Source organism: Zonotrichia leucophrys, chromosome Z (assembly GCF_028769735.1).
Source record: "Zonotrichia leucophrys gambelii isolate GWCS_2022_RI chromosome Z, RI_Zleu_2.0, whole genome shotgun sequence".
Lineage (NCBI taxonomy): Eukaryota > Metazoa > Chordata > Aves > Passeriformes > Passerellidae > Zonotrichia > Zonotrichia leucophrys.
The window spans coordinates 74,588,915-74,733,093 of NC_088200.1; the positions used below are offsets into that span (position 1 = coordinate 74,588,915).

The 144,179-nt window shown below is 43.2% G+C and overlaps 3 protein-coding genes across 3 annotated transcripts; 1 reads left to right on the top strand and 2 right to left on the bottom strand.

The window, feature by feature from the left end:
* Positions 1-6,337: 6,337 nt before the first annotated feature.
* LOC135459647 (V-type proton ATPase subunit S1-like protein) lies at positions 6,338-25,865 on the bottom strand. The gene is made up of 7 exons (XM_064735878.1): positions 25,589-25,865; positions 18,276-18,316; positions 17,377-17,438; positions 14,612-14,814; positions 10,725-10,775; positions 9,620-9,863; positions 6,338-6,966 (listed from the first exon to the last, which is right to left on the bottom strand). Exons 1-7 carry the CDS (start codon positions 25,855-25,857, stop codon positions 6,664-6,666), a joined length of 1,173 nt encoding a protein of 390 aa, XP_064591948.1. The 5' UTR covers positions 25,858-25,865; the 3' UTR covers positions 6,338-6,663.
* A 14,873-nt stretch (positions 25,866-40,738) lies between these two features.
* On the top strand, positions 40,739-42,515 carry RPS23 (ribosomal protein S23). The gene is made up of 4 exons (XM_064735794.1): positions 40,739-40,807; positions 41,060-41,219; positions 42,001-42,121; positions 42,318-42,515. Exons 1-4 carry the CDS (start codon positions 40,804-40,806, stop codon positions 42,462-42,464), a joined length of 432 nt encoding a protein of 143 aa, XP_064591864.1. The 5' UTR covers positions 40,739-40,803; the 3' UTR covers positions 42,465-42,515.
* Positions 42,516-47,242: 4,727 nt separating this feature from the next.
* ATG10 (autophagy related 10) lies at positions 47,243-106,514 on the bottom strand. The gene is made up of 8 exons (XM_064736473.1): positions 106,440-106,514; positions 104,284-104,409; positions 99,192-99,311; positions 68,004-68,130; positions 61,507-61,604; positions 48,120-48,217; positions 47,740-47,853; positions 47,243-47,378 (listed from the first exon to the last, which is right to left on the bottom strand). Exons 2-8 carry the CDS (start codon positions 104,395-104,397, stop codon positions 47,366-47,368), a joined length of 684 nt encoding a protein of 227 aa, XP_064592543.1. The 5' UTR covers positions 104,398-104,409; positions 106,440-106,514; the 3' UTR covers positions 47,243-47,365.
* Positions 106,515-144,179: the final 37,665 nt, after the last annotated feature.

A 144,179-nucleotide genomic window follows, 5' to 3' on the forward strand; every position in this document is an offset into this window, starting at 1 on the left:
AATGATGCTCCGGCTACTTCCACACAAATTGCCACCAGGGATTTATGTAATTCACTGAGCAGATTTTCAGGAGAACTGGAGATTTCCTGATCACTTTAATGACATGGAGAATCTGCCTTTGGAGAGGTTTACACTGTCATTTCCCCTCTGTCGCTGACCCATTAATCTTCCCAACCCTGCAGCAAGATTATATGTGTAATTCTGCGCCTTTTTTATTTTCCCTGCAGAGATATTTGCAAAATTCCAGAATTTTGCAAAATTCCAGGGGCTCCATGGCCTGCTCTGGGGACAGCAATCCCAAGGGACCTTGGCAGACCATGACTTTCACTGTAACTGTGTTTATGCAAACCCTTAAAAATCCCCAGGTGAAATTCTGCAACAGCCCTGATACAAAAGGGATTTTAAGATTCTTTTTTTTTTCCTTGTGCTGCACCTCGAGCCAATTGGAGCAGATCTGAAAAGGAAGAACATTAATGCTGAGGATGAGCTTATTTGGGAACAGGTTTAGGGATTTCCACCAAGTTAATTTTGCTGATCAGGGGCAGGATTTGTCACGACCTCACCCTCCATTTCACAGGCTGTGCTTGCAGAGTGGTTGAATGTGGGGTTTTTTTCAAGAAGCCAAGTTAAAAATGTCCCTTTCTCTCAAGGCTTCACATCTGTGCAGTTATGGAACAACTGGAGCAGAGCTTTTCAGTCTCTTGAAGAGCCTTGATTGATATTTTGTGACAGAATGCTGCAGCTGGGAGTGAAAAACCTGCTCATTGTTGGTAAGACAAAATGCTGAAAATTCCTTTTCACTGGAAAGACCAGCTTTAGCTCGAAGAAAACAATGGGAAACAGGAGCTGAAAAAACTCAGATTTGTTTTTTTGTGTGTGTGTGGTTTTGGTTTGGTGTTGTTTTATGGGTTTGTGGTTTTTTGGTTTTGGGTTTCTTTTGGTTGGTATTTTCGTTTGGTTGGTTGGTTGGTTGGTTGGTTTTTTGGGGTTTTTTGTGTTTTTCTTTTTGTTTTGGTTTGGTTTGGTTTTGGATGCTTATGGAGTTTTTTTTCCTTTGTTTTCAGGGGGGTTTTTTAATTATAATGAATTCTCTCCACTGCAGACATGTAGAAATGGCGGAAAAGCTGCAGACTGGCTCCAGGACACCTGAGAGGCAGCTCAATGGTGTAAGGGACATTATGGGGCCAAACAAAATGTGTTGATTCATTCAGCTGGGAAACCTCCTTTTCCAGCTTCCATCCCAAGTGAAAATTCCTCCATACTCCCAAGCAGTTATATCACAAACCTTCAATTATTTGCAATTACCAGTTCTGATATTGAGGCAGGTAACACAGAGCATGCTGATGCACCAGAACCAAGAAACTCTCCCAGAAAAAGCACTCAGACTGAGCTGCAAAATGTTCAGGAAGGCGTTCCAAAACTTTTAAGAACGAAAACACTTTATAGTAATAAATTATAATTATGTATATTTATAATAATAAATATACATAATAATATGAGTCATGAGCAAATTTACACTACTGACTCAGGAGAAACAAGTTGCAATTTCTGATTTATGATAAGTTATCAGCTTGAAGGGGAAACAAAAGGTGCAAATACATATACATATATATATATAAAATTGGGCAATTTCTTCTGATTTCCTACAGGTTTTGCCCTATAACATCAAATTTTGTATTGATTTACTGTATTGTTACAGTGAATAAATTAAGGGGTGACATGGGAACCATTAAATCAGATTTCAGGCCTGTCACACACCAGTTAAATGCCATGTCACAAGGCTCCCTGGATGTGGAGGACACCTCAGAGGGTGTTCAGTAATGGTGAAGAACAGACCCACCCTGAAAATGCCCCCTGATCTCCTGGGGAAAGTTTCTGAAAAGAGAGGTGGCACCCAGCTTTTTGGAAATCCTTGATTTAAAAGGAAAACAGCAGAAATACCAAAGCTCCTGGGGCAAGAATCAGTGTTTCAAGGATGAGAGTGAAATGCCACCACTGAAGGAAGAAATAAATCTATTTCTCCTGGCTCCCTGGAGCTCAGTGCTGCTTGCCAGCTGGTGGCTCATGGTTTGTCTCCCTGCCTTTACAGAGACAATGGCTCTGATTATTCCTTGTGCATTTTTAATTAATGCTAAGCCAAAACTCCACCACTTCAGCTCGAGCAACAGTGCTTAATGTGCTGCCTGAAAATCCAGTTTCCTGCCGATGTGAAATCGCCAAATATTGGGGTGAGGGGCAATTACACAACATTTTAACTACTGCACATGAAATGTATGAAGAACAAATGCTTTCATTTGTTCAATTCAGCTTTATCACAGTCTGTGAAATTTATCCTGTTTGAGTTAAAGGAAGTGAGACTTTTCCTTTCAGCTCTGAGTGGGAGTGGATGGGACTCTGAATTTAGAACATTGAACTGGTTTTAAAAAGATGCTGTAAGGTATTTGTGTGAGTGAACACATTCACATTGGAAAGCCTGAGGTGTTCTCATGCAGAAATGGAATTGTGCATGTGGAAAAACCTTGTATTTTATAAACCAGTCTGTTAGTGCCATTGCATCTGTAGCACACAAATAATTTTAGCTTCAATTTTCCTGTTCAAGGACCAAGGCAGTGGAATGTCTCTGTTTTTCCAAAATATGCGTTTGATAAGGATTTTTTGGCTCACATTTACTGGAAATGTAAGAATGCACAATTTTGTATTTTTCAGCCATAGGTCCTTGCTTTTATACGTGGCACCAGGAGACACAAACTACAATTAAGATGATTTCTTGGTGTATTTTCCACCAAAGCATCATTAACTCTTTACAAATATATATATATATATATATATATATATATATATATAAAGGCTCATCCTTCCAGTCCTGTGACCAGCAGTCTATTTCCTGTCTAATTCAATTAGTGTATTTATCCTTTCTAAATCCTTCTGTCATTTATAACTTTGGCACGGCAAGAAATATTTGGTATCCCCAGACTCCCAGTCGTGTCATGGTTTAGAAAAGCTGATAAACTGAAAGAATTTTTTATCCTTGGTTTTTTTGGGGTTTGGTTTTGGGTTGTTTTTGTGGGTTTTTTGTTTGTTGTTGTTGTTTTTTGGTTTTTTGGGGGTTTTATTGTTTGATTGGTTGGTTTGGGAATTTTTTTGTTTTGTTTTGTTGTTGTTTTTTTTACCTCAGAAGTTTTCCTTTTAAGTTATCAGGTACTAATTATTGTCTCTTGTTCAGGAGGGGCTGGGAGGGACACACACACACAAACCCTGAAAATCTGCACCCAAAAATCTGTCCTGGCTCATGCTGGAGATTTGCAGTGCTGAGCATCTCGAGCACTCAGCCAGCAGACATCCACCCTGAAAACCAGGGAAAAGCAAAGGGAGCACAGCTGGGCTGGAAAAGGGGATGAGGAATGAGGGACAGGACCACAGGGAAATTCCCTCATTCCCCATCTCACTCTTGTAGAACCTCTCACAAGAAAGGTGTTGATTAGCCCAGTTAAGCCATGCAAGGAAATTAATTATCAGGTCAGATTTATCCTGGCAGCACCATCAGACACCAGCCAGGAGGAGAAATGACCCCTGTGGGAGGAAGAGGCTGCCCTGTGCCTCAAGAACCTCAGGGTTTGGGAAGGGCAGCTCAGCAGGGTGAGGACCTCACACCAGGGATCACATTAAATTTGTCAGGCTGCCTCTGAACAGTGCCAGGTTTTATTTCCCCAGCCCCAGGCAGGACAGCTGGCTTGGTTTGGAAAGACAAGAGTCTGTTAAGGAAGGCAGGAGCCTCCCCTGAAATGGAGACTGTAAACCCTCCCCACCCCTCCCAATTGCTATAAATTTTAAATTAAGGGGCTCTCAGGCAAAGATATGAGAGCAGGAATAACAGTACTTTAATAGGGAAGAAAAACAAAAAGATAAAATGAACAATGCAGTACACTAGAACAACACTGCCAGAGTCAGAACCCAACCTGACACCCTGTGGGTCAGGGTGTTGGTGGCAGTCCCATTGGAAATGTGGCTCAGCCCTCCTGCAGTGTCAGGGGTGGTTCTGTTGGAGCAGAGGGATCTGTAGAGAAGGATGTATTCTTCCTCTGAAGATCCAGTGGGAGGAGAGACAGCTGCTGTTCCTCTGGGGAATCCCGTGGAGAAAGCCGTGCTGGTGTCTCAAAACCTCTGGATTATATCTGGGTAGCAATGCTTGGCTCCTCCCCCTGGGTTATATCTGGGTAGCAATGCTTGGCCCCTCCCCTGGGGTTATATCTGGGTAGCAATGCTTGCTCTCCCTGTAATTGATAGATGCTGCTCTCCCCTGGGCTCACATTCCCAGTGGGATGTTATAGTTCTTATCAGCCATGCAGTGACATTCAATAGTCTGTTATCAGCAATGTCCCCTCCCCAGATGTGGAAGAGATAAGGAAAGCTGCCCACTGAACAGAGGACAACTGCCGTACAGATGGCAAACAGAACACAATTTGCTTGGCAATCCGGGACAACAGCCCAACTCTCCAAAGCACGAGGAACATCTCCTGTGTGGCCCTGGCACCCTGGCACCCTTGTGCCCAGCATCAGCCAGCTCTGTGTGCAGGACAGGGAATGTGGAAAATGAGTATTTTGTGATTGGCTTTTCACAAATATTAAAATGAATATTATGTGTGTTGCTTTAGAAAGTGATGCTGTATTAATTCTCTTAAGTAGTGTGTTAAGTATAGTTTTAGCTTATAAGATAAAGTTAAAATAGAAATTGTGCTATGTAAGGTACTTTTTTCCTAAGGAAAGAACTCACAGTGAGATAGCAGCCACAGGACACCTGAATCTTTCAGAGAAAGAGAATTTATTGCTCCATTATCAAAAGAAATTAACTTCTTCCTGCCTTGCTCAACCCTGAAGATGCCATCAGGATTCAGAGGAAGCAGCTGACACTGCCCAGACAGAATCCTGTGTTTGAATGGAATTTATGCATCATGGATGAGGTGTATGAATATGCAACAGGCTGTTGCATTTAAGGGTTAATCCTCTGTTAATGTGGGTCCTTTTTTGGGCTTATTTTGCCCAGAAAAGGTACCCAGACCATCCATAAGTCTTTGTTTTTATTGTCTCATATTGTCCTAATCCAAATTGTCCAAAACATTATTACCCTAATTGTATTACTAATTGCATAACCATTTTATTACTATCAAACTTTTCCAATTTTAAAAACAAGTGATTGATATTTTTCACAGGGGACCAGCCTGGGCAGGGTTTAATTCTCACCTTCTCCTGCCAGCCCCACTCAGACTTTCCTGCTTTTGCTTGCTCCATTCATGGAAAAGATGAAAGTTTGGCAGCAGCTGGCCACAGGCAGCCTTGGCAAGTCCTCAAAAGCTTGTCTATTACACCTGGTTACGTGTCAAAGATTTTTTTTTTCCCTCTGAAGTGCCTTCCTAGATGAAGTAATCTCCGAGGATTCCACATCTAGTCTGTGAGTCACCTGTACTAATAAACAGAGTACATGTGGACATCTCTCAAGGTGTTGAAAGACCTCTGCAGCACCATTTGCAAAGGCTTCAAACAACAAATTAATCCTGTAATCTAAAATTTAAAAAGCCCTTTGCTTGCAAATGTGGTTTTGATTGATTTTCCATCATGCTGTAGTTCCCATTATTTGTAACATAAAAGCACTACAGTGATGAGAACATTGCTGTGACTTGCAAGCAATCAGGGCCAAATTATGGCTAATTTGGAATTCCCAAACTTTGCCCCTAACAGAAGAAAGGATGAGTGGGGTGACAGTATCCTGAACTCTCAGAAGCAGCAGTGAAAATCATAGCACAGTATCCTTTTCACTGCTTGCTGGCACCTTCCACCTCTCTGTTTATTTATATTTGTTTGTTTATATTTGTTGGTTTATATTTATCTGTTATTTCTATTTCCATCTGGCATTCTCCATTCAGGTAGAAGTCCCGAGGGAGACTGATGGGATTTGGTAGAAAATAAATTTACCTGGAATTACAGCACATAATGCTCCTAATCCATCTCCTGGCACAGAGCTGAGCCACGGGGTAAAGCCTCTGTGAGCAGATGTCTGGTGTTTTCCCATCAGATCCTGGGATAAACCTCCAGCTTAGACACAGGAAAGCACCAGGATGCTGCTGCCCTGCAGCCACCATTTAATCTGTGCAGTGGATAGAAACTGGCCCTGAAGATTCCAGAGCGGGAAAAGGAGTTTATGGGGGCAAAAAGGAGGGGGTGTGACTTGGGAAATAAAAAGAAAACACATCCTGAGAAAGAAACTGGTGCTCTTTTGTCAGAACACAGAGCAAATATAAAATGAAGGAAAATTTTGCCTTCTGAAAGAATATGTAAAGAGTTTGGTTTGAGGGGTTTTTTTAACCTTTATTTAATTTCAAAGTGTCCATTACAGATTCTCTCTTCAGGACTTGGTAAGCTGGATGAAGCCTCTATTTTGGCTTTTTGCTACAGGAATAAAGTCCCACAACACGAATATCTCTAACTCACAATGGAATTTTTTTGTTCTCACCTTCATTCCCAAGGCATCTTCGAGATGATTACCTGTGAATAACTGGCTAAAACAATCTGTTACCTACTTTACTTTTCATCAGGTGGTAGAAAAATCTGCACAAACCACATACAACAGTGCCAGCAGAAGAAAACACCTCTTGTTTCACTGAGATACTGCTAAATGTAGATTTTACCAAACTGCTGGTTCCTGAGTTCATAGGACTCATTTCCACTGTTTCTCAGGGGCTCCTTCTCATCTCCCATGTCACTGTCCTTCATGTGTGCAAAATAGGCAGGAGGAGCTTTGCACTCGTAGTGCCTGTCCAGGGATTTCAGGTGGATGAGCATGTGCAGAGCATAGGCCAGGACCAGCAGCAGGACCAGGGACATCACCAAGCCCATCAGGATTGCTGGGGAGAAGAAGGATGCACAGTCCCTGGCGTAGGCAAAATGTCCTTCTTGGATGTTAAAACCTTGAATCTACAGAGAGGACAAGAGCAAACATGTTAAATAAAGTACTGGTGTTTCACTAATTTGTTTTTCATTAACTTGTGTTTCATTAATTTGCTCCTGATGGCAGTGAGGATTTCTGACTTGAGACCTGCACAAATTTGTCTCTCCCACTGATAGCTGGAGCTAATGCTCCAGGTCAGTCTCCTCAAACTGCCAGCTCTTCTAATCCCCTCCACTCTGCTGCCCAAAGGATTTGCAGCTGTGTTTCAAACAGAACCTTCCACCAAGACTCACTCTTGGTGTCTCAGCAATATTTAACTGCAGGCATGCTACTTTTCATATTAACTGTGCATCTCCAACATCACTTGCTGAGAGTCCCCAGAGTTTTTTGCTTCAGACTTTTTCACAAAATCCAACATGACAAACCAGGAAATATTCTCAAATTATTTTCCTATGCCCTAGGACAACACTTTTCTCACCAGTCCCACATGGGTGGCACATGGCAGCAAAACTACAGAAACTACAGGAAGCTGCACTCAGTTATGGAAAACACCAACAGGTCATATTCCTGGCTTCAGTTCTAATATGGATTTTAGCTCTCTGCTCCACTAAATCAGTCCATGGACATTTTTCACACAGTGACAAAAGGTCTTTCCATTTCTTTTTCAGCTCCTCATGCCCCCTGACTCAGGTATATAAAGTCACTCTAGTCCTGCCATCTTCGGCTCCCTCATTGTCAAGCGCAGAATTGGCACTTTCAGAAGATTATTAATCTCATCCTAAAATAAGGGGTTAAGATGGGTCAGGAGAATTATCCAGTGGCTTTAGAGGCAGGCTGGGGTGACTATAATCAGGGCACAAGATTAAAATTCCTATAGGCACCAAAAGTGAAGTGAGATGAATCCCGTGCCTGGGTGTGTGGTGTTGTTATTGGTGCTGAGTGGGAAAGCTCAGCTCAAAACAAGGTAATGACAAGTAATCAAATTCACTCACCACTAGAGGGAACACAAGCAGAAAGACTACAAAAAACAGCCTTTAATTTCCTTGGACCGCAAAAGTCTTAGTTTCTATTTTGTGCTCCATGTGATGCCTTGGGATTTTAGCTTTTATAATTTTCATGTATTTGTGATCCTGCAGTTCTTTAGTGTGTAACTCCAAACTCCACATTCAGTGTCAGCTGCTGCTGTCCCATTCTGGGCAGGCACAACAATTCCTCTCCAGGCCTGGCAACCAAGGGCACCTCACTGCCCCAGGGCCCAGAAATGCAAACCAAAGTGAGTTGGGTGTGCAAACTTGGGGTAAATGACTCCATTAGCTGAAGTTTGAATCGTTAGATTAGCCCAAATATGCAAACAGACCAAACATAAAAGTGTGAAAACCCATGACCTGTGGTCCATTCCCGAGTGTAGCCCCTGAGGGAGCTTCATCTGCCCAAAATGTACCTGAGGGCCCTTCAATAAATATAGCTGCTTTTTACTCCTTTAATTCTGTATGGTCTCTGGTTTTAGGTAGCCCCAAAAGGGCATAAAAGGTGAAAATATTTTGTGGGTCTGACACAGGCCTGTCAGGCCGGGCCCTGGAGCTGAGCCGAGCCTGTGTCCAGAGGCCGTGGGGACACAAATGGAGGCCACAGGATCCATTTGTGGTTGTAGCCCCTGAGGGAGGGTTTTGTCTGCCCAAAATGTACCTGAAGACCCTTCAATAAATATAACCACTTTTTATTTTCTTAATTTTGTCTGGCCTCTCTTTTTAGGTAGCCCAAAAAACATCACAAGGTGAGGCACAAGTGTGTAAACTACGCATGGAAGGTGACAGCCTTTCCCAAGAAGTCCAAAACCTCCCCTCAACCCATCCATGGCATCCACCTGTCTGAAATCCATGGCTGTTGAAGATTGCAATGCAAGATGTTTTAAATTACCAACTGTATGGCAGATTACCTTTGCCAAGTGGGCAGTTTGCCTTATCTCTCTCTTTGAGTGACCACATTCACACCTCCCTCGGGAGGGGATGTTGCTGATAACAGACTATTGAATGTCACTGCATGGCTGATAAGAACTATAACATCCCATTGGGAGATGTGAGCCCAAGGGAGGAGCCAAGCATTGCTACCCAGATATAACCCAGAGGGAGGAGCCAAGCATTGCTACCCAGATATAATCCAGAGGGAGCAGCCATGCATTGCTACCCAGATATAATCCAGAGGGAGGAGCCAAGCATTGCTACCCAGATATAATCCAGAGGTTTTGAGACACCAGCACAGCTTTCTCCACGGGATTCCCCAGAGGAACAGCAGCTGTCTCTCCTCCCACTGGATCTTCAGAGGAAGAATACATCCTTCTCTACAGATCCCCCTGCTCCAACAGAACCACCCCTGACACTGCAGGAAGGCTGAGCCACATTTCCAATGGGACTGCCACCAACACCCTGACCCACAGGGTGTCAGGTTGGGTTCTGACTCTGTCACTGTTGTTCTAGTGTACTGCATTGTTTATTTTATCCTTTTAATATTTTTTCTTCCCTATTAAAGACCTGTTATTTCCTGCTCCCATATTTTTGCCTGAGAGCCCCTTAATTTATAGCAATTGGGAGAGGTGGGGAGACTTTACATTCTCCATTATAGGGGAGGCTCCTGCCTTCCATTGCAGACTCCTGCCTTTCCAAACCAAGACAATGGCATCACCTGGAAGTCGATGAAGGTGACCTCCCAGAGGTGTGAGAGGTCGTGCTCGGAGCCGGGCACCAGCAGAGCATCGTGTCTCTGCAGGCTGCTGACACGCTGGCAGCGGAACGAGTGTGCGGCGGGCGCGCGGATCCCCGAGGCGTTGAACGTCGCCTGCACCGAGTGGTTGTACAGCAGCTGCAGCCTCTGCAGGCTGAACCAGCTCTGCACCGACAGCTGGTAGTAGCTGGTGGTCAACAGGAGCCTGGGGAGGCCATGTTGGAGCGGAAGAAAGAAGAAAATCAGTCAGAGGGTTGCGGACACTAAATTCGCGCGGTGAGTGACTGCGTCAGAGTCGTCGGCGTGATCAGTTTGTATCAGAATTATCAGAATTATGTGAGGTCTTGCTCCTTCCTTGGAGCCTGGAAAGGGAGAGGGTGGCAGAGCGGTGGAACAGCTGCCTAGGGAGGGCCTGGAGTGTCTGGAGACATCCCAGCCTCAGCTTCTCTGCCACCGTTCCAGGGGACCCGGCCTGGGCAGGGAATTGTACCAGATCATCTCCAGAGGTTCCTCCAGCCCCAAATACCCCCAAATTACCCTGGGTTCCAGCCCCAAATATCCTGGGATTCTGTGGTTTGAGGTTTTTCCCTGTAGCAGCTCAAGGAGTTTGGTTTCTCCCACAAAGCAAGAAGAATATGACGGGATTTTGGCGAAATACTTGGAAAAATGTGAATGTGGCACAGGGATTGTACCCCCGCCACCAAGTGTATGGAAAGTCAGTTCTCTTGAAATGCTGTTCTATCACCAAGAAGCAAAAATAAAGTGGTCTGATACCCAGACCATAGTGAACTATCAAAGTTCAGCTAAAATCTCAGACACAGGAAGATTCTACACAAAAGAGATGACCCAAACTTTTCCACAAGTAGAAAACTCAATGTAGGAGAAAAAAAAAGCCTTAATAAAACAAGTCAGGTGACAGACATGCTGAATGCAGGTGTTTCAGTTATACAAGTTTCTTTCACGATATTTTTGCTTAAACAAACTCTCTTTAACTCCCCACACAACTGCACAACAATGTATTTGTGTTATGTTATTATCTGGTAAGGATATTATTATATAAACTTACCTGATAACAAGTCCCTTTAGATTGCCAATGTCACCAAACTTCAGGGAAAGCCTAGGTCAAAAAGCAAGTAATATCAGGCTAGGAAAAAAATTCAGAGACCTTCAGAGAAAAAAGCACCACAAAAGATTAAGCTCAGTTATACATGGAATTTTTTGCTCAGTCTACCCTTAAAAGTCAGTGGGAAAAAAAAAAAAAACCTGAAAGGATTAAATCTTCCTCTAATGAAATGTACTCATTCACCTGCTGATTGGAATGAGGCCTAGACCACCCAGAAAGAATAGAAATCCATGTTTAACTTCCAACAAAACTCAATCCCACTGCTTCCCACCCTAGCTGACCATTAGGCTCAGTGGATCTGCTCTCCTCCCCCAGCCACCACATCTCAGTCCAGCATCACCCCTGCCTGTCATTAGAAAGTGCAAACAGACACCTTGTCCCCATCTTTTTAAATAACAGAGCACGAAAGGAAGCAGAGGGGAGAGCTCAGATTTCCACATTCCTTCCTCACAAAATGCCCTGGCTGTGAGGCAGCTCTGCACCGCCTTGGGCACCTGAAGTTCAATAAGGTGAAAGGCCCTCCCAGGTTAATTAATGCAATACATGATTAGTCTGAATAGATTCTTCTCGCTTAAAAGTAACATTTTGCCTCTTAAAACCTGCGTGGAGATTCTCATTGTTCAAGTAAGACAGAAAGAAAACACAGTGAAAGCACACAGGTTCTGAAAGGCCTCAAAAATTAAAGTTGAAGATTAATTGAGAAAACAAAAAAAAACCCAAAACAAACAAAAATCCAACAAAAATATTTTAAAATAAAAAAAATTTTAAAAAGGTAAAAAACAGCCCCACAATCTCCTAGGGGATCTAGACTTCTTGGGTTACACAGGTCCCCTAAAACAGGGCACTGAACCCGGACCATCCCTTGCTTTATTATAAATGTAAGTCAGAGATAGTTGAGGATTAGACACAGGTAAATGTGCCATTCAACTAAAAATAAAACAAAAATGCAGCTTGGATTATTATATCTGATACCATTCCCTGTGTTCTGAAACCCGTAATTTTGCCTTAATAAACTCTGTTTATTTCTGTTAAAATATTTACTAATCAGACTAAGATTATTTTCAAATTGTAGGCCAGAGGAGAGGAGGGAATGTTTGTTATCACTTTTTTTTAATCTTTAACATAAGTTCATTCCATTCTCTACCTCTCCCTGTCAAAAGAGTGCTGGATAAGTTCCCGTGCTGATGATGTAATATTCAAACTGCCTTGTTGAACATTGTGATGGTGGGTTCTTTCTCAATTTCACTTTTAGCTTTCTGGTAACCTCACCAAAACATCTGTGCACCTTGTGCTGTAAAATCAAAGAGGTAACACCTACTTTGTGATTGTACAGCACAAAGTGCACAGACATTTTTGGTAACCACAAAGAGGTTACCAGAAAGTAAAAGTGAAATTGAAAAAGAACCTTGTGCAGCACTGCTGGTGATGCCTTGGGATTTTACCTTTATAATTTCCATGTATTTGCTACCCTGCAGTTCTTTAGTGTGTAACTCCAAACTCCACATTCAGTGTCAGCTGCTGCTGTCCCATTCTGGGCAGGCACAACAATTCCTCTCCAGGCCTGGCAACCAAGGGCACCTCACTGCCCCAGGGCCCAGAAATGCAAACAAAAGTGAGTTGGGTGGGCAAACTTGGGGTAAATGACTTCATTAGCTGAAGCTGGAATTGTTAGATTAACCCCCAATATGCAAATGGACCAAATTTATAAAAGTGTGAAAATCCCATGGACCATTTTTGGGTGTGGCCCCTGAGGGGCTTTGCCCAAAATGTACCTGAAGTCCCTTCAATAAATATAACCACTTTTAATACCCTTCATTCTGTGCACCCCTGTTTTTAGGTACTCCCAAAAACTCATCACTGGCACACATCCCTTGAAGGGATAATTACCCACGCACAGCACCTACGCCCCACATCCAGCACAGGATCCCCTCTCCAACCCCACGAGCAGCTGTGTAAAACAGCTGGAGGTGAGACAGACCAAGAGCTTCAGCCCCATGGGCACTGAGAGCAGAGCTGGCTGCCCCAGGAGGGGCTGCAGCACTGCAAAAACTGAATATTGAGTGTCCACAACAGGCTGGGCTTAAACTACACAATCCCTGCTACCCACAGTGGCAGGACATCATCAGAAAAACCTGGGCCACTCCTCTAGGCAGCCTGGAGTGGCTGCCTAGAACAGAAGCTCGACAAGATCAAGAGAATAAAGTGAGTATTTATTAAAGGCTTGCAATAGGTACATCTTGGGCAGTCAGAAGCCTCCCAGGGGCTGCACCCAAGATGGAAAACGGTGGTGAGTTTTTCACACAATTATAAGTTTGGTCCATCTGCATTTCAGGGGTTAATCCTCCAATTACAGCTTCAGGTAAAGAAGTCCTTTAGCCCCAGTTTGCTCCCCCTCAATTCACTTTTGTTTATACTTTCAGGGCCTGAGGCTTTAGGGCGTTGTCCCGGATTACCAAGCAAATTGTGTTCTATTTACCATCTGTATGGCAGCTGTCTTCTGTTAGTTGGGCAGCTTTCCTTATCCCTTCCACATCTGGGGAGACATCTGCTGATAACAGTTATTGAATGTCCTTGCATGGCTGATAAGAACTATAACATCCCATTGGGAGATGCTCCGCCCAGAGGGAGGAGCCAAGCATTCCTACCCAGATATAACCCAGAGGGAGGGGCCAAGCATTGCTGCCCAGATATAATCCAGGGGGAGGAGCCAAGCATTGCTACCCAGATATAACCCAGGGGGAGGAGCCAAGCATTGCTGCCCAGATATAATCCAGGGGGAGGAGCCAAGCATTGCTACCCAGATATAATCCAGAGGTTTTGAGACACCAGCACAGCTTTCTCCACGGGATTCCCCAGAGGGGCAGCAGCTGTCTCTTCTCCCACTGGATCTTCAGAGGAAGAATCCATCCTTCTCTACAAATCCCCCTGCTCCAACAGAACCACCCCTGACACTGCAGGAGGGCTGAGCCACATTTCCAATGGGACTGCCACCAACACCCTGACCCACAGGGTGTCAGGTTGGGTTCTGACTCTGGCAGTGTTGTTCTAGTGTACTGCATTGTTCATTTTATCTTTTTGTTTTTCTTCCCTATTAAAGTACTGTTATTCCTGCTCTCATATCTTTGCCTGAGAGCCCCTTAATTTAAAATTTATAGAAATTCAGGGGGAGGGGGTTTACATTTTCCATTTCAGGGGAGGCTCCTGCCTTCCTTAACAGACACCTGTGTGTTCACACCAAGACAGGTGTCCTTGAGTGTTGCAGACAACTTTTATGAAAAATCCTTTCCTTAGGATTTTTCCTCAGAGGCCACAAAAACGAAATGCAAACAATTATTATCTGCTGCTGTGGAATGCAACAGGTGCATCTGTGAATGGCCCATGTTGGATGTTTATAATTAATGGCCAATCACAACCCAGCCGGCTTGGACAGAGAATCCAAGCCACATGCCTTTGTTATCACTCTTTGTTATTCTATTCTTAGTCAGCCTTCTGATGAAATCCTTTCTTCTATTCTTTTAGTATAGTTTTAATGTAATATATATCATAAAATAATAAATCAGCCTTCTGAAACATGGAGTCAGATCCTCGTCTCTTCCCTCATCCAAGAACCCCTGTGAGCACCGTCACACTTCAGTTTCAGAAGGATTGTGTTGTCTGACCAAAACGTGAAGACAGCAACTAACACTCTATATGGAGCTTAGAGTTATACCCTAAAGCAGCACAGGATTTGAAAAATATAACAGCTAAAACCTTAAGGCTCCACTCCCATATTCACTGCCCAGAGTAGCTGCCTGCCCCCAGCTCCCCCAGCAGAGCAGAATTCCCCTTACATGGCGCTGTCCTCGCTGCAGTTCGAGTCCCCAACATCCACGGTGGCGTGGGCTCCAAAGGTCCTGTCTGTCAGATCCAGCTGGGTGTGGTTCTCCATCCGGATCAGGATCCTCCTGGCCCAGAACAGGATGCAGGGGGTGCCGTTGATGGTGACGTTCAGGGGGCTGTGGGGGAGCCCAGGGTGGCTCCAGGGTGGTCCTTGCTGTGGGAATCCACAAAACCAGAGGGTTTGGGAAAGCTGCAAAAGGCAGGCCCCAGACACAGCAGAACTGTGACTGGAGCTAAGCAGCAGCCATGAGATTGGGCAGCAGAAAAATTATTTAAACTGTAGAAAAGCAAGGACAAATAGAGCAATGGTCTGTGTATTAATGCTTGTCTAGAATAACTCCCTAAGCTACAGAAAAGTTTATCTAGCAAGATATTAGGAAGTTTAAAGCTTAATAATGGAGCTCTATGCATTGTGTTTGAAGGCTGACAAACAGGTATTGTGTTTGAAATAAGCAAGCATTGTTTAATCAAAGGTACCTGTGCTTATAGTGGTTGGACAGAACTACTGTCAATATAGAATATACACTGTACAGATATAAATACTGTCAGTGTGCTTTTGCTTTGTGTGATTGGTCACAAAGCTCATAAAGTGAGTTGTGACATTGAGTTCTGTGTCTGCTGCCTGGGATGTGAGCTGCTGCCATCTTCCATTGCCATAGCCATGGACTGAGAGTGATGCTGGAAAATCAAACAGCTCAAGGCAGTTCCACAGCAGCCTGTCCTGTTTGTGGTTTGTGATTGGCTTTTGGCAAATATTAAAATGAATATTGTATGTGTTATATTAGAATTAATTCTCTTAAGTAGTGTGTTAAATATAGTTTGAGGTTATAACAAAATGTTAAAATAGAAACTATGCTATGTAGCATACTTTTTTAAAGAAAGAACTTGCAGTGAGATAGCAGCCACAGGACACCTGAATCTTTCAGAGAAAGAGAATTTATTGCTCTATTATCAGGAGAAATTAACTTCTTCCTGCCTTGCTCAACTCTGAAGATGCCGTCAGGATTCAGAGGAAGCAGCTGACAGTGCCCAGACAGAATCCTGTGTTTGAATGGAATTTATGCATCATGGATGAGGTGTATGAATATGCAACAGGCTGTTGCTTTTAAGGGTTAATCCTCTGTTAATGTGGGTCCTTTTTCGGGCTTATTTTGCCCAGAAAAGGTACCCAGACCATCCATAACTCTTTGTTTTATTATCTCGTATTGTCCTAATTGTCCAAATTATTATTACTCTAATTGTATTACTGAATTTAGAACCATTTTATTACTATTAAACGTTTAAACTTTTAAAAACAAGTGATTGGCATTTTTCACAATGAGTCACCAGAAATCGGAGCCAGCCCTGAGGAAGAAGAGGCATTGGCTGTTTCCCCTTCCCACCATGGGGATGGCACCTCAAAGAGCACCCAGCCCCAGCCCAGAAGGTGCAGGTTCTCTACAGCACCTCTAAGAATTGCTTCAGCCCACTGGAAAGGACCCAGAGTTGTGCCAAGGAAACAGTCCACCATGCTGGAAGCACTCTGAGCAGCTGCCCAGGTGAGAGAAATATCTGAATTTAACCTACCTGCAGGCAGCTTGGCTCACCGTGGCTTGAAAACAGGGAAACACCTGCTGCAGAATGGGATGGATCAGGCAGGGATCCCTGCCTTTACAAAATCAGGACTGAAACCCAGGGACTGCAGCTTCCATGTCCTCTGCATGCACCATAAAACTGCCACCCCTTGTGAGCCTAATTTCATAGCCAAATTTCAACTTTCAAAAAGACAATTTGACTGTGAGGCAAAAGACAATTTGACTTAGGGGTGAGAAAGAACTGCAAAAATTAAAAGCCATTCTCAAATTTCACCCTCAGATTTCCAGTGACCACCTCTGTCCTATCCAAATAAGATAACACACACAATGTGCATTTTTACCATTTCATATGACTGCAAGTTCACATAAAAACAGAAAAGTTCCTGAGTCCCAGTCATAAACAGCATCTCACCAGGCTCCAGAAGGGACACAGTTAAGCCCCAAAGTTTTGTCTTGGCTTAAAGGGAGATGTTTTTGCGTGTGTGCTGTTTAGATTAGCAAATCATAACTCTCAGCTCAGACCCTGAAAGATCCCTTTTGATACTGGACCTTACATTAGGCACGAGGATGTTTCAGGATTAAAATTACAAGCACTGAGAGCAACAAGCTGAAAGCAAAGCAAGATGATGGCCAGGAAATGTGCTGAGTGGCTATGAGTGTGTTTATATAAATAGCAGGGCTGTCTCCTCAGAAACCCATATGAGAGAGATTTATTCAACATGTTCCCAACATTGGAATGCATCACTTTTGGTAAGGAAGGCTTTTATGCTCAGTTTTTGACAAGACCTACAGCCTGGTCTCAGGTAAAAAGCTCCCACTAAAAATCTCAAGTTTTGCCCCAGCTCTTCCTTCCGCACCAGCTGAAATGAGAACAAGAAATCCCATTGCACAGGAGATGGATATAAGGAATTTGTCCCAAAACATGACCAGCCAGCACCAGCAACAACACCCGAGGTGTCACTGCAGAAAAGCAGAGAATATTTGTGCAAGTGGTGAGGCAGAACTGTACCACAATGTTTTACACGGTTCTGTTGAGTGTTTCTTCTGAACAAAGTAAATCCCATTTAATTCAGTTGCAGTTAAATTGGAAGACCTAAATGTGCTGTGAAAAGACTTCACAGATCCAGTCCTCCAGGCATTACCTGTGCAATTGCCTCTTGATTAAGATTAAACTTTGGCTCCACACGACCATTGTAATGCTGACCTGCAGAAGGAGGAGTGTTATTTCATTATTAACATATTATAAACACCTATTTATAAACACATTTATAAAAACACACATCTATAAAAACACACATTTATAAAAAACACACATCTACAAAATTGTCCACGTTCCTAAGCAAACAATAATTATCCCTGCACAAAATGTGCATGTCAGAATTACTGCTTTTGCCATGGGAAATACTTGACTGGCAGCAAATACTGCCTTCCCTACATGTATTTTCTAATTTACCTTTCTTGTTCACCAAAGTTCCTCTTGTTTTCACTGGACACCTTGTAACCTTTACCGGGAGGAACTCCAGTGCCCCAAAATTGCAGGATTCAGTCTAAATCTGTATTTATTCATCTCAAACACATTAAAAGCTGCTTTTTTTTTCCTCCATGCAGCAAATCCATCGAAGGGTATGTGCTGAACAGCCTGGCAAAAGTGTGATAACTGTACTGGGAACTTTCTCCCTGCCCTGCCAGGGACAGGGAGCTGTGACAAATTCCCTGACATCCCAACTCCTCCTTGCCAGGAGGGTGAAGTTTCACAAGCACAGATAATTTCATGGGCACTCTCACAGCCCCATCCTTCAAGCACTTAACTCTGTTTTCATTTGGTTAAAAAAAAACGGTGAAATATTTTTCCTTCCACATTCTCGCTGCATCTCAGAGCTGGACAGTGAATTGTTATTTTAACAGGCAAATCCTTTAAAGGGTATTTTTAAAGAGGGTTATGCTTTAACAAAACATGTGACAGAAGACTCTCTGACGTCTGGGGATAAAATCTACCATAACAGAACCAGAATCCAGGGATTCAGCCCCCCAAAAGCCTTACCAGCTCTTTGGAGAGAATCTTGATCTGAAAACTCATGTGAACTAGGAGAGAGCAGAAAAACATTTATTGTGCAGCATCTGAATTGAAAGTCTGCAGCAAGTTGATGGGGAAATGTGTTGCTGCTTCACTCCACAGAACATTCCAAAGGCAACTCGGGTCCTTGGCTGGTGGAGGCCACAGGAACAGGGCAAAATGTCCCAAAGCTGCTGCAGCCTGGCAAAAAGTGTCTCATTTTCAGGGATCACTCAGCTGGACCAGCCCTGACAGGCACTCCCATGTCCTCACCACACTGTCCCCCTATGGAGGGGCTGGACAAAGCTGAGTTAATAGTAGAAATAACAATTGATGATTTTTGAGTGAATTCATAGCAAGGAAGAAGACAAGGCCGTCAGCATGGAAACGGATTAGAAAAGATACATGACAATTTTTGTAAGCTGACTACGTGCATAAGTACATGTGTATATGTTATTAAATTTCTGTAATAAATTTCTGTATTAATTTTTGCATTATTTTGTATTACCTTATTAAATTCCTGTAATTTTTGCCAATTATACTGATGTTAATTGCTTTGCACCAATGAATATAATCAGTTATTGCGATGCAGTTAATGACTTAAGATCACGCTTTGTTAAGAGTATATAAGCTGGAGAACACGCAGAATAAAAAATTTTTTTCTTCTTGGACCCTGATCACATGTGTGTGTCACATCCAACCTAATGGTGACATCTCATCCCATGGGATGTCATTTTTGGGGTGTGTTGGGAAGGATGGAATTTTGACAAGAAAGTCTCACAGTTATGTCTGCCCAGCACAAAGATTTTTAAATGTAGAGTCTGATGAAGGAATAGAGATGGAAGCAAGTTTTGATACAGAAGAAAAGAATTGCTGAGCCAGCCTCACTGGATAACCAAGGAGGCAAAGGGTGTGTTAGTTAGAAGGGGTTTTATGGCTCAGAGCAAAGGATAAACCCACCTCAAACAAGAAGATTATTTCACCAAGCAGAAAGAGAGCATAGGCAAACAAGGCAGCAAATGTGGCAAGTGGAAAAAAGGTCTCAGAATTTCCCACTGCAGGAAAACTGAAAAACAACTTCGAGCTTAAACTGTAATGTACTGACTTTAGTGACTGGAGAACAGCAACATGAATATGGTCATTACAGTAGTTATGATGGGCTGTAGATAATAGTTAAGGTATAGATTGGTTCTGCTGTGTTAAGATGCTCAGCAAAGAAAAGTATAGAATGCATTTGTAACCAAAAGAGAAGTATATAATGCACTGTAACCAAAAGAGAAGTATAGAATGCATTGTAACCAAAAGAAAAGTCTATAATATATTGTAACCAAACCCAAAGGGTCTCCAGCCTGCCTGCAGCTGGAGCTGACAGCTGTGGGCACAGCTCTGTCACCCACAGCCCTGGGTGGCTGTGACACCTTGGATGGAATAAACTGAATTTCGGAGAGCCCCTGCAGTCCCGCATCTCTCATTCCAGCTCTTACAGTTCCAGGCAATAACAAATCCCACAGGAGTCACTGCAAGGCTGGGCTCAGGTGAGGCACATCTCAAGTGACAACCACCAGGCTCGTGCATTTTACAGCATTTGATTTTCTTCTGAGGCCTATGTCCTCAGCTGGCGTCAGCAGAATCAATGTGGGAATCCACAAAACCAGAGGGTTTCGGGAAAGCTGCAAAAGGCAGGCCCCAGACACAGCAGAACTGTGATGAGAGCTAAGCAGCAGCCATGAGATGGGCAGCAAAAAAATTATTTAAAAAGTAGAAAAGCAAGGACAAATAGAGCAATGGTCTGTGTGGGATCTCAGCACCTCAGGACTGAGGTGCTGAGCCACCGAGACCACCCTTGGGGGGCTCGGGAGTCCTGGAATGTTGCCAGAAGTGTCTGGTGGCTGGACTTTGATCCTACACGGGAGACGACACCTGTATGAGGATAGGAGGATTTCACCGGGGTGAATGGTGAAGGGATTAGTTAATTAGAGGGTGAGACACAGGGTTTAAGATTGCTGTACAGGGGGGTTTAGAGAAGTAAGATGGAGGAATTGGGGCGTGTCCTGTCCTTCTTCTTCTTCTTCTTCTCCTCCATCTTCTGTGGTGATGGTGGCACTTTGGGATTGGTCATTACTGAAAGTGCACCGGACAATAAGAATAAAAAGGATTGGGGAAAAATGATAAATATTGTACACGTAACTATGGGTATAAAGATAGGTGGCTGTCCGGAGGGCAGGACACAGTGTGCTCATGGCTGGCTGCTGAGCAGACCTCTGTCGGGCCGAAAGAAAATCTTTTAGATAAACATTTAATAAACATAAAGACCGAAAGAAGAACTGAAGCCTCTTCTCGTCCTTTGATACGCGGGCTGCCCCAAGGCCACTCCGGGCCTTTCCAGGCCCCCCAAACAGCCGAAAACCGGACAGGTCTGTATATTCATGCTTGTCTAGAATAACTCCCTAAGCTACAGAAAAGTTTATCTAGCAAGATATTAGGAAGGTTAAAGCTTAATAATAGAGCTCTGTGCATTGTGTTTGAAGGCTCACAAGCAGGTATTGCATTTGAAATAAGCAAGCATTGTTTAACCAAAGGTACCTGTGCTTATAGTGGTTGGACAGAGCTACTGTCAATATAGAATATCCGCTATACAGATATAAATACTGTCAGTGTGCTTTTGCTTTGTGTGATTGGTCACAAAGCTCATAAAGTGAGTTGTGACATTGAGTTCTGTGTCTGCTGCCTGGGATGTGAGCTGCTCCATCTTCCATTGCCATAACCATGGACTGAGAGTGATGCTGGAAAATCAAACAGCTCAAGGCAGTTCCACAGCAGCCTGTCCTGTTTGTGGTTTGTGCAGAGACCCCAGCCAGTGATAAATCAGCTTTTCCCAGCCGGAGACTCAAGCCCAGTGGATTCACAAACTTCAGCAAACACCCAAAGATCAGAGCCCAAGACACCAGGACTGCCTCAGGGCCAGAGTTCTCTCCACGAGTCCATGAACACTTTCAGCATTCCAGCACCTTCCCTGGGACACCATCCCCCTTCAGGGGATGGATTTGCTCCTGTGATGCCTCTGTCCCCTTCCCCAAGGCTTCCATCAGCAGAATTCCCACTTTCTCAGCTGTGACCATGTTCACAGGGTCTGAGGATGAGGGAAGAGACGAGGATCTGACTCCGTGTTTCAGAAGGCTGATTTATTATTTTATGATATATATTACATTACAACTATACTGAAAGAATAGAAGAAAGGATTTCATCAGAAGGCTAGCTAAGAATAGAAAAACAAAGAATGATAACAAAGGCTCTGTCTCAGACTCTCTCTCCAAGACAGCTGGGTGTGATTGGCCATTAATTACAAACAACCCCATGGACCAATCAAAGATGCACCTGTTGCATTCCACAGCAGCAGATAACCATTGTTTGCATTTTGTTTCTGAGGCCTCTCAGCTTCTCAGGAGGAACAATCCTAAGGAAAGGATTTTTCATGAAAGTTGTGTGTGACATCCAGCTGAGCATGAGCCCACAGACCCTGCACACCCTGCCCTCGGTGTCCTGCCTCACCTTCCAAATAGAAACACACTTCCATCTTCCTCCCTTGCCCCATTTATTACCATCTTTCCAAACCACCATAGCAGGAAAAAAAAATAGTGGAAATATTTACACCGAAATATTAGGAATTAGAGCAGTTTTCAGTGTTTATGTGCAAACTTCACCACGGGTGAATTGTTGGGATGGCAAAGTCAGGGCTTGGCTCTCCAGGGTGAGCTATATATATATATATATATATATATATATATATATATATATATATAGTTATGCTTAGCTATACTTGTAGCTCCTCTCCATAATTAAATTAAACACTATTTGGATATATGCATAATTAAGCACTCATAGCCATTTACTCCAGGTTGGAAATCACCACCTGGACTACAACATTGGTGTTGGAAGAAGACTGTTTTAAAACTCTGCAATTCCTCCCATTCCCTGACAGGTTTCCATGCTGTTTATGGAGGAGGAAAGGTTAATTCTGTTTTTTGTGCCTGTCCATTAAGAAAAAGGAATCCTGGCTCCTCCACAGCCGCTGTGGGAGAGATGTCACATCCCTGCTTTCAGCATGAAGGCACTCAAACAGAGATGAATGTGCACAGCTGGTGAAATATTCATGTTTGCATGGGAATGAAGAGCAGAGAGTGACCCAGGAGCCACCACAGACCTGTGAACATGCTCAGCCCTGAGAGGAATGGGGGATTTGTCTTTACAGACAAGCTGTGGATCTGCTGGTGAATAAAACCAGCACTGGGAGAGAAAAGAAACAATGGGGAGAATCCCACTGATTGATGAATGGAAAAAGATATTTGCCTTTACAAATAAACTTTAGGTTGGCTGAGAAATGAAATTAAACATTGAAAGGTGAAAGAAACAGTGGGGGAAGGAAAACCCCTAAATTCCACAAGGATTAAAAATTAAAAGAGAGGGTTGTACATTAGAGGGAAATCTTTGGGATCAGGTGTTCTGGGAAGGCTGAACCTCTCAAGTGCCTCAGAAATGGGGAAAGAGAGAAGGGAAATGTGGCTGGGAAATTGGGATAAAAAGGAAGCTGAGTCCTCCAAAACTGTGAGAGACCCCAGGGGATGCCCCATGGCCTCTCCCTTTATTGGAATAAAGTCGAAGGATTGCTCTGTCTCCTTTTTGGACATAAACCTCTGCTGTTTGTGGGTTAATTTTCCTGACAGCCCCATGCCGGGCACAGTGAGGGAGGTCCCTCCTGCTAATTACTCTGTTAATTAGCAGTCCTGCAGGAGGCAAGCAGGGCCCTCAGGAAGGGAAATCCATCACTCCCCATGGCACAGCCAGGCTGGCACACAGGGACAATCCCTTCCTGGTTTTGGGGATGCCAAAACAGCAGCTTTTCCACCCAAAAAGGGGAATCCGCAGGCAGCAGAGCCCTGTGGCCCTCAGCTGGAGGGTGTCCCCGTGGAAATAAAAGCATTGAAAGTGAGAAAAGAGAAAATAGCTACACGCTAAAATAATATCAATTCCCTTTTGATTATAAAAATGGTAATTACGTGTGTAAGAGAAAATAAACTAGCCAGCACTAGAGCATTCTCCACAGCAAATAATTTCCAGCACTTTGGGTTATAGACCCTTATTCAGCCTCTCTTACTATGAAATTTCAGATTCACTTGGTCACAAGTGGAGCATGTTTTGATGAGCCACATTTTCCCTTGCCCACTGGTAAACAGCTCTCCCAGGCACGTGTGCTGTACCTTGAATTTACCACACCCAGCATGTTAGGAGCCCACATGAAATTGGATTAGCCCTAATACAAAGCCCTAATACAAAGCACATAGTGACTAGTCACTATGTAAAACCCAATTAAATGGGATTATAAGTACAAAGAAGTGTAAATTTCCTCTTATCAGATGACATTATCCATCTACATAAGATAACTAAGTCCGGATTGTTTGTCTGCAAACCTGCAGGTCTTAAACAGCATTTCCTCCACTCAAATAACCACATGGATAATCTTGGCACTCACTTCTGATAAACTACACCAAATGGGAAAATGCACTCTGCATCTACACAAACATTCTGTGTTTCCAATTACAGAAATTTCAAATTTTCTCTATTTCCATTACTTCAGGGTCATCTCCCTAAGACAGGCAATCTCCAGCTGCAGAATTCCTCACTGGCTGCTGAACTGGTTACAGCTAATTAATAAAAATCACATGTGACCTCTCAAACGCACTGAGAATTAAATTATGAAAGGTGAGGAGCACCTAGGGGCAATGCACTGTTTGTGGTCCTAGGGACACTCAACATAAGGAATTGCAGTGAAGTTATTAATGCCATAAATGAGTAAGTTTGGAGAGACACCAGATTCAAGGAAAGAGCTGTCTCCTTCTAAGAAACATCCTGACAAAAAACATCACTGGCTTTTAAATGCCTCTGTGTAAGTTCCAGCAATAAGAAATATCTACAAACACCACAACTCCTCTGTTTTTTGTTTTTTTTTTAATGATTTGACACATTTGGCACAGGGAGACAGATTTCCATGAACGTTTCAGAAAGTACTGATTACTGGGGCTGATTTGCAATTTAATGGGTGTCCAACAAGGTCTGGATCAGAGCAAGATGGTTAGATAGATAGATAGATAGATAGATAGATAGATAGATAGAAGCTTGATAGATCACATCAAGCCTCCATTTTTAACAAAACAAGAGAAACTGAGCTCAGAAAACTTCCAGCAAATTTACGCTGTGCAGGCACAATCCCACTCCCAATAAGGCAAAATTCCCATTTGATTCCCTGGCATCAGGATCATGACTTCATCTGTTAATATTTATTGCAATACAGCTCAGGAAATGCTCCACTGCTCGTTATCTGTCAGATTTTGGTCTGATTCAAAGACAAAGAAGTGAAATTATTTAAGAAGAGCAGCAAGAAATCTGAGAGCTGGCAGAGCAGAGCAGCAAGCAAGCTATTTAATGAAAACATATTGTAGCATTTATCGGTAACTGGCTACCAGATCTCTTAATACAAGCTTAGGCAGATCACCACATGTCCTTCCTGCCTCAGATTTTGCACAGATTTCACTGACAGCTGCGACCCTCACCAGCATGTTTGCTCTGTGTTCTTGTCTCTGTTTTTGGTGGCTTTGGGCGTCATTCAGCTCACGCAGCTCGGGCTGTTTTCACTTTCTCAGTGCTTGGCTCCACAAAGTCCCCTCTTCCCCCTGCTATGATCTGGGCTCACTGTTTTGTGCTTCATCAGAGAGTGAAACAGCACCACTAATAATAAACCCAAACATCCAGTAATTTCTTAAGTTTAATACTCATTTGCAATATTGCATTCACACTTCAGATATTCCACGCAAGCAGAATATTTCCGTGCCTGTGCTTCTTGGAGTAGTTTTCACACCCTTGCTGTCATGCTATTTATAACTCCCTTTTCCCAGGGAATATCAGTGTGGGAGTCAATAAAACATAAATGAAACTTAGGGCGGATGCACAGAAAACACCCGATTTTAAACAACGTTCACAAAATCATTGCAAAGTTACATCTCCAGACACAGCATGCTTCAAAATAATTAATATTTTAATAAAATATATTTTATTAATTTATATATATAATTGTTATATATATGTTTATGATATATATTTATTTATAATAAAATATATTTTTAAATAAGAAATAATAACACCCTGCAATAGCCCAGGGTGTTTTCAAACCTGGTGTGGAAAGCAGAGCCACGTCCTGGCGTTGTGAACGAAGGACAGAATTGTTAAAACCCTGCGCCCCGGGTACCGACCTGTTCGCGGCGGGGTTTCGCTCCCCGGAGCGGCCGAGCGCGGTGCTGGCCAGGACCAGCAGGAGCTGCAGGAGCGGCAGGGCAGCGATCCGGTCCATGGGGTGGCCGGGAGCCGCTGCCCGCCCGGCACAGCAGCGCCGGCTCCGGGGGCGGGACAGCGCCGGGGCGGCGGCTGCGGGCGGGGCCGCTGCTGCATCTCCATCCCCGCGGCATCCCGGCTCCATCCCGGCTCCATCCCGGCTCCATCCCCGGCTCCATCCCCGCGGCATCCCGGCTCCATCCCCGGTTGCATTCCGGCTCCATCCCGGCTCCATCCCCGGCTCCATCCCGGCTCCATCTCCGGCTGCATTCTCGGCTCCATCCCGGCTCCATCCCCGCTGCATCCCGGCTCCATCCCCGGCTGCATCCCGGCTCCATCCCGGCTCCATCCCCGGCTGCATCCCGGCTCCATCCCCGCTGCATCCCGGCTCCATCCTCGTCTCCATCCCGGCTCCATCCCGGCTCCATCCCCGGCTCCATCCCCGGCTCCATCCCGGCTCCATCCCGGCTCCATCCCGGCTCCATCCCCGGCTCCATCCCCGCGGCATCCCGGCTCCATCCCGGCTCCATCCCCGGCTCCATCCCGGCTCCATCCCCGCGGCATCCCGGCTCCATCCCCGGCTCCATCCCGGCTCCATCCCGACGCCATCCCGGCTCCATCCCCGGCTCCATCTCCACTGCATCCCGGCTTCATCCCGGCTCCATCCCCGGCTCCATCTCCACTGCATCCCGGCTCCATCCCCGGCTCCATCCCCGGCTCCATCCCGGCTCCATCCCCGGCTCCATCCCCGGCTGCATCCCGGCTCCATCCCGGCTCCATCCCGGCTCCATCCCCGGCTCCATCCCGGCTCCATCCCCGCGGCATCCCGGCTCCATCCTCGTCTCCATCCCCGGCTCCATCCCGGCTCCATCCTCGCTCCATCCCGGCTCCATCTCCACTGCATCCCGGCTGCATCCCGGCTCCATCCCCGGCTCCATCCCGGCTCCATCCCCGGCTCCATCCCCGGCTCCATCCCCGGTCCATCCCAGCTCCATCCTCGTCTCCATCCCGGCTCCATCCCCGGCTCCATCCCGGCTCCATCCTCGTCTCCATCCCGGCTCCATCCCCGGTTCCATCCCCGCGGCATCCCGGCTCCATCCCGGCTCCATCCCCGGCTCCATCCCCGCTGCATCCCGGCTCCATCCCGGCTCCATCCCGGCTCCATCCCCGGCTCCATCCCCGGCTCCATCCCGGCTCCATCCCGGCTCCATCCCGGCTCCATCCCCGGCTCCATCCCCGCTCCATCCCGGCTCCATCCCCGGCTCCATTCCCGGCTCCATCCCGGCTCCATCCCCACTGCATCCCGGCTCCATCCCCAGCTCCATCCCTCACTCCATCCCCGTTCCATTCCTGGCTCCATCTCCTGCCTCACCCTTGCTCCATCCCTGCTCCATCCCCATTCCATCTCCCACTCCATCCCATTCTCCATTCCCAAAAACATCCCTGCTCCATTCCCAGCTCCATCGCGGCTCCATCTGCAGCACCATTCCCGCTCCATCTTCATTCCATCTCCACACCATACCCAATCCATGCCCACTCCATCCCTGGCTCCATCCCTGCTGCCATCCCCTACCTCATCCCCACTCCATTCCCGGTTCCATCCTTGGCTACATCCTAGCTCCATCCCTACCTCATCCCCACTCCATCCTCGCTCCATCCCCAGTCCCATACTTGCTCCATCCCCCTCTCCATCCCTGCTCCATCCTCGGTTCCATTCTTGGCCTCATCTCTGCTCCATTCCCACTCCATTCCTGGCTCCATGCCCATTCCATCCCTGGCTCCATCCCCCTCTCCATCCCCTCTCCTTCCTTTACCCATCCCCGTTTTATCCCCGCTCCATCCCCACTCCAGCTGCGCTAACATCGCCCCCCGTGTGCCCCTGCACCTCCCAGGTATCTCCTGAAGCAATCATCACTCCGTCTGGGGAAATTGCCCCCGGGTGAGAGAGAGAGCTGCTTGCTCAGGGCAAGAGGGAACAGGACCAGACGGGCTCCAAAATCACACTCAGGGTCACTTCCCATCTGCACTTAACCCTAACCTTAAAGGGAGGCGAGGGTGATGTTTACGAGCAGCTCTGGAATTTCTCCTTCTGTTCACAGAAAGAATTGCCTGTATTCTTGAGTCTTATAATATCTTGTGTTACCTAAAGATAATAGAGGTGAGATAGATGTTAGTGTTAAATGATAGATGTTATGTTAAATATCTCCACCTAACTGATGTGAAAGCAAGGCACTGCAAGCTTTGGAGCCCAAATATTTGGAAGCAGTTTCCTTTCTTCAGCACTAATTCATTTCATGCATGTCCAGCTTCCTGGACCAATTGTTTTGGTGCTTTGAATTCTAAAATTACCGAGTGGTTTGGCTTGGGAAGGATCTTAAAAATCACCCAGTGCCATGGCAGGGACACCTCCCACTGTCCCAGTGTCCAGCCTGGCCTCGGGCAGTGCCAGGGATGCAGGGGCAGCCCCAGCTGCTCTGGGCACCCTGTGCCAGGGCCTGCCCACCCTGCCAGGGAACAATTCCTCATTGCCAAGGTCCCAGCCAGCCCTGCCCTCTGGCACTGGGAAGCTCTAGGCCAGGCCACAGCTGTGAAGTGCCCACAGAATTGCAGTTTGGTGTTTCAGATCAATGTCGGGGTCTCTGGCTGCTCACAGTGACCCCGAGATGTGTCACAAAGTCTCTGTTCCCAGCCCGGGGCTCAAAGAAGCAGTCAGAGCTCTTCATTTCTCAGTCTCAAGGTTGTTTATTGTTCCTTATCTATAAAATTCTTTCTCCTGTCCAGCCAAGGTCTGTTCAGCAGGTCAGACAGAGGCATTCTGCCTGCCCCAGGGGTAGTGTTATGTCTTTATACTAAAAACTAAATGTACAATATTTACAATAACTTCCCAGTACCTATCACCTATGTTAGACAGTGAGCTGCTACTCTAAACCAATCCAAAAGCGCCACCATCACAGCAGAAGATGGAGGCCAAGAGGAAAAAGAAGAAAGGCTGGACATGCCCAAATTACTCCATCTTGGCCCCTCAACCCCCATTGTAAAAACCCCAAAATCTACTTTTTCACCCTGTGATAAATCCACTGTCATTCTACTTAATTTGTTGTGGCTTGCAGATCTTCATCTAAGGTTGGTCACTTGCTCCATGGGTCATAATCAAACCCACAGGGGCATTTTGGGCTCTGAGCCCCCTGGCAGGGTCTGGGCTGCTCGGGACAGACAGAGGGATGCCCTGGCTCCTGACAGATCAAAACACCAAAGCCCCCACACATCCCTGTGACTGCAGGGGGTTGGCTCTGTCTGGGTCATCCTCAAGAGATTTGAGGGTCACACACACTGGTACCCCTAAGAATGGCTTGGGCTGGAAGGGACCTTAGAGGTCATCTAGTTCCAAAATCCGTAAGAGCCAAAATGAGGGGTGTAGGACTGCAGGGACTCTCCAAAATGCAGTTTATTCCATCCAAGGTGTCACAGCAGCCCAGGGCTGTGGGTGACAGAGCTGTGCCCACAGCTGTCAGCTCCAGCTGCAGGCAGCCCTGGAGACCCTTTGGGTTTGGTTACAGTGCATTATAGACTTTTCTTTGGGTTACAATGCATTCTATACTTTTCTTTGGGTTACAAATGCATTCTATACTTTTCTTTGCTGAGCATCTTCATACAGCAGAACCAATCTATACCTTAACTCTTATCTACAGCCCATCATAACTACTGTAATGACCATATTCATGTTGCTGTTCTCCAATCACTAAAGTCAGTACATTACAGTTTAAGCTAGAAGTTGTTTTTCAGTTTTCCTTGCAGTGGGAAATTCTGAGACCTTTTTCCCACTTGCCACATTTGCTGCCTTGTTTGCCTGTGCTCTCTTTCTGCTTGGTGAAATCATCTTCTTGTTTGGGGTGGGTTTATCCTTTGCTCTGAGCCATAAAACCCCTTCTAACTAACACACCCTTTGCCTCCTTGGTTATCCAGTGAGACTGGCTCAGCAATTCTTTTCTTCTCTATCAAAACTTGCTTCCATCTCTATTTTTCATCAGACTCTACATTTAAAAATCTTTGTGCTGGGCACACGTATCTGTGAGACTTTCTTGTCAAACTTCCATCCTTCCCAACAAAAATCCTTAAATATCAGGCAGGACACAGCCATAGACCAACCTGCAGACATCAGACACCCAGCCCTGCCCTGTACCTGCTGATGGCACCACCACTGAGGCTTCACTTGGCTGATCAGGAGCTCCTGCCTGTGGCATTTCAGATATTGGAGAATGATTGGGGCTTTAGCATTGTAATCATTAAAAAGGATTTGCCATCTTAATTCATTTCTCCTTCTGGGATGCAGAGGGTATCTGAGAAATCCCCCAACAGCTTGTCCTCAGTTGAGCGGCTTCTATCCAATTTAAGGAGGAGTAAAGATGCTTATGTGACAATCCCAGATTGAAAAATGCGATGAGGGAATGTAGGATTTATCAAACACCACTTGAAGATAGCCCCTAAATTTTCTGAGAAGCACCAGCAATGCATGATGCTGAAATTACAGCAATTACACCAGAACGGACACAGGGCTCATTTTAAAAAATTTAAGCAGCCCAGGGACAGAATGGAGAGAAGTGTCAAACACATTTCTAAACACTGTGAGGTCACTAATGTCACTGCCCAATGCCTCAGCACTGCTGGCTCCTAAATAAATGGGGGGAAAGGCACAGAGAGGCTTTCTGGTGGTGCCTGGAGATCTGATCCACGTGCATCCACTCCCCAGGCATTCCTCATCCACTTGGGAGTAAAAGATAAGAAATAAAAACTCTGAAATACAAACCAGCAGGGGCAAAAAGGAGAGAAAAAAAAGTGTTCTTTCAGGGCAGAGAAAGTGAAAGAAAGTGTCATAAACAATACACGGCAGGCCACAGGTAAATTCAACACAGGTTCACCCCAGATGAAGATCTGAATGCACCTTTAGCTGCATTTCCACCCACTGTGTTTCCATTTATCAATTTATCAATACCTGCTTTCTTGGACCACCATTTCACACCAGAAAAAATATTTCAAATTGGCTCAGAAAAAATGGGGGGATTGCAGAGAACCGAGAAAACACCTAACACCAAACTGCCAGCATAGGTTAAACCAGAATAAATCAGTTAATATATAACAAGTGACTCTTGTTATATATTAATGCTCGGGGTTGTGATAATAAACCAATAATCAGCAATCAACTGGAGTATTGGTGAAGCAAAGAGCAAGAGTAAAAGCCTTTTCTCACGCCTTGACTCTTGCTGATAGTAACAACTAATCAATATTTTCTTTTTTAATGCTGCTTTTCTTATGAAGTTCAAGCATAAAGAAATACACTTGGTACCTGAAAATAAATTAGATCCTCGTTCTGGTGAAGAATGATGACAAAATCAGCATCTCTGGGTTACTGGGGTTTGTAACAAATTCTGAATAGAGCTTTGCACACAGCAGTCCTGACAAGGGCGTGGTTGGGGGAGCTCTTGTGATTCCTTTTTTGAATTGCTGTCGCACTTTTGCCTGGTTTTTATTGAAATACATATAAGCCTTAAAACACAATGCACAGAGCTCCATTATTAAGCTTCAACCTTCCTAATATCTTGCTAGATAAACTTTTCTGTAGCTTAGAGAGTTATTCTAGACAAGTGTTAATACACAGACCATTGTTCTAGTTGTCCTTGCTTTTCTACAGTTTAAATAATTTTTCTGCTGCCCAATCTCCTGGCTGCTGCTTAGCTCCAGTCACAGTTCTGCTGTCTCTGGGCCTGCCTTTTGCAGCTTTCCCAAACCCTCTGATTCTGTGGATTCCCACAGAAATCAACCAGGAAAAGCTTCATCCTTGAACTTTTTGTGGCCACAAATGAACCACCTGTGGGGCAAAGTCAGTGGGAAGTCAGCAGAATCCCAGGATCCCAGGGTCACAGAGGGTGGAAAATCCATCTCAGACACCGAGTCCCAGCTGTGCCCCATCCCCACCCTGTCCCCAGCCCAGGGCTCTCAGTGCCACCTCCAGGTGCCACCTGCAGGGCTGGGCACTCCAAGCCCCTTGGGCAATTCCAGTTCCTGAGCCCCCTTTCCATGGGGAAATTCCTCCTGTGCCCACCCTGGCTCAGCCCAAGGCTGGTCCCCCTTGTCCTGCTGTGTGCAGCCTGCAAGATGGGCTGTGCTGGGCTGAAAATGGTCAGTGCTGGGCTGAGAAGCGTCCAGCATTCCAAGAAAACTGCTGTTTGTCATCCTTCCCCCCCCAGTTTGGAGATGTGGTGTTGGTTGTGGTTACTCCTGATGCAGAACTCCCCCTCTGAGGATCAGCAAGGTGCCACTTGTCTGCTCCCCATCTCCCACCAAGGCCAGACATTCCCTCCTCCTTCTAAAGGAGGCATTGCAGCTCTTATTGTACTTTAAATAATTTTTTTGTGTGTGTTTTTTTTTAAATCTGCCTTGCAGGAAGTGTGATTACGTTCAGTGGAAGTCGGTGCAAGGCTCACAGCGCTCTGTCAGGGCTGTGAAGCAGTCAGACAGTGACAGGGCCACCCCCGGTGTGTCACCGCTGTCCAGCCACCCTGTCGGATCTCAAGATCTCAGTCCTGAGATGCTGAGCCTCCGAGACCACCTTGGGGGGCTCGGGAGTCCTGGAATGTTGCCAGAAGTGTCTGGTGGCTGGACTTTGGTCCTACACAGGAGATGACAAGGATGAGGGCTTCACAGGGTGAATGGTGAAGGGATTAGCTAATTAGAGGGTGAGACACAGGGTTTAGGATTTATGTACAGGGGGGTTTGGAGGAGTAAGATGGAGGAATTGGGATGTGTCCTGTCCTTCTTCTTCTTCCTCTTCTCCTCCATCTTCTTTGGTGATGGTGGCACCTTTGGATTGGTTATTACTGAGAGTGCACCGAGTTATAAGAATAGATGGTATTGGGGAGAAATGATAAATATTGTACACGTAACAAAGGGTATAAAGATACGTGGCTGCCCGGGAGGGCAGACAGTGTGCCCATGGCTGGCTGCTGAGCAGATCTCTGGTGGCTGAAAGAACATCTTTTAGATAAACAATTAATAAACATAAAAACCGAAAGAAGAACTGAAGCCTCTTCTCGTCCTTCGATACGCGGGCTGCCCCAAGGCCACTCCGGGCCTTTCCAGGCCCCTCAAACAGCCGAGATAAACCGGACACCACCCCTGTCACACAGAGTGACCAGATGGACACCCATGGCGAGCCCGGGGTGACAGCTGTGCTGCAGGAGTGGTGCACAGGCTGGGTTGGCACGGCACAAAGGTGGATAATTCATCCCTGTGGCTGCGTCTCCTCAGGCACACACGCGCAGCGGAAATCATTTCCAGCTGTTCGCAGTTACCTCCCAGTGCCATTACAGGTCACCACAAAGCTTCCCAAATTAACCAAAGTGTGAGGTGTCAGCCACTTTAACCATCCCCTTTTTAATCTAACAGATCATTGCTGCTGTGATTCACAGTGCACTGACAATGCAGGGAAGCAAGGACAGAAAACCGGCCTTAAAATTGACAAAAATTTTGTCTCAGTTCCAGCACCATCCTCCCTCTGGGAAACTAACCAGGCCAAAAAGCATCCTTTTGGGGTAGGATGCAAAAAATAATCCTTTCACAACTCTTTTCTGCATCCCTGGCAGAGATCCCTGGATCCCAGGGCCAGGCTGGACATTTGGGATGGGAGCAGACTGGAAGGTGTCCCTGTCACCCTGATTTTTCCAAACAATCCCTTTGCCAGGATTTGTCTCCTGAGAAGCTGAGAGGCCTCCAAGAAGGAATGTAAACAATAATTATCTGATTGTTTGGAATGTGGTTTGGAGGTTGTTTACCAACAGGTGCATCCTTGGTGGGTTCCATTTGAATTGTTTTTAATTAATGAGCAATCCCAGTCCAGCTGTGTCAGATACTCTGAGTCTGTCACAGGTTTTTATTATTCATTCTTGTCCAGCCTTCTGATAGCTCCTTTCTCTTCCTTTAGTATAGTTTTAGAATAGAATAGAATAGAATAGAATAGAATAGAATAGAATAGAATAGAATAATTATTATATTATATTAAAATATCATATAATATAATATACTATTATACACTATTCTATTCTATTCTATTCTATTCTATTCTATTCTATTCTATTCCATTCCATTCTATTCTATTCTATTCTATTCTATTCTATTCTATTCTATTCTATTCTATTCTATTCCATTCCATTCTATTACATATATTTATATATTTTTACGTATTATACAATTTATTCATATATACATATATATAGATAATTTATCTATAATTTATATATAATATATATTATATGTATTTATATATAAAATTTATATTATATATATTTATATATAAAAATATAATACATATATACAATCCATATAAAATATTATATTATATTATATTATATTATATTATATTATATTATATTATATTATATTATATTATATTATATTATATTATATTATATTATATTATATTATATTATATTATATTATATTATTACACATTTTATATATTTTCATATATTTTCAATATAATATGTAATATATATTATTATATATTATATTATAAATATATATAAATATATATTTTATATCTTTTATATATTATGTATATTTTTATATATAAATATTCTATATAATCAATATTCTATTCTATTCTATTCTATATCAGCCTTCTAAGAACTTGGAGTCAATTCTCATCCCTCACCTCATCCTGGGGACCTCACAACAGCATAACAATTAATAACCACATGTCCCTGCCATGGCAGGGGAGTGGGATTTAAGATTCTATCCAACCCAAAATAGCCTGGGATTCCAGAATTACCTTTTTTTGTGCCCCACAATAAAAAACCCACAAAATTCCAGTGTGTGTCACAACCCAGCTGTGCAGCACCACGGGATGCCAGGCACCAGAGATCAGATTAGAGCGGCAGTTTCAGGATAAGTGGTGGGATTTCGGGTGGATTTGTCTGCTTGGCCAACCAAGACATTTAATTTTAGCAGCGCTTATCTGGCAGCTCTCTCTCCAAAGCTGCCCTGAGGGCCTGCCCAGGAGGGAGGTCTGAGAAAAGGAAAGAGTCTCAGACTCTCTGTGGGTCCCAGAAAACCAGATTAATGATTAATTCGGGTTGGACACTAATGGTCATCTTGTTCCCACCCCGTGTGCTTCCAGGGACACACCTTGAGGCCACCTGTGCCTGCACACCTCTCACCCATCAGCCTGAATATTGACTTTATTCTTATTTGTTGTCTCAAATCAGACACGTGCTCTTAACTGTTGTTTACTTCAGTTAGTAACCTGTTCTTATCTGAACCCATTTTTTGGTACAATTCCCTTCCAGGAATGAGGGAGAGGCTGTGTGGTGTTTAGCTGCAATCTGGGGTTAAAACATGACATATTGGATTTAAAAAACAAACAAAAAACATACAAAAAAAAAAGCAAAAAAATACCACCAAAAAAACCCCCTAAAACAGTAATTTTGAAGAATGTGGTGAAACAAAGGAAATTTGTCTTAACAGAACTGTCCCAAAGTTCTGGTGTAGTTTAAAAGGAAAGAGCAAACCCCATAGTAGCTCCATGGCAAACCATCTCTTTCCCAGATCTTCACCTTTTAATGAATATTTGTCCAATAAATAGCAGTTTATTGTGGTATATTTATGTTACATTCACCAATTGTCTTCCTAGTCAGATTTTAAGTATTCCTAGCTTTGTAAAGCAAAGCTGCAGCATTTTCACAAAGACAAAATGGTTTTGAAATTGCCAAACTACAACTGAATTCCAGCACTGGAACTGCATCTTCAAGAGCTGTCTTTTATAACAGTAATGTTTTCTCTTCAAAGTGTTGATGGAGTTTATGGTTCTGTATGGGATTGCTTGGGGTTTCTTCTGCAGGGGGAGGTTGGATTTTTATAAATTTAGAATTTTTTTATTAGTTATTATATAAAGATTGTATTTAAAACCAGGACTGTGTAAACACAAACACGTAAATACAAAATAAGTATTTTCCACTTCAGCCACGAGCAAAGGCTGTGTTAAAAATGATGTGTTTATATCTAATTACTGCCTCTTCAGAGTCATTCCCGAAAGGGGAAGGGAACGTTCATGATTTGGATGGATGCAGCTTGGCAGCATGGACTGAAGCAGCTTTCAGAAACCAGAAATACGAGCTTGTTTCTGTTACAGGACTTCACTCTGTGCAGATCTGCTCAGGAGCAGTGCAGAAATTTAAAAATCACAATGTCTCTGGATGCCTGGAAGTGTCCAAGGCTAGGCAGGATGGGGCTTGGAGCAGCCTGGGATGGAGGAAAGTGTCTTGTGGAAACCCAGAGCACCACAGGGAATATTTCCTTTTATTTATATATAATTATATCTCTGCTCTGGGGTGCCCTGACCCCCAGGGCAGCACTGGCTCGGACCCTCATCCATGGAGAAAGTTTCCCAGACTTCAACATAGAATGGAACCCACAAAAGTGGGAAATAGATTATGGAGAGCAGTGTAGGTGCATCACTGGGTGAGAAATTGAGGGTTTGGGGTTTTTAGTGTGTTGTGGATGGCAGCAAGATGGAGGGCACAGGGTGTCATCCTGGGTTTGTTCTTCATGCTGCTTCTTCCTCCTTCTCCATGGGCTTGGGTGGCATTTTGTGATTGGGCAGAAAAGTCCCCATTGCAGCTCTGTGGGATCAGTTATTGGGTTAAAAGGGAAAATAATCCAGGTGTCAGTTCTTCATTGGATAGTTTAGTCTTAAAAGACCTTGGAACAAGAGATTGTTGGCATTTTGTGCCTTCTAACGAAAAGCTGCAGAACTCAGAGCAGTGAGACTGTTTCACTGATAAGAAATAATAAACACCTGAGTCACAACATGAATTACTGTCTGAAGTGCCTTCAATCCAGACCCAGAGAAACCAACAACTGAAACCCCCACAAGGGCTGGCACTGGATGGGATTTAGGGTCCCTCCCAACCCAAACCACTCCAGGACTCCATGAAAAGCTGCAAGCAAGAACCACAGAGCCAGTGAGGTTGGAAAAGACCCATGAAACCAGTCAGCCCAACCATCTCCTGTGGGAATCCACAAAATCAGAGGGTTTTGGGGAAGCTGCAAAAGGTAGGCTTTAGAGACAGCAGAACTGGGATTGGAATTAAGTAGCAGTTATGAGACAGGTTAGCAGAAAATTATGTAAAAAGTAGAAAAGTAAAGACAAACAGAACAATGGTTTGTGTATTAATGCTTGTTTAGAATAAGTCTTTAAGCTGTAGAAAAGTGTATTTAGTGAGACATTAGGAAGTTTTAAGCTTAATAATGCAGCTCTGCGCATTGCGTTTTAAGGCTTACAAGCAGGTATTATATTTGAAATGAGTAAGTATTGTTTTAACTGAAGGCTTGTGTGTTTGTGGTAGTTGGAACAGAACAACTGTCAATATATTTGTGCTTTGCTTTGTGCTCACAGATCCATGAAACCATCAGACCAGCCATGGCCACCCCACCCATGTCCCCAACCCTGCTTTTGAATCCCCCCAGCCATGGGGACCTGTTGGGGTTCCTGTTGCTGATTCCCCAACTTCTGGGACTCAGGCTGGGCCCTCCCAGGGGTGGTTTTGTGTCAGGAAAGAGAGAAACGCTGGAATTTTTTTTTTGATTTTTAGATTCTTGTTGATTTTTATCTTACCTAGAGTTTTGCATGCCGTCCACACTCAGCACACTGGAAAAGCGCCACAAAATGGCCAACAATCTCTTGGTACAAGGTCTTTCAAAGCTAAACTATTCAATTAAGAACTGACACCTGGATTATTTTCCCTTTTAACCCAATAACTGATCCCACAGAGCCCACAGTGCAGACTTTTCTGCCCAATTACAAAATGCCACCCAAACCCATGGAGAAGAAGGAAGAAGCAGCATGAAGAAGAAACCCAGGATGACACCCTGTGCCCCCCACCTTGCTGCCATCCACAACACACTAAAAACCCCAAACCCTCAATTTCTCACCCAGTGACACACCTACACTGCTCTCCATAATCTATTTCCCACTTTTGTGGGTTCCAGTCTGTCTTGAAGTCTGGGAAACTTTCTCCATGGATGAGGGTCAGAGCCAGTGCTGCCCTGGGGGTCAGGGCACCCCAGAGCAGAGATATAATTATATATATAATATATAATATATATAATATATTATATATATAATATATATTATATATATATTATATATATATAATATATATATAATATAAATATATATATTTATATATATATTTATATATATATATATATAATTATATATATATAAATAAAAGGAAATATTCCCTGTGGTGCCCTGGGTTTGCACAGGGACCCTACCCTGTCCAGGCTGGACAGCCCTTTCCAGGAAGGAATTCTCCAAGTATCCAACCTGAACTTCTCCTGCTGCAACTTTATCCCATTTTCTCTCACCCTGCTGCTTCCCTCCCTGGGGGAAGAGCAGAATCCCAGCTCAGCATAGGCTCATGCCAGGCAGAAATCCTGTTTAAGCCCCCCAAGCTCTGGGGACAGGCCCTGCCCAGCCCAGACCCTCAGCAGGACTTGAACCCGAAACCTGTGTGTGAGAAAAACCAATCACTTGTTTTTAAAATTGAAAAAGTATAATAGTAATAAAATGGTTATAAAAATAGTAATATAATTAGAGTAATAATAATTTGGACAATTTGGATTAGGACAATACGAGACAATAAAAAGAAAGAATTACGGACAGCCCAGATACCTCTTTCTGGGCAAAAAAAGCCCAAAAAAGGACTCATGTTAACAGAGGATTAACCCTTAAAAATATTAACCTGTTGCATATTCATACACCTCATCCATGATGCATAAATTCCATTCAAACACAGGATTCTGTCTGGGCAGTGTCAGCTTCTTCCTCTGAATCCTGATGGCATCTTCAGGACTGAGCAAGGCAGGAAAAGTTCATTTGTTTTGATAATGGAGCAATAAATTCTCTTTCTCTGAAAGATTCAGGTGTCCTGTGGCTGCTATCTCACTGTGAGTTCTTTCTTTTAAAAAAGTATCTTTAGTATAATTTCTATTTTAACATAATTCCTGTGGCTGCTATCTCACTGTGAGTTCTTTCTTTTAAAAAAGTATCTTTAGTATAATTTCTATTTTAACATAATGTTATAGCCTAAAACTATATTTAACAAACTACTTAGGAGAATTATTCCAGAATAACTTTCTACCATAACACATATAACATTCACTATATGAGTTGAATATTTATTCAATAAATTTTAATATTTGCCAAAAGCCAATCATATAACACGCATTTTCACAAACTTTATGCCATCTTCTCTCAGCCTGTTGCTTTCCCCCTGGGGGAATAGCGGGATCCCAGCTCAGCACAGGCTCATTCCAGGCAGAAATTCTGGTTCAAACCTCACCAGGCCCTGGGGACAGACCCTGCCCAACCCAGACCCTACACGGGACTCGAACCCGCGACCTCCGGGACTCCAGCCCTCCATTCCTGCCCAGCTCAGACCCTACACGGGACTCGAACCCGCGACCTCCGGGACTCCAACCCTCCATTCCTGCCCAGCTCAGACCCTACACGGGACTCGAACCCGCGACCTCCGGGACTCCAGCCCTCCATTCCTGCCCAGCTCAGACCCTACACGGGACTCGAACCCGCGACCTCCGGGACTCCAGCCCTCCATTCCTGCCCAGCTCAGACCCTACAAGGGACTCGAACCCGTGACCTCTGGGACTCCACCCCTCCATTCCATGGACACCCAAAGGCCTCTGTGGAAACAAGGCCCAAGAAAAATAAAACACCAAAAAAAAAAAACAAAAACGCCCACAAACCCTGCGGTTTTACCTGTCAGTGATAACAATCAGGTGATCTTTTATAGGCAGTTCTGCATACCAGTAGTAACCAGGAGCTCCTCTGAGTGGGTTGGGCACTTGGGTTTGGCAGCAAAGGTAACCAGGCAGGGCCAGGCCATTTTTCATCACCTGTGAAAAATGTGTATTTTATGGTTGGCTTTTGGCAATTATTAAAATGAATGTTATCTGTGTTATGGTAGAAAGTTGTGCTGTATTAATTCTCTTAAGTAGTGTGTTGAATATAGTTTTAGGTTATAACCAAATGTTAAAATAGAAACTATGCTATGTAGGATACTTTTTTAAATAAAGGACTCACAGTGAGATAGCAGCCACAGGACACCTGAATCTTTCAGAGAAACAGAATTTATTGCTCCATTATCAGAAGAAACAAACTTCTTCCTGCATTGCTCAGCCCTGAAGATGCCATCAGGATTCAGAGAAAGCAGCTGAGAGTGCCCAGACAGAATGCTGTGTTTGAATGGAATTTATGCATCATGGATGAGGTGTATGAATATGCAACAGGTTAATATTTTTAAGGGTTAATCCTCTGTTAACATGAGTCCTTTTTTGGGCTTTTTTTGCCCAGAAAGCGGTATTTGGACATCCATAACTCTTTGTTTCTATTGGCTTGTATTATCCTAATCCTATTTCTCCAAATTATTATTATTCTAATTGTATTGCTATTTTTATAACCATTTTATTACTATTAAACTTCTAAAAATTTAAAAAACAAGTGATTGGCATTTTTCATATCACCTCAGCTCTGTGGCCAGGTGAGGGTGAAAAGAGCTGGAGCATACGTGTGAGTGTGCATTAACAGCTGTGACATTGATTGGCATGTGTAGAAAGCCTTTTAGAAACGGGTGCAGACCCTCTGGAATGAAAAAACACATTGTGTAACAAACTGTATATGATCTACAAAAGCGAGCACCTCGGTGTGAGTAACGGGATGAGAGTCACCCCTCACGCAAGCAGAACGGTAATAAATCCACGCTGATTTTCCGTGTCTAGCTCTGGTTCCACAACTTTCTTTCCCAATTTTCTGTGAGGCCTGAAGGAACCGGCCGCACCAGGACTCGAACCTGCAGCCCCAAGCGGGAGGGGTCCTCACTGCTCCGCCCTGGCGGGACTCGAACCCGCGGTCTTTCTGCTCTCTGCGAGCCGCCTTTCGCGGCGCCGGTGGCTATTTGTGTCAGGCGCGGCGCGGGCAGCCCGCGCGGGTCCTGCCGGGCGCGGCTATAGGCGGCGGGCGCGGAGCCTCCTCCCTCTTTTCTCGTTCGGCAGCCGCGCGGAGAAGATGGGTGAGAACCGCTCTGCTCTGGGGCCGGGGCCGGGAGCGGGGCTGGGAGCGGGGCTGCGGGATCCCCGGCGCTGCCCGCAGTGCTCTGCAGGCGCTGCCTGCCCCTCCGCAGCCGGCCGTGTGCGCTGCGGGCCGCGCTGCGGGCCCTGAGGCCGCGTCCGCCATTACCCGCCGCATGCCCGCCATAGGCCTCAGGCCGCCCTCCCCTCATGGCTCCCTCCCCGCCTCACGTCGGCCCCGTCTCGCCCTGCAGGGAAGTGCCGAGGCCTCCGCACCGCTCGGAAGCTGCGCAGCCACCGCCGGGACCAGAAGTGGCACGACAAGCAGTACAAGAAGGCGCACCTGGGCACGGCGCTGAAGGCCAACCCCTTCGGGGGCGCTTCCCACGCCAAGGGCATCGTCCTGGAGAAAGTGTGGGTGATCCTCCCACATGGAATGGGCGTCCTAGAGCCCCTGGGATGCTGCTCACGCGAAGGATGGGGAAAAACGGGGATTCGGGGTGTTTTTTTCCAAGAAGGGTGGAGGGGGGGGGAATAAAAATCTTGGGCCAGAATTAGTTTTTTTAAAAAATGGGAGGGGTTGGCACAGCTTACAGCAGAATGGGAAACGTGTGGGGTTTTATCAAAAATTAGGGAAAACCAAGATTTGTGGTAAGACTTCAACAAAATAAATTTATTTTAGAAGTTTAAAAAAATAATTTTAGTTTTAAAATTAGGATTTTAAAAAAATCGGAATTTTTTTTGCATAGTTGATAATCAGGATTTTTTGGCACAAATGGAAAGGAAATAATGCTCATGTATCATAAATCCTACCTACTTCTTCCATCTTTTGCTGCTTAAAAATAATTTACAAATTTCATTGGGATGCTGCTGCCACAGCTCTGGTTTTGAGGCAGTGTTTTTTGGTTTCAGTTCTGGGATTTCTGTTTCTGGTTTTTTTTTTTTTTTTTTTTTAGAATTTTATCGAATTAATCTGGAGATCATCTCAGTTGCTGTTTGGCATAGGAAGTGGTATTCTATGGATTCAGGCTTAAATCTAGATTAATGTATATTAATTATTAAATCAGTACTTCTGTCTCATAGGCGTTGAGGTACAGATACAATTTACAGTGAACACGAGGTAAAAAGGTTGACTTAATTAATGCCCCTCCTGGTGCCCCACCCTGATTCCTTTGCTGGCTGGTTTCCTTTGCAGGGGGGTCGAGGCCAAGCAGCCCAACTCTGCCATCAGGAAATGTGTCAGGGTCCAGCTCATTAAGAACGGCAAAAAAATCACAGCTTTTGTCCCCAACGATGGCTGCCTGAACTTCATCGAGGTAATTGCCCAGCACCCTAAAACCTTGTGAGGAGAAGTGTGAAAATCAGATTGATTGCCTTCGCACTGATTCAGTCTGGCCACGGGGCTGGGTTTGGTGGGTCCGGGCTGTGGTGGGGCAGGTGCAGCTCGCTCAGGGGTGTGTGGGGCTGGCTCTGGCGCTCACTGTCCCGTGTTCTGTCCCTGTCCTGTCCCAGGAGAACGACGAGGTGCTGGTGGCCGGCTTCGGGCGCAAGGGCCACGCCGTGGGGGACATCCCTGGCGTGCGCTTCAAGGTGGTCAAGGTGGCCAACGTGTCCCTGCTGGCCCTCTACAAGGGCAAGAAGGAGAGACCCAGGTCGTAAACGCTCACCGGGCTGACAGGAACACAAATAAAATCTTATTAAGGTTTTAAAGGAGTTCTCTGCTTCTTATTCGGGGGTTGATGCAGGAGATGGGGCAGGCACAGAAATCTTTCATTTAAGAAGTTTAATTTCTGCCTAGATCTGGCCAAGGAAAAAGCCCAGATCCTAATGTTCTTTTGGGGGTACTAATCAGGAATCAAAATACCCCTCAGGGCATCACAAGTGCAGGAATTTTAATGCATAATTGTGAAAAAGAGCCTTTCTCACAAGAAAAATCCTCAGTGGAGTGCTGGGAATGGTGTTTGTGGCAGCACTTGCAGCCTCAGGTGTGAGCACAGGCACAGAACTCGCTGGGTTTGGGCCCTCAAGGGGTGATGGAACCATGGACCCAAGCCAGAGAGTTTCACCTCCTGAGTATAAATTAACTCAAATTAACTGTGCGTCTTTTGGGGCAAGTGTGTCCAATTTGAAGACATGTTGTGGTACAGCATCACTGTGCTCTGACTTGGGTGTCTGAATTTTTACCTGCTTTGCCAGATAAGAATGGCATAATTCAGCAGTTTCTTAATGCAGTCAAACCTCCAAATATTTGAAGTCGGAGTGAACAATTCCCTTGTTACAACTGTGTGGTGATGGAAAGGCTCTGATTTGAAATAATTCACTTATTTATATAGGAATTTATGTGAGAATTCAACAATTTATATGGAAATTGAGAAGGAATCCAAGAATACGTTCAGAATTCCCCAGAATTTTGGGTAGTCCAGCTCCTGGGGGGAGGCAGAAGGGAAGGGGACCGTCCCCATGGCGGTTCTGGATCTCCGAATTGCAGAGGGGGAACATTCATCGGGCGCTGTCGTGAGGCCGTGGCGCCACCAGGTGTCGCGACAGGAGCGGAAGAGGACAGCTGAAACGGAAACGCTCGAGACAAGAACTTGAGTGGGCTGTGACAAAGGAAACGGGGAAATTCGGGCAAACCGGGGCTGCGGAGAGGCTGGAGAGCAGATCCGGGCTGGGCTAAGCAGCCCTGGGGGGGGGCACAGCTGGGACCCCAGAGCACCGTGCCGGGCCCAGAGCCCAAACCCCAGAGCCCCGTGCCGAGCCCAGAGCCCCGTGCTGGGCCCAGAGCCCAGAGCCCCGTGCTGGGCCCAGAGCCCCGTGCCGGGCCCAGAGCCCCGTGCTGGGCCCCGAGCCCAGAGCCCCGTGCCGGGCCCAGCCCAGCGGGGGCAGCAGCGCAAGGCCCATTCTGCCCCTCTGCCCCTCAGAGCTGCCCCAGCCCTGGGCCAGCCCAGCAAGGAGCTGCAGCTGCTGCAGCCGGGCCAGAGGCGGCTCCAGCACGGGCACAGGGACGGAGCAGCTCTGCCGGCAGCAAAGGTGCCACGGCTGCCATCGCTCACCCGGGCACCAGAAGCTTTGGCCTGAGCTCAGGGCGGCCTCGCAGGGCCCGAGGGGCCGCGGCAAAGACGGACACGGACAATTGCCGAGGGCCGCGGGGACGGCAGCCGGGGAATGGCTCCCGGTGCCAGAGGGCCGGGCTGGCTGGGACCTTGGCAATGAGGAATTGTTCCCTGGCAGGGTGGGCAGGCCCTGGCACAGCTGGGGCTGCCCCTGCATCCCTGGCACTGCCCGAGGCCGGGCTGGACACCGGGACAGTGGGAGGTGTCCCTGTCATGGCAGGGTGGCACTGGGTGGGCTCTGTCCCTTCCCACTCGAGCCATCCTGTGATTCTGAGGTTGTGCCTGTGCCCAGGAATAGTTTGTGTTACCTGGACCCTGCAGGAAGAACTCAGAGAAAGATGAACCCAGCAAAACGTCACCAAATCACTACTAGATTGGTTTAGAGCCTAAAAGATATGTGTTACATAACCCAACATCCTCCCAGGCAGAGGAGAATCCACAGCTGGCCACGTTTTCCACCTCATCACCAAAACTAATTAATATTTTCACTTATTAAAGCAGCTGGCCAGCCATCTGACACCAGCAACACCTGACTGAACAATACCGCTGGTACAGGAGGCGCTGTTTTGTAACACACTTGAGGAAGGTGTTAAGAGGATGCTCCGTAAATCCATTCTCTGTTCAAACACAGCAGTGAAATCCCCTCTGCCTTAAGCTGAATTTGTCTTCGGGAGGTGACAGCTGCAACAACCTCTCAAGTGGGGAACTGAAAGCTTCCTCGCGGTGCAGGGTTTTTAAGATTTTCCTGAAATCCAAGAGATAAAAACCTGTGTGACACCTCCCTAATCCTGAGCACTCAATACAGGGTTACTTTTGTAGCTCTCAGCTTCAGGCTTTTTTTTTTTTTATTCTAGGTGGTAAGAATTTATTCCTAAAAAATGCACTAAATTCCTTGAAAGACTTTTTGAAAGCCCACATGTTGCTAAAAATAGGTATAAATACCCATACACACGCTGTTCTCTACAAGAGAGTATTTTTAAGGAAATAATTGTAACTTCACCATTCAGAGGGAAGAGCAATCGTCCTTCCTTTGTGCTGGCACTGAATTTATTATACGTGTGCAATATAAATACAGATGTCCAAACAGACTCATGAAACCATCATCATACCGAAGTTTTAGAGAAAGTTTCGCTGAAATTCATGGAGTTGCAGCAAGAATTGATACTGATTACTTGGCTGTATTTAGCTGTAATTAAGTAGCTCCACATTTCCTGCCTGGAAAGGAATGTTCCCGTTAGTGAGCAAAGCCAGGCAACCTCAAATCTCCTGGCAGGGGGTTAAATTCTTACCTGGTCACACTGACATAAATGAGGGATTATGTATGTGGCTACCAACTGCACTCCCCAGAAAAACACATTTTTTGGCCTAGGTGAACACATGAAATTAATTCCTCTTGATGATTCTAGCAACCCAGGCAGGTATGAGACTGTTCTCTCTTACAGAAGTCCCCAGAAGTGAAGAACCCCCCTTGATGTGTCTTCCCAGTTCAGCAAAGATGAACAACTGAGCAAATTTACAAATCTAAGCTGGAAATTCTCTCCTTGGTAGGATGCAAGAGTTCAGACAATGCATGTGGACAAAACCCAAGCGCAGTCTAAGGATCTTCAATAGTTTAAGTAAATAATGAATCATGACATAAAACATAATCACAAAGCAGTGCCACAATTCGCTTGATTTAAAAAAAAAAATATATATGTGTATATAATTTTCAGGCATAAAAATTCAGTTAAGATATCCTAAGTCATTAAGGCATAAATGTAAACAGGAAATTGGTTGCTCACCTCTCACCCCAGGCATTAAAAAGGAGATATCCAAATGGGCTTTTTTATCTCCTTGGTCCCAAATATTTATGTTAGCCTGTATTTGTTTCTCTGTCTAACCTCCATGTATTTCTACGAACACAGCTGAATTTTAGTTTTCCAGGCAAATTTCAGGGAAATTTGATACTGATAAGACACAGCACTGTCACCTCATTGTAATGCCCTGGTCAAATAATCCTTTCTCCATCATTCAAATGGTGAATTAGGGTAGAAAGCAATAGGTGTTGAGACTTGTTCAGTGTAAAATACAAATATTTATTTTCCTTTACATATAAATTCCACATTTTGAAGGCTGAGTGCTTCTACTGTTCCAGAGTATCACAAGTGAAGATGACAGAGGAGGGGTGAACATTTAACAGCTCTTAAACCTGCTGTTACCTCTTTTTGTTGGCTCTTCCTCCTGTCTAAGTCTCACTTAGATTTAAAAATGGGCTGTGGATGCAATTATCAAGCATGTGTTACCAAAAGTGTTAAAAAAAAAAAATCAATGTAGCTGCAGGCCATATTTTGTAAATCTTACATGGGGAAAATGGCTTTTCAGGTTGATATGACACAGAACAAAATAAACTATGTGCTTTCATTATTAATTCCAAATGTCTGGCAAACAAATTCTGCGCCCATGGAATTTGAAGGACTGCACTCTCTATTCCCTGTCCACCAATGGCAAGTAATGGAAATTATACATATAATTTGAAAAAAGAGAATCTGGAAATGTGAAATCCCAGCTCTGACGTGGCACGCCCTAGACTCTGCGTGCAAGGGACAATTGCTGAATGTGCAGGGTGGAATCTGTGCTCCAGTATCAGCTGCTCAGACTCTGTTTGACACTGCAAACAAAATGGGAGTGGGAGAGAAGCCAGGACGGGTGGTCAGGGAGCTCCTCATCATCTGGCTCCCCGTGGCAGCACCACCAGGCAAGCCCCAAAGCCCAACAGGTGTCAGGGCAGGGAGCAAACCTGTCAACAACCACAGCTACAGGGAGGAACACTGCTTGGGAGCAGCAGCAGCTCCCCGGGGCACAGAGAGCTGCCCCGGCAGCAGCAGAGCAGGGCAGAGCCAGCTGCTCCCACAGGGCTGCTCCAGGCTCCTGAGCTCAGAGCTGGGCCTGCTCGCTCCGTGCAGGCTCCAAGGGCTCTGGGTGCGACAGCCCTGACCCCTCTGCTCCCTGAGGTGTGATGGGTGGGGACACTCCCGGGATGAGGATGTTCTGTGTGCTGGGGAACATGGGCTGGAGAAGGTGCCTGCCAGTCCCAGCCCATACCCTGGCTCCACACACTCACACCACGTCCCATAAGCATTTTTCTATGTTGCTTTTTCTGCCCCCACAGATGGTGCAGATTTTCTAGAGGCAAGTTCAGTGGATCCAGCGGCTCTGGCTCTGGCTCGTGCATCTGTGTGCAGCCTCAGCAGATGAGTGACTTCAAGGGAGCTCAGGTCTGGGTGGTGCTGGGGAGGTGCTCCCACAGCTGCAGCCAATTCCCACATCCTCAGCGGTGAGCTCTGGCCACAAAACAGCCATGAGCAACCATTTCCACTCTGGCATGGCCGAGCAGCCAGGGAGGACCCTCCATTTCACCCCCAGGGAAGCCTGCAGCAGCTTTATCACAGCCTAACCATTCCCAGTCCTTCAGCTCAGGGCCCTGGAGAGGGGAGAGCAAACACAGAAAAAGGAGTTAACTCAAAAGCCTTGCAGCAGTTATGCCAGAGCCCAATGCTGTGCTGGGGGAATCAATATGAAACACTTCTCCACACCTGAGAGAGACCCCAGGAGCTCAAGGACACTCTGGACTCATGAAGGGTGCCAGCAATAGGCTAAGCACCTCTCACATTTTCACTGAAAATCAAGTGAGGCAACAACGCAGGCAGGTAAGCAAAACACTGAAAGGTGAGTCCTAAATTAAGCAAGAGCTTCAAAGGAGGAGGAGATGGTTCTGCCATTTATCCATCTAACCTTTGGAACAGGAGGGTGGGAGAGGAAAGGATGATTCCCTTTTCTCTTACCTTTCAGCCACAGCTGTGCTCTGCTCAGGCGCCACTTTTGCATAGCTCAAAGGCAGATTCAGGCCCACAACTGGGCCTACAGTACTGAGCCACAGTGTGATGTAATTTGTGTGTCTAGGGGGAAAAAAAAACCACAAAAAGCACCATAATTATATTATCCCAGGTTTTTCTGAACTACAGACAGACTAAACAGTCACAAAACAACTTCAGATGGGGCTGTTCCTTCACTTTTCCTATCACAAATGTATTTTAACTTTCAGGCCTGAAGTGACAACACAGAAATCTTATTCTGCTGGCACTAAGGAAGTAGCTTTGTCCCTTTCCACCCTGCAGCTGACTGACCTTACCTGCATTGCAGAAAGCCCAGCAGAGCCCCTCACCTGTGCTGCTCCTGTGAGCCTCTCAGCACAGCAGAGATGAATTCATTGGTTCGACAGGGGTGCAGCACAAAGAAAGGCTGCCCGAGGATGGGGTGCTCCTAAGAGGGAACAGAATTTGCTTTGTCATGGAAGGGAAAAACACAAAATTCATCATGTGCATCTGGAAAAGACCAGGCAGGGTGCAACCAGCCCCTGATGCAACTTCTCTCACTTCAGAATCTCAGCTCACATTGCTCTTCCTAGCACAGTCATGACAAATTAAAATACACTGTATATATTCCGCATCAATAATATACATTCTCCTCTCTTGAAAGGGAAATAAGATCAGCAACCAGGCTAGGCCACTATTTTAGTTAAAACGAAATGGTTTGCAGGAGTAACTCAAGTTACTGTATCAGCATTAACTGGCTGCAGAGAGGCAAAGCTATTGTGCAAACCACAGTCTGTGCAAATGTAACACAAAAAACCCATTTCCCTCAGGAAAAAAGGTCTGCAACCACCCTGAGCCCTGGCGTCTTCTCAGGCTGGTGCTGGAAACACACATGGTTCTGCTTGGAGAGGCAGCAAGGAGGAGAAGGAAGTGCCCTCAAGGTGGCTTCAACTTCCACTTGGTGCTGAAAATGTTCTCATGAGCATCAATCCCTTTATGTCTAAGAGAACTTTAAAGAACTCCCAGAAAACTTCAGAATATACAAAAAAAGGGTGTTCAGAAAGCTTTGTTTCACACTGCAAACAGATAACTTGCATAAGAATGCTACCATCTGCTGTTGTCAAAAGTGACTTGATGCAGTTTTTCTTTGAGAAAGAGTAATATTTTGAATTAAAACCCCCTTTTCATATTCTGCTAAAATTAACTTAGGCCTCCAAATAATCCCAGAAAATACATGGATTGTACAAATAATACACCTGAAAGACAGAAAAAAAAGTATATAGCTAATAATATTTACAAAGCTATTACACAAAGTAAAAACCGTAAATTGTACAAAAAAATTCAGCAAGCTTCACAAACTCTCAGAAAGAAGAGAGAAGTAACCTCGGTTTAAGTGACTCAGCTCCCTTAAAAAGGCATGAAGATAATTCCCCAAGCTGAATATTCAGCCTAAAGTTACTCTCAACCATCCTGACCCCCAGTTTTTGATTTTGCTCTGCACTCCTTGCTACAGCAAACCACCAGTGAGTGACACATGGAGGCCAGACTTGACCTTTTCAAACAGTTTATTACCTTTACATTCTACATCTTTCCTCTTTTAGTCCTTCCTCTTCTTGCATGACAAGAGTGACACTGAAAACATTCCCAAAGGCAGGAATTTCATGCTGCTCAGGACAGGAATGTGACACACACACACTCCCAGGAAAATCACAGAAGTACAAGAAAAAAGAAATCCTGAGCCAAGAGCCATTGAGGAGCAGCCTTTATTTAAAAAGGGAGAAGGCTGAGGTGGGGATGAGAAGCTTGTGGAGCATCAGGGAAAACACAGTGAGAGCATCAGCTCTGATTCAGTCAACGCTCCCTCCCCAGTGCTGCAGACAATGGCATCATCCTGCGAGGCTCTGCTGTGCACTCAAGGTGAAACCACTGACACAGCAGCTCTGAGCAGGCAGCCTGGGGAAGCTGCCAATAAAAATGCAGGGCTTATCAAAGCCCTGCATGATTTCAGAATTGGTAATGGGCTACAGAGCCTCTCAGTGCCAGGCCCCCAGCCTGCCCTGGGAGAGGGTGAGGTGCCTGTGGTGGGATGAACCCCAAGTCCTTCTAAAACACTGGCAGAAGGGTGAAAACACATCAAAGTTTGTGCTGCATCAGCTTCCTCAGCATTAGCTCACTGCCTGCTGCACTCACCTGGCAGAACAACGACGCTCCACATGCACTGAAATATAAACCTGAGCAAAATATGAGAGCAGCAATTCCACCCTTCATCGAGGCTGGTTCTGTGCCAGCTACACCAAAAATACACAGTCCTACTGGGACCTCATGAAGAAAAAACATCAAAACAGTACAAACAATATGTAACAATCATCCATTTCTTGTTTACAATTAATCTTTTTCCAGTCAGTCAGTGTGAGAGTTTCAAGTCAATTCCCACAAGCACTGCAAGAACCCATTTGCAGGTTGCCCACAACTCTTCTGGGAAGTAATACTCTGACACACAGTTAATTTGAAATCAACAGCATTATTTCCTTGGATCTGTCTATGATTTTGGATCTATCCAGCTATGAGGCTGATTTGCAGCAGTGCCTGTTCAGCACCACATCCTGGAATCCATCACACATCTGCATATCCCCCTGAGTCTGACCCAGCTGGGATGGGGAAGGAATACCTTCACAGCCAGGCACCAGCTCTGCTGAATTGGGAAGCTCAAAATGTGGCTTCATTTATTTTCTGTGGAAAGACCTCTCTCCTAGCTGATGCAGGAAAGATGTGTGAGGATGCTCTGTGCCTGCTGCTGTAGCTGCTGCCTCAGCCTCTCCCATTAAAAAAATCTGGGAGATAGAGATGGATGCAAGACACAAAATGTTCCATGGGATAGACTGAAAATTAATAACAGAGTTCTGGAATGGTTTCGGTTGGGAGGCGTCACAGACATATTTTATGAAACATCCTTTTGACAGGATTTTTCTCCTGAGAACTGAGAAGCCTCAGAGGAAAAGAAAAACAATAATTATCTGCTGCTGTGGAATGCAACAGGTGCATCTTTGATTGGTCCATGTGAGTTGTTTTTACTTGATGACCAATCACAATCCAGCTGTGTTGGGACTCTGGTCAGTCACAAGATTTTATTATCATTCCTTTTCTTTCTTTGCTAGGCTTCTGATGAAATCCCTTTCTTCTATTCTCTCAGTACAGTTTTAGTATATCATTTTCTTTTAATATAATATGTATCATAAAATAATAAATCATCCTTCTGAAACATAGAGTCAAAATTCTCATCTCTTCCCTCATCCTGGGACCCCTGTGAACACCACCATAGGGAGGGGCCTTAAATCTCATCCCATCCCAGCCCAGCCATGGCAGGGACCCCTCCCACTGTCCCAGTGTCCAGCCTGGCCTCGGGCAGTGCCAGGGATGCAGGGGCAGCCCCAGCTGTGCCAGGGCCTGCCCACCCTGCCAGGGAACAATTCCCAATTCCCAATATCCCATCCAGCCCTGCCCTCTGGCAGTGGGAAGCTGTTCCCCCTTGTCCTGACCCTGCATTGCTCAGGAATGCCAGCCCAGGCTCTGTGCAGGTCCAGGGCTGAGCAGGGAAATGTCTCAGCACTGATCTGAGCAGTGGCAAAGACCGGGCAGTTCCCAAGCACAAGTATAATTAAGACTAAACCTCCGTCAGATTGGATTAAGTCATTTTATCAAGCAGTCTCCATGTTGGATTTAAACCAAAAATAAACATTACTTCAGATAAGGGGTAATTGTCTGTAGGTTTCTGTACTGTGCTCTGCTCTCCTCCCCAGCCAGCAGGAATTTTGTTGTCAGTACATCTCTTGTAACAGCACCATTTATTTTCTCTGTCATAACTGGAGCTCTTCCAGGGGTAATGGCTTCTATTTTCTCCAGTGCTACATTAAACTGCCTTCAAGCATCCATCACAACATTTATGGTCTCTCCATTGATGATAGTTCAGGGGATTTGTGCCTGAAACTGCCTCTTCCCCAACCTGGTTTGCATGATGTTGCTTTGCAAAAATAAATTCACACAGGGGTGTCAAAAGGTTCATGCAGGATCCTACCAGCAAACACCACAGCCAGTGCCAATTTATTCCAGACATTTTCCCAGCAGTTTCCAGGTCAGAAAAAGAAGGCAGAATTAATAAAACATGCCCCCCATAATCTCTTCCTTGTAGGAAAAGGAAACGGTGATGCAATTAATAAAGAGGATATAACTTTTTCCCTTTCTTCCAATTTCTGACCACATTTACGGAAACAAACGGCTGAGTTTAAGTAAAAATTCTTCACTCAAGATTATATAAGTAATTTATGTTCTTGAATTCATGGTCTATCTTCTTTTTTATTCCTTATTTTCATACACATCAATAGTAACTTCCTTGTTAATATAATCCAAATCCACACATTCAGAAAGAGGGCAGGAAGATTTCTTTCTTCAGACTGACCCTGAGTCCCACAGCCAGAACAGCAACTGCACACATGGAACTTCAAACCTATGCAACTTGAGGTCAAAGGGATTTTCCTCTAATAATGGAATTACTACAATGGAAAATCTATAACCATGGAATCACTATGCTGCAAGCACCACGTTAAGGAACTGTAATGACACAGGGAAGTTTTACAATCCTAACAGAAGGTGTAAATCACACTAATAAAGCTGTTGGTAGCAGAATAATTGTACAGGGCTTCTCCATCCTACTGACTTAGGGTTATGCTGGATTTTGGGAAGGAATTGTTCCCTGGCAGGGTGGGCAGGCCCTGGCACAGGGTGCCCCGGGCAGCTGGAGCTGCCCCTGCATCCCTGGCAGTTGGCTGGACAGGGCTTGGAGGAGCCTGGGACAGTGGGAAGTGTCTCTCCCCATGGCAGGGGTGGAATAGGATGAACTTTCAGGTCCCTCCCAACCCAAACCAAGTCTGGGATTCTGTGACGTGGGACAGATAAAATATATTTATGGTCACTGACTTCAACTCTCAACCAGAAGCCAACTCATCCTGCAGGCATAACTGAGGCAAGTTTCCCCAGCTCTGCAATGAAACAAAACACAGAAACCCCACCAAACCCAGGAGCTGGAGGTGGAACAACCTGTCCTGCCTGTGCCAGTGCTGAGGAATGACCTGGCAAGTGCCACTGGCACTGCTCTCCTGCTTTGCTCAGAAAATCAAAGCAGATCTGCACCGGCATCGAGCAGGGGCAAGCGTGAAGGGACCCTGACAACACAGAGAAGTGCAAACCAGCCCCGAGAAGCAGATTTCTGTGGTCACTGGGCCTGTCTTTGTGGGGGAGGCTGGTTGGATTTACACCCCAGCTCTCTGCCTGCCCCATGATTTAATGTCCCCGTTCCCGTGTGCTCCCAAAGACCCACAACCAAGCTCAGCGATGATTTTTTATTCACACCTTCACCACTTCCAACACCATGCAGCCAATCTAGCTGGATCCTGTCCTTCTTTCATCAAATACCAAGTCCAAGCTGAAAAGGCAATTAAATGGCTACGTTTCCCTGAGGAAGGCAGAGATGCTTTGGCAGATCCTGCAACACAGAAATACAAGGACACTGAACACAGCCAGAATTTCTCTGAGATGAACCACGCCTACCACTTTGCATCTGCTGCTTCAAATCCATCATGGATCCCAGCAAAGGTGCCTTCCAAACCAAACCACTCTGTGACTCTGTAATTCATATTTTATGCCCCAATTCTGCCTGATTCGGGAGTATTTACAGTTTTGAAGAGGTGGTGATTATTTTTTAAATTTTATAACTTTATTATTTTATTAAGTGTTATTATTTTTTATTTTAATTAATTTATTAAATAGCTAACAGAAGATGCCTGAAAGGCAGGAGAGGTAATGCAGGGCAAGCAAAACACTAATCAAGAATAGCCAACAATGCTGGTCCATAATTACTTATTTTATATACGTATAATAAGGTTTGAATTATTAATTTCAAGAACAGGAGGAATCAAAGCAGTAGGTGACACTCAGGCATGTTTCTAAAGCTTAACAAGCTTCATTTAAGGCTTTAAAACTTCTCACAAGCACGTAACTTATGCATTTAGGATTTTTCAAGAAAATTTTATACTTAAAAATTGGCAGGTCCATAGTTACATTGTCAAGAAATGGCATCTCAGCCATTTTCCTAAGAAAATAAACAGATGATTCTTCTTCCATGCTTGCCAAAAGTAGATTAATTCAGTTGTCACCATTTTAGTTATGTAGCATATAGTCTTAATTAATTACTATTTAAAATCTGTTCTTAAGTTATGAGATTCATCTAAGGTGCAAAACTGAGCGATCCAACAAGCTGTGGAAGTATGGAAAAGACACTGGAGACAGATTTCCTACCCTGATTAAAAAATTATAAGGGGGAAAAAAAACCCAAGAAAACCCACCAAAAAATTATAAGGGGGAAAAAAGACCAAAAAACCCCAAACCCACGCTGGCATTTGACAAAAGTGGCCTGAAAGGGTTCATCCCATAACCCCAGAGATTCCAGAGGATGCCCCAGCAGTGTTTCCTGGGACAGCACAAGCCTGGGCTCCCTCTGTGGTTCACTCCCCCTGCATTGCTCCAGCGGATCTGCACGCCAGGCACTGCAGGACTCACTCCTGCCAGGTAATTTTGCACCCATTTATGGACAAGTGGCCTCATGAATTTGTCTAAATGCTTTTGACCTGCTGACACCATCTGCTGCCACCACTCCAGAGAGCAGGTGCTTAGGTACAAACTGCTTCCTGTTACCACAGATACCTAACTCCCATTTCAGCGGCACTTAAAATGCTTTTTTGCATTAATAAAGTAAAAAATATATATAGTTTACAATGCCCTGTGGCCACTCCAGTGGCCTTTCAAATGGATCTGAGTGTGCCACATATGACCCTCACTTCTTTCATACTGTGCAGTCAATGGTGGTGTGTAATTTAGGATTTTTCCATAAGGGGGGGAATGTTCAGTAGGCAGATTCATTCCAGAAGTGAACAGCCAGCAGTCAAGTGGGGAGAAGGCAGAGCAGAATCCACCTCAGCTTACAAGGAGAAATGCCAGACCAGGCAGGGCAGGTGCTCTTACCACTTACTCCAAAAATCCCTGCTTGGGAAGCTCTCTGGAAGCAGAACCACTGCTAGATAAATTATCTTTAAATGCAATGCACAGCACTGAAACAGGTTTTTCCAAAGAAGTAAAAAATAATCAAGAGAATCAATACTATTACACTGCAATTTGTTCAATTAATTACGAATCTGCATGGAAAGTATTACTGAATTTTCATTTCAGAGTAACTCAAATAACAATAGTACTGAGACTTGAAAGTGTGTCCTGAATTATGCCCAAGAAACTGGCAGGGAACTCCATACTGCTTTCATCTCTGCATGTAAATTATTATAGAATACTGGAATGGTTTGTGTTGGAAGGAACTCAGAGCCAACCCAGTGCCAGCCCAATGCCATGGCAGGGACCCCTCCCACTGTCCCGGTGTCCAGCCCGGCCTCGGGCAGTGCCAGGGATGCAGGGGCAGCCCCAGCCGCTCTGGGCACCCTGTGCCAGGGCCTGCCCACCCTGCCAGGGAACAATTCCTCATTGCCAGGATCCCAGCCAGCCCTGCCCTCTAGCACTGGGAGCCATTCCCCGGCTGCCGTCCCTGCAGCCCTCGGCAATTGTCCGTGTCCATCTTTGCCGCGGCCCCTCGGGGCCCTGCGAGGCCGCCCTGAGCTCAGCCCAAAGCTTCTGGTGCCCGGGTGAGCGATGGCAGCCGTGGCACCTTTGCTGCCGGCAGAGCTGCTCCGTCCCTGTGCCCGTGCTGGAGCCGCCTCTGGCCCGGCTGCAGCAGCTGCAGCTCCTTGCTGGGCTGGCCCAGGGCTGGGGCAGCTCTGAGGGGCAGAGGGGCAGAATGGGCCCCTGCGCTGCTGCCCCCGCTGGGCTGGGCCCGGCACGGGGCTCTGGGCCTGGGCCCGGCACGGGGATCTGGGCTCGAGGCTCTGGGGTTTGGGCTCTGGGCCCGGCACGGGGCTCTGGGGTTTGGGCTCGGGGCTTTGGGCTCAGCCCAGCCCAGGCTTTGGGGTCCCAGCCCTGCCCCACACACCCCCAGGGCTGCTCCCTCTGCTCAGCCCAGCCTGTGCTGGTGCTTGGGAACACCCTGACCTGGGCCCTGCTGACCCCATGGTGCCACCACTCGTCCCTGGTCTCCACCTGGACATGGACTCACTGACCCCAACTGCCCAAGTGTGACCACTCAGCCCCATCCCTCACCCACCCAGGGGTTCATCCACCAAACCCATGGCTATCCAACTCAGAGACAAGGATGTCATGTCAGACACTGTCAAATGCCTCTCACAAGTCCTGGTAGATGCCACCAGCTGCACATCTGTCAGCTGTTTATCCATTAAACTTCTGTATTTACATTTAGTATTAGTTCATTATTTGGTCTTCTCCCTCTATTAAATTACTTGGACTAGATTATTGTCCATGAAGTCTTATGGGTAAAAGCATGACTAAACTGTAGGGCAGCTGACCATTAATAATCAGAGGCTCAATTAATAATCAGTTTTAAAATAAAAGCTCCTTGGTAGCCTGTACAATACTATAGCTTGGTTTAAACCCCAGGAATTCAACACATTGTAGAAGATTTTAGTGGGAAATAAATACCAACCCAGCTTTTCCATCATTGTATCTTCCCCTGTCAAACAGCTTTCCAGTCTGTACTGGTAAGACTCCCTTTACTCAGGAAGTTGTACTAATAATTTTCCAAAAATATTAGCAGGGGATCCATAGCAACTGTTGATGCAACTCAAATTCGTTAGGAGCGATCCTAGCAACCTTCTGTTAAGAAATACTGTATACAGCCACCCCCACTTAGCAAAATCCCACAATATGGCAAGAAAGATTTGTGTGTCTAAGAATAGATACCTTACCACATTTTTCAAAATGACTGAGCCGTAATGATTTAAATCCTCCCTATCACATTTTCAGCAAGATGTGCCTCTACAACACTATATCAATGTGTTCTGTTCAGAGTTTTGACTCTTTCTCCTTTTTTAAATCACACTATTAACATCCCTGACATTTTAGAAATAATGTTTATTGATTTTCCTGTTAACACTGCTATAAATTAAGTGATGTAATGGACAGGATTACTGAGGTACTATAAAGAATGTATCCTCCAGATTCCTAACTCCTGGCTGAAAAAGACTCTGGATTAACTCAGAATAGGTGCAGTTCGGTGCTGTGATTTCTGTAGTTTAGGTTTGGTTGAATACTATTGATGTGACAGAAAGGACATACTAAAACTACCTGCTAAGTATCAAATGACAGAAGAAAACCACCTCATTTAGATGAAACTGAGAAATGAATGGTTGAGAAAAAACAGATGCAAAATTCCTGACCACTCACTACTCAGAAATGTAGGATTTCGCCAGTATCAGAGTGGTCTGAGTTACTTTCTCTGCAGCAGCAGTAAATGGCTAAACCAGGAAAATGCTGATTTATTGCTGGCAAATCCAGAACCAAGGTGCCACATATAAAATGTGTCCCCTCCCATGCCTGGGAGCACTTTGGTAGCAGAAGTAGTTGCATCTGAACAGGGTTGGTTAAAAAAGGAGTCATGTACGGACACATGTGCTCCACAGCTTCCAGAGCCCTTTGGAATCCTGACTCACAGATTAGTTTTTTCAGACTATTTCTGCAGGATCTTCAAGTCTCCAAGTTTTGCTCTTGTTTTATGGGGTAGTTTTTCAGCCCCTGGGCCTCCTGTAATAATGCAATTCGATTTCTACCCTTGGATGTTTGGTTTTACATTCCATCACCACTAAGCATTGATTAAGCCTTAGCACATATTCTTGATTGTGTTTACGACTTTGTTTCCTCAGGGGAAGGTCAGCCTTTATGACAACATCACTCTGTTAAAAACAAAGCTGTTGGTGATGCTACTGACAGTGATCAGCTTCATTCATCAGCTTACAAAATTCTCTTGCTAGTTTGCTTCCACACAGGAAAACATTAAAGGAAGGCACGGATTAGCAGAAGTAACAAAAATCAAAAGTGGGCTTGGGCACTTGTGTTCATAGAATTAATTACATCAATACTCAGTTTCATCATAGTCTTAAAAACATATCTGTCAGAGTGTTGTCTCTCCCCCTGTTGAAGTCCTTCTGCTTTGCCTACACTTTTATAAATATCCATCAGGACAAAAAAATTGCAAAGAATCAGTAGTGCCTTCACCCATTTTTTTTTCAATTCCTTATTCCACTATAATTAAATTTCAGAAAGTGCTTGAGAAATCAGTGGGCCTCATTTTACATCCTAGTAGGTGACTGTATCCATCAATCCAGCACTCTGTGGAAAAAAAAACCTGGATGTGAAGGCTACACCAGTGTCCTGGATCTTGATGGAGGCACTTCCAAACAGGTGTGGAGCCCTCAGCCACAGCAGGGTGAAAATTCATGCCCTGACAATGCCTATCCCACACCCATCCTAACAATAAAAGCTTTTCAGTCTTGCACTTCCAACTCCACAGAGAACACCCAATCAGGGCCACACAGCCAGAGGTTCTGGCTATAACCACAGAGTCACCCTCTGCTGCTTCACATCTCCCGCCCACCTTCTGAGAGGTTTCCAAAATGATAAAAGGTCCAGTGCAGTCTCTACAAATTAACTCAGTATTAGTTATCTGTTGTGGTTTTTTTTAATTCCTGGTTCTTACACCACGCACTACTATGTGACAAAGTATGTTCACCTTCATATTGGGGGAGATTTCTCCCCATTCGTCTAATTTCTGTTTTCCACTCTCTGTTTTTTTGGGGTTTTTTTTTAACTTCTGTTCTTGTGAAGTTTTATTCTCTCAATTTGCCTCACCATTTAGCATTTGACCATGGCACTTTTGGGCTGCTGCCTTCTTAACTGCCCCATTACACCTGCTATTTATTTTCTTCATTACACACAGAGGGCCCAATAAGTTTGAGCTGTTTAGACAGCACTACTATGTATTTGTGTATGCTATCTTATAAATAACTAATATAAATATTATACATCATACATATAATATATGTTTATATGGTATTTAAATTACTAATAGAAATAAATAACACTAAAAAGCACCCACCAAGTTACAAGTAAACAGTTCAGGAGATGGGGCTGCAGTATCTGTAATTCCACTTCTGAATCCTCCTAAAAAGAAGCTGAAAATCACAGTTGGCAACATTTCTGGAAGGCAACAGTAATCCATAAATACGCCTTAATTTTCCTGTCATTGCAGAATTAAGCCACTTCCAGCTCACACAGATCTTACCAGGTGTGCTAAATTGATGTCATTATAAGTCATCAGGAAATACCCACAGAGACCTGTAGCAACATTTGGAAGTTTTGTTAAACAGCTGTGTGTTCTAATTGATTTGTATTATTTAAAACAGCTAAAGCAAGTTATCGCCGGATGTAGAGAAGGGATGACTGAAGACCCCAGGGAGATTTAACTCACAAGAAAGCCAATCACAGGAACTTCATCTGAGCATTTTAAGATTATTACTAGAGGAAGTGCAATTAAATCATCACCATTTATCAATTATCATTATAAAATACTATGCAACCTTATCATGTTAATTTATTTATGAGAAGGTAACTAGTTGACTTCTGCTTTTTGCAGTAATCTAGTCAGGAAAAATATTTCAGGATGCTTTCTCTGGAAACAAGCATAGCTTTCCAACATCATCAAAAATAACTGTAAAAGTCCAAATTTTACCTAAAATCTGCACATGTCAAATATCTCCACTCTTTGCAGCTTGTCTCAGTTCCTGAGATGTATTTCATTATAGATGTATTCTATCACAGGGAGTATACACCAAAATGTAGTTGTATCAGAAATGTGCACAGGTCTGACACCCTCATTTCATAAAATATATGGGGAAAAAAGTCCCAAAAAGTCAGTAAGCCTTTCTTTTCCTGGCCTGCCAATCACAGTGCACATCAGCTAGCTCTAGTTAAAAGTTAAGTAACATACAGGTTACCCTTGGCAAACTCGATTTTTCTTCCCAGTGGTGGAGTGCTTGTAGCATCTAAAATTTGTATCTCTTTTGGATTAAAATCCTAAACCATTTTTTATTCTGTTGCTCATGTGCACTGAGTGCTCAAGCCTGATTTGATGAGTTTGCCCAGTGACTTGCATTATAGGATCTGTGTCCCTGCAGGCAAAGCCTAACCCACATAACAAAATGGGTCAGCAGAAAAGCAGCAAGGCAAGACAAAACTCTGTATTTCAGTTCAGAACCCTGATTCATTTGACAGAGAAAAGCAGGTTTTTTTCTTGTAGACCTGGCTCTTGCTTTGATCTGAGGCTTGCAGGCTAGGTTTCAGTATCTTCCATAATCTCCTTATTTCACAGAAAGTCACATTTTGCAGCTGTTAACTCCGCTAATTTCTCCAAAATGTTCTTCCTGTGTTTGTCAGTGCACTCATAGCTGACTGTACCACCTCTGGAGAGTGTCCCAGAACCAGACTCATCACTCCACACATTCTGCCACCCAGAACTCCTATTTCTGCAGGAATTTGTGTGTAAGTATCCCACACACACCTCCAGTTATTAGATGCAGGACAGTTTTTACTTTACTGTCCCTTAAGAAGCAAAAATAATCCCCGTGTGGGAGTGACCTGAATTTCCTTTTGGCTTCCACAACTCTGATTTCACACATCCCAAACATCCCGTTTATGCTTTATTCTCAGTAGTGCTGCATTATTACATTAAGTTATCAAAACCCAGTTTCCTCATCTTCATTCACAGACAAACCAGGTAATTAATGCTTCATGTGAAAAGTGTGTAGTATAGGAAGCTGGAAGCTGCCAGCTCACAACTGGAATTCACACATGCACAGCAATCACCAGAACACCCATGGCTTGGTAGCTTCTCAGGAAGCTGCTATAAGATAAATAATAGTCTGTGGCTGCAAAAAACAAGAATTCTGCTTGTGTTCCCATGGCTGAGCACCATCTACAAACAGGCATCCTGTAATTAAACTGTGTTATTTGAATTAAGGGAGCACCTGTAGGACCTGGTGGATGTCACATCTTTGTCATGCTGCTGTGGCAGGAGACCTGAGTGCCTGGAAACAGCTGAAATAAAAAAATCAAGCAGGGGAAGGGGAGGGAGAAAAACACATTACAATCTTGGTCCAAGGGTGAAAAAATTCACACCTGGAGAGTCTCAATTCTTTGTCAGGTTTGTTCATGAAACCTGGAGCAAAGGGAAGACACCAGAACAACCAGCTCAGCTCTCAGCTATTAGACAGCACCAGCTTATTTTAGAATAGGAAACCAATTTTCTCTTGTTCAATCCTGAAGACTGCAAATCTATTTAAAACTGAAAATTACACACAGTCTTTTTTGGAAATTTGATTACCAGACAATCCGAGAAATGTTACAACGATATGTTTTATTTACATAAACAAGTCTGCTTTTGTATTTACCCAAATTCACAATTACTCAGAAACTGCCTGAAATTTTTAGGACTGGCTTTGGAGAAGTATTTTAAATGTGAGATACTGTCAAAGCAAGCCTTAAATGGTGAACACTTATATACCCTTCAAAATCCAGGACTGAAACTATTGCTGGTAAATGGTTCAGCACGACATGATATAGAGATATGTATTTTTTTATTATTTTATTTTTTTCCCTTCTGTGCAAGAGAGGAACAAGACCACTGATGATCAAGGCATATATTTCATTCCCCCACTTCATGAAGGACCAGAGGATTCTCACCTGCTGTGTAATAGTGTCCCAGGGCCCCTCCTGCAGACGAGCCTGGTAGGATGCATGAACACTCCCCCATATTTCATCCAGAGTTAAAGGCCTTCCATCTGGAGGAAGAAACAACCACCTTTAGCCAAAGCTCTTGGGCACGCTGTGTCTTTAATACAGAACAGCAAAATTAAAACTGAAATCTGTTCAAATCCTGGCTGAAGGTGCACACAGAACCACCCTAAATTCCCTGTTTGGTTTTCTTCTCTGTCAGTTGTTAGCTGAGAGTAACAACTCACTGTGCTGATTGTACGGTGTGAAGTGTAACTGGCTTTTTAAAACAGAGCTTTGGTAAGGTGGATTTAAAACCACAAAACAACATAATGAAGAATCATCTACTGTAAATATATGCAACTCATAGTGAGAGAGTGAAGAAAATCTAAGGAACAAAATTCTGCAGATAAAAGTTTTTGTGTGTGCACAATGTTTTCTTGAGCTGCATTTATATAGCTTTACTTCATCAGGTTTTCAGCTGTGATGCTAGAATTACGCCAAGATATTAGTGTCAAGCACTTAGAAAATAAGCATGTCTATTTTAATGAATATTTGTTTATGGCAAACAGAGTATTTGATAGACTTTCAATAAGTAGCTTCATCTTGGCATTTGTCAGGTGTCAGAAACCATCATCCTCAGATAATCAGTTTTATTCTACTGACATTTGCATGTCTGTAAAATGAAAAAGATTTATTCACACAATTAATATTTGAATGCCATGTTTAGACACAAGTTCAAACCAGCTGCCTACAACCTCTGTTTTATTTTCTGCACATATATATAAAAAACCCCAGGAAGTTCTGAAGCACCATATAGTAGAATCACACAGCAAATGAAGTATCTAAGGGGGTAACAGCATATTAATCAGCTTTTCCATGCTATTTTCATGAAGGTAAGACTTGTTAGACCATCACACCCACTGCCTTGTGATGACAGATACCACAGTTGTGCTAGGGACAGCCTAACATTCACAAAGAAATTTGCTACAACAGCATAAATTTATTTCAGAAGGGTGTATTTACACTCAAATCACCTGTGTGCAGGTGATATGAAATGCCATGCATATCTGCAATTTTGTTCTCAGCAGAGAAACCCCAAGTGTAAAATCTGCAATAACATGTGTTCTAGTGCAACACCTGATTTGCCACTCTAGACATGCTCTGTACACCTTTCTCTGAGAATTTTTATAATAACACTGACCAGATTCATGTACACATGCAATGAATTACTCTGACTCTGTTAGTCCCATTTTTATAAATTATCAGAATTTACTGAAATATCAACCATGTTATAGGTAAAAACAAGTTTTGCCTTTACCACATGGCGAATTCATTCTATTCACAAGCTCCCGGCCGTGCTCTAAACACAGATCAGTATTCTTTGGGCTTTCTTACCCCCTTCTTCCCCCTTCTCACAGGTTTAGCAGCCCTGTTACACATTCTTACAACCACGGAGACCTCAAGCATCCAGCTGGTCCGACAGAGCAGGCAGTAATTGTTGCTGCTGGCAACAAGGGCCCGCTGTGGCACCTGCTGAGCCAAGCAGCCTCTTGCCTTCCCCGTGCCTCTTTTCTTCCCTGGCATGGAGCTGAGCTGGGAAGTTCAGCCACAACCTGAAGGAAACAGCAGCACCCAGCCAAGAGAAGGGGCAGGAGAAGAAGGTGAAAGTTCCAGATTCACACACCCATGCATTTATTTAGTCACCATCCAGCCACAAGGACACACAGCCTTGCTGTGCATCCCAAGGCTTACCCCAAGTTCAGCTGGGATAGTTTTATTATGTACACTGTTTAGGCTACAACAAACTTTTCTGAGACAAGCTTCTTGACTGCCCAGCTGGGGTTAACTCAATCACATCCTCACAAATAAGAAATAGTTAAAGGCAGAATACTGAGTGCCCTCTCACAGCAGCAAGGTGAGGCTGTCAGACCACACAGGAGCAGCATTCTCAGCTGGATCTTAATTTCTGCAAAGAGCAGAAATTCTTTAGGCAGACAGAATTCCATATTTATTTTCGGAGAAAATTTTCAGGCTTCCCATGTCACTGTATTCTATTTTCTTCATGTGTAGTGAGGGCTTTTAGTAATTTCAGAGATTCCCAATTAAAAGCTTTGAACAATTTCTAAGATTTTCAGTTAAAAGTTATTTTAGGCTTTGGCTGAAATGGTGCACAAATTGTTGAGGCTTCATTCTGATGTATTTTATAAAGAAACAATATTAAAAACCACTACCAAGTGAGAAAAAAAAAACCTCCTACAGCTGAAGAGAATATTTGATCACAGAAATTATTCAATTTCATTTATGTCCAAAGCCACAATAAAACCAGTTCTTACAGGATCTAGTCTTTAGAGCAGCTGTGTTTCTGAGAAAGGACACGGTGGTTACATGTTTTTGAGCTCAGGAAGTAAATCTGTATTCTGGAAAGCACTTCAGTCAGGCTCAATGTGGTTGTGAATACAGAAAGTCATGCCTTCAGGGTTGGAGGAAGTTGCCCTATCTCAGAAGCTCCCTCTCTCTAACCACTGATTAGCATGGTTTTTATTGGCAGGGATTTAGCTGCCACTGAGCTGACAGAGTGTTTTGAGCAGGTCAGCCTGAAAACCTCATTCCTTTTCTCTTCTCTAGAGGAGTGAGGGTGCAGTCCTTGTTGACTCCCATTAGTCCTGCTCTTTCTTTTCAGTGTTTAGCCAGCTTTCCTGCTGCTTCCTCTGCCTTTGCAGGAAAAAGGAGAACTGTGAGACAAGCCATTATTTTCCCTACACACAAGGGGTGATTCCTGCCTGTGCTCACCTGTGCTGCTGATACCTCACTGTGGGCTTTCTAATGTATGGCAAGAGGGTTCTGAATGCCTGGCTTCAGATGGGGATGGTTCAGGAAAAGACTGAAGCTCCTTGACATCTTAAAGAGTAGGAAAAGAGGAAAATACTCTGCTGATTAAAGAAAGCTTACTGGACCTAGCTCAGCCCATCTGGCTGATGCCAGCATTGAAGGGGAAGGATAATTGCCTACACCATCTGTCTCCAAGAGGGCTAATTGCTGACATCAGATATCAGCAGGGGTTCATGCATTTCTTCAACTACCTATTTGGTAGTCTCAGAAGCCAGGGGAAGGAAGAAGGGCTCCGTTTCTGGATGGTATGGCAGGCACACGGCTGATTTTGGAGAAATTAGCCTCTGCCCTGAGCTCCTGACACTTGACTGTGACTTCAGCAGGTCTGAAATTAGGAATAAATACCACGTGGCAAGTATCATGAGGCAGTGAAAAATGTTTCTTATGTATATACACACTGCCTAAAAATATCTTCTTGTACCCTATAATGTTCCCAAACACCTTTCCAGACAGTCTCATCATGCTTAATCACTATTTTCAACTGAAGTATTTGTCCTTGCACAGAACAAGATCTTCCCTGTAAATCCATCCCCTGGGATTACAAGAAAGTTTAGATGTCTCTCAAAATGTTTTATTTCTGTTGTAATCAAAATTTCAAACCTTACCTTGCACCACCTTACGTAGCAAACTTTATTTCACAAACAACAAAAAAAGGTCAAAAGACGAGTTAAAAGAAAATAGGTTATTTAATCCAATTTAGACAGCAAGGGCAAGGATATAATGCAACTTTTTTTCCCTTCTGCAGAAGAAGTGATCTGTAATGCCTGAACAACAGTTCTAGCAGAGAGGAGTGAGAACTGGATGTCTTCATTGGCACACGCTCCTGAGGATGCCAACCAAGCTGGAGATCACAGGAAAATCCCCCCAGCAACTCCACGGGGAGCCTTTTTCCTAGGAGGGGCTGAGAGACCAGGTAAATGGAAGCTGCACTCACATGCAGCAGGAGGAGAAAGGCAGGATTTCATTGATTCCAACATTCTAGAGAAGTTTGTAAAGCGTCTGCTGGAGCGCAGATTTGGACAGGCTGGCATCGGCTGCTGTTACACAAAGGGAGGAGGTGAATGCTGCAAAAGCCTCAGCCAGGCTGAACAGAGCAATCATTGTCTCCCAGGTGTGATGGGCATTGCAGACACTGCCAGGGAGGAAGCAGAGCTCTGAATTCCAGCTCTGTGCCCTGTGCTGGGGAAGGCAAGACAGGGCAGGGCTGTGGAACCACTGGAAGGATTACAGAAGCCAGCTCTAATTAGCACAGGGATCAGTATGGGCAGGATCCCAGGGGAGCCAGGAGCAGCTCACAGGAGACTTGTGAGGAACCCTTCCTCTTACTGAGTCTACAAACAATGGTAGGAATTTAGACTGGGAAATTGAGGTGAGTCTTGAGGAGATTGTTCCTTGATTAGTGCAGGGGAGCAATGCAGCGAGCATTGCTGATTGTCTGACAAACAAAGTGAGGAGCCCATCACATGGACTATTACCTCAAGAGAAAAAAAACTCAGGGGATTTTCCAGAGTTTTCCTCACAGCAGGTTTGGGACAAGACAAAGGATACTCTTCTCAGGTATCTCAAGTGATTGTGTGCCAGCTGTACATTTCCAAAAATTCCACTTTGGGACCTTCAGACAGCACAGCACAGGCAGACCAACAACGTGCAGGGAAGACAGAATCCTTCATTTTCAAAAGTAAGCTGCCCATAATTAAAATCAGAGAATACCAGCTGGTAACACCGTAGGAAACACACTTACTGCCAGCATTTAGTATCCTGCTCCCTTCAAGAGTCAGGTATTGTTATAATTTAAAAGAGAATGCAAAATGCTGAAGAGAACCCAGGTGACCTTCGGAAGCCTCTAAAAAAAGCCCTTGTTTTCCATTGTGAAAGGTTCCCAAGAAGTGTTTTAAAGGATAATTGTACTTGTAGGAGCAATTACAGTTCTGTACTGCAAGGGGAGCTGTTGGCACATAATACCATGATTGTGCATTAGATCATCCACTGGCTCCTGTAATATCCACTTCCAGCTATAAGGAGTCATGTTTCAACACCTCCGATTCCCTGGTGCTGACAAGCTAAACAACTTGTTTTGTCTCTGTGAGCTCTTCTCTGGTGATTAACTGCTTATGGTGAATACTAATTACATGGAAGTACAGTACAGTAGAGATACTGTCCTACTTCCTCTACCTGCACCATCTCCGTCCTCTTCTGTAGAGACACTGCACTATAAATTCAGCAAAAATCAAGATGATGACATTTTTCAGGACCACAAATAGGCTAAACCGTCTCTCACAGCAAAACTACCTTCATCTTCCTGTCTGCACAATAAGTTCAAAGGCAAAAGCACTGCACGTTTGTAAATGCCTGTAATAATGCTGGAAATAAATTTGCAACAGGATGTGTGCAAATGAGTTTTGGTGGTGGTAAAGGCAGAGCAATGTCCCCAGTTCCCCATGTCCCACTCTGAAAATTTACCCCAAATTATCCATTCCTGAAACTGCACCTCAGACTAAAATCTTTCCACCAGGGAGCCTAAGAGAATTTGTTCTTCAATTTTGAATCTGAAGTGCTTTTCGAAACGCTAACACTGCAAAATTAGAAACCATTAAACAATATAAGGCAGAGAGTGATTAAATCTACCAAACACATTCAAAGCAGCTTAAGCTACTTTTTAATTAAAAAGGAAAAGATATCACTGGCAACAGTCAGACATCTTTATCTAGATAAAGTTAAGATATTATTCAAAACACAGAAGATGCTGATCACAGAATCATTTGGGTTGGAAAAGAGCTCTAAAATGATCGAGTCCAAGCCTTAACCCAACACAGCCATGCTCATCACTCAACATTGTCCCCAGGTGCCACAAGCTGGTCCTGCTGGCCACACCACTGCAGGCACAAGCCAGGTGCCGCTGGAGCACAGGTACACAGGCTTGGGGCACAGAGCACAGCCGGGGCTGCAGTGTGATCACTCCGTGCCTGCTGATTAAAGAAGTGACACCAACAGTGGCCTCCATGGGAGGCTGAGTGTCCCTCTTTTCTCCCCTGAGAGGATGGGGGCTGAAATCACAGTGGCTGCAGTCACAGAACTGTGGGTAGCAAGATAAACATAGCAGGGAGAGACAGGATCAGACTGTTTCAAGTGCCAGCTTCAATACAAAACAAAAAGTCAATATCCTATTGGTATTATTTTATTTTCCCCTAAGCAGCAAATTTAAACAGAAAACAGCATACATTTTAAAATACACATTTAGACCCCAGCCTTGTGGCTCAAGCACTGTCCACTGATTGCCCAGCCCAGTTTAAACCTGCAGCACTAAGTTTTTGTAGTCATTTCAAGAAAACAACAAGAAAAATGACCGGCAGTTTCAGTCAACCACAGGCAAGATGCCAGGAGCCAAAGATCAGCCTCCCTCGGGCTGAGATGATATAATCTCCTCCACAGCCCTGGAGCTCTGAGTCCAGAGCACTGAAAAACCCTCTGGTGAGCAGCCTAACCTCTTGGTTTCTTATTACATCTCTTCCTCAAACTCAGGACAAGTTTCCCAACACCCAGTGCACGCAGCACGTGGGGGTGTGTGCTGGCCTTACCCAAGAAGCAGGCTCTGAAGTACAGCACAGGCACCTGGTAGCTGCCGGAGTAGAGGACGTGGTACTCGTAGCGAACCGCTTCCTCTGTGCCGCACACCGCGGCGGCCTGGCACTCATCCGAGGGCTCCTGCAACGACACACGAGGCCACGGCAGCACGTCAGCCCCTGCTGCTGTGCCCGGGGAAATTGTCATGGGCTCGGGTAAATGTGCGCAACACAAATTAACGGCGGCCACCGCTTCCACCGCACTGCTCGTGCAAACCCACAGGGGAATTTTTCAACGCCAGCAAGAAAATCAGAGTGGTCCGAAACCTACAGACATCTTACACGCTCCCTTCCACAAACTCTCTGCAAGCCCTTCCAAAATTGAGATCTTTCTAAGCTGCTCTTTCTAAAATCTTCATGGCACAGGAACTGGCACAATAAGGGGACTACAGCTGTACCTGTACTCATTACATTCAGTATAGACCATTTTAGAAGTGTATCCTTAAATAATCCGGTTTTGCTTGCCAAAAGACAAATCAAATGCATCCACCAAAAATCCTCTGATCTACTTTCTTTAAAGGCTTTTTGCCAGGAGTTGCTTTTACTAATAATATAAAATGTATCATATAATGTAGTTATAATAATAACATAAAATGTAATAATAAAACTGAGAATGTTTTTTTCCCCCTGTTAGTGTATATTCCAGGTGTAAAGTACTAAAGTTTATGGTAGATTTGAAACAAATCAAAATAGATGAAACTAATTGCATTGAGATATACCACAGCTGCAGCACAAATTTCACAACATTTCAAATTAATATTCCAACAGTGCTAAGCACGCAGTTGTTTGGACTTTTCTAAAAGCTGTCATAACTCAATGTCTCTGAAAATGTAACCATTAAATTAATAATGCCATTATGATTAAACATAAGAACAAACTTTCCAAGAAGACACTCTGGGTGTGGACTTGTTCAGTGCTCAAACCCCCAAATTTACATGCATGAACTAAGCAACCATAATGCCCCACAGGTTGGGTGTGCATTTCATGACTTGGCTATTGCCAAGCAACCCTGAATATTGGCTTATGGTATCTGTCCAAGCAAAACAGAAAAAGACTGAGCAGAAAAGAAGAACCAGCATCCTCTGAACATTATGCTCATACAACACACCAGAAATTTAAAGGTATTTTGCATTTTTATCTCACATCCTTTATCAAGTCAGCAATGGATGAACTGATATATGAAAAAAATATAAAAACTGATAAAGTTTAACAGTAACGACACTCAAGATACTTTCAGGCCTTTTTTCCTGATGTGACTTTCCCCAGATTTAATGTATTGGGCACCCAGATGCTGCTGAGGCAGAGGCACACAAGTCCACAAGTGAAAGCCCAGACCTTGGGGAGCTGCACACCAAGGAAGTGCCCAAACATTTCTGGACACAAAGTGAGAAGATCACAGATGGCCACGGAGCAGAGGTTCCCTGGTAAATCCCAGATGCCTGCAGGGAAATGGCTGATTTTTGCTTATGGGGAAACAAGTGCCTAAAGCACTAAATGGGAACGCTTGAAAACATGCTCTTCTGGGTTAACCTAGTTTTAAAAACTGTATGTGAAGAAGTCAACCTGCCAGAAGGGCAGTGCTGATTGCTGTTCCTGATGCCACAGGCCAGACAAAGACAGGTATGACATTCCCAGTTCCCACACTCATGAGTGACAGACCAAGATGGGATGTTCTTTCCCACCTCACACAAGTTCATACCCAGTGGTTATATGTAAAACACAGCTTAAAAAATATTCTTCTCCATATAACACTGAACCTTCTTTAAAATTGATTAATGCTTCAGTAAGAATAGCAAAAGAGACCACCAGCAGCCTGTGGGAAAAGAAAACAAAAAAACCAAACCCAGGTACAGTGAGGGTGGGGAAGAGGAGTCTGTGCTCAGAGCTGAGCCTACATGGTGCTTTTGAGAAGGCATTAATGTTTCATCAGATACCACGGCCTTGCCTCCTGCTTAGTCACCAGCTTACCCTGCCCTAAAAGATACTTCTAGAAATGGCAACCCTACCTGTTCCTGTGTTAAATACCACTGTTCTACAAAAAAGACTGTCTGCATACACTGCATTCTGTATATAATGGTAAAATGACTAATTTGTGACTATTTTAGATCTGCACACAAAAGCAAATAGCTGAATCCTTCTCAGGGCTACTCTAATCCCCCTTCCTCTCAGGAAACAGCAATTTCACGTTTTCTGATTTAAAAAGACACATCACTGATGTGCAATCGTGCTCTTTACAGTCTCTGCAAGTACAGCCCACAGTATTTTTGCAGGCAAAGTACATTTTGTAGTCTACAAGTTTCGATGGTATCTCTGTAGCTGATGAGATGAACTTTGCTGATGAGATGAATAAAACGAGTACAGTCATTTTAGGTGATCTTTGAAACAGCTAAAAATCTACAAATGGGTCACTAGAACCAAGGAGCCTCAGACAGTTTTATATCAGCCCACAAGACCTCATTTTCACTCTTTAACCAGCTACTGATAAAGCCATAAATACAAAACACAGGTGTAACTTATTTTTAAAAAGCAAAGCTGACACTTTATTTTTACATATGTCATGACAGCCTATTTTAACTCTTTCTCTGAATAATTGTTCTCGTTTTTTTCCTATTTATATTGTTGTTCTGACTTTTTTTGAGCTGATGCTGAATTTTAGTTACTGCACTGGACAACACTGAAATCAAATTTAAATTTGGATGGTTTTGTAACTGCTGCAAAACATTCACATGTACAGACACCACAAAACAAAATAAAAAACAAACATCAGCCTTAAAAAATGTCATATACAACATTAACCAAAAAAGGCATCGTAACCAAACTGCAAAAACTATTAAAAATTATTTGAAATTAAAAATTATATGAAGAAACTTGTTTCTCAATTTTTTTTGTTTCTGATTTTCAAATTTACTTGCATGCCTGCCATGCTTCAAGTTAAAACTGTGAATCCAGGACTGACTGGCTGTTTCCTAAATAAACGGGGAAGCTGTCATCAGGAAGCATCTGCTCTTCTATTGCTCTCAGGTAAAATCACTCCTGTGCTATCATAATGGACTATTGAGCAGATGTTTAAAAGCAATGTATGTATTAGAAAGAAGATAAGCAGCAACTATCTCATTAATTACATTAGTTCCATCATAAATGAATTACCACTGATTTTAATTGATATAAAATTGTCCTCAATCTTTAAGTATCCCCAAAACAAATTAAGTTGATTTGTTCCTTTTAAAATGCTAAATTATTTAAATCAATAGCTAACAAACATTACCAGGTGTCATTCTGAAGGCGAAATAACATATTTGTACTATTTCTATTCCTCCTGATGAGGAAGGCAAGTTTAAAACCTGGGGTAACAAGTTAATTTGACAGCAGGAGAGAGTTAATTGTGGTTTTGGGTAGTGTAGTGGCAGCAGGGAGGGGTGGGTTAAGGTGCCTTTGGAGGGAGACCATGAACGAAAGGCAAGGCAGACAGGGTAAGCTGGGAAGGTGACAGAATCACCTAAAAAAATGGATTTCCCTCCTGACACCAAACATTTTCCTATCTCCACCTCACCTTCAGAGGCCCACTGAGACAGATCTTCTTGCTCAGCCTGAATTCCCTTAGAAATTAAGAAGCAGGCCCCCCCTTTTGGGGGAAAAGATAGGAGAAGTGGTGCAAATAAACATTTCTCCTGGACGTCCAGACACTGTTGCCCTTTTCCCAGTTCCCACATTCCACATCTCCTTTCTTGCTGCCTTGGCCTCTGTTTGCTCCTGGGAGATGCTCCTGCAGGAACACAGCAGGACTGGGAAGAGGTGACACAGGCACAGGTACTGGTAATGCTGCTTTGACAGTGAGAGGGGGAAAAAGGAGATGCAAGCCAGATTAACAGGCAAATTTGCCTTCATTGCTTGGAATGCATTTAGATCTAATTTCATTTCAGCCTCTAAAGTAGAAAGTGTATCATTCTTCCTCTCTCTTCAGAGGTGCAGAGCCACCACTGAAACACAAGAACTTTCAGGAGCAGCTCTTTCAACACTCCTCCCCTGGCAAACAGGGAGATCTGAAGATGGAAACTGAACGGGAGGACAGTGTTCATCGGGGAGAATTAAAGCAGGCTGATGAGCAGGGCGTGGCCACGTGGTGAGATGTTATCTCTGTTCTCCTCCCGGCTGCTCTCCCAAGCATCCAAACTCCCAGATCCAGTTCTTGCTGCTGCCCCTGCAGGTCCAGTCTCTGCAGGACATTTTCCTGCAGGTTTTGGGTCCCTCCTGTGCAGAATTCTAAACTCAAATGAGACCTCCAGACCTTGTGGTGCCTTTGCCACCACTGGTCACTGGCCATGCAGTGTGGGGTCACAGTGGTCAGCAAGGTGACCCTGCCTAGGGAGGGGACACTGAGTGCATTTACTTACTGTCACTGTTTTTCATCTCTACTAAATGCTCACACTGTGCTCAAATTTACAGACTCTGACCAAAAGTAGCCCACTCTACCACAGCCTGTAAAAATGCAGGTATCTCCCTGAAGAATTTCAGTGTAATATGGATGTTGTACAAAACCCTTTACCACCAGCTGCACCATTTTTATGACCATTGATAAACTGCTCTCTTAAGTGAAGAGCACATGGGGAATCCAACCACCTCCAGGTGCTTTCTATTGGTGACATCACTACTGACAGATGAGGAAAACACAAGGAAAGCAGAAGTGGTATGAAGCATAACGAAGTTATCTTATGGATTTATCTTCCGTGTGCAGCTAGAAAATCCTCCCCACTGTCTAAGGCTTCTATAATTTAGTCATCCAAGTGAAGAACCTGGTTAAATACTCAATAACAGAGAAAGAAAGTGGCTCTTAAATCATTTGGTGATGCCTAAAATACTGTGTGCAAGCTTTCTTTTGCAAGACACAGCTGCCCTGAAAGGCACTATGTCACCAGCAGAGTCAAGGTAAACAGGTAGTGGATCCCTGAAATATGTCATTTTCCAAAGGGAAATCTTTTGACTGAACTCAGCACCCTGGCCATGACACTGTGAAAGCATCCAGTCATTTTCAAAATAACTTTTTCCCACAAAAAGTTCTCCCCCCGCCACCCCAACCCCAAGCCTTCTGTTAGTCACAGCATACCAAAACACCAAAACCAAGACTTCCATCCCAAAAAGACATGGCACATAACACTGCAGTAGTTCCTCATGCATGAACAATCATTTCTAACAGCTGGAAATTAGATTTGTCTTTTGATTGCTTCAAAACCACTATCACAAGTGAAAGCAAAGCCTTTTCAAGCAAAAGAAGCAACGGACCGTGAAAACGGAACAGTTGTGAATTTTGTCTTCATACAAAGGTGGGGAGCTGTTACAAAATCACTCCTCATTCTTCCTGACTTGTCATATATAAAATGTAGAATTTGGTGGCTTTTCTCCTCCCCCAGAAGAAACATTTTCTCTTCTTTTCATGTAGAGAGTACAAGGCTGGAACAGAGGCATGGCGTGTTCGGAAACCTCTTCTGGCGGGAATGACAAGAAATCTGGGAAATGAGGCAAAGAAATCCAAGGAGACAGAAGGACACAGCTTATCTGCTGAGGGAAGATGGACCAACCCAAACTAACTACAACTCCTGAAGGGCAGCTCTCCCTGAAGCTACGGACACACCTTAGAAAGGATCAGAGCAGCCCTGCCTGGAACCACCTCCACTGCCCCCCACCAATGTTCTATGCCAGCGTTGTTCCTCAGACTGAGGAATTCACAGCACTCTTCTTTCCACGGCACTATGGCGGGATAAGGAGCAGTGAGTGGGAGATGGTGGTGCCTGTCCCCACTCATCTTTGCCACCTGCCTTCCAGGAACAATCACAGCATCCCAGGACCACTGAGGCTGGAAAATCCCTGCCAGCCCATGGATTCCCAGCTGTGCCCAGTCCCCACCCTGTCCCCAGCCCAGAGCTCCGAGTGCCACCTCCAGGTGCCACCTGCAGGGCTGGGCACTCCAAGCCCCCCTGGGCAGTGCCAGGGCAGCTCCTGAGCCCCCTTTCCATGGGGAAATTCCTGCTGTGCCCACCCTGAGCTGCCGTGGCCCAGCCTGAGGCCGTTCCCTCTGCTCCTGTCCCTGTTCTCTAGGCAGGAGCTGTGCAGAGCCACAAGGGCCCCCCGAGCCTCCTTTTGAAGGGTTTTCCCATCATTTTTGTCATTATCTTCCATTTGCACAAATTGGAGCAAGCTGCTGCTTTGAGGTTAAGTACTATTCCACAAGATTATTGCTTCTTCGGAACTGAAGTGCTTCCAGGACTGGGCTCTGTGCTTTACAACGGGCAAAAAAGGGGGAAAAAATGCTAGACTAGAAGACAACAGAAGCAGTTCAGCTGTATTTTAGGTCAGCTTTATTTTTTTAGAACAAGGATTATTATTTCTGCTTTGTGAATCACAGCAGCAACCCAGTTTTGGCCACGCTTAATTCAACAGGGAGACTGACAGCAAATGCCTACAAACCTTTACTTTTTAGAAGACAAACTCAAATCCTCATTAATTTCTCAGATGGGAAACTGTATGAAAACGATGCCAAGACTGACAGACAGTGTTTAACAGTAATTCTGGTGAAAAAGTTACAGACAGAAATGCTCAAATTATCACAAAATCTGGCGCTGTAAAAACAAGGCATTTGAAATTAAGGGTTGCAATTAGCAATGGCTGCACTGGTGCCCACCCAGGACTCTCAAAGGGAGCAGCTCTGACACCAGGACAGTGACTTACTGCTAGAAATAAAACAATTGGATGCTGACCGCTTGAAAAAGGAAATGGCATCTGATTAAGTTAATATCTGACAAAATGATACATCTTGAAAGTTACTTGAGATGCTAACCTAAGCTTGGCCATAGACTCTATTAGATAAGCACAACCATTAGAAACAATAATCATAAACAATGTGGCTTAATTAGAACTGGCTTATTTGGATGTGAGAGATCCAATCCTATTACCTACATGTTAGGGCTAAAGCACATGTGTTATTCTCTTATTAAGAAAACACAAACATAATAATAAATTATAATGATCTATTTCACATTTAAAATAGCATGAATTCAAAAATTTAAGCTATCATTAAAAATAATTACAAAATTACTCCAAACAGTTGTGAAGTTACTCCTAAAATCTCCAAAAGAAAACCTGAATTTGTTCCTACACTCAGACAAAAAATGACAGCACTTTAAGATCCAGTGATTGTATTTAGAAACATCCAAGTATAATAACTACATTTTTAAACAGAACAGGGGCAGACCTTACCAAGTTAAGTATGTTCAGCTTTGGCTCACTCTTAAAACCTATTTATTGTATTCATAAATGAGACAATAAGGATGCATTTAACTTCAACTCTGTAATCACTGCTACAAAGAAAATACAAAACTCTGAACTCAGACTGGAGCAGGTCAAAAGCCCTTAAGTTCATTTTCAAACCCAATATTCTGTAAGAATATTCTAAACAGTAACAAACACCAAGTTATCAAATGTCACTGATCACAAACACACCAAATGTATATATTGGAGACATTCACCACAGTGGCTTCTGGAGATATTTCCTTTATTAATCTGATCTCAAAGGAAAACTGCCATGGAGTCTTACATGGTCTTTTCAATTTCCAGAAATGTGGTACATAATAAGTCTTGATGCAAACTTAACCACTTTGAATTTGCTTTACACTTCTTTAAAGCCAAGTAGAAAATCTGCATGAATTATTGACAATGTTTTTGTCTGGAATGACAATGACTCTTCCAACAGTCTCCATTCAAACTGTGTTTTATTTGACAAGAAAGCCCAGTACAGAATTAAGAATACCCAAATATTTCCACTGCTGTATGTGGTGGGAAACAGGGGGTGGACAGCACGCACAAACAGAATGACCAGACAACACCACTGTGGCAGAAGGGTTAAAAATGCCAAGAAATGGTACATAGCTGCACTTGGCCAAGCTCATGGATTCTTACCAAATATGGCTGAATTGTTAAATAAATTAATCTCATTTCAAGGAATTTTTCTTGTAGTTGAATTGCTCAGAACTAGGTGGAGGGACCTCAAGAAACTGTTCTGTATACAACTGTTCAATAAACATATCAAATTTTCCCTTCAAACTTTATAAATAACCTACATAAAATACTTCAAGCAATTAGCAAGTTGTTCCAAAAAACGTTCAAACTCATTATCCCACAGGATGGGAAACAAGAAGCAAGGAAAGAGCCACTAATTGTACACATGTGCAGAGAAGGAGCCAGAATGTGGCTCTGACTGTTGGGACATTTTATCTGCTCTCATTTCCCTCAAAAGCTGCTCTATAATTTATTCCTTCCATTTGATTAAGGTATCTCAGGGATTATTCCATATATTTATCCCTACTTGCAACTAACTGAAATCATTGCTAAGACAATGAAGTACAGACTTGGTTAAATTCCTCTTGCTTCTCCAAATTGAGATATTCCAAGTGTCCTGAAGGCATTCAATTCCAAAACAGGAAGCCAGAGAGGAGAGCACTCAGTAATTCTAATCATGTGCAGATCTCTTGGAAAGTATTTTCCTAAACATTTGCTGCAAGAACCTTTAATTGTACTGCATGCTGCTGCTTGTACCCAAACAGGGTCCCACAGCAAGATATTTACTACTTAAATTGTCTCTGGTAATGTAAAGGAATCAACTGGAGACAACGAGGACCATGCATCCCTAAATATTAAACTTCAGCCAAGTGCAAAACCATGGAATTTGGGGAAGAAAAAGCAATTAAAAATATGTTAATATATTTTTAACATCCCATACAATGGCTTAATTCATAAAGCACAGGCTACAAATGGTAGTGTTGCACTCAAATCAAAGACAAGTTAATTGATTTTTTTTTCTAACTTCAGTTTCTAGGTTTCTGCATCTCAACTGCAATCCCTGAATGAATACTTTTAGAAAAAAGGCTTGGTGTCCATATGATATTTCAAACAGTACTGCTGGAGTCCCTACTCCATCCTGTTTCAGGTAACAGAGGAGTTTCTGACTTCGCTGAGAGTGGGAGTAACACATCAGTGGATCAGGAATTAAGGACTGCAGAAACCAGCTATCAGGGTCTTTCACAAACTGAATTCCAGGGGACTCCGCCCAATTTACAGAAAAAAGGCTAATGATACCTTTTTATATCAATTTGCTTGTTTTTGTAAACGTCTACACACCCATGCACAGCGTGAGTGCAGGTATGTGGAACTCTTCTTTACAGCAGACTTTTTTCCCAGAGGAAAGAAGCTCTGGATTTTGCCTTTGGATTTTGTAGAATTATGGAACCATTTAGGCTGGCAAAGACCTCTGAAACCATCGAGTCCAAATGCTGATAGGCATTCACACAAAACTGACCTCTCTCAATAAAAAGACACCGTGGGCACTCATATTTACAGGATCCTGGTACAATTAAGAGCTTTGAAGCAGGAAAGTGCAAGACACTGCCTGTTACCTAAACAGAATAAAAGCACAGATAAAGAAATAGCAAAATATAAATAAAAAAAGGTTTAAAAAACACATTTAAAAAACCAAACCAAAAAAAAAAATGAACACAAAAACAAACTGCAGGAAATTATGTTTCTAGTGGTTTTGGATGCAATGTTGGTATTATTTCTTCATAAATTTCCTGAATTAACAAACAAAAATATTTTTATGTGGATTACCAAAGTTCTAAGATGATTACAGGACAGCTGCTGACATAAAATAAATCTGACTCAAAGATCACAATTACATACAAGTAAAAATACATGAAGGTAGGTACATACATGATATTAAGTTTATCTGACTGCTGGGTCTCGCTCAATCTCTCCAAAACAACCAACTGCAAGACACCAAGTCAGGTGGGAATCTCATCTGCCATCAGACTGGCAGAGATTATTGAAATTTTAATGTCTTGAATGGAAAATCAAGAGCCTGCTCTGCTTTCTAGGATCAGACAGGGATTTTACAAGTTCAAGAAGAGGCAGTCAGCATTTTGTAACAGATCTTTGTATGGTGGAGAGGGAAATATGTTCTGGCCTGCCATGGTGACCACAGAACCACAAAACAGGCATTTTGTGGGTCCTCCTGAACTCAGCATCTGTTCAGAAACTGCCCATGATAAGCTTCTTAAATCTATGTTTAGATTTTTTAAAATATTTGAGAAATAAGGGAGATCATGAGTCAAAGCAGAAAAATTTAAATGGGAAAGGACTAGAATTTGGAAGAGGCTTAAATTTATTTAAATCAGAGATACAAAAACTTCCTAAAATTTTCACCCTGAACTACTGAAAACAATACATATAGGTACATACCTATATATAGGTAACACTGCAGATCTGAGTGAATAACCACCTCACAAATGATACCAAGTGTATGAAAAGAAAACCCCTACAGAGAACAAAAAAGAGGTATGGCAAGCAAAAAACCCCTACTTCTTGAAGCGTAACTTTGAAGAAGAAAGTAAGAACTGCCAAAATTCAAGTGGTACTTACAAATGGCAAAAGGGATTAGAACAATTTCTGAAGGAAAGAACAATTCATCATACAGAGCTATGTAGAAATTGGATTAAAACTTAACATTGGCTTGTCAAAGAAAGAGCAAGCCAAAGGAACCTGATACCTTCCCCTGATAAGATAACTGAATTAGTGGACAAGGAAATGCAGGAGATTCAATCTGGCTGGATGCAGTAAAATATTTGATATCAGGCCAAACGGGAAGCAGTTCTTTAAAGCGCAGAAGATGGGGATTATGTTCAAAATGTAATACACAAGAAAGTGGGAAAAGGGAGAGAATAACATGAAAAGCTAAAAAGAGAATTATTGACCAGGAGACAGTTGACTAACAAAGCACCTCCACAGCTGGGCTGTAAAGTAATCTTAGTTACAATATTCCTCCACAGCCTGCGCACAAAAGCAGGAGATTGTTGACAAATTCTGCTGATGATACAAAGCTGGGCAGCACAGTCGATAGAGCAGGAGATGGAAACCGTGGCAGGAAATGGAGTTTATAACACCAGCCCTGCCACGCTGAGCTGGCCCACGAGCTGATCTCAGCCCTGCTCTCTCCCCTGTCACACCACACTGCTGACAGGGCCAACAAATCACAAGACGAATGCCCCTCATTCCCTGCTGCCACCAGGGATCCCACACAGAGCTCATTGCCTCGGCCGTGATTTACACCCCGAGCACAGAACCAGAAATGCTCAGATTCGCCCAAACGCCGCCGTTCCCACCCCCGTGACAAACCCCGGGATTTTAACATTTGTCTTTTTCTTTAATCAATACAGAAGTTAAATATGAGCACTTTTCACAGGACAAAAACCTTCTGGTCTGAGATGGTAAATATTAAAATAGAAAATGTCAGAATTTCCAAATTAAAGTGTGCCACGCAAATCTGAACTGGCTCGCTCGGAATCAGCTGGACATTCAGTTTGATAATCCTGGTAGTGCGCATAAGGGCATTAGTGGGAAAAGATTTTAAAAATACAGCTCTGCTGGGCAATGCAGCAGATTATTAAACTTGCTAAAAAGAAAACTTTCAGAAAAGTTTAAAACCTTGTCACATTTTCATCTGACCCTAGATGAACTAATTCATTTGTCTAACCAGAAAATGAAGTTCCTGAAAAAAATAGAGTTTGTAGAAAATTGATTTTCTACACAAAAATTCTCTTGACACCTTCACCTGTAGTCCAGTATCCACACAGCACTTAGCAAAAGAAAAGTGAATGTTCATTAAAACTGCAGTCATAACTCTGAAAAAAGAGAAAGATAATGCCACTTCACAGTCACAGAAAATCCATGTAACATTAAGCCAGAGAGAAATTTAACCCCAGTTTTCTTGTTTTCATTATCAACCAATTTCAGGATGGCAGAGGAATGCAGACCACTACACTGATTATACACAGTTCTGATGTGACCAAAGTTTGTTCCAACTTTCAAGGATAGTTGACCATCTGTATCACAAATATCAAACAGCTCAGTCCTGAGGTTTTTTGTCCTCAAAAACAGTCTTTATTGGTATGACTTTTAAGCTGCACCATGTTTGCTTATCTTATAGCTCCACCCTTACAAGAAGTTAGGCAAAATTTTCAGCAATAAACCCAAGAAGACCAAGACACAACAGGAAAGGCAAAGTCTTAAATAGATTTTTTTGCTGTTTAACACAGGGATAGCTGAAAGGAAAGTAAACGTTAATTCAAGGTAAAGTTCTTGCCTTAATGGTTTCATTGAATATTTTAAGAAGGTTTTCCAATACAAAGTGACAATACAGAGCTCACTGAATATTCTACATCAAGATTACTTTTACGAAGTTATTTCATTCTGTTTGCTTCTACCCCCTACAAGCAAGAGCTACTCTGTGAAAACAGAGACAAAATAGTGAAAAGCTTTGACCAAATGTACATTTCAAAATCACAACAGAACACGGAGTATAATTTAGTTATCCTGATCCCTACTGCCAAAATGCTGAGTATTTCCAAACATTACAAAAACCCCTACACAAAAAAACCCCACCCCTAATTTGTGACTTCACAGCTCACTATTTCAGTAAAATAACTCCAAAATTGGTTCTGTTTAGGAACATCAGCAACTTTTAAAACAAGTGATGGCAGTAAGGTACTCAACAAATATTTTAGATATCTTTGTTTTCAAATCCAAACATTCCAAAATTTAAATCAAATATTGATGGGTAATCATTCGGTAGTAAAATACCTATATATTTTAAAAGTCCTTTTAGTTTAATTTTACAATTGAAAATGGTAAAAAACATGCTGGATGCACCACCACAGGTGAGGAGTACCTCTAATTACAGGACAACATCACCATGCTTCAGACAGCCTTGGAACACACCCCGGCACCTTCACAGCTTTCCCAGCTGTAAAAACTGTGCTTTGAAACAATCTCAAAGATCACTTTTTGAAGAATAACAACTCTCTGTGCTAAATATTTACTGAAAAACAAAATCACTGCCAATAGTTCTGTGAACTGTTAGACATATTTTCAAAGCATGGAGACCCTCACAATCAGAAAGAATTTCCATTTCCAGCAACCTTGACGAACAGAATGAAAGTATACCCAAATTAGCAAACACCAAAATTTATTCATTTCTTCAGGTGGTGCAAAACTTTTAGAGATATAACCCAGGAAAACAGTATAACTGTGTCTGTAGAATTAATAATATTACCATGCCAGTAAGTAACTTCCAGTGTAAACCCAGGTCTCTAGAGAAGCAACAGTAAATGCAAAATTTGTTTTTATCTTTAACTTGAAAATGTAATCTCAACACTAGGAGGGTTAATACTTTTGAAAATTTAAAAAAAGCATTAATCACAGAAACAGGTGCCAAAAGCATACTTAGAACACATCTGAACATACTCTTTTCCCACATTTTCCTCTGTGGAAGAAAATACCAATTCTTTATATAGTCTTTGGAGGAAAGACAAACACAGGAAAGAAAAAAGAAATAAGAATTTTACAACAAAAACTAAAAATACATATATTTCCTTAAAATCATGAAGTATGATGACTGGGTTACATAGCTTTTCAAAACTGACTGACCAGCTATGATGTATTTGCTTTGCTGCATGGTTCAACAGAACTTCCGTGTCTTTCATCCCTTTAATTTTAGGTGCTTTCAAAATAACTATTTTTTTTTTTGTTTATCTCTTAATCACACAGGCATTAAAGGAATTGTTGTAAGTAATTAAGTATTAAGTAACAGACATAGAACCCAGCCAAATTTGGAATGGGCAAAGGAAAAAATCAGATGCTAGATAGAAACATGTAACTTTGCTAACCTAAAATAGGAAAAAAAAATAGTAGTATTGAATTCTTAGTTATGGAGATAAGCCTGAAGAAAAAGCATATGCCATGTTGGGAAGTGAAAAAAAGTTATTACAGATTTTAATTTGGTTTTAAGGTGTAAGGTTAGAATCTGATTGCCAATGTTTAACACAACTTAATGCCCATTCTATTTTATATTTACATTTCCCTCCACCTAAGTCTTTTGCCTCCAATATTTTATACAATAACTTCTTTAATCCCATGAACTTGTTCCTTTGAACAAAAGCAGCGCAATCCCATCTGAACCTGTGCAGAAAAGAAACAATTATGCTGTCTGCTCTGAGCCCTGCCATTTCAATGAGGAAACATGACAGTGTTCATATCATTGCCATTGGTTGCCAATCACGACTGGGAACTGTCTGAGTCACTCAGACAAAATCAACCTAAAAAGAGCATATTAATATTAGATTTTATCACATAAAATTATAATTCTGTCATCAGGGTTAGCTTCTTTTTTTTTTCAGTATAAACCACAAGCAAGGCACTCTGCATAGATGGTGCCAGGGTGTTTTTCTCCCACCTGAGAGATTTCAGGGGCTCATGCGGACCCCTCCAGTTGGCAGGACTCCTCCAGTGCTCCCAAAAATCCCAAACTTATCTCAAGTTCTACACCCCTGCTGCTTTCCTGTTACACATCCTCCTTGGAGAAGACTGTCTGTCAGTTCTGGTCCTTTTAACACCAAATGACTGAAAAATGAAAACAAATTCCACCCAGGAAAGGAAAATACTATGTTATCAGCAACAGAGCTGGAAACAAGATTACCAAGAAAAAGGTAAAAATCTAAAGATATGCATAATCTAAAATTGTGCGTCATTAATAATCGCATTGTTAAAGACCAGAGTGTTTCTCTGCTCCAAGACAAAGGTGAAATAATTGACTAACCTTGCAGCATTTCTCTTCTTTAATCCATCAAGGCATAAAAGAAGAAAGTCCTAGCTGAACTTCACATGAAAACAGAACTTGGGAGACAGCTTTTAAAAAGAATAAAATCTGAGGGATTTTGAGGATCACACACTCTCAGAATCAGATCCCAGGCTTTCAGGACCCTTTATCTAGGCCAAAAGTGAAAATCTCTCTCACAGAGCTATGTAAAGATGAGGGTCCTGTTTCACACAGGGAAAATATTCGCTCTTGTGCAATCTCTGCTTTGATTTCCTTGCTCTCCAAGCAGCCCTGCAGAATCTGATTTTACATATAAACAAAGGCATTAACTCTAAATGTGCATCCTGCACTGCAGCCACAGACTACACAAATGAGCAAAGATCTATAAAACGGGAGGCTAAGGGACCTCCTTATGTGATGAAGTTCAGTATCTCGTTACCACAGGTATCAAACATCACAGAATGCCTTCTTCTGGATTTATATACTTTTATCTGCAAACTAACTGACTTCAGGATACCATTGCTTCTTTTGGAAAGCTATTTTAGCATCCCACATCTCTAATTCTACTGCATGTTTATCCAAGTTCAGTTTATAACTGTAAATTCTCATGGCAACATGATAGTTTGGTTTAAGGAGCTTTTTTTCATTCCCTGGCATTTCAAACCTTTTTTGTCCAAACTATTAACACAGATAAACCATATTTCCTTTCAGGCTTTCTTTTTTTAACACTAAGCAAGAATTCTTCTAGTCTTTTCTCTTTTCCCAACCTGATTTTTCCAATCAACATAAAAACCCCATTATATTTCAATTCTCTTTATTTGTTGTTTCAGTAGCTGTAATTAAACACACAACATGACACACAAGTCCTCAACATCCTTGTTTAATACCAATTCCATCAGAGAGCAACAGCCAGACAGAACCTAAACCTGTCTTTATTTCATGCCCATGAGCAGCTCACAGTAATCCTATGCTCAATTAAAACACCCATTTATTTCTGCTCCTCAGTCATCTCCAACTAACGAGCCTCAAGCTTCTGAAGCAGCATTCCCTTACCCCTGCTCCCCAAATACGTGACCTTAAACTTTGCACCACCAAATTTCATCCTGGCTCTGTTGTGCCAGTCCTAGATGTCCTCTGGCTCTCTCCACAGGAATTTCTTACCTTCTGCTGTATTGACAATGCCTCCAGATATTCTGACATCAGCAAATTTCATTAACCCTCTCCAACTCCCTGACCTGCAGTTGCAACTTAAAACGTGAGATTTGTCTGAGGGTGAATTTTTGTGGTATTACCACACAGCTCTGCTTTCCTGTGGTCCATTGATAAAAAATTTTACTAAACTCTACAATAATGAGGAGCACTGAATTGTCTTTGTCCAGTCCCTCAGTTATTTTGCCAGATCGTAGTTCAATACATCCGCTTCCTTCTTGCCTTCATCATCTTCATCATCTTCATCATCTTGCCTTCCATCCTATTTCCATATTCAACCTTTACTTAAATCTTCTTTAAGGATTTCTTCAAAAACTCTGAATACCACTGATGCCAGACTAATGAATATATAGCTTTTTGCCTTTTGAAACTGAAAAAACCCGAAAACCCAACAGATTCCTGACACCTGACAGAAATTCTAGGGTAGAAGTTATCTCCTACTTTCTTCTGCATGATCTCCTTTCAAAAATTGTTTCCCCCTTGATTGAAGCATCTACTATCTACAGTAGTTACTCATCAGACCCATCCTCACCAGACATCCTGCCTCATCTGAAATAATCTTTACTGGAAATGGGAATCTATTTCCATTTGCCTGGTGAACAAAGTAAAATATAATTTTGTCTGCAATCTTTTCCCTGGGCTTATTTCTCCTTCTTTACTACTGCTATATGCAGAGTTAAATAACCTTCTGGCATTTGTCTCAGCATCTTTTCAGACCTATTTTCCATATGTAAAGCAGGTTCTCTTTCTGAAAATTCCTGAATCTAAAAAGCCAAAACTATATTTTTGTGCCATTCCTAAGTGTTGGGGATTTTTTCCTAATGATCTTGGTACAATGGCTGCTTCTCAGACTATCCTGCACATCTCATTGAAGAAAGGTGAAGCATGCTTCAGTCAAAACCATTAAACCTCTTCCAGAATTTAAAATTTGCCCTTTGGAAATTAAGAAACATAAACACTCAAATTGTCCATCTATTTATTTCAAACAGAATCAATTAATGATATGTCCTTTTGAGCCTGTTTTCTCAGGCCAGATGTTCTGTAATTCTTACTACATGCTAAAACCAATTCTGAAGGAGTTTCAGGTTTTGCTCATTAAGAAACACAATTCTGAGCTGTTACATACCACAGACCCTTACAATTTTTAGAAATAACAACCAGAATAGTAATTAATTTTAATAATGCCATAGTTATCAACAAGCCACTTGCAACACATTAGTGCAAAAAAATAATTCTACAAGTCTGACTTCAAATCCAATTAGAGACGTACTCAAAACTTGTTTCAAGTGTTTTTTTAAACTAAAAAGCTGTAGAACCCCTCAAACTGACTTATAGTCACACAAGTATCCCTAAGCTATGTTTTGAGAGAAGTTGAGTTGAAGAAGCTTTCGGTATTTTTCTTATTATTTAAGAACAAATATTTCATTTCAGGACTAACTGAAAACAGCTGTATCTACTCTACAGAGAAAATAAAATTTTTAGTATCAGGTTTCTTGTAGTGGTAGGGGAAAATTTAAGTAAAATAGAATTCAAAAAATGGACAGGGATAAACCAAAAAAAAAAAAAAAAAGGCAGAGAAAACCCACCCTTGTGCTCTCCTGCTGCTGAAAATCAAACTATTTGCAATCGCATTGATGGCATTATGAAGCTACCAAAAAAAAAAAAAGTCTGTAAAATACTAAAATGGGCTCATCCCCTTCCTTACCAAAGTATTACATCAGCCCACTTCCCTCCTACTCTAAACACTTCTTTCTATTCATCCATTCACTCCCTCCCTCTATGACTACAAATTATTAATAAGTTTAGCTCAAAGTGTCAAGTGTTCAGTTCTTAATATTTATTATTTTAAAAACTTTGAAGCACTTGATTCCAATTTGATTTGCTTCAGCACTTTGTTGTATTACTCATGCATGTCCATTAAATGTTGTTCAACCGCTAAAGAAAACTGATAATGCTTTTAAATTACGTATTATTTACATCTTTGAGGAGGGCTGTCCTTTATGAAGGGCCTCACATATGTAAGGGAACAGCTCACCACAGCAAGATTCCCAGACATGACTGAAAAAAGAGATGATGGAACACCTGCTACAGCTGCTTACACATGGCAACAGGGCCTGTGATCCAGAGCTGCCTTGGAAAAACAACAGGTAAAAGGGAATTCTCAGGAACAGTTTAAAATGGACAAAATCTGAAAGTACCAGCTAATTGAAATACTGTGAGAACACCTTCCAGAAAACTAAGTGTACCAGAACAGGGATTACAATTTAAGGTAATGAAGTACATTAACAGAGAAAGATCACCAACCACCTCACTCAAGTTATTTTTCTATTTCTTCTTTTTCACCAAGATTTCTGTCACAGTATTATCTCAGCAGTTTTCAGAAAGACGTTTTTTAAAAAGGACATTAAAGTCTAGTTATTTTTAGAGGTATTTCTAGAGATGGGTTTCAAGTAGAATTCTGTAATGAGACCCTACTGTGGCAGCAGAGACAAAGAAAATCAGTAGAGCTGCAGATGAGGTAAAAAGCCTGGCACAGGAAATAAAGTCCAATACCACAAATCTGGTTAACAGTGGAGAAAGAAATACCTTGCCAAGGTATTCTCACTGTTCAGAAGGATTCAAACCTGCCATTCACAGGGACAAATGTTGTATCAGCTACGGTTAAGCCGGGCTCCCCCAAAGAATGCAATGTTTTAATATCCATGTACTTTGCGTATTGTTCCAGGAATACAACGGTGCCTTTACTCACATTCCATCAAATGCACTCTCTGTCTTCCCAAAGCACAGGCACTTGAGGAAAGAGGGAGGGAAAAATCAATGGCAAAAAACCAGCCTCTTTTTATACAAGCATAGTTCATTAATCAACTCATATTTATTATTTTTACTGCCTCAAATTCAGATGACAAAATATTTTCAAATTGCTTATCAAGTTGCTTGCTAAGTACTGTAAGCCCAGAATTACCTGGAGTTACTTTGAAATGTTTAGTGTGGCTGATTTTTCCATCCTTCATATCTGCACCAAGTGTTAGGCCCAAGGAAGGAGAGAGCTCCTGCCCCAGCTGGGACATTTACAAAGGCCTTGGTCCTGTGGATTCTCTGGCACACACTAAATTACCTCAGGCACAGAACTTTCATGGCCTGTCCTCCACTCAGCCACTTGCCTCCATAAAACTTGCAGGAGCTTAATTATCTTTAAAACCCTTTACTTTGCTCAAATGGGGTTAGCATCACTCCACAGAAAGAAGAATTTCTGACAAGGGGCAAGGGCAGAGAGTGAAGCACACATCACAGAAAAACAGATCAAAACAGGTTTTCGAACACAATCCAAAGGAAAGTGTTATACCTTGCTAACCATGGTGTAGCAGACCTTTTGCAGTCTCATCTTTCCAATGCTTAACATTTTTCTCAGAATTCAAATTTGTGCAGTTATGGTTTACACAAAAACTACATCTGATCTTATACAGCAAATGTGTTTTTATCCTTCTAAAATATAGGATTAAAACTGGGGAATATGGAATTTAAGCATCTAACAATGGGCAGCAATTAGAAACATTTTTAAAATTACAAACTTATGAGACAGTCTGCCATTTACATTTGTATTTAAATGGACAGCAGTAATAATAGCAGTGGTAATATTACTTTTTTCTGAGTGCTAAACATTTCTAGCTTATACCAGACCATGGGATCAAAATTTTGATTCTATATTCTCTTCAATTTTTAACTACACTTCAGCATCTTAAACACTGGACTAATTAAATATACATTTACATGTATTAGAACACACGCTGTGACTCTGCTGAAAGACAGGAATCCTGCAAAGGAGATGTTTAAATATATCCCATGCATCCTGCTAGGTTTCAGGATTTCACACAGGAAGTTTTTCTACCTCTTGTGCTCTTCCTTGTAAACCTGTGCAGCTTAACTTTGCCTTAGCTTCTAAATCTTGGACAACACCGTCAAAATCAGAGATTCTCATTCAGATTGGCTTTGCTCTCTTTCAGTGCCTATGTGGCTTTCCCAAGCATTTGTGCTCAGAAGCTTCTGCTGAACACAGGCAAAGGACCCAGTGCTGCCAAGGTCCAGGTCAGCTCAGCTTCCACAACTACTGGAAATTGTATGGCCCAGGCAACAAAATTTAATTCTTCTGACACATCTCCCTTCCAAAAAGATCAGTATTACCTACCAGCATCCCAAAGTATGGATTTTATTGAGTATGTAGGAGGGAAAAAAAAAGTTACACAAGCACTAACTGAAGTACTAACAAAGCTGGAAGATGGAATTCAGTTTGCTTAAGCTAGACACTTAAATCATTAAATCACATTCATCATTAAATCATTAAATTATATTCAGGGCTAAAGTTCCAAGCTAGTTGATGAAGAAGTAACTGGTTTTGAAGGTCACCATGACCATCTATCCACGTCTGCAGTGGCTGCTGCCTGAACTCAAGCAGATAATATCTTAATTTACAGATACTCAAGAGCACAAAACAACCTCAAGAGTACACTGTGGTGACAAACAGAATCTTCATCCCCAGAGCATTTCCAAAGGAATTGAGTCAAATCCAGGCACCATCACTGGCTCCCACACACCTGCCCATGAGAGCTAAGCTTTCATCCTAAAAGCCCTGAGGCCCTCAAGAGCAGACCTGGTGGCTGGTGCTTGAGAACTGCACCTGCAGCACGTGGAAATACAGCAGTGCCAGAGCTCACACACAACACAGGCAGCACCAAGCCCTTCCAGAAATCAAAAAAAAGCTGAAAAAGACAAAGGCACATCATACAGCACCTGAAAATTTACATATAGTGCAATTCATGTTTCCAAGGTCATCTCAACACACCCCAATACCGCTCACAATTTCTGAAATCAACATCAAGATTTACATAAATGTGTATCATTACATAATATTTGACTGAAATAGGCAGAATGCTGGGAATTCCTGTAACACTTCCAGGAAAACTATTAATAAATTAATCTACCTGGTCAACACTGCAGGACTGAAGAGACTAATTTAAATTCCGGGACAGGATAAGGCATGACATGTGATGGATAACCAAACACATCACCAAAGACTACTGTTGTATGAACACAGTGGCTTTAGATGTTCAGGGATGACCAAGAGTTGGACATTTCTGAGTCATTTGTGCCCAGAAATTATATATGAATTCCTTTATCTTATGGTCTGGCAATAAGAAACGTGCCTTCACTTGCTATAGTTCCTCACACCATTCCTCCCTCTCACAGTGACACCTTCCACTCAGTTGCTACCTCACCTTCCCGAAAATTAACCAGTCCAGATGCAACAAAGAAAATAACCCCAAAGATCCCAGGAAAAGAAGGAAAACCAAGGCTGTAATGTTAGCTAACACAAGCCAGGAAATTTAAAGCGGAAATTGAAATTTCAGCCTGAGATAGACGTTTTGGCACAGATATTGCATGATTTCCCTTTGAGTATTGTCAGTCAAGATCCTCGCTCCTGGGACTACACCTTCACAGCACATTCCAAATATACACAACATGCGGAGAGGCTTTGAGAGTCGATGGTATTTGCATTTGGACTGACATCTCCTTGTAATATGTTTGACACTGAGCACTTCTGCAACAAAGAACCGAGCCGCTTTCAACCCAAGTCCTTTCCAAAGAATAACGGGCAACTACACAAGAATGAATAAGTGAACAGTTTGCTACAGCAGTGAATGCCTCCGAAAACAGCAAGTTTGCAGGCACCAGATGGAAGAGAACATTATTGCAATTCCTGCATCCCATCCTGTAACAGCCAACAGAGCCGTTAACGCTTTCGGGTGATTTCTGAGCTTTTTAATGTGCTTTCCTTTGAAGGTGGGGGGTTTTTCTGTGCCCTGTCAGTCTGCAAGCTAGGTTCAGCTGTCTGGGAAAGAAATTTTATTGGCAAGCTATCAAATAGGGAAAAACACAAAATACAGATGGAAACACTAATGATCATATTACAAAAATCACTAGATGGACACAAAGCTTATGTTATAAAGTACGACCTACAGCACAAGTCTTTTGTCTCTCAGCTTTCTCTCTCCCATACTAGACACGTCTGCCTTTCCACAACTTCATTGATCACTAATCCCAGAAAAATGTCTATCTCATGATCTCAGTGAGTTCTTACACTTTATTGTTTTCCTCTTCAAACAGCAAACTTAAATCTTCTTTAGTGTACGACATTACATCTTCCTCAGAACTCAGAGAAAAATGGTGGTAAGAGATGTTTGAGTCAACACAAATAACTCATTTTCATTGCTACCACCACAGATCATCGTGAGAAAGCCACCCATTAAGCAAAATACTCCCAGTTACATCCATTCAGGCCAAGAAGAGTATTTTCCACTCCCAAGCATTAATGTCCCCTGTGCTCAGGATGTGCTCTCAGTATCTTGCACTCAGGAGAAGTGAGTGTCTCATTTAAGAAGTCAGCAAGCATGTCCAAGTGCTGCCTGAACTAGTCCCTGGCAAACCAGGGCAGAAAGATTACACAACACTAACAAACCTAATTCAAGTGAAAAACAAAAAAAAACCCTGCTATGTATTAAAGATCTATTGTCTTGCTCATTTAGGAAAACACCTGTATCATGGAAGTTGACAGAACCAAATTAATTTCTGCCATATACTAGAACAGAAATTTTGGAATTGGGGCATTCATAATCACGTTAGTACCAAATTTTAGCATTCTGCATTGGCAGCATTATGTTGAGTACCAGTGCAGTACGAAAAAAGTCTTATGTTATTTACACACTTTATATATAGACATGTTTTTAAAGTATATATATTAAGTCTTGACTCCTACAAGGTAAAAAAGAAGTGTCTTCTCTCTGTGTGTTGGTCTATATGGGGAAAAATAAAGATATTTTTATGATTCATGAAAAATAATTTATAACTCTAGAACACATTTTCCTGCACAAGTTCCTAAGTTTCGGTGAATGTCAATGCTCTTTAGTTATATCTAGAAAGGACCCGACCTCAAAATCACACACTGATTACACAGTGTAAGTCTATAATGTTCTCAAGAAACACCACATTCTGACCTCAAGAAAAAAGCTGAATTGCTTTATTTACAGTATTAACACAAACCCGCAGTGGCTGTTTCTTAATTAATAAGGCTAACCAAAAGATGTATAGTAAAGAAATCTTATCATGCAGGGGGGGAAAAGAAAATATGAGACTGCATCTTTTTCAAGAGCAGAAAACGGCAACCATTCTTTGTAACAAAGGGGAGAAAAGCATTTTTTCATGTATCTTGAGAGCTGAGAGACAATGAGAGTGAGATGGTGTTGGGAAGGAAACAACACTCACAGTTGGACCTCACAGCTAAAAGGACAAAACCATGAATTTTCCACAAAGCAGCAACATATGGAAGTTTGGCCATTTAGCCTGGTTCTCAGGAAGCCACTCTGAGGCCCTAAATCTGCAATGTTCACTCTGAGCCAACACGACCTGTGTGCTGCAGGCAAGCAATCCAAACACACTGAAAGATAATCATATGACACTGCTAAAAACACAGGCACTTGGCCAAAATAAAAACATTGTTCCAATACAGATGAGCATCATCATCCCCAGAAAATTAGAGCATAACATTGAACCAGTACAATTTAATTTAAGAGAAACAAAAGCAGGCATATATGCATGACTGGAAACATGAAGTGTTTTGAGGTTCACCATTAAAAGTAAAATGCTAACAATTGACCAGATTGTGATTTTGTTTCTATTGTGGTAAAACAGTATTGACAAAGACTACAGTACTGTGCCTCCCCTTTGTGAATTAATGTCGTTAAGTATTTGAAAATGCATATTTATCTACAAAATTTACCCACACCTGGCACGGTCAGGTTGTTACAAACATACTGGAGATTTCCTTTCAGGAATGCAAGAATGTTAACATTAATCTTTCTGTGATATTAAACATCACATACCAATGCATGTGCTTGGAGCAAAATCCTTCTGCAATGTGTGTATTTCAGTGATTAAAAAACTGTGAGCAACTATGACCAATATGAATTATGCTCCACTGCATCCTAAAGTGTCTTGATATCAAAATTGCATAAAAGTTGGGGAATTTAGATCCCCCCCAAAGCCTTCATTCCTGTTATCCCCAGGCACACAGCGCTGCTTAGGAACTGTCACAGTGGTACTGTGTTACAACATGCATTAGCTCGATATATTAAATAAAAGGAAGCCAAACTGTGGCCAAATGTGCCAACTTAAGCACTGTTGGTATGGCCATCAGTTCAGTATCTCCTCCATTCATGGCATTTTGAACATTTTTTGCAGAGAAAAAAAGAGGGAGAGAGAGGAGGTGAACGGTACAAGAAAGGAAAAAAGTCTTTTTTTCAAAACTGTCTCCCCTATTAAGACCACAGCAGTAATATTTTTGAAATTGGAAACAGAAAAACAGATTTTAATTTCTCACAAGCTTTTCCACTGATAAAACTGCAGAAGCTGGGATCTCTTGATGTTTTGCCCAGCTATCAAGGCATGCCAAGCATCAAAACATTTGACGGAAGAGTCACCAAGACTTGTAAAAAATCATATTAATCCAGCAAGTTGAGAGGGGAGGCACACAGTCCACATAGGTGAGTGACTGTGTGGCCTACATATCTCTGATACTGCTGCTGTATATGAAATTACACACAGTTCTAAGGTAAATTAACATAATTTACAGTGTGAAAACAACCACAGTTCAAGTCTGCTCTGGCACAAATTTTAAAAACTATTTTTTACAACCTTGTAATAATAAATTACTGTACAAAGAAACCCCAGCAAAATGTACATTATGACATTAAATCAAGCCAGAACTATTTCATTCATTTTTAACTTGAAGAATTTAAAAAGTGTAAATACCTTACTCTGATTTTGATCTAAAAGCACTGTCAAGGTTTTTCAAAACACCTTTCCACACTTCATGAGAAAATGCAATAATGGAAACAAAACAACAGTACCCCTTCTTGACATCTAAAACACAGGATCACCAGGACAAAAGGGTGAGCTGATAAATAGTTCTGTCTCTGGCATTGCTGCTCTCTCAAAGTTCAGATTCTGGGAAAATCCCCTTCACTCCCCACAGCCTCAGAGCGTGTTCCACAGGAAATGAAGGTTTATTTACTGCAGAAGAAAGACATTGTGCTGGAATGACATCATGCCTTCAACCAGGCTGACTCCAACTCAACTGTCACATTCAGTTACCAAACCTTAATTAGAGCATCTTTTCCTGTGTCTCATGCAGCATTTTTTTCTAATATTAAGTGACAGCTCTGAATACCAAGATGGCAGATAAAAAGCTGAAATCACTCCATGCTAACATCTAAACAGAAAATGAATCACTTTTGGGGGTCATACAAAGTCCTCCTTCAGCTCTCCAAAAAGCATCATAATTAGCTTATATACTTGCTTTTGATACATTTCCTAAGATTTGTGGAAAGTTATTAGTGGGCAAAACAGAAGAGCAATCAGAGAATGTGCAAGATAGAGAATTCAGATCAGGGTCCCACCACCCTCAACGACAGTCAAGCCAACAGCATGTCATCAAAGCTGTTGGAAACTAAATGTAACTACTGCTAACGAGATTTGCCAGGATTCCAACGTGACATGCACAAAATGGAGCACAAAGGTCTGTGTGTGGGAGACAAAAACCTCCCATGCCTCCAGAACTTTACAGGAGCATTAAAACTTCCTCCTTGAAGACTCATGCATCCCAGCACAGAAGGAGCCCCAAAGCAGGACTGGGACTCAGGTGCCTTCTGTCTGAGGAATTCTGCTTTTTCTGAAGGCTCTCCAGCTCGAGGAGGGGGTGCAATGCCCTCCACCAAAGTTCCCTCCAGCCCTGATATTTCTAAACAATGCCTTTATTTTGCCAAGCTTTTCCATACAGAGAACAGTTAATAAAATCCACACTGGAACATTTTCCTGTGGTTTAATAAAGGCTAATTCCACTTTCAGATTAATAGATTTTTAAGCAAAATCACGAGGATCTTCACTGTGTTTTTGTAATACACTTTAGAACTCTTCTGCATAAGTGGTTTCTTGATTTATTTCTTACAGGTCTCCATTTGGGTTTCATTTCTGTGACATTTGAAAACAGTGCTGGTACACGAGCAACTTCATTGCTCTTGAGCCCGGCACATTTACTACAAACTGATGGCTTGGGTGTGCAATGCTTGATTTTCTTCCTCTTTACTGAGGTACTTCCATTATTTCCTGCAGTGAATGCTGGATTCTATTAAATGTATTTACATTTTTCTCCTTAAGCTCTGTTTGCTGGGTTTTCACTTAACCATCCAACAAATACTGTGGTTATGCAAATGTTTACACTGTGTTCATCTTATTTATTTTTGCACAGAAGAAACAAAAAGGACCTGTTCCTCATTGTAAAAATACTGGATTTGTTTAGAGAAAAAAATTATCAATACTTGCTAAAAGTTGTAGTTTTCTATTTTCTACAATCTTAAAAGCACAGCTGAACAGCAAATCATGGAATCAGGACCTTTAAGAAAGATGTCAGACTCATTTCCACGTCCCCCATCAGGCAGAACCTCACCAACACTCAAGAACAGCTGCCAGTAAAGGTGGAGCCCACAATGCAGCAAATGCACAACTTCATCAGTTTTTGCTGGGGCTCAGTGCTCGTTTTCCAAAGGCAGTATCAGGTATGAACAGACCTTCAGCACTCCCAACCTGCCCACTCCTTTATAAAGTGGCAGTGGCTCCAGCCCCAGGAATGGTTCCATGCTGACTCACTTCTTCTGCAATACCCAGAGGAGCTGAGACAAACCACACACTGAGAATTATTACTCCAAGTTATTGCTTCCCTTGGGCTATTTGAATAACAAACAAAGAGAATGCATAAAGTGAATCCAGATTTTCCCATTTTACTCGTTTAGAGTATAAGCTCTTTTGAGGCAGGAGAACTACCTTCACTTTGAATCTTGCACAGTATTTTTCACCTTATCAACAATTCATGCGATAATGCATGTCACTGTTCTGTCCTTGCTAGAAAAGAAGACACAGTCCCATGTTCACTGATAAAGACCCTGACAGATGTCCTTGGAGGACAGATTTGATTTGGATCAAGAAAGAATACATACTGAAGATTGTTGTTGAATTAGCCAGAACGCTTTATGGTGGTTACACAAGATTTATGCTGTCTGTGGAAAAGTACAGATGACACTCAGCTGGCATAAAGTCAGAACAGCTCAGAAAGGCAACGACTGATTCAATAAAAATTTAACCAGAACAAAATGGCAACTTAAAAATTTTCAAATGGCGCCCATGTGTTCCTATCTGTCCCCTGCTTTGCATCTCAGGCTATTTTTATTCTTTTGGAAGAGACTCTAAAAGGTTTATGACTCTTCAGCTCATATCCAAGGGACTGAATCTCATCTCACTGGTCTGAAGAGCATCCTTCACCAACTTGGCCTGAAGTTTATTATCAGTCACAATGCCATTAGTAGTTTCTGTTTACCAATCAGAATGTTGAAATAAACATCTCGATTAAACTAAAACCACAAAAAACAGAGGATGGCATTCCAGAAGAGCAGTGTGAATCCTTTTCCAGGAGGAAGGAAAAATGGAAAAATAGGGTCTGCCTAACACAGGATCCCCAGGCACCTCATTAAGATAAACAGCTTGACAACTGAGACACTGCCAAGTACAAAAAGACAAACTTCCTTAAACTGTCTTTAAGTTGCTACTTCACAAAACACAACCCTCAGCTAAGTATGAGCTCCACCATCAGAGTGAAATCTCAGCTCCAGTGAAGTCACCAGCACAAATTCCCAGTGCTGTGAGGAGCACAGAGCCACCTTTTGTTGTAGGGGGGCTCACATGACAACATGCAGGCATCTACAGCCATGTAACTTAACCTTGATCACCCCTGAGGAAAAACACTCACTTTCAGACTCACCCTCTCTTAGAGGAGACACCTAAAATAGGTCAACTGATTTATACCCAAAAATGCTTTTTTACCTCCTCAGGCTGAAACAAAGATTTAAGTGACAAGCTCTATATTGCAGGTATCTAAAATAAGCAGAAAGAAACCCACATAGAATTTTATTCTTGGTTTTCAGATGAAAACACAACTTGTATAAAAGGAACCAGCACATAATACAGACTGCTCTGTGGAAAAGACCAGAATACAAATTTATTCATCACTCCTCCACCAGGAAGGTTCCTGATATTTAGACACCAATCAATGAGATGGAAGGCTGGAAACATTAACCCTCCGTGCTAATCAATGAAGTGACACAAACTCCAAGTAAAATGGTCAGGTTTCCAGTAGATCCCATAAGATTGGCACATTTTTGAAACTGCGATAGCTGATAATTGATTTTCTATTTGAATGAAGTTACTTCAGGCTATTTGTGTATTTTCTTTATCGTATCATTAGGTTTCTGTGTCTCTTCACAGACTAAAAATGAGTAGAACAATGATAATTTTGCCCCCCTGCAGTTTTAACATCTAAATGTACCCCACTACAACAGGATATATTTATGATTTATTCTACACTATCTCCTCCCTGATGTGTCTTGGGTTCAATCCCTTACACAGGAGTTAAATCCTCACTATGAATAACTTTCCCATAACTTCACTTCAAAAACCTGTCTTCTGGTTTTCCTCCAAAATTTCACCTTGTCTGCCAAAACAGATGTTCTATTTCTAACCTTCGAACTGGATTTCCAGGATGAGGGGAAGGAAAATCTTCTGGCCTCTTATGCCCTTGCATATTCCACAGCACATTCCTTTTTTATTTGTGTCAACACTGATTGTTCCTAACAATGAATGTTGATTACTCAGATCTTAATTTCCTTATTTTTCCTTTCTTACTGTTCCTGGTTAATTGTATTATTATATGCACATGCATCGTATCTACCACACCTTGGAGGAGATCAGATTAGTCAGATGGAAATATTCCAATAAGATACAAATAACAGAAACACAATACAGAGAAATCATAACAGTAACTCTGGAACTGAAAATTGTGAAATATGCAACTATCCGTGAATGGCTGGTTTTCTTTACAAAATAAATTTCATTTCCTATTTAGAGCTTTTTAAAGCTCCAAATATATAAAAATAAATTTTTTTTAATTAAAAAAAGAGTAAATATTGAATGCATAGAGGCAGAAGAAACCTTTCCATTCTCCACCAAGATCACAACTTTTGCTTTTCATCAGAATATATTTCAATAACTTACTCAGATTGCAGTAATTCCATTACACCATGTGATTTATGGGTACAACATATATTAAAACAAAACAAAAAAAAAAACAAACAAACAAACAAAAAAAACCCTAACACCTATTTAAATAACAGATTGTTATTAAGAGTGGAATTGGTCTCTAGCACTCAGTATCTGTGAAAAAGAACATGCATCTTACACAGGAACTACTGTGCCTAAGAAAATGTAACCTCTCTACAGTCACCATTTTCATATTTCTTAGTGTTAAACACACAGCTTTACTGTACATGTCCAAAGCAAATTTCATTTTCCTATTTGATAGATTAAATAACTTTAACAGTCTGGTAACCCTTCAGCTCAATGTAGAATGTAAATTTTGCATCATATCTATTAGGCATTGAATATTTTGGAGAAGAAAGTAAATTATTTTTCTTATGGTCTTATAACCTCCATAATTTTCTGAGACCTTCCTCTTGTTTCACTCTTCATCTTTACTGCTCCTACACAACAGGTACAAAGGCTCCTTCTCCAACCTGCACATTACTGTGCTCAAAACAAAGAAATCTTTCCAAATATCTCTAGGACTGCTCACTTCAGTACCTTGATATATCACAAAACTTGGCCTGGAATCTTATTTCAGTGTATTATTTATTACAATATTTCAGTGTATTTAACATGTCAGTGTGTTAGAGACTCTGAACTCTCTTTTGCTTTGTGATATTTTTGTAACTGACACCAGAAAAGGACTCAATAGCTTTTTACAGGTGTTCTTTTAAAATGTACTCTATAACGAAGACTTGCTTCATTATTTAAGGGGGGGAAAAAAAGGTCACAATAATAAAAAGCAATTTTCAATATAAATCTGCTGTTACAAGTCAGGACTGAAGTATACAAACACTGCTGTTAATGACAATTAAATAACAACCCCTGAAACATTGATACCCACCTTCTTTCTACAAAATACGAGAATACAATTTAAAGAAAAGCTTGAAAAATGCCTCGGCTATTCGTTAAACGACTTGGATATCTATCCCTCTTTAAAATGCAGCTGAAATCTGTGAGTGAGCTCAAAAATCAGTAGAAATGACTGTATCACAGTCTAATAGCACAATTGTTTTAAGTGCCATTTCCTTCAGAAACCAGGCCAAAAGAATACTCATTTCAAACCAGAAAAGTCTTAAATGTACCAGAGTCTCAGTGGGGAAAAAAATGCAATCAGAGTGGTGATGAAAAAAGGAAAGGAATTGCAGAAAAAGGTAACTGCAAAGTTTACCACATCCACCTATTCAACAGCTTATAGCATACACAATACATTGCTTTCAGTCTATTATAATCCAAGATTTATTTTCTTTCTTATGATAGCAACACAACAAGGGAGGGAATCCCTGTCATTTATATCCTGATTACTCAATAATCTGGAGCTCTAATGAAGACTCAAGTAAGCAAATAATTATTCAGATCAGTCCAACCAGAGTTTTCATTTTCTGGAAGAAAGACACTTATTCCCCTTCAGGAACACCTCATTGCCCCCCACCAGATTCCAAAAATTGCTCAGTCTTTAAGTCTGAGCCTACTTTTTATACTCAATGGCTACTTTTCTACAGTTCCAGAGTAGAAAAGTAGCCATTGAGTATAAAAGTCCTATTCAATAAATATCACTTCAAGTGAGTATTAACCTCAAAGTTTCCTTTATTCTTTTAACTAACATTTACCTCTAAGATAAATAAATGTTGATGATTAACCTTTTTCCAAACATACACACACACAAAAAAGAAGTTTCTTTAATGTTGTTGAATAAAATGCCAAGAAATATTATCCTATGAGGAGAACACCTACACAAAGGATGCTGAAATCTTTTTCATTTCTTCCCAATTTTCATCGCCAATACTCAATGAGGTGTATTAATTAGTTTTTCTATAACTGAATGACAACTAATTAAAAGCCACTGGTAACTTCAGATCTGAAGTCTTGCTGGAAGGACTTACTAGCATAGTGGTTTTTATTTTTATTACTTATTTTATAAACACATAAATTCAAAAATGTGTACTTACTTCTACATGTGCAAATAATATTTGTTCAGCGTTATCATTGTTTTTCTCCTTGAGATCTGGTGGGATGTGTCTGTTTCTTACTTGGAAATGTGTCTTACAAAGATAACCATCACCAAGGTCCTGCGTTCAGAAAAAGAGAAAGAAAAAAGACATTTTCTGTAACCAAAATGGTAAATGCCTTCACTGTTCCAGAAAATAAACAGAGCATGGTATTTAGGCACAGGCTCCAAGTCTTTTTATAGGCACTGATGACTGCAGTGCTCCTCAGCACCTTCTCACGGATGGTTTACACCAGCTCTTGGTGTTGAAGGAAGTCAAAGACCTCAACAGCAAAAACAAAGTTTAATACAGCTATTAATGGAATAAGACAACTGCACCCTGGGGATCAGGATAAGTGCCAAGGAACAGGAAGGCAGTGCACCAAGGTGATGAAGAGATGAGGAGCTATTAACGATTTTGACCTATTTCAATGCATTCAAGCCAGGATTAATGTCCCAAGTCTTGCGAGGCTGGTTTGGTTTTACTCTGTTTCCCCCTCTAACTTTACAAAGTTCTGAAAACAAAACAAAGCAAAACCATTTTAGAATTTATGTATGCAGAATCACAAGTTGTTTCCTCTCTTGATCACCTCTGAGGTGAAATGTAAGAGAAAACAGACGAAGCTGTGCCTTCTTCCAGTTCCCTTTTTATCATTTTGCTTCCCAGGCCACACAGCCCACAGTTGTTAAGTGGCCTTGAACAATCCCAGAGTGGCAGAAGAAAGGTTTAGGAGTTTTCCTGCATTACTGGCCTGTCTACCTGCACATTTTATTTTTCCTAATTAGGAACAACAGGAGAGAAAACACTTAATAATAGGTACACTCTGAAAGGAAGAAAGCAAGTACAGAACACAAAGAACAGTAGTTGCACATTGAGGATTTACTCCTCAAAGGAAACAAATAAATTTGGAGTTTATTAGCTGTTTCATTACATTTTATTTTAGACAAACAGCATATGCACAACATCTGATGAAAAAGGATTCTATTCAAAACAGTCTCACTACAAAATTCATTAACATAGCACTAAATTTTTAGACAAGACTGCAAATTTAACTATGATTTAACTCTTTGGTTAATTTGTCATTGCTGACACAGTTTATGACATTTATTTTTACCTTTAAACCACCACAGGTTTTATACTGACACACCAGTTCTCTCTCTCCAAAGACACTGTAGATTAAACATACCTCCAAAACCTATTATGAGCTACTTGCTTACTTTGTTGTGATCAAGGTTCACACATTAAAAAAGGGTAATGCACTCTACGTGTACTTTTCCCATTGATTTTTAAGCATGAAGAACAGTATAGCCAATTACATTGCTCACTTCTTCTACTTTATGCCTTATTTTCTCAACAAATCTCATTAAGAGCACAAACCCACCACACCTTCCTGCAAGCCCTGGCTGCAGAGCCAAGTGCAGCCTGGGCAGGGAGGAACCCAGTGTGCAGAGAATGGTGAAAGAAAAGCTAAGCCTAAACTGGTGATGGCAAATCCACTCCTCTCACTCTCAACTGCCTCTCAGGCATCTCCTCGTTCCTCTCAAGTGTCTGCTCGTGGAGCTTCCCAGCAGTGCCAGCAGGAGGAAAGATCCCTGCACAGGTATTTGTCCCACCAAGAGCAGCAGAGGAAGAGCTGCAGCCACCCACAGAGGGGAAAGCCCCACAGCACAGTGAGCTGTGCCAGAGCAGGGCTGCACTGAGCCTCCTCCTCCTCCCTGAACCGCTTCTCCCCCCAGGAGAGTGCAGCCAAACCCCACAGCCCTTGCACTCTGTGAGTGCCACGACTGATGAGTGAAGAGATATGAACAGATGATGATGGATGATGAGCATGGATGAGGATGATGGAGTGAATGAGATTGATGGATGGATGGATGTGATGGATGGATGAGATGGATGATGGATGGATGGATGATGGATGATGGATGATTGGTGGATGGATGATGGATGGATGATGGATGGATGGATGGATGGATGATGGATGATGATGGATGATGGATGGATGGATGGATGAGATGGATGGATGATGGATGGATGGATGGGATGGATGGATGGATGGATGATGGATGGATGGATGGATGGATGGATGGATGGATGGATGGATGGATGGATGGATGGAGGATGGATGGATGGATGATGGATGGATGGATGGATGATGGATGGATGGATGGATGGAGGGATGATGGATGGATGGATGGATGGATGGATGGATGGATGGATGGATGGATGGATGGATGGATGGAGGGATGGATGGATGGATGATGGATGATGGATGATGTGATGGATGGGATGGATGGGATGGATGGATGATGGATGGATGGATGGATGGATGGATGGATGGATGGATGAGATGGATGGATGATGGATGGATGGATGGATGGATGGATGGATGATGGATGGATGGATGGATGGATGGTGATAGGATGGATGGATGGATGTGGATGATGGATGGATGTGGATGGATGGATGGATGATGGATGGATGGATGGATGGATGGATGGATGGATGGGATGATGTTGGATGGATGGATGGATGGATGATGGATGGGTGGATGATGGATGGTATGGATGATGGATGTGGATGGATGGATGATGGATGATGGATGGATGGATGGATGGATGGATGGATGGATGGATGGATGGATGGATGGATGGATGGATGGATGGATGGATGGAGGTATGGATGATGGATGGATGGAGCCAGCAGTGTCTGTGGCAGCATCCCTCCTGCTGCACTCAGCGGTGTTCTGCACTCTTTTATACCCCTATAAATTACAGCTCTAGCCAGAACCCTGATCCCACTAATGTGCTAAGGGAGTCCCTTCCTACTGCAGCTGTACCAAAAGCCAAAGGGAACTAATGCAGCTTTTGGTATGATTACCTGGATTAACCTCACTAAATATGAAACAAACACAAGGCAGAGAGCAAATAGGGCCTTGTTTTCCTCAGCTAAATCTCGACCTCCACAGCAAGATTTAACCATTTATCCTTTCCAGCAGCACCCAAGATCAGCTCCACCAGCTCCTGCAGGAGAGGTGCTCTTGGCTTTTTTGCAGCTTTCTTCCAGTGGAAAAAAAACCCCAAACCAAGAAAACACATTATAAAAATAACATCATTTGGAACATTTCACTTACAGCTATAAATACAGGGTTCTGCCTGGGCCATGTGAGCTTTTGCACCAAGAGCCAGCTCCACGAGAACAATGAGTATTTCATCATCTAAATTTAATCTCCACAGAAAACACGGGAACACAGCTCTACCAGCCTGGCTCACTTGTGTGGTCTCACTGCTATCAATGGGTCTATTCACGTGAGTCAGGAATGAGGAATGGGATCCAAGTACATTACATCAGCAAAATTAAGAGTGCCCCAAACTTCCCACAACACATATACTGGTTTAAAAAAAAAAAAAAAAGGGCAAAAAAGACAATGAGACATCTTGTTGAGGAAAAGCTTTCTTCTCAGACTCCACACTGTAAATGGATGGTCTCCATGGCCAGGTTTTTATCACACACTGAAATCACAGCCACCAACTTGGCCCATTAAAAAAAGAAAACAACCCTCTCAGAATTTTTTGATATGAGAACAAAAATCTATCTCATTCTGCTATTTCCAGCAAAGCTTCTTATTTCACACAAAGTTCAGACTTTGACCCATGTATTAAATTCCCAGTAGAGACTCAGAGCATCTTTCTTTGTTGAATAAATCCTCACAAATATAGCCTTGAACTGAAATCTAAAGTTTCAAATGGTTTTCTGTAAGAAAGGGTGCATTGTAACACTTGGCTAATATTTGCACTCTTATAAAAACTCCTCAATAGAACAAATCTGAGTCCAAGGTCCTTCCTCTTCTCCCTCTTACTGAAATTCTGATTGTCTGTGATGGAAGGGTTACAAATATTAATGTACAACTACACACGTAGAAACAATAGCATACATTGGAAAAAGCATGACTTTTCTCCAAAAAAATTCTTGAAAACATGGGAAAACACTGAAGCCATTAAACTCTAAAAAAACAAAACAAAACAAAACCTAGAGTAGCAGATTTTCTACAACAGAAAAATAAAATACACAAATAATAGAACATGAAAACCTACATGCTGGAGAAGGCAAGCATGTATCAATGCATCTTCATATACTGTAGCAATAAATTTTTATATACTGTATCAATATATATTTATACACTATAATACACATACTGGATAATTTGTGTACCTATACACATATTAGTTTGACATTATCCTGAGCAAAATAACAAAAGTCATACAGAACTCAGTAAATGAAAAAAATATGTACAGCAAAAGCATTCTTCTTAAAGAAAACAGAATTTGTCAGTGTCATTTCAGAAGACGTGTTTGGTTGATAAACATACAAGTTGGAACAAAGCATGTTCAGAATTTCCTAAGATATCTGTGGATTCCACAAGTTGAAATTTAAAATAATTAAAACAATTCCACACTGATCTTACACATCCTATAGGATGAAAATTTATTAATTCACAGATCTCAAAGTGTAACTTAAAAAATGGGTAAATCATCATAAAATAAGTGATTTTAATGGGGTCCTTTGGGATTAGTCTTAGCCGTGTGCTATTTAAAATTTTGATTAATGACCTAGAAACAATATGTAGTCATTATTGCAGAGGTTTGAAAGTTATGGAGAAGCAGCAAATAATGAGAATTGATCATTAATACTGGCAGGTATTTCTGGTTGCTGTATGCAACTGACAGGTATTGTAATGAAAGCAGTAAGCCAAGGATCTAGAACAAAGACCACGGGCTATTTCAGCCTGAAGGGTTAAAGTGAACCTTGGATATAAAACCACACACAGTTGGCCAGAGTAGGAGGGGCTGAATTTCACAGTGACACCACATTCATTGTCTGGTTCTGCCCCGAGCTGAAAAAGGGGCAGGATTCAGAGATCCACAGCCCTGTTCAATACCTGCACTGGCCCAAGCCCTCACCTCAACACACCCGTGCAGTTAAAGGATGTTTCAGGTTGTGGTGGCTCAAAAGGCTCACCAAGAGTCTCTAGAAGCCAACACTCTGATTGCTTTACCTTGCTAGTTCTCCACTCCCAGCCATCTCCTATCTGTTGTGAATGCTTAACAAACTCTTCACAGAACTGCCTGAATCTCTTCTCCTCCAAAAAGAAGTCTTCTTCACCTGCCATGCCACAGGATACCTGCAGAGCAAACCCAAGGTCAGTGCTGGCAGATCACCAAGAAACTTCACTAATTTACAGCAGCTGAATAGCAAAATAACAAGGCATAGGGAAAAAAAAAACCTATTGCTTTAAATAAGACAAAGACTTTTCTTTGATTCCATCAGGGAATCGTAGATCAGCAGAACAGCTGAGGCTGGAAGAGACCTTTGGTCCATTCCCCCTGGTCTCAGCAGTGTCAACTGCAGCAGGTTGCTCAGGTTTGTTTCCATCTGGGTTTTGGTTATCTCCAAGGATGCAGAAGCCACAGCCTCTCTGGGGAACCTGTTTCACTGCTCAATTACCACAGCAGGGAATATTTTTGTCTTCTTTTTACCTCGAAGCATTTACCCATCAGTTTGTGCTTGTTGCTTCTTGTGTTGCCTCGACTGAAGAAGGTCTGGCTCCATCTTCTTTATTCCCTCTCACCACACATTTATGGGCATTCAGAAGATCCCACTGACCCCTTCTCTTCTCCAGGCTCATTCCTCCCAGCTCTCTCAGCCTTGCCTCACCAAACACCCTTAATCATCTCTGGGGCTCTTTGCTGGACTGGTTCCAGTACTGCGGCATCTTCCCTGTACTGGGCATCCCAGAGCTGCACTTTTAACATGTATTTCCTTAGCAGTGCAGTGCAGCCCAAAAATGTGGCTTCAAAACCTTCCCTGTCCCTCAAAGGGTTTTCTCACAGGGTTTTGAAGATGAATTTTTTCTCTTTGGTCCATTTTTGCTTGCCCAACCCCCCCCCTTGCCCATTTCAATGAGGATGTGTCTCAAACAGAGTTGTTTTGATGTGTTCGTGGACATCAAGCAGCACCACAAACAAACCACTGAATCACAGAATGGTTTGGATGAAAAGAACCATAAAATAATCTTATTCCATGGGCAGGGACACCTTTCACTGTCCCAGGCTGCTGCCAGCCCCAGTGTCCAGCCTGGCCTTGGGCACTGCCAGGGATCCCGCTGGGCACCCTGTGCCAGGGCCTGCCCACCCTCACAGGGAAGGATTTCTTCCCATTGTTTACTCCAAACCTACTTTTTTCCAATTTTCAAGCCATTCCCCTTGTCCCGTCAGTGGCTCTCACAACAATAACCTGTAACTATTACAACCAGATCACACCTCTCCTTAACAAGGAATACAAGTGACACAGCATGTCACACAATGCTCATTATTTTTCAGTATCTGACCCTGAGCCACATCATCATCCTGTCTGCCCACGACAAAAGTTATTTATTAGCACTTGAAACACATTAGTCTCAGCAGCAGTTAACCCGAGGCTCTGTGCCTCCTGGATGCCAGGAAAGGGGAAAAGCAGGAGACAGACAGTGCAGGTGTTTCTGCAATTCCCCAAGTGTCCCAGCCCTGATGAAGGGATGTGAACCGCCCTCATTGAAAAATGTACAGAGCGCACCGCTTCCTCACACGGTTGAAACTGTGTGCTTCTGGAAAATCCCAGCTGTGAAGAATCACCGAATCCCACATCCCTGGGGCTGGAATGTCCCTCTGGAGCTCCCAGCCCAGCCCTGGCCAGGCAGGGTGCCCTGGTGCATCCCACAGCAAGGTGCCCAGCTGGGGCTGGGATGGCTCCACACAGGGACGCTCCAGGCCCTCCCTGGGCAGCTGTTGCAGGGCTCTGCTGTCCCTCCATGCACACAAGTTCTCCCTCCTGCTGCCCTGCCCCTCGCTGCCCGCCCTTTGATGGCCGCTGCTGCTGCTGCGGGCACTGGCAGCACCGAGCAGAGCCCGGCCCGTGCTCTGGCAGCCCCTGCAGATGTTGGGGGGCGTTGATGGCATCCCTGGCAGCGTTCCCTTCTCCAGACTCCGTGAAGGAGCCCCGAGCCACCCGCAGGGGCCCGTCCCGCTCGGACACGGGCCAGGCCGGCTGCTTGGAGGCCAGGCGAGCCCCGCACAGATTTTTCCCTTTTCCTCCTTTCCACGGTCTTCCCGGCCCCGGGCGGACAGGGCCGAGGAGAGCGGGAGGGACCAGCCCCGCTCGCCGCCCCTCACGTACCGTGCGCTCCTCCTCCTTTTTCCTTTTCCTCCTCTTTTTCCTCCTTCTCCTCCTCCTCCTCCTCCCGCCGCTCCCGGCGCGCGCCGGCCCCGCCCCCGCCGCGCATGCGCGGCCCCGCCGCTCCGGGGGGGGGGGTGGCTGGGGCTGACTGCGCGTGCGTGCGGGTCGGTGGGGGTGGGAATGCGGGCGTGAAGGGATGAGGGGGATGAGGGAATGAAGGAATGAGGGAAAGAAGGAATAAAGGACTGACGGGGATAAAGGAGTGAGGGAATGGGATGAAGGCATGAGGGAATGGGGGGATGAGGAAATGGGGGAATGAGAGGGAGGAGGGAAGGAAGGGGTGAGGGAATGAGAGGGATGAAGGAATGAGGTGATGAGAGAATGAAGGAGTGAGGGGGATAAAGGAGTGAGGGAATAGAATGAAGAAATGACAGAATGTGAGGGATTAGGGAATGAGAGAGATGAGGGAATGGGGGAATGAAGGAATGAGGGCATGAGAGGGATGAGGGAATGAAGGAGTGAGGGGGATAAAGGAGTGAGGAAATGAAATGAGGGAATGTGAGGGCTGCGGGAATGGGGGAATGGTAGCGATGAGGGAATGAAGGAGCAAGGGGGATGATAGGGACGATGGAATGGCGGGATGCCGAGAACGAAAGGGATACGAGGGGATAAAGGGAATGAGAGGAATGAAGGAAAAGAGCTGGGTGAGGGAATGAGGGGCTCTAGGGGGTGAAGGCTGAGCGGGCTGCAGAGTTGAGGGGGACAAGTAGGGTGAGGGTGGCAGAGACGAGGGGCAGCCGGGCTGGAGGGGATGAAGGGCTGGACGGGCAGTGGGAATTGAGGGATGAGGGGCTGGGAGCCATGAGGGAGGGACGGGGCGGAGGCGCCTGCGGGGTGTGGAGGGCCCTGAGGGCCGTGAGGGAGCCTGGGGGCTGCGGCCCGGTGAGCGGTGCGGGTGCCCAGTCAGCCCTCCGTGCAGCCAGCCCGGGTTGTTTTAACACCAAGACCTCAGCTATAGCAGGCCTAGTCACCTTCCTGTCCCCACTGTATAAATATATAATGTTACTCCTTGAGGAGGATGTGGTGTGGAGTTAACATGGCAGGGGGGTCACCTGAGCACTTCCTAGGCCATTCCTATGCTATTTCCAGGAGGTGCCAGCATGTATTCCAGCGTTCCTTCCATTACCCAGCTGTGCTGTTTCTGTAATTGCCTGCAGGTCTGAGGATTTGGGAGGAGCATTGAAGCCGTTCTGCTATGCAAATGCTGTTGGAATTATTTTTAAATTAAAGAGTCTATTAACACATATTTTCCAGTGGTAACGTCTTGCCTGGCACAGCTAGGCAGTCCAAGGTAGTGTGCGCAGAACACACTACAAGAGTATAGACATAAAATATTTGTTTTACCTGCTGTTTTAACAGTTCTAGGATTGCTGTGTGTGTATAGTAAACCACAGCTACCCTGCCAGTCTGGAGACCACACTGCTCAAGGAAAGCTTCTGTATGCAAATGGTGGGTTGTGATGTGACATTTTCCCAACTGTGCACTTCCAAATTTCCTTGTAATTTGCTGGGTGTGGAGAGCTCAGGAGGGCCAAAGCTTTTTTCTTTTTTTCCTTTTCATTTTTGTTTTTTCTTTTTCCTTTTTCTTTTCCTTTTTCCTTTACTTTTTCCTTTTTCTTCCTTTTCTTTTCACATATTCCTGAACTAAAGCATCTCTCTTTGTTCTTAAAATTCCTATTAGCAAGCCAAGCCCTTCAAATAAATACCAGAGTTCATGTGCAAAGATTATTTTCACCACTTGTGATCAATGAAAGGTTCCATTTAAGCTTGCAGTTTTCAACGTTAGGTGGTTATATAAATGAAGTTTTACTTCATTATTCTGGAGAATTATTAATTGTATTATGTGTATTAGTTGCATTAATTGTATTATTTGAACAGATTATGGTGCCCTCATTGAACAGTATTTTCTCTGTATACATAATTTTTAAAATCAGCTGTATAGTTTGGGTGATGCCATTATAGGCTATGATGCTATAGCCCTTATTTATTCATCAGAATTAATTGTTTATATCATTCTTTGCTGTTTCTTTTAAATGTTTTTTTTTTTAATCTGTTGAGTAAAACACCGTGTTGTCACCCACCCCTGAGTTTTAGGGGAGGATTTTTCACTGTAGAGTGTTCTCTCTAGGCCATTTTTGCTAACAGTAAATGCATGTGGTAATGAAAAAACATCACGTAATGTGCATTTTCTTGGAAGCTACAGCTCCTGATTTCTAATTTTAGCTTTGTGACTGTCTCTCTGGATTATCTTAGGGAAGAATCGTTGGGTTTGAGACATGGCTCGTATAAAAAGTGGCTGAGAGGGCCCTGATTTTGCACCGAAGTTGGCAAAGGAGTTGCCATGGTTGACACAATAAGGCTGAGCAGAGTGAAATTCTGTTCTTGCAGCACCTGGTATCAGCTTGGTCATCTCCAGTCCCGTTGCCAGGGCACTGCAGTGGATTGCAGTGTGTGCCTCTTTATCAAGGGAAATGCATCTGCTGCGGCTCCGAAGTTACTGGACAAGAAGTCCCAAAGTGGGGGGGGTCTCTCCTCTCTCTTCCTCCTTTTGCCTGAAAAGTGCCTCTGATTTCCATCTCATCTCTGCCAGGCAAGAGCACTAACAGCCCTGTTCCTTGTATCACTGCTTTAAATGCATTAAAAGGTCGTTAGACCTTTTAATTTTCTTCTAAATATATTATTATGCATTTAGAATATATGTATTTTTCATATATAATCATTGATGATTGTGATGATGAATGAGCAAAATCATTGATACAAATACCAAATTTCTATCAAATATCAAAATGAAAAACAATTTCAGAGTAAATTACAGTGGTTGTAGGGGCCTAGTCGATTGGGAATTTTAGAACTGAACTAAATAAAGATTGTGGAGAATAATCCTTTATCAGCCAGACTGAATGACCTCTGAAAGGTCTTTTTCATCTCTTCATCCTGCTCTTTTGTGCCAGGAAATGCAGCTCCAGCCCAAACTCCTTGATCAGTCGAGCAGTTCATGCAGCACTCCACTCTCCAAAGGAGAGAAGGTGACATTACAGCTCCCAGACTGGCAGAATTAACACCAGGAACATTTCATTCCATGAATCTTCCTCAGTGCGCTCCTTCTCCTGACAAAGTAATTCCTCACAGTAATTCTAATGCTACTTCTTACACTTTGTTCTTTGATTATTCCTAATTTCTGACGCTGAGTGATGTTGCTAGGACAAAAAGAGATAATCATTTGTTATTGCCAGTGCCTGGCAGTACCCATGTTTGCAAAGTTTTGTAACAAAGGACTATTGCCAGGTGGGAAAAATCAGAAATAATGGTGTAGCCAAAGCAAAATGCTTCTGAGAATGTCTTGGACAGCACGCTCAAACAATTTCACCTATGCTATAACACCGAGTTTCTTCATTTTCTGTACTAATATGTAATAAGAATTAAAAATAAGGTATTCTGAATTTTTCTGCTATGTTTTTTCAGGCGACTTAGTAGTCAAAATCCTGTCCCCTGATAGAACTTGGTAAGCGGACAGTTACTTTTTCAAAACTGTTAACAAACTCTATTTTTCAGTAATCACTGTAATACCACTCTTCTTTTGTGAGGTACACAAGTAGTGTTATTTTTCCTTTTGCTGGCAGAAAAGGAGGAATGAAGTGACCTGGTGAAGACTGTGGTAACTACTGGGCTGCTGAATGGAGATGAATTTTGTCAACTTGCATTCTGTGCCTTCGACTGTTTGAGCTCTTGGGCCCTGTGACTGCGCTGAAAGTTCAAAAGGAAATAAACTGAGAGGTACACAAACAGCATTCATTTTTCATGAAGGTTTTTATTCCACTCCAGTGGCAAATGTTTCCAATCAGCACTGAAGGAAGTACAGTCACAATGCACCAGTTGTTGCCACCTCTGTTTTTAGCAATTTTTCCTACCTTTTTCATTTTACATAAAAGTTGAATAAATCTTTCAGAGTTCAGAACATTTTTCATTTGTTTTGTATTCCTTTCATGTCACTTCATGTTTTCTTTATTTTTTTTTGTCTCTTATTAGCCCAGTATATATCAAACTCAGCTTGAGACAGGCTATCTAGGAAACACTGAAAACCATTCATACAAAAGGTAGCAACAGTTGAAGGTCTTAAAAGTGTTGCTCGTGAGCAGGGAAATTTAATTTGGGGGGTGTTGCAGCTAATGAGGACTGCTTGATGCAGAAAGATTTTTTTCTAATTAGCTCACAAGTTCTTGGTCAAAACAGCATTAAAATATCCATGGGCATTGGAGCAAAGGTCATTATTATAAGAAATTACAGTAAGAGGATACACTTGTAACTGTAGTAAATACATATAATTCTAATAAATAAGCAAGTGAGTGTTTCTCTTTTGTTTTATTAAACCAGCAAACTACAATACCAGTGTCAAGTTAGCTAAAAAGTCAGAGAGAAGTTCAAAGTGAAGTGTGTGAAATATTTTTGTAGGTAGATCAGAACTAGGATTACTTTTATACAAATAACATAAATTTTAAAAGTATAGCACCGTTTAATTAAATTGTTTATTTAATTAAACATAAATTAATGTATTGATAAGCTCCAGAGCAAATTACTCTTCTGGTACAGGTCTAAAGAATTCTTTTACCTAAGGAGGCTGATCCAGTTGAAGATTGAGAGGGAAATTCTACAGAGGTGAAAGGATTTTTAAAATATTTTTTTGTTTTGTAAAATAAAATGGTTCAACAACAGAAGTTATCCAGAGGCCAAGCAAGAAGTAACACAAGTTTAAAAGTATTTCTGTATATGTTTGTTACAGAATTTATGTATAGTACATTCAGTACAGGTTGTGTCCCAACAGGTTGGACTTAACACTTGTCCTTGGTGTCACAGCACAGCATGCACACAACACTCTGCACGCCAGGGATGTATGGGATCTGTAGGTTTGACCCCAGGATTTCTGAGGATCACCACAGGCGCCGTTCCAAGAGTTAGGTTTGGTTTCATTTCCCTTTTTTCCCTGTTTTTCCCCTTGCCTGTGACAGCAAAGCAACAAGCCCTGGAGCTTAATCTCAGAGTCCAAGTGAGGCCCTTCCCAGTAAGGTTGTAACCCACGAAGTGTTATCACTCCCTGTTATTTTAGTAACAGCTAATTTCACTTATTAGAGACCATGAAATCCTGCTCTGACTGCTCAGATCCCAGGAGGAAATGCCAGCTCCATACCTAGCAGTGGAGCAGCACAACTGCAGCGTGCTTTTGGCACACTGGAGTCACAGCCAGAGCTGTGGAAATACCTCCTGATGGCAGCTGGGTGAAAACTGTGGGGTGGTATCTGTGGGTTTGGGGGGTCTGGGGAGAGGGGTACAAGGGGCCTGGGGGGAGGTTTGGGGGTGTCTGGGGGGGCTAAAGGGGAATTATCATGGGTTTAAGGAAGGTCTGGGATGTTAACAGAGCTGTTGGGAGGATTATCATGGCTTGGGGGAGGTCTGGGGGGCTGTGGTGGTTTTGGGGTAGCTGTAGGGGGATTTCATGGGTTTATGGGGGTCTAGGGGCACAAGGGGACGGGGGGTGCTCTGGGATATAATGGATTTGGGGCGCTGTGGAGGGATATACAGGGATTATGGGGGTGTTTGGGGAGGTCTGGGGAGGCCAAAGGGGGTAATGGGGTTTATCATGGATTTGTGGCGGTCTGGGAGGGTCTGGGGGGGTCTCTCAGGGAGTTATGGGGGCTCTGGCAGTTCTATGGGGGATTTTGGGAGTGCAGAGGAGTTGTGGGGCTCTGGGCTGTTAGAGATTTGGAGGGGCTCTAGAGAGGTCTGGGGGTGCTATAGGGGGCTCTGGGGGTTCTACAGGGACAAGAGGGTTAATGGAGAGGTAAAATGGATTGGGGGGCTCTGGGGGAGTTGGGAGGAGGTTCTGGAGAGTTGTCATGGGTCTGGGGGGCTCAGGAGGAGCTTGTGGGGCTGTGAGGGCATATCATGAATTTGGGGCACCTCTGGGGGTCTCGGGGGCTATAGGGCAGATATGGATTTGGGACGATTTGGGGAGCTACAGGGGGGATTATCATGGGTTGAGGTGGTCTTTGGGAGCTGTAAAGGGGTTATGATGTGGCTCTGGGCTTCTGTACCTTAGAAAACATCCAATGGGCTATGGATATGGACCTACAGCAATGAAATTAAACTTTGTGTTGTCAGAGAGCATGCTGACAACATGCTCAACACTAGTGTGAGTTTATGAACAGCAGATTGGAGCTTTCTTAGAAGTTTACTTGGGGAAAAAATGTTATTAAATCTCTCTTAAGCACAAGTGCATAGTGTGGTGATGGTCTCTCTGTGAACATTTCAAAGCCACTTGTAAAAATATGAGTTAAACGGGTGCAGAGACAAAGTAACCTGAAACAAGGGATTATGCAGTTCTCCTTCAGGCCTCCCCTCCCGAGGAATTCTTATCGTTTTACTGCTCTGTAGCATTCCTAATAGAACAGTTGTGGCACTGGAGAAAATCCCTGCTTTAATGTCCTCACCAACAGAAGATCATGCCCTCTAACCATACATTTTTAATATACCTCTTTCTCCCATTTGTTAATGATAAGAATTTTCTTTACATCAAAGAAAAGACCTGCTGCCTAAAATGAAGAGGTTAGCATAAATATCTAAATATTTATGCTAACTTCTAAAATATCACCTCTATGCTAGATTTCACCAAATACTCTATTAAATAAGTTTATTTATAACATTCATGCTTTTGTTTATCATTATTTGGACAAGGCCAAGGACTTTTTTTCCTTGTCTTGAATTACAGAGTCCAGGAATTTACCAGAACCTCCAAAAGTCTTAACAGCAGTTAAATTAGAGGTATCGTCAAATCTAGTTTTGTTTGTGTTTGGTGGTTCTTTTCCCCATAACATCTGTGCATTTTTTCAGGTGAAGTTTGAAACCTGCAGCATGCTGCATAATCACTGCATATCTCAAGCAAGATGATCCTTTGAATGTGGCTGGAACACTTTCCTGACCCTGAAACTGCTGACAATTTCCACTGCAGAAGTGTGTGCAGAAACGGGATTTGTTGGGCTCCAAACCGTGTCAGTAGAATTCCAACACCAGGTTCTTGCAGTTTCAATCCTCTTGTCCCTCCCCACCAAAACTTACCTCAGAATTTCTTACTTTTAGTCCATGATTCCCAAAAGCACTGGCCCCACTTGACCAAATTTACCCTGGCACAAGGGTTCACTCAAGTATTTTCCTACAACACAGTTATACCACACGGGAAGATTCCAGGCAGGGCAGGGGGGAGAGGTTATCCAAACCACTTCCAATCCCCAGCCCCAGCCATTGTGCAGCACTTTCACCGGGTAAATAATACAGCAGGAGTCAAGGGAAGTCAGGAAGAGAAGAGCCTGAGAGCAGTCTGTCGCCGAAATTTGAATGATTTATTTAATAACACTGTGAAATAGCACGCTTCAGCTTCAGCAGCTCATCAGCGCCAGCTCCCCTGATCCGTGCGCGGCACTGACAGCTCCTTACCATAACAATGGGATCCACGGGCCAAACTCACCTGAAGGCTCTGCAGAAGTCAGGGAGGCTTTCAGCCAGAATTCATCCAGCCCAACAATCACTCTGCATTATCCGGGCTAGTGCTGGGGCTGCCACACCTGAGGAATGACAAACCCGGGTGGGTCCTGTAAGATTCAGACTAAAACACGCTGAAGAGACAGATTCCTCTCCCCGGGAATTTCCACAGAAACAGCGAAATTCGAGAAACAAAGCCAAAATAGGATGTAAAATTAAACGGTGGGTCCCTGGTGTACGATGTATACATTTGTACGTGATTTTTAGAGGCCATAGAGGTGGTTGCTCTGCGTGTAAGACTAGTGGAATGTGCCCCCGAGCACCAATTTCAAAGGAGACCCACCCAGCAGCAGCATCGCTTTCCCAGCCATGGTTGTTTTGTCTTCCCTCCTGACAGTTTACCCAAATCCAGGTCATTTTCTGGCTAATCCCTTTTATCCCAACTCTTGGTAACTTTTCCTGTCCCCTCACCTGCCCAGCCAAACCATGTGGCTTTAGGGATAGGCGTATTTCGTTCATGTAAAAATAATATATCCGTGTGTTTGCAACAACACCTACAAATGTTGTCTGTCTGGTAAATTATCTTGCCTTTTCCAGGAAAATGCTTACACACTGAGGTGGCTAAAAGCACCTTGGGAGATGACAGCTCGTTGTGGGTTTCCAGAAGCCAAGGAACAGCTCCTCTATCCTGTTTTATCAGCTGGGAAATTGCTGGGGGATAATGGTGAAGCTGGTGTCGCCCATTTTCGGCTCTCACCTTCTTCCATCTCTGCCCCTGCTCTCTCCACTGCCTTTCGCAGGTCACTGGCTCCTTGCTGCTATTTCCACCCACCCGTGGAATGAGGATGAGGAGGATAATGGAAGAGGTGTTTTGAAGATCAATTCAATAGTACTTAAGGCCCTTTCAGATGCTCAAGTGAGAGCACGGGTGTATAGAAAATCAAAGTATAATTACTATGAAAATGTACAGTATTGTTCAGAGTAAAAGGGAAGGGAAGGCAGTATGATGAGATAATCAGACCACTGTAACTGAAGGATTTTGAGACATGATATTAAGTAAGTGAAAAGAAACATTTTTAATTGAGCTTAGGGAGTGTATTTCTAGCAAGAAATGTTCATTTCCTTCATTTATTTTAATCTTAACCTTTCAGTTTGGGCAAGCCTCTAAGACCAACAAGTACAACCTTTAGGTTAGCCCCACATGTTCACCACTAAACTGTGTTCTGAGGTGCCACAATGTTGGTGTCTGAAGGAGCTATGGCAGTGTGGTGGGGAATGGGAAGCTGTAAAATGGTGTTTTAAGGGCTCAAGCCTGTAACCATATTCACCATACCAGTAAATACAACATTAACAAGTCTAGATTTAGGTCCGTACTGTTTTGTTATTACTGGTTATATTACCAGATAACAGCTTACCAGGGATAATGTAAGTTTGTTATAGTTGTGAGTCTTTTCTTAAGAACCGCGTCATCAAAAAGCCCCTGAAGATTTACCAGGTTTGCATTTATTAGAGATGAAAGGTCCAAAGTGACCACATTGCCCTCAATTCCCTTGGTTCCTTCTGAGGAGCCATTGTTACTTCAGCAACCGGTATTCCTTTTCAGAGGACATGATGGGGAGCACTTCCAGCTGAATCCAGAAAAGGCTGAAGGGGAGGCATTTATAAATCTCACGTTGCCACAAATCACATCAACTGTAACTGTTCTGTATGTGATGTAAAGTCAGACACAAACGAGGTACAACACTCAGAGAGTGGGGACTCCTGTTACCCTACATTTCATTTATTGAACTCTGTCTGCTTGTTTGGATTCCACAGTATCATGAACATTCCAGCAGCAGCCCTCTTGTTGGGGTTTCTATTTATAGCATTCTCTCTCTTCACTGGATGCCCCTCCATCTTACTGCCATAGAGGCATTAATTAGGGTCTTAAAGCAGAATTCATATATCTTTAATAATTTAATCTATATACAAAATGTAGTCAATATTCTTGCAAAATAAAATATCTTTTTTTATATATATAACTCTTTGCTATGCTGTGAAAGAGGGTGCATTTCTAAACATTCCTCTTTCACATTTTCTCCTGTTTTTCTCTTATGTATTTGGGGGCTAACAGGCACCATCTCCACAAATTCCAGATTTCACACATGCACATATTTAGCCATAAGGCAATTCTGAACTTTCAAAATTAAGCATACAGCTATTCCCTGTAGGATACAAGATTTCTTTTGCATTCTAAATAATTTCTGCCTTCATAGCAGAACTACTTAGCTCTGTGTAGACTCAGGCTTTGGCACTGAATTGGAGAGACAGGTTTGAAGGAGGGACTCTTGGATGGAGAAGGACCTGGCTGGATGGCTGCATCCAAAAAGTTACAGGAAATCACTCAGCATCTAAGTGGGAACCGGTAACCAGTGGCACAATAAATTAATATCAGCACCTAAAAGGGAGATGAAGAAGGAATTTGGGTGAGGACCTGGAAGGACAGGACATGGGGAATGGCTTCCCACTGCCAGAGGGCAGGGTTAGATGGGATATTGAGAAGGAATTGGGAACAATTGGGAATTAGGAATTGTTCTGTGGGGGTGTGACACCCTGGCACAGGTGCCCAGAGCAGCTGAGGCTGCCCCTGCATCCCTGGCAGTGCCCGAGGCCAGGCTGGACACTGGGACAGGGGAAGATGAACTTAAGGTCCCTCTAACCCAAACCAACCCGTGATTCCATGATTCTACAACTCTAAAGGAAAAAACCAAAGCCCTGAAATATTCAGCAACCTTAATCCTGAGCACGCTGCCAGTGCAGCCCTCAGTGCAGCCCTCAGCGCTCTGGCTGGCGCCATTGGAAACAGCAGCAGTGGCACTACAGAGAAATATTTCTTCCTTCCCATCTCTTGCTGGGCATTAACTGAGGCACCAGTTAATAAACTCTCAGTTAATAAGTTCTCATTCTGCAGCACCCTACACCAGCTGTGCTCCTCACCAGCCCCTGGCTGCCTCCCTGCTCACAAGAGGCTCAGTAAGCTTAGGAAGGAAAACTCCAAGTGAGAAGGGGTTTGAATAACAGAGCTGAATATTTCTTTCCTCTGACTATTTGAGCTGTTTTTTCATTGTGGAAACTTTACTCCAAAATTACCTTTTTGGTGTGTGGGAATCAGACAGATAGCAATTTTGAGAATGTCTTGAGGGAGCAAGGTGATTTGAGTGATGAGACTCATAAGCCTTGTAATTACCGTAATTATGAGACCATACCTCTACAGGTAAGAACTCATAAGTAAAAACATTAGCATGACCATTTAAGAAGCTCAGTAATTCATTCCAGGGCATGTGGTTACACTGCAATGCTTAACATAAACTTCATAACTCTGTTGGCACTTGGCCTTGCCTCTGGAGCATGGATCCATCCTCCAAGTGTGGGTCCCTTTGTCCCGTGCTGTTTGTGTGCAGTCTCTTTAATACAAGTCTACAGCATCAGCACTTACAGCTGGCCAGACCTTACCAAGTATTTCAGACATTGTTTGAGCTTTAAAAAGAAACAATTGAAACACTGGAGTGTTCTGGCTCAGACAGATCTCACTCTGAGAAACCCATGTTCAAAAGCAACCCCAAAACCAGGACTTTTCTGTCCTACATGTGCTTTGCTCCAATCCTGCCCTGCTGCCTGATGGGATGGGTGAGCAGGAAAAGCTTGGCAATGTGAAGAAATGCCTCATTCTTGGCCACTCTGTGCTCCCTTTTTTTGTTTGTTTGCTTGTTTACTCAGCACTTCAGTGCCAGGTTAAATCTTCTGTCAGTGTGAGCAACGTCACAAACCCTCTCAGTGAGAGAAGGCTGGAAGGAAGCAGAAAGTCTCTCCCTGAGCAGACATGCCGAGGCAGAGAGTGCAAAAAACACAGGGCCATTAGACGGGATATTGTTAATATTCTTCAAAGTTTGTATCCATGAGCTATAGCATGAACTGCCAGCCACAAAGTGATGGTATCATATGGAAACTGCAGGCAATCCTTTTGATTGTATACAATATTTCTTGAAGGTGTGTGCAGGACAAGTTTGTACGGATCAGAGCTTGTTTGGGTTTTTATTTATACTCATTTCCTTGGGTTTTATTTCATTGGGGAATACCTGCATTGTTCACCACTTGCATATTCGATGCTAATAAGCATATTTTATCACCCAGTGGTTTTTCCATTTCGGTGCCACAATTTTGTTTGGACTTTGAGTCGTTCCAGTCACACAAAGTTACTACTCTGTGCTAAAATCATTCTTAATATCAATCCATTTCAGTTACAGCTGAAATTCATTATTTATTCAAATTTTATCAATGAGGAGTCAGTACAATACTTGCAATCCAATTAAAACATGCTTGGAAAGTTAAAGAAAGCTGCAGTTTTCATCCAAAAAAAAAAAAAAAAAAATCACTGCATCTGTCCTCCCACAATCCACCATACAAAGCAAAATCCGCCTCATAACCTTTGCATTTTCTCTGTCTTTGTTTTTCTGCTACCTTGCATTAAAAGGTTGCAATAGCTACTTTCCAGATAAGGTAAGAATTTGGGAGTTGAGATAAACACGTTTTTAAGCATTTTCTTTCTTCTGGTATATTTTGTTGTTGCTATTGTTGCTGTTAGATTCTTTGTTTGTTTTGTGGGGATTTTTTTGGATTGGTTTGGGCTTTTGGGTTGGTTTGGTTTGGGGTTTTGGGTTTTTTTGGTTTTTTTGGTTTCTTTGGTTTTTTTTATTTCTGGGGGGTTTTTTTGTCTGTTTGTTTATATGCAATAAAATAACTCCCCCAAAATTTTGCATTCCTTATCAGACCGTGAATATGTTTTGAAGGATATTTTTAAAAAATGTTTTGAGAACAGTGCGAACAAATTCTGGAAATTCTTTTTGGTTTTATTTTGACTGAACTTTTCTCTGGAGTCTTCACTCTGATTTTGGTTGTCCTATTGAGGAGAAGTACCCTTTAGAATTTTAGAGAAAATATTAAGGGATTAAAATTATGTTTATTATTTCTTTGTTGCCATGAAATGGAAATTTTTCCAGGATTTTAGGTGATCCTCCCTCTAGAAAAGGGGTCCTCTGAAGAGCATCATTTGTGTTAGCAAAGGTGTCAGTACTTTGTACATACTGTACATAAAATGTGTTCAATACTATTACATTTGCAAAGTCTAGTGCTCAAAAGCGTCAGAACAGAGAATCTAGCTTCAATTTGTTCATTTTACACATCAGCATTCTGGTGTGGTAATTAGTGACTCGTCTGCATTGTGTTTGCCCACCTTTTTGAGGGCACAGATTGGATTAAACTCTTTTAATGAGCAGCCGTGTATTTTTTAATGCTCTTTTACTCAGTCTCTAATCTGTTGCTGCTTTTCTTATTTAAACCCTGGTTGGAAGATAGAATTATTAAATTGATTTTAAGGGTGGGGAAGAATGCTTCCCACTCATTCAGAGGAACCTTCACTGTGGGCAAGGGTGGTGCCAGGGATGGAGGGAGCATTTCCAGGGTCACTTTGGGGGCTGCTCTGTCCTCCCCAGCCTCTCTGATTTCCCCACTGGCTATCCCCTCACCATTCCTCAAAACCCAAGGTTTTAGCTCCAGCACCTGCCAGCATCGCAGACTCGCTTTTCTGGTGTTGGCACAAAAAATAAATGGGTTTGTTGCTGTGGTGGAATGTGGGTCCCTCAGGAGTCCCTGTCTTATTGCTGTCCTCCTCCTCCTCCATGTGCAAGGAAAAACTTCCTACCATATCATAAGGATTTTTCCTGGCAGGAAAGGATCATTCTAACTCTTCCCTTTAAAAATAATTTTTAAAAATTCTCAAATTAACTGATTTATTCTTTTTTTTTTTTTTTTCCTTTTTCCTCTTCCTTATTTCTTCCTTCAGACAAAAGGAGAAGGTTGCCCAAGCATTTTCTTGCTCCAAATTCCTCTCACACCCTGCTTTGAAACACAGCAGCACGAGCTCTGCTCTGGTTCCGCTCCTTCCCCTCAACTCCCAGGAACCACTCAGCGCTCATTATACCCTGCTCAGTTAATTTCTTTACAGGGAATACAACCTGCTGCTCCAGCACTGGCTGCAGGCCCCCACGCTCCCATTATTCCAGGTTACAAAAGTACATTTTTAGAATATTTTCCAAGATTAATGCAGCCCTGGTGATGTTTCATCCAAAAGTAATGGCATCAAGACTTAGAAATGTAACATGCAGCAACCATTTCCCCCAAAACCAGAAAGTATAAAGGGCACACAAAACAGTATCTGGACATTGGAAACTGCGTGAGAATTTTTGTAAGAAACCCACAAAAATAAACTTGTTTGTTAGCCAAGATCCCTATTCTTCTCTTATCAGACTCAACCCTGTGACTACAGATTTAATCTTTCTCATCAGCAAGCAAAAAGCTCTTATTTTTGGGGCATTTCTACTGAAAAGGTCACCGTGACATAAGGGCAGTCTGCACCAGGACTGTGCAGTCAATATCTGCTCTGCAACTTGGGTCTGCACCACTAGTGGGGTATAAATACAAACTCCAGAGCTCCTCTGCTGGCCAAATTCACATTTAGGAGAGCCACTGAGATGTTAAATCTACATTTCACATGCCTATGTGTTCTTATTGCACACACCGATGAATTAAGCCACATGTGAATGAATGGCCTATTATTTAAGTAATTTCCTAATATTGCACATTTTGCCACAAGAAGGGGAGATTTAAGATTTTGTCCACAGGGGTAACTGAAATACTGTGTCATGACTCACGACAAGAAGATTGGTAGCCACTGTACCAATAAACAGGCTGCTGGCCAAACCAAAAATAATTCAAAAGATAATAACCATAAATGATCGCGCTAAAAAAATTTCAGCAATTGTTCCTTCTAGCCTAAGAAATTTCTCTAATAATTGGACAACACAATGCGACTTTTTGCAGAAAAAGAAGTACACATTGAGTATTTATTGTAGTTTAATCCATTAGGCACTGCTTAACTGCTTATCAAGACCCCATTAATCTAGTTTTTAGCACCTTCATTTTCAAACCTAAATCTGTGTTTTAGGCAGCTATAAAACCAGCACACCCTCTCTGCACCATGCCTTCATTAGCACTCTGCTGCTGAGCATGTAAGAACACGACAGAGACACCAGAGACCAGATTCCAACTGCAGGCAAGGCACTCTTGGGTTAAAACTGGCATCAGCACCAACGTGAAATTGCTCCTGCACAGAATATCACAGAGGTGGTTATCAACTGCACCGGGGAAGAACAAAAACTTACCATGAAAACTTCAGGAAAACGTGAATTTTGGCTGCATTGGCCATGAAGGAATTTGCTTTCCCAACTGCTTACTCTTCCCCTCTTTTATTGGTTTTAAAATGATTATTATTATTAGGAGTAGTAGTATTGCTTCATTGTTGTTGTTGTTGTTATTACTACTACTATTATTATTATTATTATTATTATTATTACTATTATTATTACTATTATTATTATTATTATTATTAACCCTGCACCCCTGAGATCTCTGGGACTTCTTCACCAGCTCCTGTGGAAGCAGCTGAGGGGTCCTACAAAGAAGCCTCGTGCTTACAGACTCTGAGAATTACAATTTTACCCAGATGCCACCCTCTTCATGGGTGGTAAATGCTGCATCTGGATTGAGAATATGCACAAGATGCACTTAGAATGCAGTTAAAATGGCAGTAATCTTTGTGTAAGTTATGAAGCACATTAAAGTTCTGACTAGATTTAGGACAACACTCCTGCTCCACTGGATTTGTCTTTAGTCTCAGTGCAACATGTTCTCTACACTTGCATTGTTATTAAACTTGCATTAAACAACCCTGCAGGACATGCTTACACATGTAATATTTGACATTATAGCTACATATAATATAATTTATACGCGATATATATTTTTATATAATATGTGTTGGTTCTGTATCTGGAAACTTGCCCTCCAATGTGGTTGCTGATGTCTCACCTGCACTCACAGCTGGCAAAGAAGCAAATGTTCAGCAAATTAGTACAGGAATTCCAACTAAATTTTCCCCCAACACACAATTGTTCTAAATATAAAGACAACAAAAAGAAAAGGAAAAAAAAGACAGAAAAAAGAAACACAGCTTAAGTACTAGCACAGTATTTTCCAGAAAGTTTATAAGATTTTTCTTGAAAGGGTGGAGATTCCTGCTTTGTGCTCAGGCATCTCAACATTCCGGGATACATCAGTGAGCTTTCACAGGTACAGTCATGATTTTTTATTTAAAAACACCCATAACACAAGTTATTCACCAGCTGCAATCAAATTAAGTTCAGAGGAGCTCAAAAATATGCCTGATCACCTCAGAATAAGGAGGTTTGTAAGAACCTGAGGAGTCACAGACAGGTACTCCCACTCTACCTAAAGGGAAAGAATAATCTCTGCTAGTTTAAGATTAGCATCCTTCGATCAATCTATGACATATGCACCAGAGATTTTTATTTTCCCTGTGGTTAGTGTACAGCATACAACTACAATTTCACTGTTTCATTCACCAGTTTGGTCAGGATGACTTGTTCACAGCCAGCGAGGCTGATCCTGCTGCTCTGAGCGCGCTGCTCAACCCACACGCTGGCTGTGCTGGGTGCCAGCCCTCAGAGCCCTCCTCCTACTCCTCCTCCTCACACACATCCCAGGGGCATCTTCACTCCAACATCCATCCATCCGTCCATCCATCCATCATCCATCCATCCATTATCCATCCATCATCCATCCATCATCCATCCATCCATCATCCATCCATCATCCATCCATCCATCCATCCATCCATCATCCATCCATCATCCATCCATCCATCCATCCATCCATCCATCCATCCATCCATCATCCATCCATCCATCCATCCATCCATCCATCCATCCATCCATCATCCATCCATCCACTCCATCCATCATCCATCCATCATCCATTCATCCATCCATCCATCATCCATCCATCCATCCCTCCCATCCATCCATCATCCATCCATCCATCATCCATCCAATCCCATCCCATCCATCCACCCATCATCCATCCATCCATCCACCATCTATCCATCCATCCATCATCAATCACCATCATCCATCCATCCATCATCACATCCACATCCATCCATCCATCATCCATCCATTCATCATCAACCATCATCCATCCATCATCATCCTTCATCCATCATCCCTCCTCATCATCCAAACCATCCATCCATCCATCCATCCATCCATCATCTCCATCATCCATCCTTCCATCCATCATCCATCCATCCATCCATCCATCTCATCCATCCATCATCATCCCTCCATCATCCATCACCATCCATCCATCCATCCATCCATCCATCACCATCCATCCATCCATCCATCCATCCATCCATCCCATATCCATCCATCCATCCATCCATCCATCATCCATCCATCCATCCATCCATCCATCCATCCATCCATCCATCATCCATCCATCCCATCCATCCATCCATCATCCATCCATCCATCCATCCATCCATCCATCCATCCATCCATCCATCCATCATCCATCCATCCCTTCCATCCATCCATCCATCCATCCATCCATCCATCCATCCATCCATCCACCCATCCATCCATCCATCCAATCCATCCATCCATCCATCCATCCATCCATCCATCATCATCCATCCATCCATCCATCATCCATCCATCCCCATCCATCCATCCATCCATCCATCCATCCATCCATCATCCATCCATCATCCATCCATCCGTCCATCCATCCATCCATCCATCCATCCATCCTCGGAGCTGCCATTCCCTGCTCGGGGCTGGAGCAGCAGCAGGAGCGGGACGCAGGGCGATGCTGGCAGCGGGCAGGGATCCCTTCCTGCATCCCTCTGAACCCAGCTAGGGGCTGGCACCATCGCCTCCATCCCCAGTGCTCCTGCTCTGCCTTCCTGCCCCTCCTCCTCTGCGCTGCGTCCGTCTGTCCGGCCGGCCGGGGGCTGCGCCTGGGGAATGTGCGTGCTGAGCCCTGCAAAGAGCTAATGCTCCTTCCACAAAGCCTTCCGAGGGCTCGGAGGGCACGGAGGACACGAAGCCAACAGGAAACCATCACCACCCCCGAAACCTCCCAAACCCTTCACTTTACATGGACGCAACTTGAGGTGCGGGCGGGGAGGGCAGCTCCGGCCTGCCCAGCGCTGCAGGTGTGGGCACACCTGCCCAAACACCCTGTGCCTCCCTGCTCCAGGGCACAAGGATGGGCATTTCTGGCACTTTTCATCCTCCCCAGCCTGTGAAACCCACCCCGACTGAAACCCACCCGGCCAGCCGACTGACAGTCCCTTTCCACGCGTTGTACCAAACCACCCAAAATTACCAGTGAACCAAACCCAGCGGGCAGAGCAGCGCAGGGAGCCGCGGGTACCGCACATCCCGAGCGGGCACGGCCGGGTGGTGCCCGGGCAGACCCGGGGGGCTCGGGTACCGCACACCCACACTCGGGCACGGCCGGGTGGACCCGGGCAGACCCGGGGGGCTCGGGTACCGCACACCCACACTCGGGCACGGCCGGGTGGACCCGGGCAGGCTCGGGGGGCTCGGGGGGCCGGGCAGCGCCTGTGTCAGCACAAGGCGAGCGGGAGGAGCGGCGGCGGCGGCGGCGGCGGGAGGCGGCGCGGGCCCGGAACAGCAAATGCTATTCAGCCCCAGCAGTTTCAAGCCGCCCATGCTGGGGAATTGCCGCGGCTGCCGCTGCCGCTGCCGCTGCTGCTGCGGGCGCACAGCGCGGCCCCGCCGCCGGGAGCGCGCACGGGGCCGCGCGCGGCACCCACCAGCCGGGAAGGGGACACGGTGCGGGGTCCCATTGACACCCCACTCCCCCCCCCCCAAAACTTCACCCCGCATTCGCCTGCCCCATGGCCGCGCTCTCTCAATATCGATATTTTCATTTTAAAATTTTTTAATTTTTTAAAATTTAGTTTATTTTTAATTTTTTCATTTAAATTTTTTCATTTTAATTTTTTTCATTTTAATGTTTTTCATTTAAAATTTTTTTTTCATTTTAAAGTTTTTTTAATCTTTACTTTTTAAAATATTTTTTTGTTTTTCCATTTTTAATTTTTTCATTTTAAATGTTTTTATTTTAAATTTTTGTTTCATTTTTTCATTCTTTCATTTTTTAAGTTTTAATTTTCTCATGTTTAATTTTTATTATTTTTTAATTCTTCATTTTTATTACTTTTAATTGTTTGAGTTTTAAAATTATTTTTAATTTTTTTTAATTTTAATTTTTTATTTTAAGAGATAAAAAAATAAAACAAGAGCAGAACACACACACACACACACACCCCCCCCCGCCCGCCGCTAAGCGCGCCCCGTTCTGGGGCAAGGCAAGGGCTGACAGCCGGGTCAAGAAACAGCTGCTGGAGTTAATGTTTCTTCCTCCCACTCCGGCTCGATGGCGGTGCCCGGCCAAGGCGAAGTGGGAGCGGGAGCGATGCTGGGCTCGGCCCCGCGGGATGCAGGACGGGCCGGGGCAGCGATGTGCCGAGAGCTCCGGGCCATGCCCCGAGCCCCCATCCCGCTGCCGCGGCGGCTCCGGGGATGGGTCCCGGTGTGCGTGCCCTGTCCGGGTGCCCGCGGGCTCTCCCGGGACCGGCCCCCGCCCCGAGCCGCTCCCCGGTGAGCCCGGCCCGGCCCCGGGGCCCGGCGCAGCTCGGGATGCTGTGCCGGCCCTCCCCGGGTTCCAAAAACGCTGCCCTGGGTACGTGCTCAGAGGCGTGTTTCTGTCCCGGAGAGTGCCCGATTCCCAGCATTCCCACTGACACAGCTGCTCGTCCCCTTCCCGCGATGGAAGGACCTCCCTGGGGGCGCCGGGGTTTTTAGGAAGTTGGGCAGTATTTCATTTTTTTGGGGACAGCAATTAGACGAGCCACTCTTGTTTTTCCCACTACAACGGGATCATCGCTGCCCTCAGCCGAGCCACCTTCGTCAGGAGCCGCAGTATCTCCATATCCATCCCCACCTCGGGACTGTCGTGACATGTCCCACCATGTCGTGGCGCAGCTCCGCCCTGTGCGGGGGCTGCAGGGGCAGTTTGGTGCCTTTGGGGTATTTCTGCCTCTGCCACCGTCACGGAGAGCCCGCACCTATTCATAAATAAAACAGATGCAGTGTGAGCACTATTGACATCCTGCGAGTGTGGCTGGCGAGGGGCTCATTAAAAGCAGAGCTCTCCAGAAAGCCCTGCTGCCTCCTGGCTAGCTGGCCTGCTTCATTCCTTGCTTAATTCCCTGCTCAGGAATGGCTCACCATTCCAGTCTGTTGCTTTGCATCGCTCAGAGGACCCTGCTCTGCCTCCTGCTTTTTCCAGGTTGGTCCACCCTGCTCCTTCAGCTGTATTCTCCACACGGCTCCCTGCCCAACTCCACCACTTCCTGCTAATTAATGCCTGATTTTTTTGCTGTCTAAAAAAGATAGCACTTTGATTAGACACACAGGCACACACGTGAACATTAACTCTTTCTGAGGAGTGAGTGGCTTGAAATCCAGATGCTGAAGGATTGACTCAGAATTCCCAAGGAGTTCAGTGAGATGGGGGTTTCACATGCGGTGCCCAGAGCTGATGCCTCCAACCCAGGTCCATCAAACAGATTACCCTAATTCACGCTTCCACCATCTCCCTAATTCAGATTCCCTGTTAAATTCTGTAGTTCCAATGGAACACCTATAGGCATATTTTGTTTGGGGTTTTTCCTGAGCCAAACCCTTGCTACTGCAGCCCATAAATAACTGAATTATGTTTATCTTTTCAAGTTTTTCTACAACCTCAGGAGAATTAACATGCTTGGTCTTGCTGTTTAGAAACTTGCTTCAGGTTGCAGCTCACAAGAATCAGCTCCTTGTCTTTTTTCAGCCATCTTCCCCTTTTTCCCCACTCAAAGCAGCTTCGAGCATTTGCCACCTTGTGTGCAAAGTTTTCTCATGCACAAACAACATGAAACCTGGAAAAACTGCGTGGAGTTCAGATATGGAAGAGTTTTGGTTCAGAATCTCCAAGGATCTCTCCAAGATTTCCAAAGGTCGTGAAGATCATGAGAAGAAATCATCCACTTCTAAGCACAGGGCCCTTTTCAGGTTTTATCCTAGAGGGTTTTTTTTTTTCCTCCTGAGCTTCTAAAAGTTAATCCTAACTAAAAATCAATACTTTGAAGGTACTGTTTCCAAAAAACCTCATGATCTTGTTGATGCACTGGCAGGGCACTTTGGGCAGTGTGTCTGCAGAAGGATCTCTGTGCCCTGACTTTGCCATGCCAATGCCGATTTCATGGTTTGTTGCAGAATAAAAAAATATTGACAGCTTCTGCTCCCACTGTTTCGTACAAAGGGAGAGTGGAACATCAGTATTTACAAACTCACCACCAATGAAAGAAAACATTTTATCAAACCACATGACTTCAGATGAGAGAACACATTGCCACGGCAGATAACTGAGGTCAAGCAGTTTCCAAGCTACAAAAGAAAGCAGATGTTTTTTATGAGCGGCAAGAACATTCGAAATCAGAGCAGATAAACTAAAGCAAACATGTACAGAGGGAGATATAGAACCTTGGGTTCCAAATCTTCCCTCAATCTCAGAACAAACAAGTCAGATACGGACAGATAGTGGGCAGATCACTGCACGTCTCTGCTGAGGGCTCCTTGAACTTTTATTGGAAACATCTGATTCCAGCAGCTACCGAGGCAGATCAAACACCAGGGAGAGCAGGAGAGCCCACCCCTCGGTGATGCACCTCTGTTTGTTGTGTGCCGGGGAGAATCTGCAAATTAACGAGCTGCTCCAAACTTTCTTCAGCTGGGGAATGCTCACAGCGGAGCACGCTTAAAATGACATTTGTGGGTGCATTTGTTGTTGGTGCCGTGGGTTTCTCAGGCTGATGTAACCCACTGTGCATCCACCACAACACTCAGCAGTGCAGCAGCCCCTGTCTGATGAGGCTGGCTGTGGCTTGGCTGGCTGGGAGGGCTCAGTCTGCTCTTTGGGGGCAGCAGCAGGTGGCTCCCTCTGGGACACTTGGCCACCCAGGGTATGGATGTGGGCAAGTCGCTGTGGCCTGGGTTGGGCTGTGAATTTGCTTCGATTTCTGGGTTTCCACCAACTCAGGACTGACGCAGGTGTCTGTGTGTCTGTCGCAGACATCTTTTCATAAAAATCCTTTCCTTAGGATTTTTCCTCCTGAGAAGCTGAGAGGCCGCAGGAACAAAATGCAAACAATGGTTATCTGCTGCTGTGGAATGCAACAGGTGCATCTGGGGTTGGTCTCATGTGGTTGTTTCTAATTAATGGCCAATCACAGTGAGCTGGCTCAGACTCTGTCTGAACCACAAGCCTTTGTTATCATTCCTTCCTTTTCTATTCTTAGCCAGCCTTCTGATGAAACCTTTCTTCTATTATTTTAGTATAGTTTTAATGTAATATCTATCATAAAATAATAAATCAAGCCTTCTGAAACATGGAGTCAGATCTTCGTCTCTTCCCTCATCCAAGAACTCCTGTGAGCACCGTCACATGTGTCCTGGTGTCACCCAGCCAGCTGCCAAGCCCCTCATGGACCCTCTCTCATTTCCCCACCCGTGGGACTGGGGGAAAACACAGAGAGCTCGTGGGCTGAGACAAAGCCAAGGAAGGCAAAGCCAGGCACACGGGCAGAGCAGGAGGAGAATTCATTCCCTGCCTGCCCTTCAGCACCGAGCAGGGCAGTGACAGCGACCTGGGAGGGCAAACAGCGCCCTGCCAACATCCCCTTCCTCCTCTGCCCTCCTCTTCCTCATCCCCTTCCTCCTCTGCCCTCCTCTTCTTCATCCCCTTCCTCCTCTGCTCTCCTCTTCTTCATCCCCTTCCTCCTCTGCCCTCCTCTTCCTCACCCTGCCAACGTCCCCTTCCTTCTCTGCCAACCTCCCCTTCCTCCTCTACCCTCCTCTTCTTCATCCCCTTCTTCCTCTGCCCTCCTCTTCCTCATCCCCTTCCTCCTCTGCCCTCCTCTTCTTCATCCCCTTCCTCCTCTGCCCTCCTCTTCCTCACCCTGCTAACATCCCCTTCCTCCCTGTGCCCTCCTCTTCCTCACCCTGAGCACGGTGCCAAAGGGGCTCAGCTCTGGGTTTCACCAGCAATGACACAAACATCTCTGAATTTCCAGCCCCGTGCTCAGCACAAACCCAAGCTCTGGGGAGGCAATTCCCTGTGCCCCAGCTGAACCCAGCACACCGTGCCAGGTTTGGCTCCCGCTCTCCTCGCTCCTGTGGTTTCACCTGCCCCTCCTGGGCTGTAATTAACCCTCAGCTGGGCTAATTAACCCAGGGCTGGGAGTCACGGTGGGCACAGGCTGCCCCATGAAAGGACAGGTGTAGGAGCATCAGGGGTTTGGGATGGTTGGGATGGAAGGGGATGAGAGATCTCTGGGCCAGGTCAGGAATTTGGGGTTTATTGCAAAGGGCCTGGGTGCAGGGCCCTGCTGGGAGCTGCAGCCACAGCTCGGACCAGGCCCCAAAGAGGGAGAGAGGTAAAGGGAGAGAAGGCAAGAATGGGGTAAAAAGAGAATGGGAGCGTTAAAGAGAGGATCAGAGGGCAAGGTTCCCGTTACAGTACAATAAATCTTTTTCTGGGCTTGGAATTTGGGGTTTATTGCAAAGGGCCTGGGTGCAGGGCCCTGCTGGGAGCTGCAGCCACAGCTCGGACCAGGCCCCAGAGAAAAGAGGGGGAGAGAGGATGAGAGGGTAAGAGAGTAAAAAAGGGGTAAAAGAGTGAAGTTCCCGTTCCAATACAATAAATCTTCTGTGTTGAATATTCTGATCCTCACTAACCAATCCAGTACAAGATACAAATCCTACAGCATTTCCATACAGCCTATAAGAATTATTACATTACCGTCCTGTGTTACATGTTAAACCCTACAAACTCCTCTTTGCACCCTTCTGCCAAGCTGTAGGGTCTGCTCTGACCCTTGGGCCTGTCTGCAAGCAGAGGGTGTTGTTCCATCAATAGGGGATCACTTTCAGCTGGCCATGCCATTGTTTTCCTGTTGTTCAGTAACTGAGGGATCTCAAAGCTTGCTTTCATTTCAATCTCTCTTATAGTTTCCATATTCCCAAAATCTTTTGCCAGAGAAACATATTGATAAGATTTTCCTGTTTCACCAGCTGTGCCCATGGGTGCTGTGGTGGCCACAAACATCTGGAGGTGTGGGAGAGGTGCTGGAGCAGCTCAGGAGAGACCCCCAGGACACCCACCCTGTGGGAATCCACAAAACCAGAGGGTTTGGGAAAGCTGCAAAAGCCAGGCCCCAGAGACAGCAGAACTGTGATTGGAGCCAAGCAGCAGCCAGGAGATTGGGCAGCAGAAAAATTATTTAAAAAGTAGAAAAGCAAGGACAAATAGAGCAATGGTCTGTGTATTAACACTGGTCTAGAATAACTCCCTAAGCTACAGAAAAGTTTATCTAGCAAGATATTAGGAAGGTTGAAGCTCAATAATGGAGCTCTGTGCATTGTGTTTGAAGGCTCACAAGCAGGTATTGCATTTGAAACAAGCAAGCATTGTTTAACCAAAGGTACCAGTGCTTATAGTGGTTGGACAGAACTACTGTCAATATAGAATATACACTGTACAGATATAAATACTGTCAGTGTGCTTTTGCTTTGTGTGATTGGTCACAAAGCTCATAAAGTGAGTTGTGACATTGAGTTGTGTGTCTGCTGCCTGGGATGTGAGCTGCTGCCATCTTCCATTGCCATAGCCATGGACTGAGAGTGATGCTGGAAAATCAAACAGCTCAAGGCAGTTCCACAGCAGCCTGTCCTGTTTGTGGTCTGTGCAGAGACCCCAGGACACCCATCCAGCTGTATCTGCTGCAGGTTTGGTGGCTGCAGTGTCCCCAAATGGTGCTGGAGGTAAATATTGTCTCGGTCGTGGTCACTGCCAGGTGTTGCTGTTGGTTAGGAAGGTGAAATGAAGCAGCATTGGAAAGCACCAGCAGCAATGAGTTTGGAAATCATGCTTCATCACAGCCTGAGCAGAGAGAGAGAGAGAGAGAGAGAATTCCTGCACAGGAATGTGATGTGCTTCTGCTCTTATTAAGTGATGGTAATTATTATTGGCATTAAAATAGATTATTTTGATAATTTTTCACCTAATTTTGCGACAGGAAGAGTTCTGCATGATAAACAACGTTCTGCTGCTGCTGTTAAAAACTCCACCACTCTCCAGCTAGTAATGTTCCAGAAAAACTGAAAAACAACAGAAAAGAAGAACCTGTCTTACAAAATCGTCAGAAAATTTCCTGAGGAAGCTCCAAACCCAATCTCTGTCACCCATGAAAAAAAATGGTATTAATTAATGGAAGTTTCTCTTAATATTTGATCCAGAGAAAGTGCTTAAGGGGCTTTCAGAAGACAAAGATTCCCATGCAGCTGATGATTCAATGGAATCAAAATATGCTTTTTTTTCCCTTTCTTTACAAACATCTGGTAGAAAATGTGCTTTCACAAGATGCTGAAAGACTCTCCTAAATCCCGCCAAATTTTCCCTAATAGCTCCTCTGAGCATCTCCGGAGCTTCAGCATAACCCAGGGAATTTTAATATTATTAAATAGCAGAAAATTTCACATTTTGCATAACTTCATCAAAACTGGGCTTTATTTTAAAAAGCATTTAGAAAACCACCTTTGAATTTAGTCCCTTGTTCAGTTTTTTCAGTGGAGCTCGTGATGACTTCTGCTAACATCTCATTATTTTGTAGGAGTCTTTGTGATTATTTCCTTTTGCAGTTACCAGGAAAAAAAAAAAATTAAAGGAAAAAAGCAAAGTCCATCTTCAAAAATGTAGGAAAAAAGGCAACGCCAGAATTCAGTGTTTTTCAGGCTCCTGGCAGTAGCTGTGGCATGTCAGAACAGTGTCACTGGGGAAGTTGTGCCCAAAGGGCCACAAGTGGAAAATCCAGGGATATTTATGATATGTATAAATCCCAAAAATTACGATATTTGTGGTTAGCGGAGGGACAAGCAGGAGGATGAAGCCACCTACTCAAATATCTTGCAATTTCGCGCAGCAAAAAGTGGGGGGAATTAACAGGAGCGGCTGAAAGTCTCGGTGCACGATCAGAACTGCAAGTTAATAAGCATAGCAGGCACTTGTTCAAGTAATTTACATGACTGGAATATTAATTTGTGAGGGAATAACTTTCCCTGGAAGGGTGGGGAGGGCGGCAGAGAGTGTTCTCTCAAATATCAGGATGATGCAAGGGCTGTCCCAAGGCCTGGGTGGGAAGGGAGATGGATGAGTTGTGAGCTGGTGGGTGAAAGTCACAGGGAAAAAATCGCAGTTTTTGTGCACTGCTGAAGTGAATGATGCCTCTGTAAACTGATGGAACTGTGTGAAAACACTGGAAACGCAGAGATTTAACTGTTCCAGAGGCGGGGAAGGAAAGCAGGAAAACAGGAGGAAAATCAGCTTACAAATGGTCATCAGGAAGTCATTTTTCAGTAAATGCACAGAAGTTGAAGGATTTTCTGGGGAGCAGGTCTGAGATATCCAATAGATTTGACAGCTCCTTTAAAAAGCTATATTAAAGGCAGAACCATAAACTCTGCCAATGCAGAAGCAGGCTAGAAATGAATGTAGCTAAATCAGGCATGTTTCAATGGCTTAAAACACAAGAAGAGAGTACAGGAAGTTGGAAACTAGGTCAAACTAAAAAAAAAAGGGTAGGCCAGGACAAAAAAAAAAAAAAAATTAAATACAACTAGGCATTTCTAAGGCGTCGTAGTACAAAGAACAAAATCGAGTGAGAAAGTTGTGGATCAATTAATTAAATGAAATATTTGTAGTCTTCTAAAAGACCAAAAAGAGACGAGCAGCCAGCAAGATGGATTGAAACAAACTGATTTTTGTTCCATGGCAGGACAATCCATGGTCCTTTGCCACGGAGCCCTTGTGTGCAAGGCAGGGAAACACGAAATTCCTAATCAGCTTACTGGAGATGTGTTTGGAGAGCACAGGTGTCACATTATCCGAGTGGAAACAGATTATCAAATGGGATTTCACACTGGGGGCTCTCCTCTGGCCCAACCAACACTGCACAGCAGTTTTTAGTTTTCAGGTAATGGAATAGGAAAGGTTTCTCTCCTCTGAAGGTAACAGCAAGTGGAGGGCATGGTCAAGGGCAGGGTGATAATTCAGAATTTTGTTGAAAATTAGGAAAACTCTGAAAATCCGGTTGAAATTCAAGTAGTAAACTGAAAATTACACCCTGGGCAAACACATAGGGTGAGGACAGACTTTGTGCTGGAGCTGTGGAAACCCAAAGTGAAACAAAACTGGAAAACATCAGAGTGCTGTGAGGAGAGATGAACACGGAGGAGGAAATGATGGAGCTCAGTACAGGACTTCAAATGCCAAAAAGCAGCGGTGAAACCCCTTTCACTGTGTCATCCTGCTTTGGGTTAAACTGATATAATCACACAGAGCCACTGGCTGAACCCTCTCCCACAGACCAGCAGGTGCTGCAAGTTAAAAACTGAGCAGCTGTGCAGCTATTTTTCCCCACACAGAGATCTTGAGGTTTTAATAAATTTACCTAAAAAAAAAAAACCTTAAAAAAAAAAACAAAAAACCACAGGAACTTTCTTTAATCTGGTTTTATTAGCCTCAGATGAGTGCTGCAGATCTCTACATCTCATTGACTGTGGTACATGTAGTAATGGGCAAAAATTGTCCAACTGCACCAGTGAGCTACAGAAACTTTACTGGGAGACAGAAACTTTCACATCAGCACCTGCCAGTGTGGGGCACAGCATAAAGCATGGACAGGCTGCATAAAGTGCTGGAAAAAATACCCAAGTGCATGGGGTTCACACAGGGGCAGAAACGTGTTTGCTGTTGGGAAAATGTGATTTTTGGTATTTGGCGTTTGTGGTAATTTGCTGTTTTTCGGCATCAGAATAATCACTGGTGCCTGCCCAGCAACATTGGAGTGAGATTATTGTGCAGAGGCACTTTCCCAGCAATGTTTGGTCTTGCTGCCTTTCTGGAGCTCAAGCTCATGATCCTGCAGGTTTTGTCTGCCAGGAGAGAGCAGAGGCAGGGGCTGTCAGCTCCCACTCGATCCAGTTTATTTCACAAGGATATACAGGAAATGCATGGGAAAAAAAAAAAAAAAAAACAAAAAACAAAAAAAAAAAAAAGGAAAATACTGTTTCCTCACTTGTTTTGGGTGTGTGATGCTGTGCCTGGTGCTTGCAGCTGCCCTGACTCTCTGCCCTGTGAGAGCCTGAATGAGGGATGTGGGACTGCAGGGGCTCTCCAAAATGCAGTTTACTGTATACAAAATGCAGTTTATTCCATCCAAGGTGTCACAGCCACCCAGGGCTGTGGGTGACAGAGCTGTGCCCACAGCTGTCAGCTCCAGCTGCAGGCAGGCTGGAGACCCTTTGGGTTTGGTTGGAATTATAGACTTTTCTTTTGGTCACAATGCATTCTATACTTTTCTTTCGGTTACAAATGCATTCTATACTTTTCTTTGCTGAGCATCTTAACACAGCAGAACCAATCTATACCTTAACTCTTATCTACAGCCCATCATAACTACTTTAATGACCATATTCACGTTGTTGTTCTCCAATCACTAAAGTCAGTGCATTACAGTTTAAACCAGAAGTTGTTTTTCAGTTTTCTTGTAGTGGGAAATTCTGAGACCTTTTTTCCACTTGCCACATTGGCTGCCTTGTTTGCCTGTGCTATCCTTCTGCTTGGTGAAATCATCTTCTTGTTTGGGGTGGGTTTATCCTTTGCTCTAAGCCATAAAACCCCTTCTAACTAACACTCCCTTTGCCTCCTTGGTTATCCACTGAGACTGGCTCAGCAATTCTTTTCCTCTATATCAAAACTTGTTTTCATATCTATTTTTCATCAGACTCTACATTTAAAAATCTTTGTGCTGGGCACACATATCTGTGAGACTTTCTTGTCAAACTTCCATCCTTCCCAACGCTGCCCATGTCAGGAATAACAGGAATCTGGGATTTCTGATGCCACCTGCACCTTCCCTGGGCTTGTTCCCTATCCCTGCTCCTGCAAAGAGCACGGAGCTGAGCCCATGGCCTTCGTGCTGAAGGGAAATGAAAAGCCCTGCCAGTACAATTCCAAGGCATAAAGCAATATGAATTTTTAAATAACGTTTGATCTTCTAAAAACATTTTATCATCTTTCCGACTGACGTACGTCCTCGCAGATGCATGAAAAACCTGCAGCTAAATTATTGGAAGTAGTTTTCTTTGATTAAGAACTCAACATTTGTGGTTTAGAATAGGTTCATGATTTGCTGTGGACAAGACAGATAACTCTGTGATACCTCTTCCTCAGCAATCATTTATTATTTATCATTTGGCCATTCTGGACAGTTGGATTGGAATGCATCCTAAATTACCAGAAGTTAAATCTTGTTTTATGTATGCTAAAAAAACTGTGTTTCCTATAGAATTGTATTAAACTTTGGGTTTTATTTAGAATCAAGACTTAACATATCTCCCACAGTGTTGGGAGGAGAGTTCTGTTTTTGTCTGTGATTGCACAGCACTGGTGATGTGAAGTTGGTTTTCAGTGGTGATGAGGATTTTTGGGGCAGTACAGCAACACTACATATTGAATTTATTTATTTTATAGTATTTACAGTATAATTTATAGTATAATTTATAGTGTAACTATAGTATAATTATAGTATTTATAGTATTGAATTTATAGTATTTATAGGGATAACATAATACCAGGTAAAAGGAACAGTGTGTGGACACTACACAGTCTGTATAGAATAATCCAAAATATGTTCCCATCCCAAATTATGTGCTTTCCCTCTCTGTTGTGAAGAAGTTGAATTAATTCCTCCACCTTGTGGGATCAGGCTTGGGTTTGCTTTTGAGTGAAACCCCACAAAATTCAGTTCAGCCCTCGTGGTGATGCTCTTGTGGGGTCACAGTTTCAGTCCCCTGTTTCACAGACCAATCCTGTGCTGCATCTTTTCCACATCAACCCATGGTTATTTCACCTGGTCTTTCTCTGACTGATGATGCAGCTTCTCCAATATAAAAAATAAAACAAATTAGATAATGTAAATGATTATATTTATATTTATAATATATAATAATTATACATAGCATATATTATAATATATAATAATTATATAATATATAATATATTCTATATAATATATGCTATATGCTATATGCTATATTATGTATTATGTATTATGTATTATGTATTATATATTATATATTATATAATATATATTATATATTATGTATTATATATTATATATTATATATTATATATTATGTATTATGTATTATGTATTATATATTATATATTATATAATATATATTATATATTATATATTATATATTATATATTATACATAATAAATTACATATTATCATATATATAACATATTATTTATAATATATAATATATAATATATAATATATAATATATAATATATAATATATTATATTTATTATATACCTTTATATAATATATAAATTATATATTTTATATTATTTATTATATATAATTATAATATGTATTGTATATAATTTTGAGATATATATAGATATATACAAATAATTATATATCTATACTTAATATATATTAATTGCTAATAGTCATTAACTATTATATATAATATTGTAAAATTATTTATAAAATTATGTAAAATATATAATTATATAAATTCAATATTAATATATCTTATATAATAACGTAATATATTATTATATAATATACACTATCTATTATTCTATATTATTATGTATTCAAATTTTATAATTATATGTTTATAATTAATATATCTATTTATGATTAATAATTTATAATAAAACAAATTAGACAAATAATCAGGGTTTAAGGAGTGGGGCTTGTCCCAGAGTCCATCACAGAACCAAAAAAGAGAGTGAGGGTGGAATTCCCTCCTGGGGCTGGGATGTCCCATGTGAGGAGGGCAGAGCTGGCTTGTTCAGCTGCTCAATCATCTCTAAATTAATGAATTTATTAGTCTTTAATTATGACCACTGAAATCAGACTGTCACATTAACCACTGGGTGACAATGCACTGCTGATTCCAACCACAGTCTTTTGTGAAAAATACTAAAAAATTCTGGTTAGGTTCAGGTGTGTTTGGAAAACTGCTGGTTTTGCAGCCAGGGTGACATGAGTTCTGCTTTTGTCTGATATTTCATGGCTCCACAGAATAAATGCTGGGCTGCCAGCACCTCCTCTTGCCATTAGCCTTTTTTTTTTTTCCATTCAATTTTCCTCATTAATAACCCACCTGGAGCAGTAAGAGCCAGCCCTGAGCTCAAGCAATCAAACCCATCCCCTTCCCCAGGCTTTGGGGCTGAGCAGGGTGGGCAGAGACTTCCAGATTTCTGCTGGAAACTGTTGACACAACTCCACAAAAAGCAGATTTTTGCTGCATTCCTTTGGTTTCACCCTCTCAGCCTCTCCAGCCCAAACGCAATAACCTAATCTATGCCTACCCAAAAACACTGGTGACATCCTGGACCTGGAAAAGTAGCCCAAAAATCCATGGGAAGATAAAAATAATAATGGAGCACAGATGATTAACATTCACATTTAGCATAACAGATCCCAGCACAGCATCTCCTGTATATTCTTCCCCATTCAGTCCAGTTTTGTGCATCTCATGTTGGGTTATATCTGATGAAAGAGCCAAGCTACAGCAGAAGAAACAATGCACAAAGAATGTTTGTAATGTAATATGAAAATGGTGTTCAGAATTTTAATACACTGTAATTTACCACAGTGATTTTTTTTTTCCTGTGAAAAGATAATTTGGTATGAAAATCGTGCAGTACTTAAATAATGTAATTTTGATAATGACAGTAAAATACAATTTCTGTAAGGCAAGTGAATCATAAACTTTTTCTCATTCAAATGAAGTCTGTAATATGTCTGAATGCTGTCACTATTATACATTTTAAAAATAACTCTGCCATGAACTATTATCGAATATCATTATATTTCAAATACATAACAAAAGCTAGTGAAGTCACAATACAAACATGTTGTAATGCCATGTTGCATTTATTGGGGAAGTAATGAATCCTGCAGGAGAGAGGCAAACCTCTTCTTCCAGACAATTTTATTACAGTTTTTCTTTTTTTTTTTTTTTTTTTTTTAAGAGCTGAACCTCAGCAACTCCCTCCCCACCTTCAGCTGGAAACAGAACCTGGGCTGGGTTTTGACTTTCTGAGCATAAACAGGAATTCCTGAGGCTCCCACTGCTCCTTGTGCTGTGCCAGGCTCTGCAGACAGAAGGGTTTGAGCTGTGCAGGGTCTGTGTGGGAGCATCAGGGGTTTGGGATGGTTGGGATGGATGGGGATGAGAGATCTCTGAGGCCAGGTCAGGAATTTGGGGGTTATTGCACAGGGCCTGGGTGCAGGGCCCTGCTGGGAGCTGCAGCCACAGCTCGGACCAGGCCCCAAAGAGGGAGAGAGGTAAAGGGAGAGAAGGCAAGAATGGGGTAAAAAGAGAATGGGAGCGTTAAAGAGAGGATCAGAGGGCAAGGTTCCCGTTACAGTACAATAAATCTTTTTCTGGGCTTGGAATTTGGGGTTTATTGCAAAGGGCCTGGGTGCAGGGCCCTGCTGGGAGCTGCAGCCACAGCTAGGAGCAGGCCCGAGAGAAGAGAGGGGGAGAGAGGATGAGAGGGTAAGAGGGTAAGAGAGTGAAAGTGTAAGAGAGTAAAAGGGGTAAGAGGGCAAAAGGGTAAGAGCAGAGAAGGGTAAGAATGCGAGGTTCCCATTACAATACAATAAATCTTCTTCTGTGTTGAATATTCTGATTCTCACTAACCAATCCAGTACAAGATACAAATCCTATAGCATTTCCATACAGCCTATAAGAATCATTACATTCCCACACTGTGTTACATTTTAAACCCTACAAACTCCTCTTTGGGCCCTTCTGCCAAGCTGCAGGGTCTGCTCTGACCCTTGGGCCTGTCTGCAGGCAGAGGGTGTTGTTCCATCAATAGGGGATCACCTTCAGCTGGCCATGCCATTGTTTTCCCCTTGTTCAGTAACTGAGGCACCTCAAAGCTTGCTTTCATTTCAATCTCTCTTATAGTTTCCATATTCCCAAAATCTTTTGCCAGGCAAGCATATTTGTAAAGCTTTCCCATTTCATCCTCACTGTGAGGCTGCTCCAAGTGAGGGTGCTCCAAGGGGGATGCTGCAGTGAGGATGCTCAGGTGAAGGTATTCAGGTGAGGATGCTCCAGGTGAGGATAATCCAAGTGAGAATGATCCAGTCGAGGCTGATCTAGGTGCATGGATCTCATCTCTGGGATGAGGATGGAGGAGCTGTGGCTCCAGAAGACACCCTCAGGAGAAAAAGGAGAGGAATTAGCACAAATGTTTTCTTCCTTTTCTCATCCTGTATGTGGTGCAGGCAGTAATGGCTTGTTGCACCAAAAATTAAAACAAATGGTTGATCGAGCTAAACTGGATTTTGAAGTAAAAAAAAAAAAAAAAACAAAAAACCCCAAAAAAACCAAAAAAACCATGCAGAATGTCCCCAGTACAAACTATAAAACAAGTGTTTAACTCTTGACAGAAACCAGAAACAACATTTTTCATGGTGGATAAAATCACCTTTTTTAGGATTTATTTTGTAAAGCGGCCTTAAGATAATTTCACTCTCTGCTTGAAAATTAAGATCCGCTCACAAAGGCAGGAATTAAATGTCGCTGAGGTGAGGAATCCACGATTAAACAAACACCGGCCCCGGCCTTGGTGGTTTCTGGCCTCTCAGCAATTTCCTGAGCGTGGCACTAGGAGGCAACCTGCCCTTGGAGGTTCGCTCACCAGAACCGGGGAAAATCGAGATTTTTGGCACCAAAAGGCGTCTCCTCCGCGTGCCCTCCCATCCACCACCCCATATCTTCCATAAACTGCTGCAAAGCGTCAGATGGGTGATGAGAAATGATGGAAAAGGATGATGTTTGCATCATCCGGGTGAGGCGACACTCCAGCCATTAATTCACCCAATAATTCCAATTTCTGGTGTGCCCAGCACAGGAGGGAGGGGAAGTTCAGGCTCCCACACAAAGGTGACTGTCCAGGCACTGCCAGGAGCAAACCAGCCCGGGTAACCTGCCCAGGGAATGTGTGTGCACCTCTCTCTGCTGTGGGCATCTCTGGGGAAAAAAGCAGCCAAAAAAGGGCTGGGGTTGAAAACTGATAATTTGGGTCAGTACAAAGGGCAAGACTCATGCTAGGCTTTGTTGCTTTGTGTCCTCTTATTTTTACAGAAGTTCTTCTGCTGTTGTTTGGGAGCAAATGTACTTTTATACACTTTTGCACGCTTTTGCACACTTTTAGATACTTCAATATTTACTGTTACTAATTTTTTTTTATTAATCCTGTAAAAACCAGTGTTTAGAAGTTCTGAAAAACCCCGGCAGAGCTACAAATGTGCTTCTCAAAGTGCTCCCACAAGTGTTTGCTAAGACAGAAAGCTGAATTTGACTTGGCTACGTTTGCGCTCCCTTTGTTTACTTTGTGTGGATATTTCAGCTAATAGGTTTGCTGTTGGGATTGTTTACAGAAACTGCACAATTTAAGCAAGCAGCTCAGAAATTTCGCGCATATTTCTGCCCCTCAGACGCAAATGCCCCCAGCAGGGCCCTCGTTTCAAGCCTTGCTGGTTTTTATGCATGTTTCATGACGCAATCGTGACGCAATCATGACGCAATCGGGGAGGGCGTCCGTGCACACCTGGGCTTGTGTTTCATTAGGAGCCACCAGCTCCTGGTTAAACAGCAACTGCTCAGAGGGCACCACAGACCTGCCCCGTCACTCCCAGCAATTCCAGAGATTCCCAAAATTCCAGATATTTGGCGTTTTCAGCAGGGCAAAAACCACGGAGAGCTCTCCGTTCCTTGGGGCGCTGCCCTTTGCATCAGCTGCTCCCCAAGGTCTGTGACACCCAGCCACCATCATTCCCAATAAAATGTGAAGGGTCGTGGGTTTTGTGCATCTTTCGTGGTATTCCAGCCCCTGGGAAGTGCTGTGATATTGCTGGGCAGGTCGAGGAAACAGAGATTGCAGAGTTCTCAAAGGAAACAGAGAAATTTGGAGTCGGATGGTGGCAGGGGGAAAACCTGCAATAATTCCACTGTTGCTCTGCACAGTGCTTTATGTGCAAATTCTCCCCTTGCAGCCTTGAAACCTTGTCTAGAATTTTGTCTTTTAGAGAAGAGACAAAATTCCCCTCACATTTTGGGGGGGAAAAAAAGAAAAAAAACGTTAATCCTGTCTGCGTGTCCGTGACGCAAGCACAATTAACAGTGGTGGTACATGGAATTAACAGTGGGTGTGAGCAAAGAGCCCCGGAGTTACCTCCCAGATTTGCTGCTGTGCAGGTTGTTTTTCGAGTGAAACCCCACAGCAATGTGAGCCTGGCTCAGCACACAGTGGGTTTTTTTCCATGGTCCGCAGATTGTCACTCCATGCCTCGTGTCAGCACTGCTGCACCAGGCACCAGCTCACATTAATATCGTTTTTGAGACAAAATGGTCCTTGCTGAGATGCTGCCGCTCATCATCAGAAACAATCGTGCTGCGGGATGTTAATATTAAAGTTAATATATGATAACATTGCCATTTGTTTTAATAATTTCCAATGGAAACAACTACTGTTTCAGTGAGTCATTTTATTTTCTTGCATTTCCTGGCAAGTGCTGCAGGACTGTTTAAGGAACAGAAAAACAAGTTGGCTGCAGCTCAGAGGAGAGGCTGCTTCCATGGCAGGGAAGGATTCCACTGAAACCAGTGGTCTGCACTGGGTCTGCAGGGTGGGCTCTGCCTTTTCCTGCTCCTGAATTCACACTGAAGCACTAATTAAACACATTAATTAAAATTTCATATTCAAACCAAGGCTCTGGGTGAATATATGCCTTTCCAGATCATTCCACGTTATGTAATATTTGAAATACTGGAGCTTGCTTACAGAAGGGAAGTAAAATGGAAAATGCAATCATGTTGGTGCATCTTGGAAATATATCAGGTTTTGGTATCAGGTTTTATTAATAGTTTGAAGAAAATTGTAAACTGAAGCATACAAAAGTAGTTCTAATTGCTGTCTTATCAAGGATATGTCAAGAAAAAGAAATTCAAGCTTTTGTCAGTAATTTTAGCCCAGTTTAAGGTATTTCTCACTGGCCACTGTGATTTGGGACAGCGACCATTTTCACTGTTATCCCTTTTCAGAAGGAAGAAAAACCAATCTGACTCAAAATTGGTAGTTGTTGCTACTCCCTTCAGATCTCAACAAGAACGTGAAACCCTTCTTTTCCTCCCAGCCCTGCTCTGTATTTCCACCTGAACCAGGGAAATTCCCCGGCCATTTAAACCCACCCAACCCTATCGACCCCGGCCGTGCTCCTGCGCTGATTTACAGCCTCATTAGGATTTTAATGATGCAAATGGAACCAGGCTTCGCTCCTAAACCTTCCCTCCGAGCCGGGCCTGGTTTTCACCTCTGTGACAGCAGGTGTGGGAGCTCTGTGCCTCCCAGAGGGAGCCCCGAGCCCGGGCAGGGATTTTTGGGGAGGGAATTTTGGGGTTTTTGGTTCCCTCCCCGCCCCAGATAAGCAGCCGCGCGTATTCCCCTGCACCTTGTAAAACCTTTAACAGCCCCACACATGCACGTACAAGCGTGGCAGTGTTTTTACAAGATAGACAACAATTCCCTGCTCACATATCTTTGTGGTGAGGGAATCGAGTCATCTGTCTAAATATATTTGGGGTTACTGGAGCTGCAGGGCTGCGGGAGGAGCAGGCGCTGCCCAGCTCTGGGCACCTGGTGAGCAACAGCAGCTCCAGCCCCAAAAAACCTCTCAAAGTGGGCAGCAAATGAGAAAGGAGAGGCTTCATCTATCTATTTGTTTATTTATTTATAAGTCTTGCCTTAAAGCCTCATCCAGAGCTCACAAAGGAAAAAAAAAAAATCTCATTAATGCCAGCAGCCCGGATCGGCTCCTGAAAGAGAAAACAACCGCGCACCACTTTGAGTATTTCTGTAATTTTAAACCAGAAAACCTTCGTGATTTCTAACGTCCTGTATATTAAACAGTGCTGTGAAGGACTTAATGTTTACATTACACAAATCCCACCGTGTTTAAGTCTGTTTAAAGGTGCCATAAGCAGCACATTTACTCAGACCTGATGCTGGTCGTGGCTTGGATGGGTTTGTGACTCCTCACACCCATGGCACCCAAAATCATTCACCTCTCCTCCTCAAAACTGCACCAGAAAAAAAAAATACGTTTGCCACAAATTGTCCCTGGAGGTTCATTTCCGCATGGACTTCCCTTTAAAAAAAAAAAAAAAAAAAAAAAAAATTGGAAATGTAAAGGATGGGGGAATCAGAATGACCCTGGGCAGCTGGTTTGGTGTGTTGAGCTTGGAGCTTACCCAGCCATCATCATTGCAATGCCAATAAAATGTTAAGGGTCATGGTTTTTATACATCATTCATGGAGAATGATACACACTTTTATAAATATATATATATATATATATATATATAAAAGAATGCCATGTTTTAAGGCACCATGGTTGGGGGGTGCCAGACAAGATCAGACTGTGTTCCCCACGGGCAGGTTTGAAAAATCCTGCACAAGAGGAAGGGGTTAAGAATCTCTTGCTTCCAATAAATTAGGGCTGCTTGGGTTTTGAGTTTATTTTAAAGCACACTGAAGCTTGATGACTTTTAGTCATAGGTGAAGTGCCGCAGAGTCAAGAAGCAGAAGGATTTTTAAAGATCTTACATAACTCCAGTGATATTTTTAAGCATATTAATTGGCAGGTGCTTCACACAAACACGGAGGTGACTTTCTGAAAATACAGATCTGCCCCTTGAGCACAGCAGTTTTATCTGGAGGCTTCTATCAACAACTGAATTCACCACCAAAAAGATGAAGAAGAGGGTGGCACTCGTTTTTGGGAAGGAGAAATCAAGAGGAAGTTTTGCTCCCCACACCAGAAATGAAGCTGGGAATAGGCCAGGGATCAGGAAGGGAGCAGGAATGAAATTTGGCATTTTCAAACACAGGTA

What these genes read in the sequence shown, in the direction of transcription:
- LOC135459647 (XM_064735878.1), bottom strand. Translation starts at nt 25,857, where the DNA reads ATGCCGCGGGGATGGAGCCGGGGATGGAGCCGGGATGGAGCCGGGATG. An exon ending in AGATTCTCTCCAAAGAGCTG is followed by an intron (nt 17,439 to 18,275) that starts GTAAGGCTTTTG and finishes CTCCTTCTGCAG; the next exon opens with GTCAGCATTACAATGGTCGT. An exon ending in ATCAAGAGGCAATTGCACAG is followed by an intron (nt 14,815 to 17,376) that starts GTAATGCCTGGA and finishes GGATTCCCACAG; the next exon opens with CAAGGACCACCCTGGAGCCA.
- ATG10 (XM_064736473.1), bottom strand. Translation starts at nt 104,397, where the DNA reads ATGGCAGGTGAAGAAGACTTCTTTTTGGAGGAGAAGAGATTCAGGCAG. An exon ending in TATTATTTGCACATGTAGAA is followed by an intron (nt 68,131 to 99,191) that starts GTAAGTACACAT and finishes GTGTCGTTGCAG; the next exon opens with GAGCCCTCGGATGAGTGCCA. An exon ending in GGCTCACAGGAGCAGCACAG is followed by an intron (nt 47,854 to 48,119) that starts GTGAGGGGCTCT and finishes TTTTCCCCCTAG; the next exon opens with ACACACAAATTACATCACAC.
- RPS23 (XM_064735794.1), top strand. An exon ending in GGCATCGTCCTGGAGAAAGT is followed by an intron (nt 41,220 to 42,000) that starts GTGGGTGATCCT and finishes TTTCCTTTGCAG; the next exon opens with GGGGGTCGAGGCCAAGCAGC. An exon ending in GCTGCCTGAACTTCATCGAG is followed by an intron (nt 42,122 to 42,317) that starts GTAATTGCCCAG and finishes GTCCTGTCCCAG; the next exon opens with GAGAACGACGAGGTGCTGGT.